The sequence below is a fragment of the Myotis nattereri genome, assembly GCF_964212035.1.
Source record: "Myotis nattereri genome assembly, chromosome: 5".
Lineage (NCBI taxonomy): Eukaryota > Metazoa > Chordata > Mammalia > Chiroptera > Vespertilionidae > Myotis > Myotis nattereri.
The window spans coordinates 93028406-93172584 of NC_138080.1; the positions used below are offsets into that span (position 1 = coordinate 93028406).

The following is a 144179-nucleotide window of genomic DNA, read 5'->3' on the forward strand; positions in this document are numbered from 1 at the left end:
ACACAGACACAGAGGGCCAGACAACACAATCCTCCCATGTGCCTGGCTTTGGGCGAATGGCATTTCTCTGGCCTCTTCCAACACCAAAGGCGTTTAATTCTGTACTTTCCAGAGAGCACTGGAATGTTCATGTCTACATTTCACTTTGATTAGAAATCCTGTCCACTCACCTTCCTCCTTCAGTTGCTGACTCTTTCCTCATGAATGGGTCCACGATACCTTCATGGTCCTTCTAGCTGTGTGATCCTGGGCAACTGCTCTGTGATCCAGTTTTCCCTTCTGTACAAGAGGGACAATGATGGTACCTACCTAATGAGGTGATACTGAGGATTGAATGAATTGGTGTATAGAACAGTGCCTGGCATATGTTGAATGCTCAAAAGCACTAGAGATTACCAAGAAAAGCAATGCGGTCTGGAATAAAAGAAGACCCAGAATAGCCACAGCAATCCTGAGAAAGAAGAACAAAGTTGGAGGGATCACAATACCAGATATCAAGCTATATTACCAAGCCACGGTTCTCAAAACTGCCTGGTACTGGCACAAGAACAGACATATAGACCAATGGAACAGAACAGAGAACCCAGAAATCGACCCAAGCCATTATGCTCCATTGAAATATTTGACAAAGGCGGCAAGAGCATACAATGGAGTCAAGACAGTCTCTTCAATAAATGGTGCTGGGAAATTTGGTTAGATACATGCAAAAAAAATGAAACTAGACCAAAAACTTACATCATACACAAAAAAACCTCAAAATGGCTAAAGGACTTAAATGTAAGATGGGAAACCATAAAAATCCTACAAGACTCCATAGGCAGCAAAATATTAGACATATATTGTAGCAATATCTTTACCGACACAGCTCCTAGGGCCATGAAGACTAAGGAGAAAATAAACAAATGGGACTACATCAAAATAAAAAGCTTCAGCACAGCAAAATAAACCATCAGCAACATAACAAGAAAGCCCACTGCATGGGAGAACATATTTGCCAATGCTATTTCAGATAAGGGTTTAATCTCCAAAATTTACAGAGAACTCATATAACTTAACAAAAGGAAGATAAACAATCCAATCAAAAAATGGGCAAAGGACCTAAATAGACACTTTTTGAAAGAGGACATATAGAAGGCTGAGAGACATATGAAAACATGCTCAAAGTCACTAATCATCCGAGAGATGCAAATCAAAACAACAATGAGGTACCATCTCACACCTGTCAGAATGGCTATCATCAACAAATCAACAAATGACAATTGCCAAGGATGTGGAGAAAAAGGAATCCTCGTGCACTGCTGGTGGGAATGCAGACTGGTGCAGCCACTATGGAAGACAGTATGGAGTTTCCTCAAAAAACTGAAAATGGAACTCCCATTTGACCCTGTGATCCCACTTCTAGGAATATATCCCAAGAAACCAGAAACACCAATCAGAAAGGATATATGCGCCCCTATGTTTATAGCAGCACAATTTACAATAGCTAAGATTTGGAAACAGCCTAAGTGCCCATCAGCAGATGAGTGGATTAGAAAACTGTGGTATATCTACACGATGGAATACTACACTGCTATAAAAAAGAAGGAACTTTTACCATTTGCAACAGCATGGATGGACCTGGAATGCATTATGCTAAGTGACATAAGTCAGTCAAAGAAAGATAAATATCACATGATCTCACTCATATGTGGTGTATAATGATCAACATAAACTGATGAACAAAAATAGATCCAGAGACAAAAGGCAGGGGAGGTGCCGGGGGGGAGGGGGAGGGGTTGTTAGAGAGCAACCACAGGACTTGTATGCATGCATATTAGCACAACCAATGGACACAGACACTGGGCAACTGGGGCAGTAGGGGCTTGCCTGGGGTGGGAATGGCTGGGGGCAGGGGAGGTCAAAAGGGGAAAAAGGAGACATATGTAAAAATTTAGACCATAAAAAAAAGCAGCGTCCCTAGCCTTTAAAGCGGAGGTCTTCAGGCTTCCATTCACGGCTGTCTGCCCCCTGCATTCTTTCCATGAGCTTGTTCATTCTCATGCCGTCAGCTTCGTCTTCAGCCCCAGCCTTCCTCCGTGTCTACAGGATTTGTCCGTCTGGATATTCCATGGCATTCCACATTTCTGGAAGTGAGCTTATCATCTCCTCCTTACTATCATCATTGTCATCCATTTAGCCATTCACCTTCTTTTACTGGTTCCGATGGCTCAGAGGACAAGCTTTGAAGTGACATGGGCCTAAGATGAAACCATTGCCGCACACTAGCTGTGTGACCCTGGGCAGGTGACCTAACGCTTTTGAACCCTAATCTCGGAAATGGGGATGATAATAACTGGACCTCCCTAATAGGGTTAGTCTGAAGATTGAATGGGGTCATTATGTGAATCACTGGCAGAGCCGAGGGCACATAATAAGTGCTCAGTACACGGTAGCTCCTGCTAATGTTCTCAGAATGATGCTGGTGCCGATGCTCTCCACCACTCGGCACCTCTGCCTGAGGTTAGGCATTTATTTTTTCCTGCCCAGACAATCACAGCGGCCTCCTGCCTCCTCTGGTCTCCCTGCCTCATCTCCACTGACTCTTATTTCTGCCAGGATTTTCTTCCTAAAACACAGCTCTGACCCTCAAATATCTCCTTGTTGCCTAAAGGACAAAGGCCAAACTTACTGGTTTCAGGTACCCCAACAGTGCCAGCGTATAGGGATGCTCAATAAGTACCTGATGAATACTAATTTGCTCATTTACCTCTAACCCACCATTGGCACAGGCTGGCTAATTAGTGTAAGAGGGCCCGTGGCTACCCAGCAAGGGTTTGAGCAGGACTGGACACTGCACAACTCCAGGGGGCGCTTTTCACATGATATACTATGAGAAGGGCACTCTTGGAACACAGTGATATTCCCTGGTGTTGGACAGCGCAGTGGCCGGGAAGAGTCCTGGAGGCTCATGCCATCCCCAACCTGGGGCAAGTCACTTTGTGACTGGGAGCCTCAGTTATAAGAGGAGGCTAGCAAGGCCTGTGCTACTTCCCTTACAGTTCTCATGGCTGTGAAGGGGGTTATACACTGGGAAGTGCCGTCTCCCACAAACCTCCTGCTATTGCTGTCATCGGTAGTGGCTGTGAGCAGTAAACACTAAAAGATCCGAATCACCCGCAGTCGGTTTCCAAGATAGAAGCCCCATTGTGAGCAGTGGATGTGTGATCGGCCCAAGGATATTATTTATTTATAATTTAAAGGACCCTGTATTTCTTATATCAAAGGCAATACCCATAAGAGCAGAAAATAATAGTCTAGCCAAAAAAGAGAAAATAAAAATACCCCTAACCCTGCCCACACAAGAGCAAACGTTATTAATTCCTTGATATATTTTCTTCCGGAATCTTTCCCAGGCGCATGCGATATATGTACCATTCTATAGCCTGCTTCCCCCCCCCACTTAATGTACCGCAAACTTCTTTTCATGTTAATAAAGGTACCTTCACAGTGTGATTATTAATGGATGCATGTTCTCTGGGGTGAGGGCACACTTTAATTTATTTCACCAACACCCTCTTGCTGGCATTTAGGTTAATTCTTACTTTTCCCTGTGGTAAGTGGGCTGCAAGGAACATCCTTGTGGCTAAATCTGTGTGCACACCCATGCTTATTTTCTCAGCTTAAGTCATAGATATGGAATTACAGAGTCAAAGAGTAGGCATATATATATATTTTTTAAAAAAGGCTTTTTGCAAAGAACTGCCAGTTGCCTCTAGTAAGATTATATGATCAATTGGATTTTGAAGGTCATTTCTAAGAGTTGAGTGTGCAAAATAAATAAACGGAACTTTCAAAATGGAATTAGCCCTGCTGGACTGTCGTATGGGTTTAGTCAGAAATGCAGGGAATGGTGCGCAGTGACAGAGCAGCAGGAAAGCCTTAGGGATAGGTGTGAGGCAATTTTCTCCAGATCCTCTTAATATTTAAAAATTGGGGTATAATTTTTATGGATCATAGTTTTACTTCAGTTGATTTTTGTAGAGACAGTTAGAGCTCACACATATCTGACTCTCCTCTCCTTCTAGGCACGTTGAAGGGGATAGTCCCCAATTCTTGGCAGTAGGTGGGGCTGGTGACCGGGTCTAGCTCAATGGCTGTGAGTGGAATGACTCGGGTCACTTCTGTAGTGAAGGACCTAATTGCCAGTAGGAGATGCCCCTAGCGCTCCCTTCTGCATGTTGGCTGAGGAGGCTGCGTGCTACAGAGGGTGCCCTGCAGGATGGGGCAGCCCCATCCACCTGGGCCTCAGCTTCTCCCGAGGACAGTGGCCCTGGAGAGCCACTTGTGCTGTGGTGGGCTTGGTGTGAGTGAGGAATAAATGTGTGCTGAGTCACAAAGATTTGGGGGTTATATTTTTTAACTGAAGCTCAATCTCATGAATCCCAACTAGCAATACAGTGACATAATTGGATTCCAGAGCTAAGTTATTAGTCACTTCAGAAATACTTTGGAGAGTATATTGTGAGCAAGAGAGTGTCCCCAAAAGGAGTCACTCACGCACGTTGTGCCTTCCCACAATGCCAGGTTTACCAGGGGAGACTGCCCGAGTAAGCCATTAGAGTCGCGCATAGGTTACCCACAGAGAGGGGGAGCATACGGAGCAGAGCAAGTGCCCATGTGCAGTCCAGGCCACTGGTGGACAGGTGGGTGTTGGTCTCAAGCCAGGTAGCCACAGAGGCAGCACATGTCCTGTGGAGTGGAAGTCCCGTTGGGCTCTGAGTGTGACCCGGGTACAGCCAGGCTCGAACACTGAATGGTCAGAGCTCTGAGTTCTTATGACCCACAAGGGGTGGAGGTCCCATGCATACAAGTGTCCAGACTTGTGGTTTTGGGGTTCTGGGCTCCTCCTAAGGGCATTCCCCTTACACCCCACTACCTCAGTCTTGAAATCACACTTGACATAACTGTCATGGCTGAGAGTAACCCCCTGTTGGGTTGTCCAAGGAGTCCCAGAAGCCCGCTCTGCTCTGCCCTGCCCAGGTGTCTGCTCTGTGCGGGGCACTGTGGAGGGTGGAAGAGAGTGTACACTTCCCTCTGTTTGCAAAGTGTGTACAACCTGTGCTCATCTCTACTGCCTGTTGAATAATGTGTGTATATTGAATATTAGAGACCTCCATGGGTAGGGTATACTCTTTAAAGGGATTTCATCATGATGTTCACATATTAAAAACAGGACTAATGAACACCTATTGCTTTAGTCTCCCCAGCGCAACACACCCTTCTTCCTTTGGAGAACTTCCCTCCTGCCCCATGTGGTTCTGGTGGGATAGCCTACTATGCCCGCCCCCCGCCCCCCCCCCCCCCCCCACCACTGGAAAAGGCAAATAACTTCCCTGGAATTTTTTGAATTGAAGGTGGAGGTGGTGGCTCCATCTTGCCCCTGTGTCAAGAGGATGGGATTTGATCCCAGAAGCAATGGCCCCGAGGAGCTGAGACAATGAGGACACTCACAGACCAGAGCCGAGATGAGATCCAGAGTGTTGAATGGAGGTGAATGCTGCCTGAACTTGGGATCCTGACTAGCCTGGGGCCAGCACCACCATGAGTCCCGGGGAGTCAGCCAGTGCATTCCCTCTCTTTCTCATTTAAGCTAATTTCAGCTGGTTTCTGTGTCTTCCAGGAGGAAGAATTTTCACTAATGTAACAAATATATTTATTGACACAAATAACTAACCACGTGCTGATAGCCACTAACACGTAGTGAAAATTTTCATACATAATCTCAGTCCTTATAAGGACTCTACCATGTTTGCATACTTACCATCCCTACGTTACAGGGGGAGAGAGTGAGGCTGGGCCGAGACAGATAACTTGCCCAGGTCACACAGTTTGTAAATGTGAAGACGGGAATAAGACCCAGTCAGTTCACAGTTCCCAGCTCACAGTCTTCGCACTAGTCCACCTGGGCCTGAGTCTTAATATCGTGGTTTGTGGGAAGTGTATACTATGTTTTTGTTTCTCTACCCGAAATTATCTTCAAAAGATGACAAAATAATTTATGGCCATTTTGCAGAGACATGTACAATGCCTTCTGCTTTGCAGACGTGAAATACAAATCCTTGTAATTTGCTTTTTCACTTTAAAAGCGTCTAGAAGAAACATTTGACTATTTGGTGTAATTCTAGACCTTGCTCACAAGTACTGAGTTTGAGAAGGTGAGACGTTGTGATAATAAAAATGATGAATTAATATAAGGAATGAAATGATGTTTTCATCATAAATCTCTCATTGTTTTCCCTGCTGTAATGGCCCATATCGCCCATGCTTTTTATTTTATTGCTTTGCCTCCTTTGGATTGCCAGGTCAGCTTAGAGAAACCCACAGGTCTTTCTGGTAAACTGGCCATCCACCTGCCAAGTGGGTTTTAAGACTCTGCCACAGATGAACTTGGCCGCCTGCCCGCTCCAATGGGGTGTGAAGCAGAAGGGAGGGGTAGGAGGTAGCTATTGGCTCGCGCACCATCAACCGAGGGCCTGAGGCTGAGAGCAGGGCTGTCCTTATGTGAATGCCATCCTGGGAGCAAGAGCCAGCAACCCCTGCGGAGAAGCAAGGAGCGGGCGTGGGGAGGAGGCCGCACGGAGAGGGGGCAGTGCCGGTGGGCTCCAGTCCACCTGCGCCACTAATTAGCTTGGACCTTGCTGTCTCCCAGCCTTCAGCTCCTCCAGCTGGAAAACACAAGGGGCCCCTTTGAGGATTCTAAGAAGTGGAGGGTATAGGCATTGAGGCGAGGGGTCTGGGAAATGCAGGAGACAATGGGTTTAGGCACGGAGGAGTGCCTCAAACGCCGTCTATCTTATGGGCCTTTATTCCGGAAGATGGACAGTGCCAATGCCATCATCCCAATTCTACAGGAGGGGAAGGTGAGAGGGATTCAATGCCTGGTAAGGTGCCACAGTGAGTCAGCAGTAGGATTGGGTCTTAAATCCAGGTTTGCTGACTCCCAATCCAGTGCTCTTTCTCCAGAAGACTGGGTTAAGTCATAGGGTGGCTGGATACTGACACCAGTTCTACCAAAAATGGGGCCTGATGCTCTACCCAGTTTGGCTCAGTGGATAGAGTGTCAACCTGTGGACCAAATGGCCCTGGGTTCGATTCCCATCAAGGGCACATGCCTTGGTTGCAGGCTTCTCCCCAGCCAGGACCGTGGTCAGGGCTCATGTGGGAGGCAACCAACTGATGTGTTTCTCTCACATCTATGTTTCTCTCTGCCTTTCCCTCTCTCTTCTATTTTCCCTAAAAACCAATGGAAAAATATTCTCAGTTGAGGATTAACAAAAAAAGAAAAGAAAAAAAGGAAAAGAAAAAAGGAAAAAGAAAAATGGGGCCTTATAAGTTGGGAACAACTTGTTGGCCTGGCCAAGCCCCAGTGTTCTCATCTGTAAAATGGTAGGTTTTCATGACATTGCCTCGAAAGTCCTTCTTAGCTCTGAAGTCTAGAACCATCTCTCTGCCCAGCAGACTCACCTCCGCTGCCTTCTAAAGAGTAACGCTGAATGTGACCAAGTCTCCCCATCAGCGCCCCGTATGCCTACCACTCTCTTGGCGACAGTGTGTGAACATTGCTTTTATTGCTGGATAGGGAAGTTGGTAATAAAAGCCACCTCCTTGGGTGCCCTAATTCCACTTTAGGAAGAATGAACATATTGTTTTAATTAATCATATGAAAGCAAAATTAGCATGATTGTGTGAAAGGTGTTGTAAATCATCCCGATCCACATCATTGAGCAAAGAGCATTTAGTTATTCCGGCGTTGTTAAAGATTTTATCTACCCAAGTGAAAATTCAATTAGTACTAGCTTCAGCTTCTATAAAACGGAGGATTTTCCACTGTGGGAAAGGACTCTTTGTGTGTGTGAATACCACCTTGTGCCACTTTGATAAATTACTGTAATTAACAGTATCCTACGCAAGCTAAACAAAATTTACTGAACTGTTGTTGTAGAAAAGGGATATCTTCTCCTCTCTTGTTTGGGAGATTACTTTAATCTATACATGATATTGCCTCAAATAGCATTCTTTTTATGCTGAGGTTGGAAAATATCTACAGAGTTCTAGCTGGCACCAGTAAGATGCAGTGGGTTTTCATCGTACCCCACCTTTTCCCTTCCGGGTGTAGAGACATCAGCTACGGGCTTCACTATGATTCAATTAAATGCGCTATGTTTAATTAGGTAGCTGGGGAAACCCTGCAAGCAGAACCAACCTGGAACATCCTGATAGCTTAGCCAAAGGGCTGAGTTATTTAGGGGAGGGGAGGGGCGGGGATGATGGAGAGGCAAGGAGAAGGAGGCAAAGCGGACTTTTGCTCCCAGAGCTCTGGCACAGACTCCTGCTTTGGCGATGTGCTTGCTCCTCCTTGTCTTGTATCCCTGGCTGTGACTGCCTCTTTTCTCCCACCCAAATCTTACCTGTACGCCAAGGCCCACCCCACCAAAGGTCGTGCTCTAAGTCTAGGCCAGTGGTCGGCAAACTGCGGCTCGCGAGCCACATGCGGTTCTTTGGCCCCTTGAGTATGGCTCTTCCTAAGCCTTAGGAGTACCCTAATTAAGTTAATAACAATGTACCTACCTATATAGTTGAAGTTTAAAAAATTTGGCTCTCAAAAGAAATTTCAGTCATTGTACTGTTGATATTTGGCTCTGTTGACTAATGAGTTTGCCGACCGCTGGTCTAGGCCCACCCCTTCCTTCTTTCAGAAGCCTTCCAAAGAGATCTCTGTGTGTGTTTTGCTTGTAAATGTTGCTGGGCATGCCAAGTTCTCTCCCCTGATTTATTAGCACATCTCTTTATGGGTTCTCTGACCTTTTCTCCTCTGCCCTCCACAGGGTTTAATTCTCAGTGAGGAAACTCCACAGAAATTGGCAGGATTTCCGCTGGAATAGTCCAGCTTTCATCCTGATCTTTCTCATACCAACTGCCCAACTCTTGACTCTTTGTGGGCAGAACTCTGGGAACAAGGCCACTCAGAGCCAGAGCTTGTCTAGTGTGTTGTGGTCATTTCTGAAGTTTTCAAGTGATTTCTAGTAGCACTACTGCTGCTATAATGAACTAACAATGACTGAATGTGTGCTGTGTCCTAAGCCTGTTGGAAAGAGCTTTGTATGTGCGCACAGTCCTACCCTGCTTCATGACAGGGATTCGCCCTGAGAAATTCATCCTTAAGCAACTTTGTGGTTGTGCAAACATCACCTAGGCTATATGGCACATCACCATTGTGTATGCGGGTCTGTGCTGACTGAAATGTTATGCGGGGCGCCACTGTATTATCTTATTTATCCTCACTGGGATATCCTAGGACAGTGATGGGGAACCTATGACACGTGTGTCAGAGGTGACACGCGAACTCATTTTTTTGGTTGATTTTTCTTTGTTAAATGGCATTTAAATATATAAAATAAATATCAAAAAATATACATCTTTGTTTTACTATGGTTGCAAATATCAAAAAATTTCTATATGTGACACGGCACCAGAGCTAAGTTAGGGTTTTTCAAAATGCTGACACGCTGAGCTCAAAATGTTCGCCATCACTGTCCTAGGAGATGGGTGTTCTTATTCCCAATTTATAAAAACTGAGGGTCAGAGAGGTAAATAAACTTGCTCAGGGTCATGTAGCGAGAAAGAATGAGAACCAATATTGGAAGCCATGTTCTGTCTGTCACCAAAGGCCGTGCTCTTAGCCGCTGCACAGAGCTGCTTCCCATGCTAGTTGTTGGGAGAATCCGGAGGTATCCAATGAGTTACCCGCCCGCCTTCTGGCTCACCTGTGCTGTAGGGTACTTTCCTGTTCAGGAGGGAAAGTCCTGTCAGTGAGTGACTGGGACCTGAGTGTGACCCTGAGGATGTTCATGGAGGTGCATCACACCCTGATGTCGTCTGTCACCTGAGTCTCAATGGGGAAAAGCTTGAGAACTTTTGCACCAGGCTGTCAGGCTTCCTGATCAGGCCACTTGGGTACCCTGATGGGTTAGCCTTCATACCTCTATGTAGTTCCAAGAATCCATCTCTAATGGCCTGGCTAAGTGAATTCATGGAATGTAATTCTTCCCAGGTACAGAATTCTCTGCTGTAGATATCACCACCTTTGCGGATACATCACTAGTGTGCAAGGGAAGAATGAAGACAGTAATCTATCCAAGTCAGTTTGTGTCCTGTAACATGTGTATGGTAACCAAGGACCTCACAAGGGCAATGTTGAAGGTTGAATGAGATTGAGTATGTGAAACGGCTTAAAAAAGGAAAATATTGTGCCCATGTGAGTTGCTGCTGTGAGAAATTTTGGCTAATGTAGTGGCTATTGGTATAATTCTTGGCCAGGCAACAGGCATTTTCTTTTCTTTTTTTAAAAAAAATCTTTTTATTTCAGAGAGGAAGAGAGAGGGAGAAAGAGCGAGAACTTCAATGATGAGAGGGAATCATTGATTGGCTGCTTCCAGCCCCCCTCCCCGCCCCCTGGGGATTGAGCCCACAACCCGGGCATATGCCCTGACCAGGAATCCAACCATGACCTCCTGGTTCATAGGTGGACGCTCAGCCACTGAGCCATGCCGAGGGAGGGGGGGCAGACATTTTCTTTCCTAATCAGTAGCCACACCTGACTTCCCCTCTGGGGAACCATCTTACTTCAGGTGCTTTGGGTGTGGCCCACTCCTGATGGCCAAGGTTACAGGGTCCAAAAGGTCTTGCTGCACCCTGCTCCCCACTCACCATGCCCCAGCTGGCTCTAGAAATGCATTAAAAAAGAAGCTTATTCCACACACACCAGGGAGCAGATGTCTGACTCCCTTTTGGGGCATATCAACAGCATGCCTAGTTTAGTGATGAAAAGCCAACTGTAATCGTTGGACAAGCAGCATTAAGGCAACAGAAGCAGAAATGAATGGGGAAGAAACCAAAAAACACCCCCAGTCCCACCACCCTAGCAAGTCATTCAACTGTTTCTAAATGTTTCTGTTACTTTAAGTTTCTGACCCAGAGAGGTTAAACGACATCTCTCAAGTTCCACCCCAAATCAGCACGCGGACAGGAAGGGAGACCGGAGTCTGCACTACACCTTTGCTCTCTTGGCTGTTTTCCCGCAAGCTTCTCCCGATGAAGGTTTGGGTGCTTTCTTGGTCTCTGTCCAGAAGGTTCCCACTTACACACTAGGCAGTGTCCTTCCATAGCAACTGGCTGTGTGAAGGAGACTGTAAGGTGGGGGGGGGGGGGGAGTTGAGTAACCCCGGCTTTATTAAAACCACAGGAGTTATTACCTGGTGGTTCTTTCAGATGGCTAACGGGGCAGAATCAGGCTGGGGACCCAGTAGGATTTCTCATTTGTCAACACAACACACCCCAGCCCTGAGGGGCAGCCCTGAGGGCAGAGGCTTTTAAAGGGAAGGAAAGAAGGCGGCAGAACTGAAGGGCAAGAGGAGGTTGCCTGTTTGTGGCAGAACAAAATGAACTTCAGGCTTTATTTCAGGATTGCCAGGGAAATACAAACTCTCAGGGTGAGAACGGGTTTTAGAGTTCGCTCTGTGATGGCCTGTGTCCTGGGATGACGACCAAACCTGTCCCAGTGACTCCGCCGCTGGTAGCCACTGCCTCTGGAGGCAGCTCACTCCCACAGCCACTCATGGGGTCAACAAATATGAATGAAGCACTAAAGAGCACTGGACCAGGTGCTGGGTGCGGGGAGAGGCCTGAAATCGGCTTGGCCCTGCCTCGGTGGCACCTACAGAGGTTGCAGACACTAAACAATTCAACGCCTGGGTAAAATAATCATAACTTACCATGTCTGTTATGAGCTAAATTGTCTTCCCCTAAATTTACACATTGAAGTCCCAACCCCTAGTCTGTCTGAATGTGACCTTATTTGCAGAGGCAATCAAGTTAAATGAGGTCATTAGTGTGGGCCCTAGTCCAATAGGACTGGTGTCCTTAGAAAAAGGGGACATTTGGACGCAGACACGCATAGAAGGAAAATGATGTGAAGAGACACAGGCAGACACCAGCCCTGCTGATGCCTTGACCTCAGAATCTGGCCCCCAGAACCGTGAGACAATGCATTCCTGTTGTTCCAGGCACGAAGTTTGTTGTGGCTGCCCTACCTAACAAACACAATGTCATAAAAGACAAAAGTGCTGTGAGAGACGATAATGGGATTGAGGGATGGAAATGGAGTTTAGATTTGGGGGTTCCCAGTGGCCTCCGTTAGGAAGTGACATTTGATCTAGAGCCTCAGGTGTCCCTGTTGCCTCTCTCATCCCCTCGCTTACTCAAGCCCCTCTTGCTCCCTTCGCTCCAGAACATTGGCCTCCGCGCTGTTCTTTGAACAAACCAGAGATGCTCCCACCACAGGAACTTCAGCTGTTCCCTCTGCCTGGAATGCTCTCCCTCAGATACTCTCTAAGTTCCTTTCCTTCCTCAAGAATCGGCTTCTCCATGAGGTTAAATGCCAGGGTGCCAATCACTATGGGCACCCAACCTCAAATGGCTACTTGCCTGGTACACCCCCACCTTGGCCCCAGAACTCCCAATCCTCCTTCCTTTGCCATCCTTCCTTTATAATCTTCAGCACTTATCACCTAACATACTATATTAGTGACTCATTTATTATGTTCATTGTTCATAGTGTTTATCTTTGGGTAGAATTTAGGTCCATGAGGGCAGGGATTTTTGTCTGTTTTGTTCGCTGCTGTATCCCAAGAACCCAGAACAGAGCCTGGCACGGCGTGGCATGGAGCATACACAGCTGTGGAATGAGTATATGAGCAAGGCCTGTAAGGTGTCAGGAGGAGTGTCTGAGGCAGAGGCATCCGCATGCCTATGGTCCAAAGGCAAGAAAGAGTTCATGGAACAGAAGGGAGAGTGGGGAGCCCATAGAGAGTGATGGGAAATGTGGTTGGAGAGTGGACAGGAGCCAGATCTTTGGGCATTTATGATTGTTAGGCATGCTTTTCCTTACTGTGGGTTATGAGCAATCTCTTTAGAGTTACTACTCCTGGTCTCAGTTACCTGCCGTGGAGTATCATCAACCAATCTTTTAACTTGTGGTTGAATATCATGATTACCCTCCACCTCCGAATTTTCTCCAGGTCAATGGTTCCAGTTGCTTTGGCAAGGGTGCCTTTTAAAACGAGAACCTTAATAAATACAAGTTTGTTTCTTACTCATATCAAGTTTAATTAAGTGTTTTTGATTGGTGAGAAGTTTGTCTCTAAGCAGTAATTCAGAGACCAGGCTCCTTCCATCCTGAGGCTCTGCCTGCATCATCAGACAGTTTCCATGGTCCCCGAGGAGGGGAAAGAGCGCGAGGATTGCGCATGGGCAGTTCCAGGGCCCGAGCCTGGAGGTCTGTTCCATCACTTCCACCCACGTCCCATTGGCTAGAACTCAGTCTATGGCCACACTGACCTGCGAGGACGACTGGAAAACGTGGTCTCGCTGTGTCCTGCGGAAGAGGAACCAGCTGTCTCTGACAAATGTGTTTGTTGGTTCAGCCTCATCCTTTCTGGCCTGATTTCTTCCCAACAAGGGTGGCTTTTGAGTTTTCCCATCATCTCATCATTCCCCTCTGCTTTGTCACTGTTCCTCTGAAAATGTCATTTCTGGAACTGAGCGGTCCAAGCTGGGCAGAATGTAGGTGAGGCTGTTGGAACTCAGCACTCCACTCTCAGCCCTCAGGACCTGGGGGGAGTCGGTGGTCCCTCCCTCCCTTCTCTATTTCTTCTGCCCTCTGGCTGCTCAGAGGAAGCTTCTCAGGGAGGGACATCTCCCTTTCCCGCTACCCCCCGCCACTCCACACATTTAAGGTGATGTATTGAGGTGCTTACAGCCTGGGCTTCAGAATCTGATAGAACTGGGCTGGAGTCTGCCCCCTTTCCTTACCAGCTGTGCAACTGTGAGCAAATACCTTAAACTTTTAAACCACAGTTTCTTCCCCTGTAAAATGGAGATGATGACGATGACGATGATGGTGATGATACAGGATTTCTGTGCAGTCACTGAGATAATTGGCTCACATTGTTTAGCATCGAGCCTGGCATATGGTAAATGCTCAGTGGGTGGAGGTTCATAATGATGACAACAATGAACAACTTGGTCCTCCAGCCAAACAGACCTACCCAATGTGTTGCAAATAGTTCTCATTTCCTTCCTCTCTGTGTGTGTCCCCAGGTTCCCATCACCCACGTGTCCTTCCCTCTCCTCTCTGTCAATCCAGCTCCTGCTCGGATCCCCTCCCAGCTGGACTGTCTATCTTCCTAGCTCAGAACGGCGCTGCTTCCCTGCCTTGTCCCTGTTGAGAAATGAACAAGAGCAGACACTGAAGAGTCAGGCGGAAATAGATGGCACAGGCTCTGCCTGAACCCCTTTCTGCTCCCACCTACAAGCCGCTGGAAATGTTTTATTCACGAGGCTGAGCCCAGCTCCCCAGCCTGGCTCCACGGCAGACCCAGGACCCCCTCCGATTTCCGAGCGCACAGCCAGCACAGACAATTTTACGGTCTGACAGGCTGTTGCAGATTATATTTGGCGAGTCATTTTCTGTTTGCCAAAACTAATTAGAGATGGATAAATTTAAATGGTTGTGGAAGCCAACAATAAAACATTATGTCCTCATTAGCTGAAATAATACTGTCGCTTCCCCTCTCGTACGAAAGATCTCGACTCCGAAAATGAGGCTCCGGCTGAGTGGGGGCCCCGGGGCCCCTGTCTGCTCCTGTGAGCCAACTGTGCCCGTCCCTTCTCAAGTCCATGTCCAGTGACATCATCGCGGGGCCTTGGAATTGGTCCTGGTGGGAGTATTTACTCCTTGGAAATTGGTTGTTAAACATTTATCAGCCCACCACTGCTCTGGCTGGTGTGGAGGGACCAGGCCCAGCTCGCCTTGAGGCGAACACACATAAACCAGGAAGTGCCAGGCATTATTTTGATTAATAAAGTATCTTTGTGGGTAGCGTTTCTCCTCTCGGGCCCCGAGGCTTGTGTGAATGTCTGACAGAGCTCTTTGTTTCAGGGGAAGAGAGGGACATGGGAGGAGAGGCCAGGGATGGTGGTTTCCATAGCAATCCGGGCAGGCAGTGGGGCTGGGGAGGCATTTAAAAGCAGCGTTTCTCCGACTGTGAGGAGCAGGTGAATCACCTGGGCATCCTGCTAAAAAGCAGAGTCTGATTCCGTAGGTGTGAGATGGGGCCTGAGTTCTTCACGCCTAACGAGCTCCCCGGTGTCCTCAGCGCTGCCACGCACCGTTCCGCGGGTACCACGGACAGAGGACTCTGAAACGCTGAGACTCATTAATGTCAAATCCACCGAAACCCAAGGACTGGTGCTTCTGTGGCCCCAGCCTGGCTCCAGCTCAGAGGGAGAGCGTGTGTCTTTCCCCGGAAGCACTGTGCAGGGTTGGATTGAAATCTCATCTCTACCAAATCGGAGGCCTTCGGCAAATTGCGAACCTTCCCCGAGTCTCAGTTTTCCAAGCTATGAAATGGGGCTACTGCGTCAGGGGCGGGTTGTGAGGATTAGAGGGAGGAAGCAGAAGCACTCGCGGCAGTGGGTGCTCCGCAGTCGCCAGCTGCGCTCCTCTCCCCGGCCTCCTGATTGGTCCCAAGTGCCAGGTCAAACAACCTTTTTAGCAAACCACCTTTTTACCCCAAACTACCATTTTCTGAAATTATGAAAGTAAAAAGTTGCTTTTGGATAATTGCTAATGATTTTTCAAAGTTATAACAAAGAAAAGAAAGATGCCCATGTTCTCCCCTGCCCGGCGATTACACAGTTGACATTTTGGCATATTTCCTGCCAGACCTCTCATATGTATTTTATTTTAGAAGAGAAATAGAAGATTATATTCAAACTATTGTTTCTTAACTTGCTTTTTAATTTAAAAATACACCATGGGTAGGTTTGCCTGTCTGTAGGCTGCGGTGACATTATTATTCTAGTGGCTGGACATTGAAAGCAGCCTTCTAAAGCTGTGACTGGAGACAAAATCCACCTGCTGGATTCAGTTCACCTTTTAGGAAGGGATGCGCCAGGCTGCGGGTAGCAGTCTTCTGGAGACTTCCACTTGGTTTCCACAATGCCTGGGTCTCCAAACACCTCCACGTGACCTAGCACGAAGAAGGTCAAAGGTCACAATGTCCTGGACTTCAGGAAGCCGCATCTGAATCCAGAGAGCAAACAGGAGCTCACTCTGGGGAGAACCCAAAGGAAGGTTCCGATCCAAGGACGCTCTGAGGACAGAGGACAGCCAGGGAATCCGTGTTTGTGGACCTGCAGATTGAGTCACAGAATGGAAACTACTGAGAAAGGGGGAAGCCCCAGGAGGCGGGAGATAATGAACTCAGCTCTTTTCCCAGCAGGAACCCCAAATGCTATTGCTAGTCTCCTTGAGAATGACTGTTCATGACCCTTTAATGCTGGAAGCGACTGTGGAGAGGAGGGCAGTCATTCCTTCCCGAGTGTTTACTGAGCTCCCAGTATGCGCCTTACACTTTCCTGGATCCTGAATGTTATGATAAACAGGATACACAAGACCCCAGCTCTCACTGATGGTGTATTAAAGTCGAGGAGGCAGCCTATGCTTAATCAAAAACTAGGATAACTCTAGCTGGCAGTATATGAAAGGAAGGAAATGAAACAGGGTGATGGGGTTACTTAGGCAGGGTAATCAGGGTAGGCTTCTCTGAGGAGGCGGCATTGCAGCTGAGCTATGAAGGATGTGAGGATTCCTTTTGAATCACAGTCTGCCCCTCCTGGAACTACCTGTTTGGAGACTTCTCCTTCTGCCAGGGGCATACTCACATGTTCCAAAGTGTGGGTGTGCCCTTTAGAACCTTAGTCTTTCCCAGACAAGTTCCCCAGTTTTTTCGGCTGTTGCTCATGTGACCCAATTTAGCTCTGCTCAGAATTCCACTCAATCAATTCTGGATATTCATATATAATGTGTATCATAGAACGAAACACTGTGTGCTACCAGCACGAAAGGACTATATTATGTCCTTTGTACTGGATGCTGCATTCTTATTCATTCGGCCAAAGTAGTACGACCTTTTTTTTTTTTCTTTTTTCTTTTTTCTATCAGGCACATCACATTGTTTTCTTAATTGAGCTTGCAGTCAAATAAATCACCCAAGTCTTTTATTCATCTTGTAACTTATGCCATGGAACTTTGGCAAGTAAATGCAGAGGCTTATATTTATTTGTATGAAATTCAACTTCCTTAGTTCTGACCTAAATCTTCAAGCCAGTCTGGATATGTTTGTTTCTGGTTCTGTCGATATCTTTTCATTCCTTCTGCAACTTACCAGGGAGGCTAAGCGAGCAGCCGGGTGAGAGATGATGGCGTTTGGTGTGTGGTGGTAGGAATGGGAACAGAAAGACAGGGGTGGTATTTGGAGGTTGGGCTGATGGATTGAGGTAGGAAGGAAAAGAGAGGACAAACATAATTCCTGAGTGTGGGGCCCGAAATGGGACCAATATAGTACCCACTAAGTGAAATAGATAAGATTGTTATAGACTGAATGTTTGTGTTCCCCCCAAATTCATGTGTTAAAACCACATCCCCCAATGTGGTGGTTTAGAGGTGCGGCCTTTAGGTTGCGGAAGGAGGAACGCACCAGGCCAGAGTGGTGAGGGATTACGAATTTATTTGATCATCTGCACACCAGGTGGCGGAGCCTGGAAGGCTCCAGTACCCAGTGATGGGAGTCAGCGGCTTTTAAAGGACTTTTGGCGGGCTTTTTTTCTGGGCGGAGACTTCTTCATGCTTACCCGGAGGGGAGATAATGGAATGTGGTCACAGCAAGTGAAATGTGGTCCCAGCAAAGGGAATGCCCATAGTGAAATGATCTGAAAAGCCAGTTCCTGGGGGAGGGGTATCAATTCAATTATTTGATCAGACCTCACAAAATAGATGAGTGTTATGGACTGAATGCTTGTGTCCCCCCAAAAATTCATGTGTTAAAATCCCATCCCCCAATGTGGTGGTTCAGAGGTGAGGCCTTTGGGAGGCGATGAAGGTGGAGCCTCCTGATGAAATGAATGCTCATGAGAGTCCCGAGAGAGCTTGCTTCCTCTCTCTGCTCTCGCCAGGTAAGGATATGGGCCAGCAGTCTGCAACCCAGAAGAGGGCTCACCCCAGAAACCGGCCTTGCTGGCACCTGATCTAGGACTTCCAGCCTCTGGCTGTGAGGACAGGAATGTCTGTTTATAAACCACCCAGCGCAGGCACTTCGTCATGTCAGCCTGAACTAAGACGATTGGGCCGGGGTCATACATGTGAGAAAGACGTTATTTCACCAAGTGGGATTATAGTAATATTTTTCTTCTTCCTATAGTTTGTATTTCCAAAGTTTTAAACAATGTTATTTGGGGGCCAGGAAGACTGTGAAGTGAGTTCTGATTACGGAATTCAGAACAAGACCCATAGGATGAGGCAGAGCAGCGCTGCTCACACGTTGAATTGTCCAGGCATCTTCTTTTCAAACCAGACTATAGAAACCAGATCTGTATTCCTTGCAAAAGCAGAGGCTCAGAGGTGACCCTATTGAGCTACTCAAATTTCTGATGGGAATAGAGATGAGAAATGTTCCCAGCCTCTTGCAGCTTTTATCAAATACAAGGACCAGAGGGCATGATCCGAGCTAAGGAGGGACTGAGCCCGAGGAGTTATGGATGAGTGTGCTAACCGGGGAGCAGTTAATCCGTGGAATATAGTACTTATAGAAGGTAGCAATAAAGTAGCCTAAATGCTTTTAAAATAGATTTTATACTTAGAAAACAAAGAGCTGGGACACAGGCATCATTTTTACTGCCAGCTTCTAGCCTTTGGTTTTCTGTAGGACCTTTGCCTATCATTGTAGAATCTTAGTATATTGAAGGGAAGGGACTTCGGAGATTCATCTCAGGCAGGGGTTTTAACTAGGGATGCGCACCAGAGTCATCTGGAAAGTGTTTTATTTTTCTCCCCCCCCCCCTCCCCCCACACTTGTTTATGCCGGGGCTTTACTGCCTTGGATCTTGCTGTTGGGTGCATTGCTTTGGCCAAGTTTCCCAGGTCATTTGAGGCCTACTGCCCATCAAGACTCTGCTCTGGGGTAACCCCCTCATTAGACAGATAAAGAAACGAATCTTGGAGAGATTAAGAGATTTGTTCAGAGCTCACAGAGAAGCACAGAAGTTGCCCTGGGAGTCAGCTTCCTCCGTGGAGAATAGATAATAGCACGAGACCATTTAATCCCTTTATGCCACGTTTCAGAGACTAAACATCAAACAATAAGATACAGTCATCAGTGTAGATCTTTTTTTTTTTTTTTTTTTTTTTTTTTTTAATGTGGGATACTCCATGAATTTGCACAGGGGCCATGCTAATCTTCTCTGTATCGTTCCGATTTTATATACGTGCTGCCGAAGTGAGCACATAAGTGTAGATCTTAAAAGCACAGCGTGAGTGAAAAAGTGAGAAACAGAATGAATTTCTATAAATTAGATTCATTTGTATAAATCCAAACAACACAATTATATATTTTACAAACCTACGTACATAATTAGGGATCGACAGCAAACACATTAGCGTGCACGGGGTGGGAGAGGCTCCTAGGGATGAAGAAATGAGCAAAACCTGGGAGAGGGGCACATGCTGACTGATGACAAGAGTGTGCTATGAATTGAATATGAAATTTCTCAAATCTCTGCACTCAAAGTATTGAAAAAATAAGCCTATACTCAACAGATGACTGGGTAGACAAAATGTGGTGTATGCATTTAATGAATATTCTTCAGCCATAAAAAGAGCCAAGATTCTGATACATGCTGCAACATGGATGGCCCTTAAAGACGAGATGCCAAGTGAACTGAGCCAGACACAGAAGGACAAATGTTATAGCATTCCACTTATCTGAGATATTGGAAATAAGCACGTTCATAGAGATAGAAAGCAGAACAGAGGCTTCTAGGGGCTCTGTGAGGAGAAATGAAGAGTTTTCACTTAATGATTATAGAGTTTCTGTCTGGAGAGATGAAATAGTTTTGAAAATAGACAGTGGTGATGGTTGGACAATATTTTGAATGTAATCAATGCTACTGAACTGTACACTTAAGAATGGCAAATTTTATGACATATATTTTGCCACAATTAAAAAATTAAAAAAAAATGAGTTTTGGGCTTCTTCAATTATATAATTAAAGTCAGAGAATTAGGGGAGATCGCAAACTTGCATAATGTATAGGGGCAAGTATAATGATAAAACTTGTAAATAAGTTCAATGTAATATGTTGTAAATCATTGAATTGTGCACTTTGAATGGGTAAATTATATGATATGTGAACAATACTCCAATAATTTAAAAATTGTTAAAAATTTTACAGACAAAAATTTCCCTTGCTATAAAGTCTTTCTGTGGGAAAATGGAGGCCCTTAGGAGGCAGGGAAATAACATTTATTCAGCTGGGTATTGTGGTAGGTGTAGCCATTGCATTCTCTTCTCTAACGACTATACATGTTCAGGGTAAGGCTCTGTGGGGAGCCTTTGGGCATCTTGACATATTTCTGGCAGTGAAAAGATTTGACAAGGCCTGGGAACTGGGAATTTGTTATATAAACAGTGGCCATCATTAAGCACTTTAATTTGGTGTCTACTTGGCACAGGACATGGTTGTCCATGCTGTTTGGACAAAAGTGTGAACAGGTTGCCTTCCTTGTCTTGGCAGGCAGGGACTTTGGCGTGAGGACAGTCTGTAGTGCATAAACGATCTGAGTTTTATGCAACAAGGGTATTTGTTTTTTTTTTTTTTAAATTAGTTAAGGTATTACAAATGTGTCCTCATCCCCCCCATTAACCCCCAACCTCCCCCCCGGCCCCCCGCACACTCATGCTCCCATCCCCCTGCAACAAGGGTATTTGAAAAATGCAGCTGGGAAGGCACAGATACTTGAAGAGTCATTCACTCATTATGCAGAGAATTTCAGAAGACCCCCATGTTTCTTACATGTTTCCCATTTCCTTCGTTCAGTCCTGGGAAGCAAGTCGAGAAGAGAACTGTCAATCTCTCAGACCTCTAGTCTCTGGAGAAGGGAAGACAGTTGCTAACATTTTTTTTTTAATTGGCAAGAAAAGTTTGAGTTCTTTCAGCTTTGAAAATAAGTTTTGATTTGTATAGGTTAAGATCAGTTCCTACTTCATTTAAAGTCTTGTCACCCAATCTTAATTATATCCATATGTCTCACAGAGGCCCGTCTTCTCATCTTGTGGAATTATCATTCCGGCCGAAAGTGTGGGCGAGCCTGCCATTCCCCCCCGACTGACAAAAGAAGGAGCATCTGTCTTGTTGCCTTGCCCAGCGATAAGCTAGTGGCCCAGCCACTACCGGTCATTTGCATGCAGAGTGGACCATTTCATTACAAATTTCATTAAGATGGTAATGTTTAATGTTTCCTGGGAAAAATGAGTTTTGGGCTTGTTCAATTATATAATTAAAGTCAGAGAATTAGGGGAGATTGCAAACTGCTTGCATAATGTGGGCAAGTATAATGATAAAACTTGTAAATAAGTTCAAAAGACTCGAGCTCTGCATGCATCCCGAGGTTGAATCAGTTCAGGAGGGAGGGCGTGTGGAAAAGAGGGCTGAGACGGTCAGCCACTGGAGTTTAACTCTGATGTCTGCTGGCCGAGCTCCTTGCTCTCCGGGCCACTCAGGGAGATAGGTGACAGAGGAGAGCGCTGGGCGCTGGCTGCTCAGGTTCTGGAAAGTTCCAGGAACACACTTCTGCACTTTTTAAAATAGACAGCAACTTCCTATATAGGAATGAGAAAACAATGGCATAGACTTTATAAGATTGCTACCTGGCGGCCAGGGTGCTCTAACAGCGACCCTACCCGTATCCTCCTGCATTTCTTCCCACCAATAAAACAGGGAGTCATACTATTTTGAAAGAATTAAGAAAGCTGTTTCTTGCTCTTCCAGTCTTTTCCCTTATTTTTCTTTAAGGAAGGAAAAAAAAAGTGACTTAGTGGTTTAGTGAGGTCAAGCTAATGTTCCTGAAACACTGGGAGGTGGGACAATAGAATACTGCAGTACTACGTATGATTTATGTGTGAATATTGAACATCCCTGTTCCTTAAGAATATTCCTGGGCAACGTGTGCCCACAGCGGTTCCAGCCCCCTCTCTCTCTCCCTGTCCTCTCCACTCCTCCAACACTGAAAAGAATTCCTTTCACTGTATTGTGGCTCTGAGTTTTTCCTGCATAACCCAAGGCCCAGAAACTGTGCTCTTTCTCCCACTGCCACATCCCTCAAGGCCCATGTGAGGACCATGGGCTGGTGCAATTTCCGTGAGCTTGGAAATAAATGAAAACACTTTAAGAAAAAGTTGTATCCCTTGTTCTTATCCTTTCAAAAGGTGAGTCTTGGATTTCAAGTGTGTAGACTCTTACTTCGTGCCTAGGATTGGGCAGAATGATGCTCAGGCAATAATGTGACGTGGCAACAGACAAGGATGATGGCAGGAAAATGGATGGAGAAGAAGCAATGACTTGAGAGAGTGAGGAAAGAAGTGATGGAATTTGATCTTCTTTTCTTTTATTGGTGTAATTTATTAGAGTCCCATAATTATACTTAATTTTAAAAAATTTATCTTGATTGTTGAAAATATTACAGGTGTCCCTTTTGTGTTTTTTCCCCCCATTGACCCTCTCCATCCTGCACCTGCCCCTCCCAGGCCTTCATCACACTATTGTCTGTGTCCATGGGCTACACATATATGCATATAAATTCCCTGGTTAATCTCTCCCCCACACTTTCAGCTTCCCTCTGAAATTTGTCGGTCTGTTCCATGCTTCTAGGTCTCTGGCTATATTTTGTTCATCAGTTTATTTTGTTCATTAGATTCCACATGAGTGAGATCATGTGATACTTATTTTTCTCTAACTGGTTTATTTCACTCAGTGTAATATTTTTATTAATAGTTGAAGTGGCAATATCTTCATCGATACAGCTCCTAGGGCAATGAAAACTAAAGAGAAAATAAACAAATGGGACTACATCAGAATAAAAAGCTTCTGCATAGTAAAAGAAACCATCAACAAAACAACAAGAAAGCTCACTGCATGGGAGAACATATTTGCCGATGTTATCTCCAATAAGGGTTTAATTTCCAACATTTACAGGGAACTCATACAACTTAACAAAAGGAAGATAAACAACCCAATCAAAAAATGGGCAACGGACCTAAATAGATACGTTTCGAAAGAGGACTTAAGGAAGGCCAAGAGACATATGAAAACATGCTCAAAGTCACTAATCATCCGAGAGATGCAAATCAAAACCACAATGAGATACCATCTCACACCTGTCAGAATGGCTATCATCAGCAAATCAACAAAGTGCTGGTGAGGATGTGGAGAAAAAGGAACCCTCATGCACTGCTGGTGGAAATGCAGATTGGTGCAGCCACTGTGAAAAACAGTATGGCATTTCCTCAAAAAATTAAAAATGGAACTCCCATTTGACCCAGTAATCCCATTCTAGGAATATATCCCAAGAAAACAGAAACACCAATCAGAAAGGATATATGCACCCCTATGTTCATAGCAGCACAATTTACAATAGCTAAGATTTGGAAACAGCCTAAGTGCCCATCAGCAGATGAGTGGATTAAAAACCTGTGGCACATCTACACAATGGAATACTATGCTGCTCTAAAAAGGAAGGAACTCCTACCATTTGCATCAGCATGGATAATCCTGGAGAGCATTATGCTAAGTGAAATAAGCCAGTCAGAGAAAGATAAATATCATATGATCTCACTCATTTGTGGAATACAGTGAACAACATAAACTGATGAACAAAAACAGATCCAGAGACAGAGAAGCATCGATCAGATGCTCAAACCTCAGAGAGAAGGTAGGGGAGGGTGGGGGTTAGGGGGAGAGATCAACTAAAGGACTTGTATGCATGCATATAAGCATAACTAATGGACACAGACACCATGGGGGGTGAGGGCATGAGTGGTGTGTGTGTGTGTGGGGTGGCAATGGGGAGATAAGGACACATATGTAATATTTTAATAAAGAAAGAAAAAAATAGTTGAAGTGTATGTTATCAACAGTTATCAACATGGGATTAATTGAAGTTGTTAGCTCTCAACAAGGGACTAATAAGTGAGTCACAGAATTAGAAACACAAAGAATATTTTCCTGAAGAACTGACACTGGCAGAGAAGCCTACATAACAATGCCTAGGCAAGTTCAGGCCAATATGCTGTTTTTGCTGTTTGATGCTAGTAATGATATAGTGGAGAAAGCGTTCTCATCACAGAGTCAGAGGAATAGAATGTTAGGATTTGAAGATTCTTTGATGCTATGTTCTAGTTCAGAGGATGGCATATTTTTTCTGTAAAAAAAACAACAGATAGTAAATATTTTAAGCAGGCCCCAGGGCTTTTGTGGTAAGTATTCAACTCTGCCCTGGTGGTGGGAAAGCAGTCACAGGCAATTTGTAAATGAATGGACATGGCTATGTTCCAAGAGAGCCTCATTTACAGAAATAGCATCTGGATGTAGCCCAGGAGCTGTAGTTCTCTGATCTAGACAAATTCCTTCATTTTGCAGGTGGGGCAACTGAATCAAATCAGTGTATTTGAAGTACCTAGCATGGTGCCACACACACATGTAAATATTCAACAAGTGGTAGCTACTGTTATTATTTGGAGGGACTTTCCCTAAAACATGATTCAAGGGAGAGGTGAGGTATAAAAGATTTACCAATAATGACAACAACAATAGTATGCCTTTTGTTTATGTTAAATCCATAGTCTCACTATAGTAAAATAATTTTTTAATTTAAATTTGGAGGCACTTTTCTCTGCCAGAAGGGATTTGGAAACATTTTTTTTTAAATTGAAATCGTTGGTGGGGGGAGGTGGAGGAAGGTATGGGGGGATAAATGCTGTTGGATGGATACTGGACTGGGGGTGGTGAAGACACAATACAGTGTACAGATGATGTGTTGTAAAATTGGGCACTGAAATCTATAGAATTTTGTTAACCAGTGTCACTCCAATAAATTCAATGAAAAGGGAAAAAAATTGTCATATGCTAAGCATACCACTATTATTCAAAATTTAGTTATATCATTCAGCTCGCTAACTATTTTAATTCCACATTCTAAATCCAGAGGCTATACCCCTGGAGTCTTGGGTAGGCTTCTGAGATCCCTGTTATTTTAAAACATGACATTTTTTCCCCTTCCCTTTTTTCTAACCTTCCTACCGTAAACCAGGGTAAAACATAGGCTCTTGGGTGTAGTATATCATTTTGAGAGACAATAAATGCTACCAAGCTGACTACAAATTTATAGGGCCACTTCCGACTCTCTCTTTGCAGTTAATGTAGTGAAATTGTACAGTTAATGTTTATAAAGAGAGATGGAGATGAAAAGCAATATCTGAGTGCTAAATGTTATTACTGGAGAAGAAGAATAAAATAACTCTTTTTATATATAGCCTTAGCCACCCCATCCTAAACCTAATGCGAGCATGGAGTTCCATAACTTTAACAGTTCTTTTAATATTGTTCAATCAAATATGAAATTAAGAAAGCGAGGCTCGCTGACTCTCCCACTCTGCCTGAGCTCAGGTTGTAGGCAGGGTGTGGATAACCGTTCCTCCTTCCCATGAAGCTGACGGAGCAAATGGTGTTAGAATTTCTTCAGTTCCAGCCAGGTGGTAGGGACGAGAGGGGCACTGCTGAGGAAAACCGAAAGGCAGTAAGTAAAATAGGAGCGAACGAGATAAAGCTTGGGTGGGAATCCATTGTTTATTGCAGGTGTGTTCTAAATTGTTGTAAGCACTGGGAACTTCTCAGAGGAAAGGTCTTCTTTTGCAACCCCCTTCAGGTTTTTAAAAATATATTTGTATTGATTTCAGAGAGGAAGGGAGAGGGAGAGAGAAATTGAAATATTGAGAGAGAATCATTTATTGGCTGCTTCCTGCGTGCCCCCTACTGGGGATCAAGCATGAAACTGGGGCATGCGCCCTTGACTGGAATAGAACCCAGGCCCCTTCATTCCGCAGGCCAATGCTCTATCCACTGAGCCAAACTGGCTAGGGCTCAATCCCCTTCAGGTTTTAAGGAAGTCTGACACTGTGAGATCAGACCAGGCCACAAATCTTTGACCCTTTTGAGTGGTTTATGATGGTAGTATTTCTCACATCTTGAAATTGTCAAAGCCAAAGGCAACAGGTGAGGCAGGTACAGTCTTCAGCACCAGGGTATGGAAATGTCACGTTCTTTCTTTCTTTCTCTTTTTAAAATTAAATTTATTGGGGTGACATTGGTTAATAGGATCATTTAGGTTCTAAGGGTACATTTTTATGAAACATGATCTGCATATTGCATTATGTATGTGTCACCCAAAGTCAAATAATCTTTTGTCACCAAACATTTGGCAGCCTTTACCACCCCTGTTCCAGTCTCCACCCTGTTTCCTCTGATAGCTGCCACTGTTGTCGCTGTCTATAAATTTCACACTCATATATCCCACATATGAGTGAAATCAGATGGTTCTTAGTTTTTTCTGACTGACTTATTTCACGTAGCATAATATTCTCAAGGTCCATCCAGGTTGTCACAAATGGCAGTATTTCATCTTGTCTTATTTCAAGGTCAAGTTTGCACCTAGGTACAACAATCTGCTCATGTTTCACTCTTATGCTTCTACAGAAAGAAATGTTTTCCCAGCTGGTATATACAGGTCAGTCCTACAGTCATTTTAATTATGCACAACACACTGAGGTCTGCTTCACTGATCACTGCAGCTCTGACCTGCTTTTTGTGTGATTTAAATATATCCTCTTGAGCCCATCTCTGAAGATTAATTTACTGTGGTGGGCTCTGCCAATGGCATGTAGCCTCAGAGAATGTGGCTGGAATTGTTGGAGTTATGTGTGTCACGAAGAGCTTGAAGATATGTAGTGGGAAAGACAGAGATAGTTGAGAAGAGAAAGTCAAGTTAGATATGGGTCCTGACACTTGTGACTCAGGACTTATGTTTTTCAGTAGCCCTCAGAAAATAGCTGCCGTGTATTGATGCTATCAGAGAGGCCATGCATTCATTGGGCAACTACTTATTGGATGCCTGTGGTGTGGAAGGCTCTGCTTTATGGTATAGCAGATGTGATGATAAAGACCACCCGAATATATAAAGTGGTCCATTATCAAGGTGCTAAGGAAACAGAAGTGTCAATGTTATACTGCCATAGAATTCTCGTCTGATTTACAGAAGAAAATTGGTCCTAATTCCCTACCTGTGGCTAGTAGAACGCCCTGGAGCAGCGGTTCTCAACCTGTGGGTCGCGACCCCTTTGGCGGTCGAACGACCCTTTCACGGGGGTCGCCTAAGACCATCCTGCACATCAGATATTTACAGTACGATTCATAGCAGTAGCAACATTACAGTTATGAAGTAGCAACAAAAATAACTTTATGGTTGGGTCACAACATGAGGAACTGTATTTAAAGGGCCAGAAGGTTGAGAATCACTGTCCTGGAGCAATAGGTTGTCGCAAGAAGTGCACAAATCTGTAGGTTCATCAAGAACAAATATTCACAAATGTATTTACACATGTGTATTTATATATACTGCATGCCTATATTTAAACATATGTAGATAATGTTATGATTAAAGTTTAAAAACATCCATTGAAAACTGTAACTGAATCCAGTTGCTTTTTATTTTTTTATTTTTATTTTTTTTTAAAATATATTTTATTGATCTTTTACAGAGAGGAAGGGAGAGAGACAGAGAGTTAGAAACATCGATGAGAGAGAAACATCGATCAGCTGCCTCCTGCACATCTCCTACTGGGGATGTGCCCACAACCCAGGTACATGCCCTTGACCGGAATCGAACCTGGGACCTTTCAGTCCACAGGCCGACGCTCTATCCACTGAGCCAAACCGGTTTCGGCTCCAGTTGCTTTTTAGCATGCCTTTTCAATTGATGGCTCTTTCAAGTGTTTCTGTATTGCAATCATATAGGAATTCATATAATACTTTTATAGTAAAATGCACCCTGATACATTGTTTTTATTTTTAAAATATTTTTAAATGATTTAAAAATAAGAACAAAATTCTATATATTTACCTACATATTGCATAAGGTACTATTTTTCTTCTGCCTGTTGGACTCCCTTTTGCATTTCTTATAGTGTGTGACTGCTAAGGAGGATTCCTTTAGCTTTTATTACATCTAAAAAAGGCTTTATTTTGGCTTTGTTTTCAAAAGAATCTTCACTAGATATTGCATTCTAAGTGGACTTTTGTTTTTTGGTGCTTGAAAGAGGTCTCTCTTCTGGCTTTCTGCCTGCTGTCATTCCTATTTTTTCTTTCTTTGTATTTAATGTATCTTTTTTCTCTGGTTTCTTTTAAGGTTTTCTCCTTATCATGGGTTTTAGACAATTAAATTTTTTTTTAGCTTATTGAGAGAGAGAGAAGAGAGAGAGAAACCCTGACTTGTTGTTCCACTTATTTATGCATTCATTGGTAGATTCTTGTATGTGCTCTGACTGGGGATTGAACCCATAACCTTGGTATATTGGGAGGATGTTCCAACCAACTGAGACACTGGCCAGGGCTGATTTTAGATAATTTGATTATCATGTGCCCTGATGTTCTTGTTTGGGGTTCATTGAACTTTTGGATCTATGAGTTTATTTTCATCAAATTTGGGAATGTTTTGATTGTTTTTTTCTTTAAGTACTTTTTCCTTCTCCCCTTACTTCTGGGACTAAATTATACATGCGCTAGGCTGCTTAAAGTTGCCTCACAGAGCCCTGGTGCTCTGTTCACTTGTTTTTCTAGTCTCATTTTTGTGTTTCATTTTGGATAGGTTCTATGCCTTCAAGTTTATTAATATTTTCTTCTTCAGAGTTTAACATACTGTTAAAATCGTATGCAGGTGGTCTCCCCTCCCCCCACTAATCCATGGACCCCCAGTGAATGCCTTAAACCAGGGATAGCACTGAAACCTATATGTACTATGTTTTTTTTTTCTATGCACACATACTTATGATAAAGTTTAATTTATAAATTAGGCACAGGAAGAGATGAGCAACAATAACTACTAATAAAATAGAATAACTATACAATGCACTGTAATAAAAGTTATGTGAAGGTGGTCTCTCTCTCCCGCTCAGAGTACCTTATTGTGCTGTGCTCACCCTTGTTGATGTGAGAAGAAACAATGCCTCCGTGAGGAGATGAAGGGATATGAATGATTTCGGCGTGCGGCACAGCGTGAAGCTATAGGAAGGGCTGCTTGGACACAAGCCCTGTGATTCTGTGACAGTTGATCTGATAACCCAGGTCAGCTACTAAGCGGCTCCTAAGTGACTAATGGGGGGGAGAGAATACAGTGTGTATATGCTGCGTGAAGGGATGACTCATGTCCTGGGTGGGAGAGAGCAGAAGGCGCAAGATTTCATCACGCTACTCCGAATGGCATATAATTTAAAACTTATGAATTGTTTATTTCTGGAATTTTCCATGCAATACATTCAGACGGTGGGTGACCAAAGCTAACCAAAATTGTGGAAAGTGAAACCCCGGATCAGGGGGGACTGCTTACTGTATATTGATCTCTCTTCTCATTCCTTGCCCCACTCTTCCCGTTTCCCTATACCGAAGCATCTACTGGTACCAGTTTATTGGGCATTTCTTTTCAGAGTGATGCATACATTTAAAAAGATATAGATACATATTCATCCCCCCTCTTCCCACAGTAGCATGCTATATATATATTATGCACCTTGCTTTTATCTTTATAGGGTACTTAGAAAGATGCTGCATTCTTTTTAAATGATTGCATAATATTTTTTTTTCTGGACATGTGATAATTTATTTACATTTCAGTTTTTAGGTTACTCTATGTTTTTTGTTTTTAAGGGAAAGAATTATTTGAAAGTCCATATGTGGTATGAGATTTTAGGCTCATTGATAGCAGGAGCCTCAGTTTCAGCACTTTTCAACAACTTTTCTCCCATGAGTTCCAGGAAGGCTGCCATATGTCCTTGCTCTTACCAGATTAGTTCATGGTTCATTTTCCTCTGGTAGCGTCAAGTGGAGTGTGTCTTTGGCTGGGACAAAAGGTGGGTAGGCATATGGCAGGCAGCTCCGGGAAGCTAAGAAGCCTCGATTACTCCTTGCACGTATAACACCTAGCGTCTAGCTGCTCTCCCTGAGCAGGTGTGTGGAACTCTGCCAGTCCTAGCTTTATTGCCCTCCGCATTCCCGTAAGTCCCTGGGAGATTGATGTATTTCAGTGTGAGAGTGACAAGATAATGCTCAGTGTGGTGGCTCTTGAGAGAATGAAGGCAAATCCCAGAGAGAATCAGAGTGAAAGAGAGAAGCGAACATATGTTTGGGTGTCACTGAAGCCCCATTTCTAGTCACTGACATTCTTGGAGTTGCGCTGTCATTGTTCTCTCTTTAATTCTCGAGCTATTTCAGCACTTGCTTAGTCAGAGTGGTTCATTTCTCTCTCATTTTCTTTTTAAGCATGATTTCGGCAGTAAGGAAGCCATCTATTATGGTCTGAAATGCATCCACCCAAAATTCATATGTTGAAGGCCTAGCCCTCAGTAACTTGGAATGTGACTGTTGGTGATTGGGCAGTTATAGGGGTGAGTAAGATAAAATGAGGCCATTGAGGTGCTCCCTAATCCAATCTGACCTGTGACCGTATAAGAAGAGGAAATTTGGACACACAGAGAAATGCCACGCTTGGATGTGCGGAGAGAAAAGGCCATGTGAGGACACAGCAAGAAGGCGGCCATCTACAAGCCAAGGAGAGAGGCCTCAGAAGAAACCAGCCATGCCGACACCTTCACCTTGGAATTCCAGTCTTTAAAACTGTGAGAAAATAAACCTCTGCTGTTTGTGGTATTTTGTGATGGCAGCCCTAGCAAACGAATACACCATCTCAGAAGGGCTTAAACACTGGAGGAACCGATTAGCTCAATAACCAGGAGCCCAAAGATGAGGCGGCCCCAGGGCTGGTTCATTTAACCACACAGCATTGTCATCAAGGAGCTGGGTTTTTCTAGTTTCTTATTCTGCCATTTGTTCCAATTACGTTTGCTGACTAAACAAACCACTTGAAAACACAGGGGGGTGGAATCCATGTTATTTTACTCCTGGATTCTGTGGGTCAGGACTTGGCAGGGCTGCTTTGTTTCTGTGTCATGACTCTGAGCCTCAGCTGGGATGCCGTGGATGACTGGAGGTGACTCAGACGACTGGGAACGGAGGCAGCAAGAGCTGGAAGTTCCATTCCTGAGACGGCTTCTTCCCTCACATGTCTGGGACCTTGGGTTGTTGGAGGGCTGGGCTTTGCTGAGACTGCCAGCCAAAATAACTGCACTAGCTTCTCCAGCACGATGGAGTCAGGGCGGTGGGGGGTCTCACGTAGAGGATGGCTCTCCTCGGAATGAGCATGTCAGGAGTGATGCCCCAGGAGAACCAGGCAGAAGATGCAGGGCCTGTTAGGACCTAGTGTCACTTCCGTCATATTCTATTGGCTAAAGTATTCAATAGCGCCCCCCCCCCCTTCCGCCGCCAATTTCAGCAGCGGAACATAGGTACCACATCTTGGAGGAGGAGTGTCTCAAATACTTTTCAGCCATGCTCAGCCCGTGAGCTACTTCCTCTATGAATCATCATCTCGCACATCAATGTCCAGAAGGAGAAGAAGAGAACATTTCCCAGAAGCTTTACCAACGGACTTCTCCCCAAAGCTCATGACGAGAATTGGTTCATATGCCCTTTCCCCAAACAGTCATTGGCAAAAAGAACGTAATGAGCTGTACTCAGCTGAGCCTAAGGACAGGATGACTTTCCTTGAGCATAAGGTCTCGTGGAGAGAGGCTAAGACTCTTCACCCTGGAATTGTGCAACCACAGAGCAGCCTCAAGAGGGAATGGATTTAGGTAGGTGAGCAACAGGATCTGCACCAACTTCCCATAAGGAGAGCCTGGCCTAATTAGGAAGTGTTGAAGGAAGAAGGCGAAGACAGCTGTCATTATTTCCATAGCCTCAGACCCTAAAAAAGACCACGATTTGAGCTCTGTATTACTTTTACACTTTCTCACTCTTATGTTTGGTCCTTCTCTCTTCTTACCCCTCTACAGAGATCCATTACCGTTTTTAGTACCAAGAGCAAATGCTTCTGTTCTTGGGAAATGAGATGATGGCACAAATAGCATGTTCTTAAAGCAAATATGACAGTTAAAATAGGGATTTGGCCCCGATGGGGTCACCAGAACCCAATGTGACAGCTACAGTGCATCCCTGATTAAGCATAATAAGCATAACAGCCTCTGAGAAATCTCAACACAAACGAGGTTATGAATGATTGATTAATAAGTGGATGAGAGCTGTACAGATCGCCACATGCCAGTTCCGCTAAGAGCCGTAATCTCCCATCTAACGTGCTCTTATCACTGAGCGCACAGAGGGAGGCCTGTTCTTTGAGGAAGGAAGTCAGGGGCTGGGATGTTCTCCATGACTCATCTTCGTAAAGTCCCAGGAACATGGGATTTTTCCACCTGGGGCTGATGAAATGAGAGTTGTTAGAAAGTGTGTGTGTATGTGTCTCTGTATGTGTGTGTCTCTATGTGTGGGTATGTAGCCGTGTGTGTGTCTCTTTGTGTGTCTGTGTCCATGTCTGTGTGTGCATCTCTTTGTGTGTCTGTCTTTTTCTGTGTGTCTTTCTGAGTGTATGCCTCTGTATCTCTGTGTCTGTCTCTCTCTGGGCAAGTATGTATCTCTGTGTGTATCTCTGTGTGTATCTTCCTCTGTGGGTATAGTTACCTTCTTTTGTGTACAGGTTTGTCCGTGTGCGTGTATGAATCTCTGACTGCATGTGTCTGAGTATGCGTGTTTGTGTATATGTCTATGTGTATAGAGCTCAGGTGGAGAAGAGGAAGCTGAGGGGAAGAAGCCTGCTCCTAAGAGATGTAGATCAATAGAGGGCAGTGTGGTGAGTGTGTGAAGTGTGTGGAGTGGCAGCTAGGCAACCTGGATGTTCAACCCAGTTTTTCCTCTAACTCACTGGATGATTTCTGTGATTCATTTTCACTCTCTGGATCTTAGTTCTCTTGGAGATACTACTTGGTTAACAATGTAACTCACAGGGATTTTCTGACAATGAAATAGTGATGTAATTTAGAATGCTTTTTAGAAGCACAATTAAAAGAAAGGCATTAAATGGACTAACACTTATTTTTAAAAAATGTATTTTTATTGATTTCAGAGAGGAAGGGAGAGGGAGAGAGAGATAGAAACATCAATGATGAGAGAGAATCATTGATTGGCTGCTTCCTGCACGCCCCCTACTGGGGATCAAGCCCATAGCTCGAGCATGTGCCCTGACCAGGAATCAAACCATGACCTCCCGAGCTACACGGGCCGGGCTGGGCTAACATTTGACTTGAATCAGAGGAGACCTCTCTGTTCAAGATGTGCATGGAAAGGGTTCTTTGACTCAAATAAAAATCTTTGGTTGGTAGATCAGGGGAGTGGAGGGAAATGTGCAGCTACATGGGAAGGAAAGAGAAAACCAGCTGCGTGTTTAAGAGGGGCATCGTGCTCTAAATGAGCCAAGGCAGAGAAGGTTCACTTTGGATGCTGATCAGTGAATGGTGGCTGCCTGGAACATGATGTGGATGAGCTTTGGGAAGCCACATCCTGGTAAGGGTGACAAGCACACTGTGGTACCTGCTATGGACACAAGGAAGAGGGACTTGATGTATGCCAGCCACGCGCTGATCATCCCTCCCAGAGCTCGGGGGAGACAGTATCAAACCTGGAGCCTTGGAAGCAGGGGCTGGCGTCTTGGAAGCTGCTGAAAGTTAGGTCTTCGTGAGTTTTAAAATTAGTTAGTTTTTCTTCTCTCTTTCTAGGGGATTTGATGACAATCCAATTTAACTTTATTTTCTGTTATATGAATGTGTCAGTAACTTTATGTTAATTCATGCATAGATTTCTGCAAAATGGTATAAAGACAGCCTTATTGGAATTGGGAAGAAGACATGATTTAAGTTGTCACCATGGGTGTGAAGAATCTTCCATGTTAATGTAACCTCTCCTTGGCTGTATTTTGTCACAAGTTTTAAAAAAAAAACAACCCTTTAATTTTTCACTTATTCCCCAGAGTTCCACGGAGCTCTTAAGAAAATTAGAGACAGATGGCACTGGATCAACCCCAGCACTTCTTTTTTGTAGCCTGTCTGTTAAATATTTCCTTACCTTTCTATCCTTACTTCTTAAAGCTTCGTGGGTCTTCCTGCAGCATCTTCATGACTCAGCACATGTTGCAGGGACTTGATTTTCTTTTCTGATGCTCCTTCACCTCGCCCTTTTGACCCGAGTGTATAAATCCCTTCTCCCTTTATCTGAATGAATAATTGCTGTTATTTTGCGTGAGCATGCATGAGTGTGTGTGTTTTGGCCAGAGCTATCAGTCACCTCTTTTACTGATTCCTCACAAAAGACAATAGGGAGAGAAATGCCATTGAAATAGGTTTCATGCTTCTTTTTTTCAATTTAGGGGGATTAAAGGAGAAATGTGGGCTCGATGACAGTACAACTGGGGAGTTGAACATTATTTTTGTTTTTTAGTTTATTGACTTTAGCGGGAGAGGAAGGGAGAGAGAGAAACATCAATTTGTTGTTCCAGTTATTTATGCATTCTTTGGTTGATTCTTGTATGTGCCCTGACTGAGGATTGAACCTGCAACCTTGGTGTATTGGGATGATGCTCTAACCAACTGAGCTACCTGGCCAGGGTGAACATTGTTTTATAATAGAGTGATTTGTTAAGTAGTACTTTATGCCAGGCATTGCTCTTGGCACCAGGAATATGATGAGAATAAAGACAGACCAGAAGACCAGATTCCTTCCTTGTTTTGCTAGAGAGAGAGAGAGAGAGAGAGAGAGAGAGAGAGAGAGAGAGAGAGAGAGAGAGAATGAGAATGAATGAGAATATTTAACCCTCAGCTGCAGATGGCACCAGCATTTGGCTATGAGCATGCATAGCAGGGGTGTCTGACATTACTGGGGTTGGAACAGGGGTGATGAGCAGCATGGCTTCTGGATAAGACTGATCTTTAAAAACTAAGGCTGAAGAAGTGAGGAAGGCACTGCCGAGGCAAAAGGAGGGTAGCTTAGAAGGACAGAAACAACACAGATGAAGCACTGCAGGCGGACAGAGTTGGCACATGAAGGAACAGGGAGATGTTCAGAGTGGCCTTAGTGTGAGGTGTGACCTTGAGGGATTCATTAAACACTTCAGGTCCATGTTTCTCAAACCTTAATCTTCTTATGAGTCACTTGGCTATCTTGTTAAAGATGCAGATTTTGATTCAGAAGAGGGCTAGCGTGGAACCCGAGATTCTGCATTCCTAACAAGCTCCTAGTTGATAACAATGCTGCTGGACCATGGACCACACGTTGAGTAGCAAGGCTTTGGGCTTTATCCTGAGGGCAATGGCAAAACCATGGACAAGTTTTAGGTAGGAGAAGGAATGACCTAATTGTGATGTAGGAATATCCCATTTCTAGCAGTGCGATGAATGAAGAGTAGGTGAAGGAACCTAAAAATGGAAATCAATGAGGTCCCAGGGGGTGGCAGTAGACAGTCATGTAACACTTGTCAACTAAGCTACTGGCAGTGGGCATGTGAGCAGAGCATCGCCTGTGTCTCATTCTTTAACCCTGTGTTGCTCAACCACCTGCAGTAATAGTTCTGTCCATGTCCGCCTCCTCCCCTGGACACTGGGCCCCTTGGTGCTGCTGCCTGGGCAGTGCAGGGCACGGCAGCACAGCATGGTGCCTAACAATATAAGCCTTAGAGTCACTTGAGCCTGGATTCAAGTCCTAACTCTAATTACTTCCTAGTTGCTTCACCTCTCAGATCCTCCACTGTCACATCTGCTGCAGGTGGAGGACAATGCCCGCCACAGTGTTGAGGGGACTAAGTGAGATAATGTAGATAAAGTCTTTAGCCCTATGCCTGACATTCGTTAATTCAAAAAAATATTGAGCACTTATCCCAGTGTGTTAGTTAGGCTTTGGGGATTCGGCAATGCACAAAATGGATCTGGTCCTGCCTCTTGAAACACTTGATAGATAGTCGTAGTAACTGCTTATTATTCTCAGCAATAACTCTCTGCCATTAGCGCATTCATCTTGTGCACAGAGACTGAACAAGAAGCTCCTATGGCCACTCCGTCTGGACAGTAAGCCCCCAACACCTTTCAGAACAAGTTGTGGGGATTTAATTGATTCTTCAAGCCCTGGCAGCACTTTCAGCTTAATCACCTTTATTTTTTATTTTATTTTAATATTTTTTAAAAAATATATTTTATTGATTTTTTACAGAGAGGAAGGGAGAGGGATAGAGAGTTAGAAACATCGATGAGAGAGAAACATCCATCAACTGCCTCCTGCACACTCCCTACTGGGGATGTGCCTGCAACCAAGGTACATGCCCTTGACCGGAATCGAACCAGGGACCCTTGAGTCTGCAGGCTGATGCTCTATCCACTGAGCCAAACTGGTTAGGGCAGCTTGATCACCTTTAAACCCAAAGCAAGGATACTTGAGGTCTAACATCGTTTTTCCAGCTCAGTAATCTATACGTGGGCAACCCTGCAACATTACATTTCATGGTTTTCAAAGTCTTGGGAGGGTATACGCATGGCTCCTCATTAACCAGTGCCTAGGTATGGCCCCGATTCCCATGTAAAATAACTTCTTGGGTTTTGAGGCTATTGATTTTCAAGTGAGGAATTGAGCTGTTGATACCTGATGGGATAGATGAAAGGTAAGAGGAATGTGAAGGGAGCAGTGGTAGGAGAAATGGTTGGCAGTCTTTGGCAAAGAGGATGTGACCTGGATTGTGGAGAGCTCTGGTGGGCTCTATGCTCTACCATGAGAGGTCCAGCTGCAAGGGACCCTTGGTTGCAAAGACTATTGCTCCTTAAGTAAATGGGAATTTAATAGGGCTGGATTTCTTAGGGAGAAACTGTGGGAGGTTCTCAGAGCACAAGACAGGCTGGAGGACCAGGTTTGGGGAAGGACCAAATAGGACTCAGAAAGGTTGGGCAGTAGGAACCACAGCAACTGCTTCATGGCCATAGGAGCCTGGCTTGTCTATTGGTTGGTCTACCATTAACTCTTCCTTCTCCCCCTGCAGTACTATTTCCTCCAGACTCAAAGTCCCAGAGGCAAGTCCATAGGCTGAGCATTGGCCACAGGTATGATTCCTGGCTATTTTGAGAGCCAGGCTCTGGTGACCTGAGCTTCTGTATTGGGAGGTGGGTGCCTAGAATTACCATCTTCCGTTAAACCCAATGGCATGCTGGTAAATCCCCAGAAGGAAATCAGTGTGATTAGGATGGAGAAAGTGGATGTAGGCACCTGCAGCATATAAAACGACAACATCGATGACTATACACATTAAGAGTCAACTTCATAATATTTTTTTCCTTTGAGATTTGCCTAAATAGACCTTATCTTTCCCAGTTTCCCCAGGAAGCTCCACTATCATCATCAGTGTTCCTGTCATGCATTATATTTCTCTTTGTCAGCTCTCGTCAGATTGCATTGCGAGTATCTGTTCATGAGGCCATTTCTGAAATAGCCCAAGAGTTCTCAGGAACAAGGACCCACCTGATTCATCTGTTTTCTTAGGCCTGAAAAGTGCTTAACACAGGGAACACATTGCACGGATCATGGTTGAATGAAACAAGTATGTGAGGGCATCTTACCAGAAACACAGCTATAAGCTCCTGGGAATTTTAAGGGGTGAGTGTGGTGGGTAGAAAACGTTCAGCATCATTTTGTAGCATGCGCACATTTAACACCCACTCCCCACAGGCACGCAGGTTTGAAAGCGTAATGAGTCACACAGTACAAAGCACGGGACTCACGCACCCTGCTTACTATTTCAGTTTCTATTCACATGATTTGTGTAGAATGTTTTCTTTCACAAAAGCCTTTTTCACGCAGGAAATTTCCTTGCCTTATTTAGTAGTAGTCCAATATTTTCTCTTTAATCTGGAGACACATTATCCTGCTCCCCAAGCTACTTCATATTTCTGCAAACCCCGTGGTCTTTGCCGGGATCCAGCTCCATGCTGCTGGGAAGAAGCTTGGCTGTTGGGAGCAGCAGCAGGCCCGGTCAGTTTAACAGCAGTGGTGATGTACAAATGAGTTATTTCAGAGCCGACCTTTACTCCTAGACAGATAATCTTATCTATGGGTGCAGAAATTCCCGATTCTGTATTTTATCATAAACTTAGACCCTCCTGCCTCTTCCCTGCCCCCTTCAGTGATTGTCAAGAGATTGTGGAGAATAGAGACACTTGTGATCCTAGATTTCTGCTTCCCTGGTCTATCAGAGCAAGAGAAACTGATTGAGAACCTCGGGCAAGCCCCACTTGGCCTAAAAGTCTGGGTACCTGGGCAGATAGGAGCAAGGCTGGCCTTGCAGACAGACCCTCGCCACAGAACTGGGCTGGTGAGGTCCTAGTCCTGCTGCCATCAACCTGGACGCCACGGCCTGTGTGGTTGCTGCGAGTACACTGGATACTGCTGGCCCTGCTTCCCCTCGGAATGGGGTATTTATTTTTTCTGACATGTGCCCTTAGTATAGATTCTTCACAGTCTCCACTTCTCTGAGTCTCTACCTGCTGTTTTAAGTCCTGGGTGGAACTATCCGAGCAGATGGGTGTGGCCATGTCCCATGTCCAACCATCACAGCAGGCTGGGAGGGCAAGGATCACATTTTTTGGCTCTACTTCCTCACAGGAAGCTTCGGTGGAGAAAATTCCCCAAATGTGGAATAGGATTTCATCTGCCGAGTCACCAAAACACAAATGCCCTTAACATTTTCATTTTCAGCCATCGTTGGCAATAGTAAGAAAGTCATCTCCTTGATATTTTAGATCCTGATAGTAAAAGTGTTTTGTTGGTTCAGCACAGCAACATGGGTGGCTGAAGGGCCAAGGCAGAACCCACCATCTCTATCATTTCCTCGAGTGTCTGAATGAAATGTCATCGGCCATAAGGCAAGGTTACATAGAATTTAGTGCAAAGGCTCTGGATCTGGCTTTTAATTCAGACTCTGCCACTTACTAGCCGGGGAACTCAGGAGCCATCATTTCCTCTATCCCAGTCTTGGTTTTCTCATTTGTAAAATGGAGATGACCGCAGCCACCTACCTCATACTCGGGGCTCCATGAGGTGACATCCATAAAGCTCTGAGGACAGTGCCAAGCCTATAATAGTGCTTAATAAATGGCAGCTATTATGGCCAAGCGAGAGAGACTTGAGCTTGGGGATTAGCCAGAAGAGTCAGAATGCAAAGCCTTCTGATGTCCAGGATGTCCCAGACATGGGCCTCCAAGGAAGATCTGGGGGAAGGAGGTCATAATGAAAGCCAAAGGGGGTCACTCCAACTGGGATGACCCATGTCTCCTGCCCACAGGTGCCTGAGATTGCAATCTGATTTACAATTCAATAGGCGAAGACTCGGTGAGCTCATGTTACAGACCCACCCAAAGCCCCATCCACTCAGGTTAGGCACAGATGATACTCAGTGCAAGGAAATGTTTACAGAAGTTTTTTTTTTGTTTTTTTTTTTGGAGTGGGGTGACTTTTTTTCAGAACACAAAAGGAGGGTGTTTTCAGACTCACATCGATATCATTGTCATTAGCTGGTTAATAATAACAGGAAAGGAGCAAAGAGAAGGCCAGATGTTATCAGCGTGTTCCCTCCACAACCTCGAGGGGAGGGGACTGGACAAAGGGAAGATAGACACACATCCAGTAAAGTTGGGATGACATAGGGAAGATATTGTCTGTCAGTCACACCTGGGAACAGAGATGGCTGGCCAAAATGGGCATGGCCACTGCAAGCCTGGGAAGATTTGGGATACTCAATTCCCTGAACAAAAAACTCCCTCTCTTGTGCTCTTGGCTCTCTTGGGACTCATCTGACTCTTGGCTTAGGGGGCTCTTTCACTCCTGCTTCCCTCTATTTGCTCACATGGTCCACAGCTGTGTGGACACCACACACAATAGACTAATGGGCTGTAATTAGCCTGATACGGAACTGGATCCACTTCCAACATGGAAAGCAGACTTTGGACACTGGCTTTGCTTCTAGCTTTACTGAAACCCCAGCTACACTTCTATGACTGGAGTCAGGGAAATGGGACTTTGGAAACACAGGGATTTAATTTCATGGAAATAAAAAATCACTCATTCTCCCATGTGAGTCTCAGAAAATTCTTTTTTTGGGTATATCATAGAAAGTCCACCCCCAGTAGCACCCAGTGGGGAAGAGGAACCCCCTGCCCACTTGTCCCGTATCAACATGATCTCAACAACCTTTGTTTGGTTTGGAATTCTGGGAAACACACCAATCCCTGGACACAGTCATATTTTTATCTCTGTTCTAGTTTCCCAGCAAATAATAAATAGGTTTTTATTTCTGCTAACTGCTAATTTCAGAAGCCACTCTTTTTAAAGCTCTTTATTGGGAGAAAATAGGAAAGATGCAGAGGAAATGGTCTGTTGGTGTCAGCTGACTCATCTCTTCAGGTATATTATCAGTTTTATTATTATTTTAGATTTTTGCTAAATTAAGAATAAGAATGAATCATCCAAGAAAGAAAGATTCTAAGAGCTGTACCTATATTTGTTTTCCCCTAACTAAGGATCATTTGCGTTTATGTAACATGTTATTTCAGAGTTAGTACATCACCTCTATAGCTGCCCCCTTTAAAGCTCGGTTGATTGTAAAGAGCACCATATAAATGTTTTCATGGAGAAATTAGGGATGGAATATGTACATACTGGTCACCCAGGGAGAGGTTGAAATAGTCATTTACCTCTTTAATGGGAGCAGGGAATGTAATTAACAACCATTTGCATGTAACAGTTGAATATTTCATGGTGGTGATAATGATTCATTCCTGCTTCCTGCAGTAACCAGAAGAAAATGAAACCCAGGTCTTTTGACTTTCAGGCAACTATAGAATGTAAAATTTAAAATTTACCCCGTCTCCTGCCCTTCTCACTCACCTTCCTTGTATTCCTCTACTGCTCATTCTCCTTTTGCAAGCAGCAATGTTCACCCCGGATTACTTTTCACCAGGGGCTTCCTAATTTGCAGAGGGAACTCAGTACAATGAAGGCAATAGGTTTCAACTCTCAGGTTTTGACCTGATATTGATTGGTAGTGGCTTTTAAATAAAGTTGAGATGGAGGACAGTGGTTGCTTAGTAATGCCTGCCATGGATTGGAAAGGGAAGAGTGTCATTCATTACCTTCCTCAATCAGGGCAAAGAAGTCAAGATTAGGAATTGGGTCTGGCCTTGGTTTAACCATAACAAACTGTGTGATTTCGGACAGGTTAGGCAATCTGGGGGACAGGAGATGGTCTATCATACAAAATTCACAAGTCTGTCATAAAGATAAAAAAGATTTGGAAGTATAGCAATCTGTATAATATATGGCTATATTTCCATTTTGAAGGATATACAGATCTATGTAAATAAGGTTCAGAGCTTCATTGTAAATATATTTATAGATTTATTTTCTAAGTGTGGAAGGTATATGAAAAGAAGAGCTTGGAACCCTTGAGTAGAAATAGAAGAATGGTAGGTTAGAAATGGAAGAGCCTGTGGACGAAAGGGGCCACATGCTAACCTGACAAGCTCAGGGGAGGCCTGCATGGCAGTCTTGCAGACTCAGAGACCTAAAGTAGCCACAAAGGATGGTCTGAAATTAAACTTTAACTAGAAGCAGTTATGGTGGGTAGTTACGTACTAGGCTGGTATCTTCACTGACAAGGTCAACATTTACCTTAACTGAGCCTATCTGTCTTTTTGCATCTATGATAACATATCCTTGAAATGTCTGGGTAACTTGTAACTTCCTTTTTTCCGGACCCCTTGGGTTCCTTCATTATTGTTATCATGTTAATTGTTGACTGTTGACTATCCTATACCCACCTAAGTATGTGTCTATCATTTTACTTTTTATCCAATCCCAGGGGTTTCCTTCCCCCCCACAACCCCCCCCCCCCCCGCTTTGCTTTCTCCCACCTCTCTAACTCTCTAATCTATCATCATCAATGGGTTTCATGTAACCCACCTACGTCCCGTCCTTTGATTTCAATGTATAAAAATAGATGAAAACCTGCCATTCTCTGAAGCATTATCTCAATCCATTGAGGTTCTGCTTCCCGGCAATTGTCGACAGTTTGACTCAAATAAACTCACAAAAATTCTTTACAGGTTTCAATGTTTCTATGTTAACAGGCCTTAGGTATCTATACTAATAAAATGGTAATATGCTAATTAGAACAGACATCTGGACGTCCATCCAGATAAAGCCACAGCAGCTGCCAGCAGTGCGGGAGCGGGAGCCAAGGTGGCGCTGCTGCTGCCGTGGGAGAGGAGGTAGAGCCACTGTTGCCACCTCCCCTTTCACAGAGGCAGCATGGGAGAGGCCTCTGCGCGGGCTGGTCCAGCACCATGGCCCCTTCCGCAGAGGCAGTGGGAGAGGGAACTGCGCAGTTCGGGTCCCAGCGCTGCCCCCTTCAACAGAGGCAGCCACAGAGGCAGTGGCGCGGGCCCGGTCCCGGTGCCATGCCTCCGCAGAGGCTGGATGGAGTGCGACCTGCTGTGCCTCAACCTCCCACAGCTCCTCCCCCAGCCGGCCCCACCCACCAGTGGGCGGAGGGCAGTGGCAGCAGCAGTGGGGTGATGGGGGCAGCGCCTTCCCATGATTGGCCCGGTCACCTCCCGCATAGAGAGGCCAGACTGCTTCCCCTGGGGAGCGGGCCTAAGCCATCAGTAGGACTTCCCCTGAGGGCTCCTGGACTGTAAGAGGGGGCAGGCCCGGACTGAGGGACCCCCCTCTAGTGCACGAATTTTTGTGCACTGGGCCTCTAGTTATCTCTAAGAGTGGTTATCAAAATTTTTAAAAAATCTGAGAAATTTCCCCTTTCCCAGACAGAATCTTTTATGGCACCCAATACAATAAACCAATAAGTGATGCTATTCTGTTTAAAGCCTCATATTTTTCACTAGTCTTTCTAGATTCTTGATGTTGATTAAGTGCCATTAAATATGTTTTATTTAATTAAGTGCCCCAGAAATCTTCAGAAGGCAATATTTAAACTATCCCCGCATATTAAATTCTCCAGCCTCATCAATGATGTCTTGAACTTTGACCTCCAATGTGTGTGACCAAATTCCCCTCATAAAGGCAGAAAATAAAGGTGCTTGTTTGACTGAGAGCCAAGTGATGTGATGCCTGGTACGGGAAATAAAAAGATTTATGTGCAAGAGAACACCCAGTCAGGATTGCATTGAAAAATCAGCTAGTCATGAAAAATAAGCTATTCCATTTGTAAAATCCTTGAGTGGATTGAGTAGTTCTCATGGTGCCTTAACCTTAACACTCTTCACCCATCCATTCATCTATCCATCTGTCAATCCATCCAGCCATCCAACAAATATTTATTGAGTATCTGCTGTGTATCAGACCTTGTACATTGGGGATACAATTCTGGGCAAAACTGATGAAGTCCTTGTTTCCATGGAACATATGTTTTGTTGGGAGAAGCAGAATAAACCAAGACAAAAATATAATTTCAGACTGTGATATGTGCAATGGAAATAGTGTTTTCCTACAAAGAAACTGAGGGTAAGTTTATAAGTAGTAAGTATGCTATACTTGTTAAGTAAATCAATGAAGACTTCTTGGCCACCAATGGCCCCAGACCACAGGTTGACAGTTTCAAGACTAAGAAGAGTAGAACCATCATTGTAATCTTAGAGTTCCCATGGGGCGCAAGAGAAACTTCATTTGCCGGGTTGAGTGGGAGTCTGGCTCAGAGGACTGTGGCTAGAGCTCTTTATTTCTGAGCAATGTCGGCACAGCTGCCCAGCCTTCATGGTAACGGAGCACAGAGGAGCTGTGTTAGGAATTGATGGCAGCGGGAGAAGGGTGCTGGAGGAGCAACTTACAGCAAAATAGCTTTAATAAATTTTGTTGACTGAGGAAAGAAAAAACATTTTACAATTCTGGAAAACAAACTAGAAAGAGTGGAACTCAGAGCTGGGAGAACGTGGTTCCAGAAGAGACTCGATGTTGAAGAGGGAAGGATTGAGAAGCAACTAGACAAGGAGAACCTCAAGGAGCCCCCCCCCCCGCCCCCCCCCCCCCCCCCCCGTGCAAAAGATCCATCAATCCGACTTCAAAAAGAGACATGTGAAATTTGAGGCATTTCTCACGTGTGCTCTTTGTAAGAGCATTGGAAGTGTCAACAGAAACAATGTTAGCGGGTTCCGAAGTCTCTCCTCTTTCCATAATGCCTACCATCCCTTTCTTCCTGGCCTAGGTATGTGACTTTATGTCCAGGGCTTAAGTTTCGAGACAAATTTAGAAGATACATGCCCTGTTCTTTGTGTCAGTCTGGTGAGATGCAAAGCCCTGGCAGGTCCTGGCTATTGCCCAGGGAGGGAGACTGGAGGGAAGTCTTGGGACTTGTGTGTTCAGCCTTGTCCTGGCTGCCAGGTGAGGCAAACCAGAGGTCAGGAGGAAGAAGAAATAGCCCTTACCTTTCAAACCAACACGATGGGACGCAAGGGCACTCTGAAGCCCCAGGAACCTGTGGGTTGAGCCTTCTGCTTCCCATCTCCTTGTTTAGAGGTCTCCTGTAGCCTGCTGTTTGTGTGTGTACTCGCTTTGCTGGCATTTCTCAGCACATCACCTCCCTGCCTTATGTTCTTGGGTCTCCCTTTTAGGCCTGTCTCCTCGAGTCAAAGTCTCTGCTTGGCTGCCTCGCGCTCATCCTTCAGCACCCTCGTCCAGATTTGATGCTTCTCCTGCTTCCCCTGCCCTCGCCCTATCCCAAGAGTATGTTTAATCTCTGTTTTCTCCTCTCTGAGGGAGGGTGTCTTGCCCACCACCTCCCCTGCAGAATCCAGCACAGTGCTCGGCATTTATTCATTTGCCAAATGAATGGATCAATGGCCTGTCTACCCCATATCTGGCCACTCTTCGTTTCACTTCCTCATCTGTAAAACCAAGTGCTCTTTTTCACTTGCATCACAGAATTTTCTTGAGGGCCAAATAAAACGAGGAACAGTCTTTTTAGAGTATGAAAGGCTGTGTGAAGCTGTAAGACGGTGTCGAATGTTCTGCGTGCGGCAGGGTGGAAAGGTGACGTCCCAGGCCTCCCTTTTCTTTGTTTTCACTCCTGCTCTTCAGACACGGATGTGTCAGTGTCTAATCAATGCTGCCTTTTCAGAGGGAAGATTGACGGGACCAGCTTTCTTCCTGCTCCTGTCAGGGTAATGGGCACCCAGTGAGGTGCTCATCTTAATTGACCTAATGGAGGGCGTTTGCCTCCCGTAAACTCACTGTTTTGATTTACACAGCTGGTTTGCCATGATTAAGGTGTCCTCTTTGTTATTAAGATAAAGACCGACCTTTTCTTTCTCAAGGTGAATGACTGATGAAACATACATTTCTTTTTTTTTTTACTACCCAGTCAGGTTAATTGGATGGTTTCTATCTAGAGACCAACACATTCTGACTTAAGGTCGAAATCTCTTTGTGAAAGGCACAATGCTAGAGAGATTAAATCTAGGGCTAACCAATGGGCACATGGGACAAGGAGATAGATTTTAAAAAAATTGACTCATTATAAAGGAGAGCTGTTTAATAGAGGGGCCTGGAGGTGAGAGGGAGGTGTCTCTGGAGGGGGTGTTGTCTCATTTAGATGGCCATGGAGCTGGGTGCTGGGAAGAGCCTTCCCTAAAGCCTGGAGATGTAGGTTCTAGTCTCATTTTAAGGGCAATGACAACACAACACCTATCATTTGTGTACTAGGTGCCAGCACAGAGCTTGGCACTTTGTGTGCACTGCTTCACTTTTCATAATGCCACACTTAGGCGCTCACTCCCTTTTCTGCCACTCACTTGCTGTGTGACCTTCGACTGGTTCCGTTACCTCTCTGAGCATCATCAGTTTCCTCATTTAATAGAGTTGAACGAGGTAGCTGCTCCAGCTCTGTCATGTGGCACCCCACCCCTTTTCCTATTACATATAAAAACGAAATAGAGGCCTAAGACCACCCAGGGGTCAAGCTACAATTTTCAAGGAAATTAGGCCCATTGAACAACACTAAACAAGGGGCAGTGAACGAGGAGGATGACAGGGTCTGTCGGATAAATGGGGCCATTATTTATGCTGGGGTCCGGGCCTGTTTATGCACTTTCTGGCCTACAATAACTTCACCTCTTATTCTCATACTGTTCTTATCAAGACAGTCTGGGACCAAAAGGCTTTAGGAGTTCACTGGATAGGTAGATATGAACTAGACATGAAGGTCTAGAACTATCTCCAGTTGCTGGATCTGTCCAGGGGTTTGGCTTCTGACCCATCCAGATGGGAGTGTTAGGGCCAGACATGCACTCAGCCAACTCATTGTGCATAATCCTTTAGTGACCCAGGTGGGAGGTCGGGAGGAGTATTTTATCCACATTGTTTAGAATTGTTGTGCCTGGTGATAATAAAATCAGACTGACTTTTACTTTTAAATTTTCTAAGACAATGCACCCCTTTATTCTCTGCACATAGGGCGGCTCCTTCCTCTGCCTGCCCTATATGTCTCGGGACACAAGGTGAGGATCTGTTTTGAGGCTTTGGGGGGTGGCGAGAAGGAGTTGTTTATGGAAGCCTGGGACTGAGCAAGCTGCTCTTGGAGAGTCCAGGACCTCCCTGGATTTCTATAACCAGGGGTCAGAACAGGGAGTCCATCATTCTTTTAACATTCAACAAATATTTGTTGCGTGCCTACTTGCTAACAGGCCCCATGCATTATACTCTATGCTACATCACTTAATTTAATCATCATATTTAATCCTTTAAGACAAGCAACATCTCTATAATGAGTGATTCGAGCTCAGAGATGTGAAGCAATTTGCACCGTTGAGCTTGGATCTGTATCCTTCCAAATCTGTTGTTAAAAAACAAAATTCAACTGAGTAAGTTTGAAGACCTAATTGGCTTTATTAAGTGAGTCATGGATTAGGCAGCATCCCATCTAGCAACTAGAATGGTGCTCTGAGGGGTACTACAAAATGGAAGGATTTATAGGAAGGAGGGTAGGGCAAGAGAGCTATTGACAAAAGAAAAGAAAGGATTATTTCAGACTTGGACATCCTTTGGGAATAGTGAGAGGGGCCTGGGATAGTCCCTTCCAAGGAGCACGGCGATTCCTAATCGGGAGGGTGAGAGAAAACTAGAAACATCAGCTTGGTGAAGCATAGCCAGATATTTGAGGAAACTGGAATTCAGGATCCAGCTTACAGGTATTTCAAAAAACCTCGAGGACAACGAACAGAACTCTAATATAATATCTACAAAGGTGAAAACACAATATTTCTCTATGATCACCCATATATTTTTTATCAAAGAAAATCTCAGTAAAACTAAATTTGTTTGCATCGTTTGGACTGATTATTGATGTAAGTGTAGCAAGAATAGTGATTGTCCACATACGTTCGTTCTCAGATTGCTTTGCTAGAACCTTGTAAGCAGGACACCATGTCAGTTTTTCCCGTCTGGTCATATCTGAGTCCACGCACATCTCTCTCAAATATGCCATTCCAGTCAAAGCCTCGGTAACACAGCCAATGCTCCCAATTGTGTTTTGTTACAAGGAGAAGAGATTCTTATTGAACTTATGCAAATAAATATATTATCATAAAAATAAGAATGCTCAGAGTTTTTGAATTCTGGAGGGATCAGGTAGAGAGAAAAGTAAATGTTTCATCTTTGTGCACAAAGGTATATCTTACCAAATTGTTGATAGCCAAGGAGAAAAGGTTTCTTTTGAGAAAGGACTTCCTTGAATCTGGAAAAACAAAACATCAGCGCCTCCTCCTCAGTTTGTGCCGTCTCGCCCAGGTGATCAAGGCTTGCTCTGCTTGGATCCAGTTTTCCCGTTGGTCCTCTTGACCTTGCCTGATGATAGAGGGCGACAGGGACAGGGGTAATTCCAAGAAGTTTGCAGGACTTTCATCAAGATCTCATGGTTTGCCTGGTGAAGTGGGTGCCCTGATCACTAGAGACTGTGGAGGTGGCCCCACGTGGGAAACACTGTGCACGTGGCTGGTGAGGCTGCCCCTCGTCTGTGGTCTGTGACTCTCCAGGTCCACATCTGCCTGTTCTGTGAAGTTAGAGTTCGATGCTTCCATCAAGCTGTGCTGAGACCCGACATACCAGTCAGGACGGTGGGCCTCCCTCTGTTGGCATGGATACCCCGCTGCAGTGGACATCAGAGAAAAGAAAAGGGCAGAAGCTGAAGGTTGTAGCTGTGGATGTGAGAATGAGGCCTTGAACCTGGCTTTTCAGTGCGAGGTCTGAGGGGAAGTTCTTACAGGGGAGAGGCAGGAGCGGAGAAGCGACTCCATGATCTGGAGCAGGAGCCGTGTTGTTGCATTTTCCCAGGAGCTTAGTCTGCCGGAGTGAGGTGCATGGGAAATGTTTCCTTTTGCTTCGTGCCTTTTCCCTGGGGCCCTCCCAGCCCACCTCAGAGTCTCCTCAGCCCCTCTTCTCAATTTCACCCACTCCCTGGAAGCTTATCTTGTTCCCAGGCTTATGGGTGTCTAAGCAGCTACACGCTGTCAGACATAAATTCCTGTGGAATCCGAATGGCAACGAGGCGCCAGGTTAAAAGCCTGACGTGTGTGTGTGTGTGTGTGTGTGTGTGTGTGTGTGTGTGCGCGCGCGAGTCACACACACGGACAGGTGTTAATCTGCTGGTTTGAGTTAAGCTCTCTCCAAACACCGTCTGATTCCCCAGGAACTATTTGGAAAGTTCCCAAGGTAGAAAAATACCAACCACGAACCGCCTTGAGGTAGCAGGTAGAAAGTTCGATTGTTCTCTCTTGGCAGGAATTCCTTCCTTGCCTAAGGAAGGTGTCGGGCAGACTGCATTTCTCAGGAAGAGCGCGGGCGGGCAGTTTCTAAGTGGTCCCAGGAGGGGGCTGAGGCTTTCTGCCAAGGAGCTGGTTGTCACTGAAAGCCAAACATTTGGTTTTGAGTTCAGTTCCCGTTTGGAGATCATTTCCCAGGCCTCCAAGTACGAGGCGGCACTGTTGTTATTTATTTATTTTCCTTTCTCTGTAGGCTTGTTTGTTTCCTGGCGAGGAGCCAGGGTAGTTTCTGTGGAGGCCGGAGTCCTTCGGTGTTTGTAAGATGAGGGAAATGCCACGGATGGTGTGGGAAGGGGAGCTACAGAGATTGGACAAGAGGGCATGAAGCCAACTCTGAGGAATTACCTTGTTTTTCTTCTGTCTTAGAAAATAAAGTCAGAAGCAATGTGATCTACCATGATCAGACTCACTATTCCCCTTCCCACCCATCCAAGCATCCATCCATCCATGCATCCATCCACCATGCAACCATCCTCTATCCATTCTTCCATCCATATGTAAAAATTAAATGGAGCATCTACTATGAGCTAAATGACATAGGTGAGCTAAACACAGTCCCTGGCTTCTAGAAATGGATGCTTGAGTGGGGGAAGGCAGACACAATCAGGACACAGCCATGTAGCCAGGCACTTATAATAGCAAAAGTTTGTGTCGGCAGTCCAGGGGGCACAGGAAAAAGGCTGTGGCCTCTGTCTGGCACGGGGTCAGGAAAAGCTTCTCAGAGCAGTGATTCCAGCTGCATCTTGAAGGTTAGGAGGCTAGATAATTTGATATGATGGGTGGTCATTATGGACGTGGACAGAAGGGGTGAATTAAAGATGTGCTCTGGAGAATAAATTGACTAAGTGGTCTTGAAACACAGGAAGGAGTGAGTGGCAATGCCAGGGCTTCTACAGGGATGTGGCCAGGCTGTCAATACCCAGGGTGGGGACTGGCTAGAGTGGCTCAGTGGTTGAGTATTGACCTATGAACCAGGAGGTCACCATTCAATTCCTGGTCAGGGCACATGCCCATGTTGCGGGCTTGGTCCCTGTTGGGTGTGTGCAGGAGGCAGCCAATTAATGATTCTCTCTCATTATTGATGTTTCAATCTCTTTCTCTCTCCCTTCCTCTCTGAAAAAAATAAAAATAGATATTAAGAAAAACACAAACCTAGGGTGGCATGGAGGGGGTAGGGGCCTGTGTTCAGACCAGTGGCTTGGCTCTGTTAACAATAGTACCAAAACCAAACACTTACTAGTATCCAGTTACTTCATAACAAGCCCAGTGACAAGTGCTCTGAATCCATTGTCAGCGTACCCCAAATGTGGCGTGTGTCTTCTGAGAGATTATTTTAGGTGACACCCAGTTGAGGCACAGAATAACACTGACTCACACAGTTTCCTTTTTAATCCTCTTGGGAGCTTTCTGATTACTTCAAGGAGAAAACCTTATTTTGAAGTTGCCATTTTCAACTCCATTTTTATACACGCTAATCTCCATTTTAACAAAGAGAGGACAGCCTCGGGCACAGAGCCTTCAGCAGGAAATAATATTTATGTGGAATTTAACAAAATTTTAATTATTTTATTAGACAAAATTTTCAACGCAATTTTTATTGGCATTATTCCTATGGTCACTATCAATTTATAGTGATCTGCTTGTCGATTTATGGTAGCAATATGAAGTTTCCTGTTAAAGTACATCAAGTTAAGTGAAAACATGGGCTGATTTAAAGAAAATTATTTCTGGCACGCTCTGCCTCTTGGGAGCTCGGCCTGCCTTTCCCTCCTCCTTTTCTTCCCCCCAGGCCTTGCTTTTGCCTTCTCTTCTCCTAAGCTCCTAGGGCCCTTCTTTTGCTTTTGTAACTTGTTTCTTGAGCCCACACAGCCCAGCTGGCTCACTTCTACTAGGTCTGTAACTTTCTAAATAAACTTTCCTTTATAATTTGAGTAAAAAAATAAATAAAATTATTACCTAATTAATATTTCAGGTTTTATGCAGATATGGCTAAGATCAGGAATGAATACACCAATGACTAAAGTTTGCATTATCTCACTCCTTGCCACAACTCTGTTGGGCAAATGCTATTTTATTCTCAATTTAGTTATTACAAAATTGAGATTTATAGAAGATAAATCATTTGGGCCTGGTCATCCAGCTAGCGAGTGCTGGAGCTGGGATTTGAACCCCAGCCTCTCTGACTCTGAACCCCATGTTTTTAAAGACCAGATATCTGACATTAGGTAAAAGTAGGATTCTGGAATATTACAGCTGGAATGGCCATTTGAAACCATTTGGTCCAGGATTGTCAAACGTCTTTACTGCCATCACCCGATTTTTTACATTTTTCAGTTTTGAAAAGAAACAATAGCATTTAATCAGGTGTTATTAATTTATTCTCCCACTGATTATGGATCAGTTATAGGTATGCAATGCCCACTGGAGCTTTGGATCAGCTTGAAAGAATTACGATTGCCTCGGGTCTTAAAAATGTACGTTGAGAATAGATTGTGAATCTGTTAGCATCTTCATGGATTCCTAGGTGCCTGTGTATCCTAGGTTCAGAATGACCAGTGTAGTCCACCCTCTCTATTGACTAAGACGCAGACAAGGGGGGTGGTTTTGTCACATGGGAGTAAGTGACAGGGTCAGAAATGGAGTCTTGATAAGGTGCCTCATTATCCAAATGAGCTCCATTCCTGCCCTAAGAGCTTTGGCTCCACGTGTGTGTGTGTGTGTGTGTGTGTGTGTGTGTGTGTGTGTGTTTTACATTCCTGATACCCTGGCTGCTTCTCTTCCATTGACTAGCACTATAGCTCTTCCTGAATATCATCTCCATTGTTTTTCCCTTTGGTCAGATGAAGTGCTACTATTCACTTGGCACTTACCACGTGAAGAGTCACTGTGCTAAGAGCTTTGTTCTTTTAATTTGGTCCTTACCATAGCTCTGTGAGGAAGGAATTATTATCGCCACTTAATGTATAAGGACAGCGAAACAAAGTAAATTAGTAATTTGCTTAAGGTCACACAACTGGCAAATTTGAATCTGTAAGCCTGATGCAGGGCACATGCCTTGAAGCACTCCTGTGATCTCCCATTCGCATGGCTAATTTTTATACAGCCCCTCTCTTAGGTCTCAACCTTAATAGTGATTCCTCTGGGAAATCTTCTCTGATATCTCCCAATGCTGTTAGTTTTCTCCTTCTAGCTGTTTCAGCAGCAGCATCTGTTCCCCCCACTTTGTTGTAATTTCCTACTATCTTGTCTGCATCATCTTCCAGAGAGGTCGCGGTTGCCCCCTCCACAGCCAGCAAAGCGTGGAGCACATGGTGGGCACAGCGAGCACATGGTTGGCACAGGGAGCACATGGTGGGCACAGGGAGCACATGGTGGGCACTTGTTGACTGAGTGAATGTGCCATCTCTGTTCCCTGCCTCTGTCTCAGTCACTATGCTTAGTCATCAAATACTGGAATTCCTGCCTCTGAAATGCCTTCTCTTCCCTTCCTTTGCACACCCCCTAGTTCCCTGCCTCTACTTTAGCTCTGTTTCATGATCTCTTGTGTAGATAGGTTCTCAAACATTTGTTCCCACAATGAACAGTTTATTGGGTACAACAAGATCATTCTGTGAACTAAGGTTGGTCATTGTAATGACAGTGGCTCACCTTTCCGTAAGCAATCTTTGAACTTGGAAGTAAAGAATCTATCATGGGCTGTTTGACTTTACCCAATGCCTCAAACTGCCGCCCAGGTAGATAGAAAGTTGGCTAGAGATTACAATAAACTGTGGCCTTTTGCTGCAAGGTCTGGGTTCTAGGTTGACCCCTGGATGTTTCTGTGAGTTCATGTGGGCCCTGTCACATTGGAGGAACACATCTTTTCAGTTGCCAAAGCTAAGTAGCAATATTTCAAAACTCCTGGTTCAGGGGGAGTGTAGTATTCATAGTCCAACCATATGAAGAACCTCCTTGAAGTTCTAACACATGTTCACCATCACCTTCTGCCCAGTCAAACTATAGCAGAAGTTTTTGATGCTGCTTAGATTATTATCCCACCTCATTTGGTTACTAGCTTCTCACATAAGAACACCGCCCCCCCCCCCCCCACCAAAAAAACAAAACAAAAAAACACCAAAAAACCCCCAAACAAACCACACCCACACACACAAAAAAACCCCACACACTAAACAAGTACTTGAATTCAATTTGCTATCAAGCATTCTAAATGCCACAGTGAGCTTACAAAAAAGAAAGGTTAGAAAAGATATGTATTCATGGGCGCCTTGAAACCTGTTTCAAGGTGATATTAAACAGGCTCATGCAATTCAACTTTCATGTTGCCAACTTAGCATGAAAGAAGCTGTCACTTTTGGGAAAGGGACTCTTGGAACACCCCGGTATTGGAATGAATACTCAACCACTGACCAACCACTTTTACTTCATTTCCATTCTCCTTGCTGCCACCTTAAGCAAAACTCTGATTTTGCCTCTCCTTTGCCTAAGAATCTGTCAGTAGCCCACAGTTAGATGACAACAGTCTCTCAGCTACTCATTTCCCTGTTTTCAGGTGAGATACCTCATTGGCTCAGCTCATCTTTTTTGGTCAGACAGGATGCCAATGGGTGGCTGAACTTGTGCCAGGCATTCACCCCTGGACCAATCAAATGTGATGAGGAGGTGGAGCCATGCGGTCCTGATCAAGCTGACTCAGCAGGGCTCTGGCAGGGAACAGATTCCCCCAGGGAAAGATGTAGTCAGGTTAAGTGCAGAAATTTGAGATTAAATCAAGTAATGAGCAGTTAAATAGTTGGGATATTTAAAGAAATTAAGATTTAGGGGAGACTTGAGAGCTTTCTTAATTGTTTGAAAAGAATTATCCCATGGATGTGGAGGCTCTTTTTTTCTGCTTAGCTTCAGGGAGTACAACAAGAACTAATAAGTGGGTGTTGAAAGGTGCTGAGCATATTAGGGAAAACAAACTCCAATAAGAAACGTTCCCAATTGGACTCCCTTTTGAAGTCATGAGTTTCCTTTAGGGGACATGTTTGAACTGAACTTGAGCATGTGCATTTGGAAGGGTATGGGTCAGATGACATTGAAAAGTTCTTCCCAACATTTGCAATTCCAAGGACTTACTTTAAAGGGTTTCTTCTCAACCACATTGGCAAAACACCTGGGCAAATATATGTGCACCTCTGAGTTCAACACCTGGCCTGTGGCATTTGCACAATTGAGTAGCATTTCCTGATCTGTGTGTCTCAACTTAACTTCGGTATCATTGGAGGCTACTTAACCATCTGGCTGCTGCTACCTCATGCTTCCTGGAGTGCCGGTTGCTTTCAGCTAGGTTTAGTAGTCTTGGGCGCATTTCATTTTCTAAACAGCTAAGCAATTTTAATATAGGAAGCAAGAGCAAGGGTGATGACAAACCCACACCATTCTTAGCATGAGAGAGAGAGAGAGAGAGAGAGAGAGAGAGAGAGAGAGAGAGAGAGAGAGAGAGAGAGAGAGGAGGGAGAGGAGAGAGGGAGGGAGAAGCTTGACTGCCTGGATAGAATCTACTAGTGATTTTGAATCACTGAACTCATTTGTAACTAACATTGTAATTAGAGTTAAACCACGAAAGCCAAGATTTAGGAGACCATCTGGTTTGCTGTTTGGAGAAAGGGATAGGACATTCCAACCTCGGGGAATAGAGTTTCTGGGGCTCTTGAAAATGACCTTGTACTTTACTTGACTTCTTTCTGTTTCAATCTCCTCTGTGATGGATGGCAAATGATGCACTGAAAAAACACAGATGTTTTCCAAGACCTTGACAGAATGGTTCTCTCCATTCTCTGGCTTGAATCCAGCAGCACAAGATCTGTGGACATGTGTTGAGGGCCTGTTCAATGCAAGAGACTGGGCTAGTTCCTGTGGATTGAAAGTATAGAGTGTCTTTCTTTAAGGAGACTGGAGAATAATGGAGGGCCAAACAGAAATACTCGAACAGTTGAAAAGATGATTTTAAAGAGGTCAAAGTAGAGGGACCCCATGATGAGAGCTTTGAGGAATGGAGGGATCTCTGTGGCCTGCAGTCATCTATGGACACTTCATCATAGAGATGCTATGCTGGGCTTGGCGGACTCGAATAGGTCTAAAGTGCATTCACAGTAAGTAGAGCTGTCATGAGCAGGGCAAGCTGCTGAAAAGTCAGGGCTCATTTAGAGGGCCGAGAATCCATGAACTTGAGTAGAACATCCCATAGGATGTTAGATTTAGCATTCTTTCCTGGTAGACAGGGAGCAATATGATTCAGTTATGTATCCTCAGATCTCTACTCAGTTTCCAAAACATGAAGCCTCGTTGAACACTTACTCTCTAGATCAGTGGTTCTCAACCTTCCTAATGCCACGACCCTTTAATACAATTCCTCATGTTGTGGTGACCCCAACCATAAAATTATTTTCGTTGCTACTTCATAACTGTAATTTTGCTACTGTTATGAATCGTAATGTAAATATCTGATATGCAGGATGTATTCTCATTGTTACAAATTGAACATAATTAAAGCATAGTGATGAATCACAAAAACAATATGTAATTACATATGTGTTTTCCGATGGTCTTAGGCGACCCCTGTGAAAGGGTCATTCGACCCCCAAAGGGGTCGCGACCCACAGGTTGAGAATCGCTGCTCTAGCTGATCTTCACTACTTTATTGGCATTAGCCTGCAAAATTATTCAGGCAATGAAGGCATTTGTTCATTGAAAACTATATATCACAGCCTTGGGCTATGGACACAGACTCAGAATCTGTCTTCTCCAGGAGACTGTAGGCTCCCAGGTGACTGGATGCTGAAACGGGTGTAGTAGGGACACAAAACAGTCATGGCAGTGCTGGGGCAGATTGAGGGAACTTATGACCAGAAAAATCACAATAACTCAATTGCATGTTATTTGAAAGCAGGCACTGTGCCCTGTTTGTTCATCTGAGCCTCTGTTCCTAGAATGTGCCTAACATGATAGATGCTCACTAAATATTTACGGAATAAACTAAATGAGCTGCTGTCTTCCATTATAGCCAGAGCAGATCCCAAAGAAGTTGTCCATAATCATTGTTTCTTTGCCAAGAGAATGCAGGAAGAGTCCACCGAGTTATTTTTTAACACAAAATATGCCATCTCTCCCAGTAACTTCAAGTTTCAACTTAATACCTTTCTTACCCCTGCTAGGAGCCTGGCTGGGTCCTGCAGGCCACCTGTTTTCCAGCATTTGGTCTTGGTCCTTGTTCCTGTGAAACTCCATCCACTTCTTTCCTCATGTTGGCCCTCCTTTTGTGTTCCAAAGGCCTCCAACTCTCACCTCGCTGGGTGGTAACCATGTCAATCAATATGCCAATCGGAAGGCATGTGTTCCACTTACTCAACTGTCATCTCCTTGTGCTATGTGCAGATTGCACAACCACCGGGCAGACACTGTGACCCTGTGTAGTGTTTGCATTCCCCCAAACACCTATTATTGAAATATGTGCAAAATTTTGCAAGTACATTATTCCATTTATCCTCATAGGAGATAGACAGGAGAGGAATCCTCACCCCATTTATAATGAAGAAGCTGTGACGAGCTGAGGTTTCTCAAGATCAAACTGTTAGTAAGAGTGGCATCTCAAACCCATCGCTTTCATTTTAAAATAAATTTCCTCCTGATTTTGAAAGTTAGATATGTTCCCTGCAGAAAATCTGGATAAAAGTAAAATTATGACACAGAGCTAGTTGCTGTTAATGGCTTGGGTTTTCTTCTGTTTTTTTTTTTCTTTCTTTCTTTTTTAAAATTTCATTTCTATGTTCAGATATGTTACAATTATATACATATACACATTTTTATTGATATTGAAATCCTATTATACATACCATTTTATAACCTGCTTTTTGGCAATATAATGTCATATAGCATTATATTACTCTCAGGTGATTCAGTATTTGTATATATTGCAAAATGATCATCATAATACTAAGTCTGGTTAATGCCCATCACCACACATAGTTATTTTTCCCTTGTGATGAGATTTTTAAAGATCTCTCTGAGCAGCTTTCAAATATGCAATGCAGTGTTATCAGATGCAGTATGTAGAGTCACCATACTCTACATTTTATCCCCAGTATTTACTTATTTGTTTATTTATTTTATTCTGACCAACTTTACCCATTTTGGTTACCCCCTCCTCCCCAACCCCCATCTCCTGCCTCTGGAAACCACCAATCTATTTTGTGTCTGAGTTCTGTTTTTTTTTTTTTTTTTTTTTTTAGATTCCACCTATAAGTGAGATTACACAGTAGTTGCCTTTCTCTGCCTGACTTATTTCAATATAATCTGCCTTTTACTTAATTAGAATATCATTCATGTATTCGGCATGCATTCAAGGAGCATCTCCTGTATGCCGGGTGTGAGCTGAGTCCTGTAGTCACTGGCATTCAACCAATCATCAGGGTCATTACTGCAGAGTCAGAGTGGTGCTAAGTCACAGGGAGGAAGGGAGAGTGTGCTGGGCGGCAGGACCCAGAAGACCTCTTTCAGGTTGAGAGGTGAGGAAACAGCTTTCTGGAGAAGTTGCCCTGGACACCATGTGCTCTAATGTGTAATGTTTTCCCCCCATGGCCCGCGTGGTTCAGGGTTCAGAATCTGGAGAGCGGCCGCACACAAATGGAAGAGACCAGACAAGAGACAATAATTTGGAAATTGGGGGGCCAGGCGAGAGCCCATCCCAAGAGGATGGACCCTGCTTGTGCTCAGGTCTTGCCACTCTTTTATTCAGTTTGGGATCCACCCATAGCCCTTAGGCAGGCAAGTTCCAGTAACAGGCAGACTATCTTATCAGTAAGGATTTACATGACTATCTGGTGGGGAAGTTGCTTCAGCTACCATTGTCTTGACTAAACAGTGGGTGCATAGCTCTGACCTTTGCCAGGGCTTCAAGGGTCACCAGCCTTCTGGGTTCCCTGTCCACACCTCTCTGCCAGTGAAGACAATAGGCGGCTTCCCACATCTAAGAGTGGGGGCAAGGGGCCAGCCAGCAGCATCCAATCAGAGTGATATGAGTGAGGGCCCAGAGCCAGCAAGAGTTTCCAGGCTGGGGGAGGAGCCTGGCAGGAGGTGAACCTGGAGCGGGAGGCAGGCTCAGATCCCCAGCCCCCTCTCTGGACTGGGGGCTTCATCCTAATTACAGGGAAGGCAATGAAGGACTTTACAGAGAGCGACGTGACCCTCATTATAAAAAGACCATGTAGGCTGAATCGAGGAGTATGGATGGGGAGAGGGGAGAAGGAGTTGATCATTAAATATTCTGCAGCACAATTCTTAATGGTAGCATACTATTCTATTTTGTCAGTGTGCCTTACTTAAAAAAAAATGTGTTTGGTGTTACCTTTGTTATAATCCCCAGAGTAACGAATGCCCCTGCAGAAAAGTTATTGTGCACGGCCACGGTGCTGGCCTCCGACGAAGCCACTGGCGGTGAACTTGCTGGACCAGAGCGCATGTGCAGTGTGAAGGCTGGCTTTCCATATTGTTAAGTTACCCTCTAGAATGGCAGGGAACCAGTGTGCTGATTTCCATACACCCTTGCTTACTCTGACTGTAATTTTAAAGACGTCTGTGTCCTAATGGGCTGTAAAGGAGACCTCGTGTTTTAATGTCCATGTCTTTGATTACCAGTGCGAGAGAACATTTTTAAATAAATGTATTTATTTTTATAGTTTCTTCGAATTGCTCTCAGATCCCTATATTTCTATCTCTGGACCAGAGCCCCTCGCAGGGCACTGCACACCCCCTTCGGATGTCTTCTAGAGATTTCACAAGATTTCCTGGGCAGGTTGGCTCTAGCGTCAGGGAGGCCATCTTCCCAACTTAAAGGTGCTGACAGACAAAAGTGGCCGCCCCATGAGCAGGAGATCCAGGTATTTTTATCTGTCACAGAGACTTGTACAAAAAAAAAAAAAAAAAAAAAAGACACAGTAAATAATTTAAAAATAATTTTTAAAAATTTAAAAGATAGTTTAAAAATTAAAAAAATAATTTAAAATTTAATTTAGAGATGTTCTTTCTTCTGCTGACAAATAAGAGAGCTGTGGCCTTAAAACATTCAGCTACTTAGATCAGCACTGTCCAATGGAAATATGACATGAGCCACATATGCAATTTTAAGTGATCTAGTGCCACCATAAAACGATAAAAAGAAACCAGTGAAATTCATTTTACTAACATTTTATTGAGCCCAATCGATTCCAAGTATTGTCATTGCTACATGTGGCCATTAGAACAATTATGGATGTGATATTTTATGTTCTTTTGTCCACACCAAGCCTTCAACATTCATTGTACGTTTTACATTGGCAGCGCGTCCTCGGTCAGCCCGGCTACGCCTCAGGCTCTCGGCAGTCACACCTGGCTGCGGCTTCCCTGCTGGACAGCATGGTGCCAACTGGAGTGCCCGCTGCTGAGCTTTATGGCCTCACAGGATTATTCTAGGGCTGGAGTTCATTGTTTGGTGAACTGGTATCCAAGGCAGGCACCAAAGGGGGAAGTTCCTCGATTGCAGCCTCTGTTCTTCCACTGTGGGACTATTGTGAGGTTATGAAGTGCAGGTCCGTAGTAAACTCTCTAGGTGGTGCAGGCGGTGTCAGGGTGTGGTGGTTCTACCTCGCACACACATGTATTTTTTTTAAAAAGTCTGACCTCAGAAAGCAGAGGATGGATGAACAGAGAGGAGATCTTCTTGGGCAGAACGTCCTGTGGAGTCCATCTGAGCCTTTAAATGTTGGCCATAAAGGTATTTCTGCTCTTCAAGGCAAATGGGTTCTGTTTCACCTTCAGGGACTTTGATCTCTGTACTCACCCTGTCTGATGGATGCGGGGAGTGGCCAGCAGGTGGGGCCAGCGAGTTGGTAACCGCGGACAGTGCTAACCAAGGCTTCCACAGCTGGGACCACGTTTGGCGCTCAGATGCTGACGTGATGGGAAGCTGGAGGTGTTCATCCTGCAAACAGGGGAAATGGATAATTGGAAGGTTTTTTCTTATGGTCTAAAATGGCAGAAAAAAAACCCCTTTTCACGTTCATAAATATTTATCAAAAGCCGAGTCCAGGCCCGGCCAGGAAAAACAGAAAATCTGCAAGGAGATCATTTCGAGAGCTGGATGTAAAAGAAATTCCATTAATAAATTTTATATTGATTACATATTGATATGATAACACTCAGAGTGAAAAGTAATAAGAAAGTTAAAAGAAAAGTGGCCGAGAAGTACTTTGTAGAAGGAAAGACTGAAAATAGGATGAACTAATATTGGTCCCTAAGGGGTGGGGACAGGAGGACGTTAGTAAGTGGGGGGGGGGGGCGGGGGGGGGGCGGGGGGAGGGGACGGGGGGGGTGAAGGGGAGGATTCTCAGCTGGAGTGAGAGGGTGAAGGAAAGTTAGATCTAGGACTGGAATATTTTGCACCCAACCCCCACCTCCCACATTTGCTGCCCAAAGCCCGTCTCGGAATCCCTGCTGTGAGCATGTCTGTCCCTGAGCTGCGAGGGGAGCCTGTTGGGTCTGTTTAAGCCAGCGGTTCTCTGGGTCGCGACCCCTTTGGGGGTCGAACGACCCTTTCACAGGGGTCACCTAAGACCATCGGAAAACACATATATAATTACATATTGTTTTTGTGATTCATCACTATGCTTTAATTATGTTCAATTTGTAACAATGAAATTGGGGGTCACCACAACATGAGGAACTGTATTAAAGGGTCGCGGCATTAGGAAGGTTGAGAACCACTGGTTTCAGGAAAATCCAGGTCAACGCGTTCGTTATCTCAGAGGATATCAGCAAGCAGCTGATCTTGTCTGCATGTGTGTGTTGTGTGGCTGGCTTGGACAAAGTTTTAAAAATTTTCCAAGTTGTTAATATGTAAACAATTTTTTGCTGAAACATCCAGGTTTTCAAATAGGGCTGAGCCGTGGTGCCTTTGCTCAGCACCATATCCCTGCGCTTCCTCGGCTTTCAACTCCCCTCTTGAGTGTGAGGGCATTTGAGTTAGGAACCTGTAGCTTGTAGGGGAGGCAAAATCTTACCTCCACTCTGTTGGAGTTTTTTTTGGGGGGCTAAACCTAAGAATTAACTTGACAGGACAGTTTAGCAGGAGAAAAGCATATAAATGTATTTCATAGACATTTTATGTGCCCAGGGAGCTCCCTAAGGAAGTGGAGACCCAAAGCAGTGGCAAACCCTAAGCGTTTTACACTGCGTTCAACCAAGAGAGGCACGTGTGGAAATGTGACTCACCTATGTGGGGAGGCGAAGGGCAGATAAGAATTGTTTAAACAAGGGTTGTTGGCGCAGACTTCTCTCAATTGTGATTCCCCTGAGAGAAGTTTCTTTTCTCCTGGCACGGGGGAGCTTTTATGTCCTGTTTCCAAGAAGATAAGGGGAAAATGCCCTTCTTGCACCTGCTTTGAAAAGTGCCTTTAGCTCAAAATAATCCTGACGCCACGTGCCATGTTTTGCCACTCTTCATCACATTAAGATGTCCCTGTGAGCAGCGGATTTAAGAGAGCAAGTGTCTCTCCAAACCAGAGCCCAGGAAAGCTCGAGCCGAAGAGATTGCCACGCACCCATCCTCCACGAACACCACGCACCCATCCTCCAAATGAAGAACTCGGGGGAAGATCCGCTGCGAGGAGGCCGAGACGCAGAGGAAAGGTCTTTGCCTGGAATAGACTTCCTGATGAACAGAAGCAAAATTGAGGAGACAATTTGTTCTGAATAAGATAAACAGGGAGGGTATGATTTCTTAAAATGTCTGGGGTGAAAAGACATCAAAATGCCTGAAATGAGAATCAGAGCTGGGACTGTTGATTGAAGCAGGGGAAGTAGAGACTACGCTGGAGAAACTGTCATTGGCTGAGGGGGTATGTTACCAGGTCCTCCAGGAGGCAGAGCAGGGTCATAAAGATGAAAAGAGGGAGAGATCCAGAAGCCAGAGGTGACAAGTGTAACCTAGGAGTACTAGGGATTTTGAAGGAAAGATACAGAGCAAGAGATGATAAGCAATGACTGCAGGAACAATAGCAAGAAGTTTGCAAAACTAAAAAAACTCTTGGATGGAAAATGTTTCCTAGGCTTTTCAGGCAAATCTTTAATAGAATCTGTGTTAAGACAAACCCTGGTAAGGATTTTAAATTTCAGGATATAGCTTCTGAACCGAAATTAGAGAAAAGGAAAGAAAAGAGGTTATTTTAAAAGGACACTAATCAAGTTAGTTTCCATTTTAATTTTTTTTTGCTTGAATATCTAAGTGTAGAGAACATGACTAAGGCCTGCAGAGTTCCCAGAGACCTCAGCTGTGACCCCCAACTTTTATACCCAGAGAAGATGGTATTCTTGGACCAAAGGGTCCAAAGGAAATGCAAAAGTCTCAGAAAATATACCTCCTAAATAAATCCATTTATGCAAAGTAACGCTAAATGTTCCATACACGATGTGCTTCTGAATCCTGTGTTTTATATTTAGGACTAGCGTTGGCCTTCACATCCAACATCCATTTTTCTTAATTCTGCATTTATGGCCCCTATTGTAAGCAGCTTCTAATATGATCAAATATGCAGCCCTGTCAAACTAATGCTGGTTTTTAAACATTTCTTTTCACAAGATATGCAATCGGTGGGACCATAAGGAGCTTCTCTGAGGAAGCCTTATAGCGGATTGGTGATTATTGGGAGTGCATATCACAGACACTAAAAGAGCAATGATGCTTTTAGAAAGGATTTGCATTGGTTTCTTAGTGCCCCCTGCAGGGAAAAGTACACATATTTCTGTAAACAAGAGAATTGTTTACAGAAACCTAACATGGTGCCTGGCACATAGTAGGTTGGCAATAATGGATGAGTGTTTGGCCGAGTCAAGAAAAACACTTCTATATAAACATTTATTTATCCATTCTCCTATTGATGGACATTGGATTATTTCCAGTTTGGGGCTGCTGTGGACATTGTTATACAAGTTTGGATGCATTTTTTATTTCTCTTGGGTAAGTGCTCAGGAGTGAAACTGGGTTTATGGGGTAGATGTACATTTAATTTTCAGGGAGATACAATGAAAACTAATTAAAAAGACTTAAAAGAAAGACTGTTAGCCCTGGGTATTGGCAAGGATGTGTAACAATACTCCTTTTAAAGGAAGACTCTACAGCCTGGCCATTGTGGCTCAGTTGGTTGAGTATGAACCCAGAGGTCTCTGGGTCAATTCCCAGCCAGGGTGCAAGCCCAGGTTATCAAGCCCCAGTAGGGGGTATGACGGAGGAGGTTTCTCTATCCCTCTCTCTTTCTGTCTCTCTAAAATCAATAAAACATTATTTTTTTAAAAAACAGGCTCTACAAATTGGCCCAGCCTGTGTTGCTAAGCAATTGAACGTTGACCTATGAACCAGGAGGTCATGGTTCTATTCCTGGTCAGGGCACATGCAAAGGTTGCAGGTTCGATCCCCACTGTGGGACCTGCAAAAGGCAGCCGATCAATGATATCCTCTCATTGATGTTTCTATCTCTCTCTCCCTCTCTGAAATCAATAAAAATATATTTAAAAATATAATATTTCCTTTATATCCCATTTCTTTGCAGACTTTATGCATTATTTTTAAAGTTAACATACAGCAAAATTTACTTTTTGGTGTGTAGTTCTATGAGTTTTAACACACATATGAGTTCTTGTAACCACCCTCACAATCAGGATGTAGCATGAGTCCATCATCCAGAAAATTCCCTTGTGCTGCCTCTTTGTAGTCAAGCCCTCCCTCACCCGTAAACTTTGACAAGTACTGCTCTGTTCTCTGTAGCTATGATATTGCCTGTTCTCAAATGTAATATAAATGGAAGTGTGCAGCATGCAACTTTTGAGGCTGGTTTCTCTCTCTCAGCATCATGCCTGTGAGAGTCATCCCTGTTGTAAGTATCCAATACCTCATTTCTTTTTATTGTTGGGGCATTCTGTTGGATGACATGCAAATGTTTGTTAGTCTGTTCACCCACGGAAGGACATTTGAGTTGTTTTCAGGTTTTGGTAATTAGGAATAGAGCTGCTTTAAACATTTATGTAAAGGTTTTTGTGTAAATGTCAGTTTTCATTTCTGTTGGGTGTCGGTATCTCTTGAACAATTTTTCTTCATGATGGTTACATTTTTCTGGTTTTTTTTTTTCCATCTTGCAATATTTTATTGAGTACTGCTCACTGATGACATTTTGTAGACTCTCATTCTGTAATCTCTCTCTGAAGACGGTTTACCTTTGAGTTCAATAGACCGTTCAATGATTGGGTGGTCACCTAATAATTGTGTAAACTTGGTTTTATACTTTGTTATGCTGTATCTGTGAAAAACCCAACATAGCTAGTTCACAAGCCCCTCTGATTTGGTGGGAACCAGATTCTGAGCTTTTTCCTCTGTGGATTTGGTCAGGGCTTGGTTTTAGGCTTTGCTAGGGCAGGCCTAGAGTAGACATGGTCCTTATGCATAGAGGCAAACTTTCTGCTATGTCAGCTTGTTGCCTTGGGAGGAAATGAGGTGTTAATAGATCTTGCTACTTGGTCAGGCTGGATTCCCAGTGTCCTCTAGACTTCAGTATCACAATCCTATTCTTAAACTTACAGCAGCAAGTCTCAGGTAAGCCTGGTCTCATCCAATGCATGTGAGCTCAGCCCTTGGATGGGGACCCCAACATAAACTTCTGGGGTGCTCTTCTGTTGTAATTCTCTCCTCTCAGTGCCCTGCTCCACAGTTCCTAGCTGTTTCAGCTGCCCCAAACCTCGATCTTTGCCCAGCTGAGCAGGACCACCATGCTCGGCTTGGATGTTAGCTTATTGTGCCTTATTTAGGATTGTCCCCAGGCATATTGCTGGAGGGCAAGGAGCGGGGTTTGCAGCACAGCCCAAGTTTCCTGTCTGTTAGGAGTTGCATTTCTTGTACTATTGTCCAATGCCTGAGATCAGTGGCTTCCTGGATTTGTCTTTTTTAAAAAAATATTTTTTTTTTATTGACTTCAGAGAGAAGGGAGGGGGAGGGAGAGAGAGATAGAAACATCAATGAGAGAGAACCATTGATCGGCTGCCTCCTGTATGCCCCCTATGGGGGATAGAGCCCAGGCATGTGCCCTTGACCAAATTCGAACCTGGGACCCTTCAGTCCACAGGCTGGCATTCTATCCACTGAGCCAAACTGGCTAGGGCTGTCTTTTTTTTTTTTTTTTTTTTTTTTTTGTGGCATAGGGAAAGTCTGGTACCAGATACTTTTATCAGAAGCTGACTTGAATGACAGATTCAGGATGATTTATTAAGGGCAACCAGATGTCTTTTGCTTGCAACCTAACTTTTCATCAAGGGCAACTTCGTTTTTTTTCAACTGCCTGAGAACTCTGTGCTGAAGGGTATGAGGGATCTGACCTGACTTGGGGATTTTTGTGTTTTTATGTTGGCTACATTGAGTGGATTTGGAACCTTTTCCAAGGAGCTGAAACATAGCTTCTGTAAAGTGCACTAGGTAATGAATTTTTAATTTTCAGTCCAGTTTTACCATGGTGGTAAAAATAGGTTCAATGATATGCTTATTGGGAATTCTAGATTCTAATAAATTCTGAAGCGTTTTCTTCCAGCTCAGTATGACTTCAGGACAGCCCTGCCCTTCTCAAAAAGGATAGTTTTCTTTCTTTCTTTCTTTTTTTTTAATATATTTTATTGATTTTTTACAGAGAGGAAGGGAGAGAGATAGAGAGTTAGAAACATCGATGAGAGAGAAACATCGATCAGCTGCCTCCTGCACATCTCCTACTGGGGATATGCCCGCAACCCAGGTACATGCCCTTGACCAGAATCGAACCTGGGACCTTTCAGTCCGCAGGCCGACGCTCTATCCACCGAGCCAAACCGGTTTCGGCAAGGATAGTTTTCTTAATTGTGGGGTGGAGACAAGGCCAGTGCAGGAAGGAGAGCAAATAGCATAATTGGAAAATTTTGTCTCTTTAACCTGGTGTTAAGTAATAATAACAAATTATGGGTCGTGTCTTCTAACTTTTCAAATGTATCAGATAACAGTCTGGGCTCAGCAGGAGCCATTGAGTTCTGTGCATCCTATTTCTTATACTTCTCCTGGGACCAGTGAGTTAGCCTAGACATTTTCTTCTGATGGTTATGGCAGAGATCCAAGGGAGCAGATCCAACTGCATGAGCGCCTTTTCAGCCTTGGCTGTTTCTCACTTGTTAGCATCATATTGGCCAAAGCAAGACACATGGCCAAGCCCAACATCAATGACACTTATTCCTCCTATGGAAGTGAACAGGAGAAAGTGACTATTATTGAGAAATAATCCAATTTCCTACAAGCACTCATTATACACGAGTCACTAAGGCTACAAGTAAGGCATAGTCAGTTGCCCTAGGAGCAGTAAAAAAATTGATCCTGAACCATTAGAACAGCAATCTTACAGCTAATGGAAATTGTAGAGAAGGAGTTAAAACTCTAGTTCAAATGAACAGAAATTCTCAGGCTCTTAGGATTTTTTTCTTTTAATTTCACACCCTGGAGAATGTTAAACTTGGATTGCTGGCAGTCTACCAGAGCATTGTGTTGAGCTGAAATCCTCTGCTATTAATAACCGGGGATACTGTGATTTTGAGATTTAAACCATGATCTCATGTTAGAAGCTGCAGAGTGCCAGGAAACTGTTTGGGTTCATAACACTTGTAAAAGCACTTGAGCAAAGATGCTGGGGACTAAAGGGGAAACTCATAAGCAGGTCTGCAAACAGGGCTGCAGGGCTGCATGGCTTTGTCTCAGGGACTCTCAGTAAGAAAGGTGCAACAGAAAACTGAAATATGTGGGCCATCCCGCCACTGAGAGCAACCATCTGGGGTTATTGACGTGAATAGCTGGAGGGGCCAAGGAAGATCTCGATGGATTGCAGAGAGCAGGGCAATGGCCTGGTGCCTGATGCCTCCCCCCAACCCCCCTTTTTGAGGCCCCTCCTTCAACAGGTAGTGTTGGTATTAAAGTGAAGCCTGAGGAAGGCTCAGAAAACCTAGGTCCAGAGGAATGTTGAAAACCTAATGTTTTCTTTTTCTTCTTTTCCATCCAATAGTTAAAGCAGTGAAGTCAGGGACCTGGGCTGAAGGGCTGGGTTACAGTGTCCAGGATCCCCAGATTCCTCCAAGTCTGACTCTTGACCACACCCAAGGATGACTGAACAAAGGAACAGAGTTAAATAGAAAAAAAATGTACTGGGATACATGATGGAAGATTTCAGGTTGTGTGTAATCCATCTTAGAAGTATCTGCTCTGGTCCAACTCTCTGGTTTCACAGTTAAGGAAGCAAAAAGCCTTTCTTGGGGTCACCTAAGTCTATGGCAAGGGCAAGAGAGAACCAGTTTGTGGCCTTACAGCAGCAGCTAACAGCTAACATTTAGTGAGGCCTTGCTGGTGCCAGGCTGTTATAAACACTATATGTAAATATCCATTTGTCGTCACTAAAATTCTATAAAGTAGTTACTATAATGAGTCCCACTTAACAGTGAAGGTAAATGAGGTACGGAGACACCACACAACTTGTCTATTGTCACACAACTAATGAGTGAGGAGCAAGGATTTAAAATCACGGGCTGACTTAGAGCTTAGATTCTTTATACGCGGTGGGGCAAAAGTAGGTTTACAGTTGTGAGTACCTGAAACACATAGTTTATTCCTGTATTATTATTGATTAGTTATTGTATTATTTCCCATACAAGCAACTAACTATAAACCTACTTTTGCCTACCCCTGTATGTATTATTTATTCATTTACTTACTTAATTATTACTTAATTAATTAAATTTATTTTAGGTAACGTTGTTTAATAACATTGTTTAATAACATTATATTACATTCATTGTTTTCCGCAGTGAGAGAGAGCTAGTTAGACCATGACATACACTACATATCCCTAATAGACAAGGATGTTTCTCTTCTTGGAGACTGGCAATCCCGTAATTGAAAGGCATTGGAGAGCACTTAGGTTTTCTCTACAGAGAGGTGAGGCTGGAAAATACAGTGCTTCGTGTTCGAACAGCCGCAGGGAAGCTGGGAAGCCTTTGGAGCTGTCCAAGGTGCTACCCCCCAATTTCCAAGCATCTTTGTCTGTTGGCACTGGTTACCAATGTTTACTAACTTTTACCATAGGAGCCTAGAATTTTATGTAAGTGTTGAAAAGATTGCAATAAATAATACTTGTATTTCTACTGTGTTCTAGGCATTTTATTTATTTTAAAAATAATTTATTTTTCATGGGCATTTTAGATTTGTTATGTCAGTGTAGCCTCATAACAAATCAATGACCAAGAGGGTATATAGGGAGAAAATGGTGATGGAAGAAAAATAAAATAAAGGGGAAAAAAGAAGAGAGAATCATATAAACTACTAACCATGTTACAAGGAATCGTGAAGCAATTACTTGTTAGAAGTAAACTGGGATGTGGAAAGAGGTGACAAGAAAGTCCTTATGCAGCCCAGGTCTTATGACCTAGCTGCAAGGGAGGCTGGTCTTGCCTCTTCAGCTTCTTCCGTGGGAGGTGGATCCTGCCTCCCACCAAGTTTCCTAAGAAGGGAATGTGAAGCCATAGGAAGGGCATTTGGATGTTTAGCAGTCAAAACAAAACACAAAAAACAAACCAAACCAACAAACAATGTCCCCCACACATGCACGGTACATTTTATATCATGAAATCAGGGTATCTAGAAACACTTTTTTATGTTTATTTTTCAGATATAAATATAGAGTGTCCTAAGAATCAAAGCACTTGCAGTTACAACTAAAAAGGTCAGGAAATTGCCTGGTATTTCATGGCTGGGATTTCTCAAATTGTAGCCTATTACAGACTGAAACAGAGCACCACTTGACCTTTTCCTGTGGCAAGATGTTGTATTATCGGAATTCCCTCTTTTTATGATTTTTTTGGCCCTTTCACCCTTTCCCAATTATTTGAATTCAGGCCCAAGAAGAAAGAAATGAAGAGAAAAAGATATGGTCTGAAATTTCAGGTTAGGGGTGAACCAACTCTCTTTTGAACTTAGAGAGGAAAGAGTTTTTTCTTGCTTATATGAGTAGAACATGGGATTGGGAATCAGGAAGCTCAAATCCTAATCTTGGGAAAGTCCCCGCCTCTCTCTGGACCTGAGATTCCTCACTGATGGGGCCCTGGATTGGAGTCAGGCAGAGCCAGAGGGAGGTGGTGGCCCTAACAGACTGTGACTATAGCACCGCCAGCCCACCCCCAATAGTTCCCCAGCAGAACTATTATAACAGCATTAGTGGCCCGATGCATGAGACTCATGCAAGAGTAGACCTTCCTCCCCCTGGCTGCTGGCACCGGCTTCCCTCGCAGCCCGGGCTTTGTCTGGAAGGTCATCCAGTCTAATCAGCATGTTACACTTTTATTATTATAGACAAAATCACTCTGAGTGAGACTGGTCCTTGGGCTGATGGTTATGTCCTATTATAAAATGTTTAAGAAATTAATTGTGTGCCCTATCAGCCTAGGCCCCTCGGTGTATGTGAAGGCACCATGAACAGTTAAACGCCCGGGTTATGACCTCAGGCTAATCTCAGTTTGGACATCAGCTCTACGACTCATGAGTGGAGGAGTCCTAGGAAAGTTCCTAAGCCTCCACACTGTGGTTTCCTTGCACGCTCTCACCATGCCCATCTTACAGGTCCCTTTCAGACTCATTGTAAGAGTTAGATAGATGACAGGGGTAAAGCATGTGGCACAGTGCCTGAAGGAGACTCCACCCGAGGGGCCTTTGACAGACAGGTGGCTGCAGGAAGTGCCTGATGGGGCTGAGCAGTGGACAAGAGGTCAAGTGTGAAGCACCGTCCCCCAGTGGAAAGAGGAATTTGGAATCGTTTCCAGGCAGATGGACTGAAAATGTTCTTAGGATCACTGGCGGGTGAACTCTGAATCTATGTCTTATTCCTCTTTTGCCTATGGATTCCCCAAAGTCAGCCAAGGGAAGGGCTCAACGTGTCTTTCTCAAACAGAACTGAGTCTGTGAGCGAGGCCAGACTTCAGACTTGTATCTGGCAGTTTCCCACTCAAATTCCTACATGGGCTGTTTTTCATTTTCAACCCCAAATGGAACATAGCAGGGCTGATTCGTTCCCTTCCTTATTGTACATGACTAAGAGTGCTGTGTGCGAGATATTTTTTAAACTCATTGTTAAGTAGCTCCCATGTGTCTACATACATCTGCATCCACACCGCAGGGGAAAGGAAAGAAAAGAAGCAGGGCCTCATTCTACAGGGGGAAGGGAAGTCTAAGTGGGTGCACAAGAAATCCACGTTACCCTAGGAGTGATGTGGCCTTTAGCAAAGAAAAGCAACAAGAGTGTACTGTTTTAAAACAGAGAAAATATCTCTTTAAAATCTAGCTTTTCCAAAAAGGTCAGAGAAGTTTAAGGTTTACTCAAGTGTAAATGTCAATGGGAATAAGTGATACCTGTGAGAAAGTGGGGAGACCACTGACCTTTCATCCAAGAGGAGGCTAGAAATGATGTCTAAGAAGGGCAAGGGGAGGAAAAAACACCATAAGGATTTTGAACAAGGAAAAGAAGCCAGAATCAAGGAAAACCTAATGAACCGAAATCGTTAGTGCCACACACATGATGCTTTCAGTTGCACAGCTCTACACAATCTGAATATTTAAAAAGGTGATCTATTAGGTTATTAACTGGTCAACCTGCAGGAGAGCTTTGACTCTCAATGTGACCCTGGACTTTCTCTTTTAACCTCAGAACCGGGCTTCATGCTCACACATACTTTTCCCTCGTAGGGCCAAGGGAAAATGGGAATTTTCCACATGCACACAAAAGAATCTGCTCACTGGATAACAAACAAAGCCCAGAATTTGGTCTCTGCCATGCTCCTTGAAGAGGGAAACAAGTTCTTATTTTTGTATTTATCCTTCCAGAGTCTATGACGTTGCCTCATTCAAAGGAGGCATTCAGTCAATGTTTGTTGAAGGGAGAAATGAATTGCTTTTTCCTGTCACAGTAGGATTTGGAAGCCATATCCTGGTGATGGGCTCACCCCGTCTTCTTCTTCTTCTTTTTTTTAAAAAATTATTTTTATTGTTAAGAGTATTACAGATGTCCCCCATTTTCTCCCCTTTGCTCTCTCCACCCAGCTCCCGCCCCACCCCAGGCCTTCACCACACTATTGTCTGTGTCCATGGGTTGTGCACATATGCATATAAGTTCTTTGGTTCATCTCTTCCCGCCCTCCCTCCCCCCACTTCCCTCTGATATCTGTTAGTCTGTTGCATGCTTCCAGGTCTATGGTCCTATTTTTTTTCATCAGTTTATTTGGGTCATTAGATTCCATATGTATGTGAGATCGTGTGGTATATGTCTTTCTCTGACTGGCTGATTTCTCTTAGCATAATACTCTCCAGGTCCATCCATGCTGTCTCAAAGGGTACAGCTTCACCCAGTCTTCTTGTTTCTTCCCACCTTTTCGTCTCACACACAGAGATGTGTGTCCTAATGCAGGACGGGAGAAAGTCCCCAGTACCTTGAGCAACCTTCTCTCCATGTTGAAAAAGTCAACCCATGACAAGAAAGCAGTGGTTCAGAGCTCCTCTGCCAAGCGATGCAAACTATATTTCACCTGAGTTTCCCTAAACGTCAAACACAGAGACTGAAAATTCAGACTCTGCTCTCTCACGCTGTGGTTTCACACTGTGTGTCTTTACCCTTCTCTCACCCTGATTAAGCAATAAAAACTTGAAGGGCAAAATCTATAATATCTATTTCTCTGTATCCCACACAGTACCGAGCACAAAGCGCTACAAAGTCCTGTGAAGGAAAGGAAAAGATTAACTGCGACTGCTCCAGTGCTGCAGCCCAAACAAACCATGTCAGAGTGACATTTTCCTGCTGAATGCTGGAAATTTTTAGGGTACACATAATTCAAAGGCTTGGCACAAATTGTTTCTGGGATAAGCCAGTTGTATCAAGATGGGTGAATGTCTGTTCTAAATCTTTGTACTTAATCGTTTCCTTCTGATTCTTCAATCTGAAAGGCTGCTGGACTTGGAAAATATAAAATCGAGGTTCTTGCTCAAGTTTTGTCATTTATTAAAATTTTAAAATTGGGATAATAATATCTCCCATGCTGAGTTGTAAAACTTGAATGAGTTGACAAACGTACCTCAGAAATTATAAAGTATGATACAGAGGCCTATGGTACTTTACATCTTGAAATTTGTCTAAGAAATCCTCCTATTAGACATTGAGTTGATCGGACTTAAAATCCTTGGAGATATTTTCATAGGAGACCTTTGAAAACTATGTCCTGAGTTAGGGTTTGCAGGGGCCCTGCTATGCAATAGTTGGTTGATATTTCACCAACAGGCCCTGGTTTGTGCTCAAAGCTAAATTATCTCATGATAGCTACCATGGGGACAAATAATACAAGGAGTGGGTTTATTGGAGGGTGAGTGTTTTTAAAATCATTTTACCGCACAATCAGTGACAGTGAGAGAGAATATCTTCATCACATCACCTCCATTATAACAAACCATGAGAGCCCTGGCTGGCGTGGCTCAGTGTTTAGAGCAGTGACGGCGAACCTTTTGAGCTCGGGGTGTCAGCATTTTGAAAAACCCTAACTTAACTCTGGTGCCGTGTCACATATAGAAAATTTTTGATATTTGCAACCATAGTAAAACAAAGACTTATATTTTTGATATTTATTTTATATATTTAAATGCCATTTAACAAAGAAAATTCAACCAAAAAAATGAGTTCGTGTGTCACCTCTGACACACGTGTCATAGGTTCACCATCACTGGTTTAGAGTGTCAGTCTGCGCACACATGTATCCGGGTTTCAGGTTTGATCCCCGGCCACGTGGGAGGCAACCAATTGATATTTCATCTCTCTCTCTCTTCCCCCCTCCCTTCTACTCTCTCTAAATATATCCTCGGGTGAGGATTAACAACAACAATTAAAAAAAAAAACCCACTAGAGAGGAGAAGTATCACTGAGATCAGTTTCATGGTGCGCTCCTCCACCTTCATCGGCAAACTGCATTTCTAACAGTAACGATTGTTTTACTCGCCTCAGTGGAAGAAAGGGTATTGCGTATTCTCCAGGTCTCTGGGGGAATCACTATAAAGTGAAGTGCTTTACACAGTAGGTAAACCATAACTCTTACTGACCTTCTTGTAGTTAGAAAAGGCACATCCCATTTAAAGACACATCGCTCCTGTTGTCTGGGGACTGATATTTGAGGAAAGTCACCTATCAGTTATTAAGTAGCTTCTAGACACTTGTCTCCATCATTGGACAAGATGGAGAGAAGTCATGTGGCCACTTCTGGCGAGTGGTGACAGGTTGGTTTTTAAGGAGATACAAAATCTGAAGTGATTGTTCTTATGCGCACGCACTCCTAGATGAATTGGACTTACCAGACAGTTTAGAAAAAGGGATTCAGGCACCAGTATGTTTGTTCACTTTCTGAATGTGAGTGTGAGAGGCAGATGCCTTGGAATTGACATCTGCCTCCAATTTTAACTTCTTCAGTTGGAGAAAGAACATAACTGTGAGCCCAACTGTGAGCTCACCGAGGGCAGAGATCTGTAGCTTACCTTTCTGTCTCCTTAGCACCTAACATTTCCTTATCCCTTTAACAACGATTTTATCCAAACCAACATTTACTGAGGCCACCGCGCAGACAGGAGCGACAGCCCCTGTCATTGATGTCCCTCCTCCTTTCGCAGCTGCTGCCATTGACGAGGCGATGGAGGCAGAAACGCCCTTGGTGGCGTGTAGCGTGGAAGGAACCCCCCCCCCCCCCCCAGGGAAAGACCAGGCTGATCCGGCCCAACCGCCCGGGTGTCCTCAGTCCAGGAGAATGTGAAATTGGCATCAGGCCCGGCCGTATCACAGGAGAGGAAGAATTGGTATCGTGTCCAGGTCTGGCACCCTGACCTATGAAGCTGTTCACCGAGCAACGCACGCTGTTGGACTGGGCACTCTTTGTGCATTGGCATCGGGGGCGATCCTTTTCCCGGGACAGATCTTATTGACTGTCTGGACGTCTTTCTGAATGATCTGGCCGCAGAAGGCATTGGCCTGGCTGGTGAAAGCGGTGGGAATGCAGAAGAAAATGCTGCCGAGTTTTTGAAGCAACATAATTCAGGTCCTGAGGCCAAGCCTGTGGAGTCCTCATTTTTGTTTGACGGCTCCTCCCGCCAGGAGAATGGGCCCGGCCAGCGCGATGATTGCGATGATTGCTGGAGGAAAAGGTGGGGCAGAGGAGACCACCTCTGCCCTTCAGAGCACAGCTGGGAGAACCGTCTACAAGGAGTGTGAAAAGAGGAAGATGCCGTGAAAGGAAAAGCAAGAAGTGCCCGAAGCCCGGAATGAATCATTGTATAAAGTGAACCAGCAGCACTTGGCTGCTCTTGTCCTCTGTCCGTGGGCCTGCGCCTGTCCCTGGGCTTCCAGGGCGGTGGGAAGCCAACACAGAGACAAGGTTTAGGAAGGTCTGTATTGAGACATTTTCACCTCATTGTGTAACAGGGACAGCCAATGAATCTACCCTTCGATTTGTAAAAAAGCAAAGCAAAGCTGCTGAATGTGTTAGCCTTCTGTTAAGTCCCATAACCATGTTCTTCTCGCCATCAATTCTCATTAAAGGTTGGTTGAGCCTAAAGAAAATGCCAGTTTTGCTAATTACTAAAGATATTTAAGGAATAATCTCCATCTTACAATGTTAGATGAAGCATATAAATAGCAGCCAAGATTGATTCATGACCAAAGCAAACTGGAGGCAATCAATCACTGAACTCATTTATTCCAGAGCATTCAATAGAGAAATGTGGTCTAAAATGTGGCAGGTGAGATGGTTTTAGATAATATCCAAAGTGAATATTTAATTTTAATAGTTGTACTTTTTATTTGATTAGAAAAATATTGGCTTTTCTATTTATGGGAATGATATATTTAAATTTAAAAGTCAAGTTGAGCTCTAACTGGTTTGGCTCAGGGGATAGAGTATTGGTCCGTGGCCTGAAGGATCCTGGGTTCAATGCCGGTCAAGGGCATGTACTTTGGTTGCAGGCTCTCAGCCCTGGTTGGGGGCATGTGGGAGGCAACCAATCGATGTGCCTCTCTCACATCAGTGTTTCTCTCTGTCTCTCCCTCTCCCTTCCATTCTCTCTAATAAAAAAAGTCAATGGAAAAAATATCCTCGGGTGAGGATTATAAATAAATGAATAAAATAAAATAAAGAAAATAACAATAGCATAGGTAGTAGAAGAATATGGGAGAAAAACAAAGATGGTGCACAAATGACTAACGTATGCAGCACAGACCAACCAGTTATATGGTCACCCAGAAGTGAAGATATTTTACTTCTCAGCCTACTCACAACTTTCATTCAGGGTTTACTATATATCATGCACCAGGCCAAACATTTTACTTGTATCAGCTCTTTTTGTCTTATAACAGTTGCACCCGAGAACCATTCTTTTCTTATTCTTAAGCTAGAGGCCCAGCTCATGAAACTTGTGCGTGGATACGATCCCTAGGCCCAGCCTGAGATCAGGGCCATCTTCCCCAGCTGCCCGCAGCCAGCCCCCCTGCCACCCATCCCCGGTTCCTTGCTCGCCATTGGTGATCAGAGCCTGCTGACCGGGAAAGAGACCAAGAGGTGGTCAGTGCATCTCATAGTGACTGATCGAGTGGTCATTCTGGTCATTCTGCCGTTAGGATCAATTTACATATTACCCTTTTATTATATAGGATAGAGGCCCTGTGCACAGGTGGGGGCCAGCCAGCCTGCCCTGATGGGGGCCCTGGATTGGGGTGGGGTCCCTGCTGGGGGGTGGAGCCGATCGGGCTGAGGGGCCACAGTCGTTCTAGTCTCTGGTTGTTCTGCTGTTTTGGCCACTGGGCTTTTATTATATAGGATAGCAGAACTCTGATTTTATTGGGGTGGCAATGACTCCCCATTCAAAGACTACATTCCCAGGTTGCTTTGCAACCAGGAATGCCATATGCCTGTTTTGACAGAGGAGCTAAAAATGATGAGCGGAGAAGTTGTGTGGCACTTTTCAGACTGGCTGCTACATGAAGCTAACTCATATGGAAGGGTGCACATTTGTTTTTCCCTTTTCTTCCCTCCTGGAGTCTGGAATGCCGTTGTGATAGCTGGCACTCTAGTAGCCTTCTTGGAACATGAAGTGAGTTCAAGGATGGATGCCCAGTGCTAGAATGGAGGAATAGAAAGAGAGCAGTATGAGGCCTCGGTGACTATTGAGCTGTACCTCTGCTTGACTGTCCACCTCAGATCTCTTTTTCCTGAAGTAGAAATAAAATTCTATCTTTAAAACTTCCTTTATTTGAGGTTTTTGATTAAAGCAGCCAAACCACTGATAGAAGGTGAAGTATCAATTTGAATATAGGTAACTGTAAACAGAGCTTATGGAAGCTTACACAGAAGTTTATTTTTGTCACATAAAACAGTAAAGATGTGTGTGGCTATTCAATGGTGCCATTCAAAACCATGTTCGCCTCTGTTCTTCCACACTTACTATGCTGGCATTCATCCTCATGCTTGGTGCCTCATGGCTGCAAGAGGGCTGCTGTAGCTCCAGCCATTATGTCCACACAGCAGGCAAGATGAAATGAAAAGTTTTGTCATCACAAGGTATTGTCTTTTTATTTGGGAAAGGAATTCCTCCCCAGTAGAGTTCTCCCAACATCTCATCATATAGCACTGCTTCTCCTGGATCTGTAGTGGGGTCTGCCCCACTGAAATATATTGGGTTCCATTACTAGGGAAGAAGGAAGTGGGGAGAGACTGGCTAGGCCATGGGCAGTGAGGAAACAAAGCCTCAGAGTTGAGGTGACATGCCAATTATTACACAGGGTCTTTGGTCTCCAGGACACAGAAGAACAAGGTTTTGAATGAAGCTCAAACTCTCAAACCTGGGGTCTTAACCACTTTGACAAACTTCTCTCAGAAAGACCTTAAACATCATTGCATTCCCTTCATCAAGTTTTTAGACTCTGTTAGAGATTTTATACAGAATCCAGGTTAAATGGCAGGTAGAGCCAGAGAGACCTGAAAAATCTCTTTCAAAGCAAGCTTTCAGTGCTGCTCTGGTAGAACTTTTGAAATGATGAAAATGTCCTATGTTATGCTGTCCAAGATGGTAGTCAGTAGTCACAGCTATTGAGGACCTGAAATATGGCATTATTATATGTCAACTAGAGGCCTGGTGCATGAAATCATGTACCGTGCGGTCACTCATCCTGGCCTGCAGGACTGGGCTGAAACCAGCTTTCTGACATCCCCTGAGGGGTTCCAGATTGTGAGAGGGCGCAGGCCAGACTGAGGGACCCCACTGGTGCACAATCGAGGCTGGGGAGGGACACGGGAGGTTAGCCATCTGGGGAGGGACCATGGGAGGGCTCCAGGGCATGTCCAGCCTGCCCTCAGTTCTGATTGGCCAGACCCCAACAGCAAATTAACCTACCGGTTGGAGTGTCTGCCCCCTGGTGATCAGTGCACGTCATAGCGACTGGTTGACCAGTTGACTGTCTGCCCCCTGGTGGTCAGTGCACATCATAGCAAGTGGTTGAGCAGCCTTAGCATATCATTAGCATATTATGCTTTGATTGGTTGAACAGCTGACCGGTCGACCAGACACTTAGCATATTAGGCTTTTATTAATAGGATACTAGATGCCTGTTGCATGAAGAGATTCGTGCAATAGGCCTTCCCTTCCCTTGGCTTCTGGCACCAGTTTTCCTCTGGCACCCAGGACCCAGGCCTTCGCTCTGGCCGGGCTCCTGCCAGAGACACCACAGCCATCAGGCCTCGCGGCTCTGCCGATCCCGGGTCCGTGAGGCCTCGGGGCTCTGCTGATCCCGGGTCCGTGAGGCCTCACGGGTCCACCTATCCCGGGGCTGTGAGGCCTTGGGGCTCCACTGATCCCCAGGCTGTGAGGCCTCACAGTTCCACTGATCCCAGGGCCGGGAGGCCTTGCGGCTCCTCTGATCCTGGGCCGGGCTGGGAGGCCTCGCTGCTCAGCCGGCTTTGGGCCGTTTGGCTTCGTTCCACCGCTTGGAGCCTACGTATGCAACTTAACCGCCATCTTCGTTGGCAGTTAATTTGCATATCACCCTGATTAGCCAATGGGAAGCATGTCAGAGGTATGGTAAATTACCCTATTTGTCTTTTATTAGATTAGATAATAGAGGCTAAGAAATTGAATTTTTAAATTTTATTTAATTTCAATTAAAACAGCCACATGTAGCTGCAGAACCTCAAAATATTAGTTCCCAGAATACACCCACTCCCCAAGTGCTAAGAATCAACACCCTCTCTGCTCAAATAGATATTTTTGTTTTTAAGAATTAATGGCCCACTGTTGCTTTTCATGAAGTGGTGTTAAAGGCCAGCACAGGTAATTATTTTATTTAAAAAAGTTCAGTGTGGACATAGTCATGTTATAAAAGGGTTGAGCTGTGAATAATACTAATTTATGGAGCCCCAAGTTTACTTCATAGTAAGTCAGGCTTGCTTGTCTGAAGTTCCAGGAGGACAGAGCGTTGGGCCAACATAAGAAGAAAGGTCTGGTAAGCAGAGCTGGTCCGCTGTGGCACGGGGTAGCAGGAAGAGGTACTGAGCCTCCCATTAGTCCCTACGCAGGACTGCTCGTACTACCTTCGACACAAAAGCCCATGATAACTTTCCTGAGCCAGGAATCACTTTGGATCGTTAGTCTCCAGAACACAGCTTAAATGCTTTGCCCTAAGATTGTGTCCAAAGAGATGAAGGTATTTTAGGATATGTCCTGTTCATGGATCTCATATGGAAGTCTCAAGAAAAGCCAGTAAATCCCATCAGCTTTTCATCTCCCATAATACCAGACTCTGCTCCATTCTGTGTAAGTAATCACGCAGAGCAAAGGAGCATGCTCCAATGCAAATTGAACTCGTAACCGAAATGGGAGCTCAGTTCTAATTTGCAAACATAATCAGCATTTTTTGTTTTTAAAGGGCTACTGAGATATGTATGTTGATGCCTGGGCAAAGCCCCTCATACAATATGCAAGACCTTAGATGACAAATGATATAGTATGGGAGTTGTTAATGGTGTCTGTGCTTAAAAATACTAATGATTATTCAGGAAACCCAAAAACTAAGGTTGAAAACTTTCTGTGCCCTCTACCTTAAGATTAAGAAACAGATGGCCATCTCTAGAGCTCTCTATTTCCTGTAGTTGCGAGTGAATGCAGCCACAGGAGCCTATTTTATGCTAAAAGCCTCCTCTGCTAGATGTAATCTTTCCATACCTGTGGAAAAATGAATAAAATGAGAAAGACCCACTCGCTCTGACCTTGGCTCTCAGACGGATGATGCACCTAAAATAGTTTTCTTTTCTCCCTGACGGGCGCTAATTCCAAAACGACAGCACTCTAGCCTTTTGACAGTTTCATCCTTAAGGTTTGTGTGGAAAACGAGGATGCCTGACCCCAACCGTGAACTTCCTTGGTGTTGACCTTGGGCCAAGTAGAATGCACGAGAGGGCTTGTTAGATATCAGAGTGAAAAACGGAGAGGGATTTAATATTATTTCAAGATAGTTTATGGTGGAGGCACGGTCTTACTTTATTTTTCAGTGTAAGCACTTCCTAATTCTACACATTTATTCCAGTGATGGACAAGCTTCCTGTTGTTATAAAGGAAAAACAATCTATAGAAAAAAAACACACATAGCTTTGAGATGGGGAAAAGAGGGAGAAGAGAAATAATAGAAGAGCCACAGGCTTAAAGAAAGAAGACTTCTGGCGGTGTCAAAAACGGACATATGATCCAGGCAACTCCCTTTATCCTGCTATGCCTCAGTTTCTCCATCTTTTAAAACATATATATTTTACTGATTTCCGAGAGGAAGGGAGAGGGAGAGAGAGAAAAAAACATCAATGATGAGAGAGAATCATTGATCGGTTACCTCCTGCATTCCCCCCTGCCCCACCCCAGGCCACTGACGATTGAGCCTGCAACCCGGGCATGTGCGCTGACCAGGAATCGAACCGTGACCTCTTGGTTCATAGGTGGACACTCTTTCACAGATGGAGAAACTGAGCCACACTGGCGGGGCAGTTTCTCCATCTGTGAGGGAGGAGCTTGTTCTAGATCTGCAACCGTGACTCCAGACCAGCATTATTATTACCACCTGGGGAGCTCGTGCAAGTCCGAGAGCAGCTGTGAGAATCCCATTATAGAGGCTCTGGTCTCAGATGCCAGAGCTAAGCTGCAGGACAAGCCCAATATCTCGAGCTTCCTGTTCTCCGAGGTGGCTTCCAGAGGGTAAGTCTATGATTCTAAGGTTCTACCCGATTTCGTACAGGGTTCCTGTGTCAGCTTAACACTCTCTGCACCTTAGCAATCGGTTTATGTTTTGAGTGCCAGGGTGCCCTGTGAAAACCTTCCAGTGGCGAGCTTGCGGTGTAGCTCTAGAGAAGCTAGTGTTTGCATCAGGAGTATTCAGCGAGTGAGTGAGTGGCGTTGCAGGTAAAGGAATGTTCCCGTTGGCTGTCAACTCCTGCTTGTGGGCTTGGGTTTTTCTGGTCTCACCCCAGTGGAGACCGTGTCGCCAAACGTTATGCACAGGGGCTCTGGCTTCAGGCTGCCTGCTTTCGACTTGAGCTCCCTCACCCCCAGCCTTGGGTAAGTGACTTTCTGTTTCAATCTTACCTGCAACTGGGGGACACACAGTGTCTTCTCTGTAGAGCTGTTGTGAGGATTCAGAAGATACAGTTCATGTAAACACGCTCATCATTGTGGCTGGTGTGTAGTAAGCACTCGATAAATGTGAAGAGCATGATGAATGTTAAGTCTGCTTCTCAGTATTCGGCAGCTTTCCAATAAGGGTGGGGATGTTTTCTTATAACAGGTCATGTCTGCAGGGCATGCAAAGGTAACTTCTTTGTGAAATTATTTTATATTCGGGGAGTATCTTAGATATGCAATAATGGCCCAGCGGTTCAACGAAGTCAGAGAGAGTAAGGAGTCAGATGGTATCATAATGTCAAAGAGAGGGGGAGCCAGCCGGCACAGCTAGTTCCTTCCACAGTGTTACCTCTCTGAGTACATCTCTCACCTCCCCACAGTGCGGAATCCCACCTTCGTTCTCTTGGGTCACGCCCCCAGTTCACTGAGCTCTGACCAGGAGGCTTCCCCTATTAGGTGGGACTCCTATTATGTGCCGGAGCCACCCCCATAACTTCCCATTTGTAGCGCTTGTGACTGTTGAAATAATGTGTTCGTGGTTTGTCCTCATTTGGCTGTAAGCTCCTCGTGGGCCAGGGCCAGGCTTGTTAGTCGTATGCTCATGGATTAGCCCAGTTCTTGGTTTGAATGCAGTCGTCAGAATCTGCCCCCTCCCCATGCCACCCCGATGCCTTGGCACAAATGTGTGTTCTGAGGGGTGACGGGTGTGCTGGGTTACTGAGTGCTCTGCCGTTGGGGAGTCCAGGCAGGAAGAGAGATTGCCAGGGGTCTGGGGCAGTCTCCCCCACCTCTAGCGGCTTCTTCTGTTCACTCCCATGTGAAATAAAATTGTCCAGGTGTGCTAGGAAGTTAACAAGATTGGTAAATTCTGCCTGGTGTGGCATAGTTAGTTGGAGCGTCATCTCTTACATGAAAAGGTGGAGGATGCGATTCCTGGTCAGAGCACATACCCAGGTGCGGGTTCGATCCCTAGTTGGAGTGTGTGCAGTAGGCAGCTGATCGATGTTTCTCACATGGGTGTTTCTCTCCCTCTCCCTTCCTCTCTCTCTGATATCAATGAAAACATGTCCTCAGGGGAGGATTAAAACAATTAATAAAAAAAAGGTTGGTAAGTACCACAGTATTTGCTGGGTGGATGGAATAATAAGTATGTAGATGGATGGATAAATGGATGTCCCAATCCATGAGGAATAATGCTGATGTGTTGGACAGTGTAATAGAATCAAAGAAATAGGTGGGACTATCACAGAGCAGACCCACGGCCACTGAAGTAGGACACAACAAGCTGTGTCGATTGCTAGCTAAGCAAGGGAGACTCACACCCCTTAGGAAAAGTACTTTAGTTTCATCAAATAGAAAGGAGAGCTCAATCTAGCCTGAGAGAGAGATTTTGTCTAAGTAGGATGCAAGTCTGTGTGTCAAGATCTGATTGGATCCAAAGTGGTCTGTGAGTTCTCTGTCGACATAGGCTGTTATTCAGTTTCTGTCATTGACCCTGAGAACATAGTCCTCAATCAGGTCCAGGAGGGTTAGTGAGCTCTCGGTCATTTGCAGGCGACACTACCCATGCCTATTCCAGCTACAGGGTGTCCTTGTCACGCCGTACCACTGTGAGGAATCCCTCCCTACTAGCTCCAGTGTAACTTGACCAATCATTTCAGCAAAATGGCCAAATGGTGTTCGTTGAAGGAAGGTGATTCTTATTCATTTATTATTCCTCGTAAAGACAATCACAAGAAAACATCATGTATTGCTTTACTTGTTGCCTTAAGAGTCCAGGTTAGGAAAATGGGTTGCAGGGTGTCAAGTGAGTCAAGATTTCAGAGATTTAATATCCAAACAGAACTGGTGTGAAAGGAGGGCAAGACCGTTTCCAAAACCTCCTTGCCCACCATTCTCTGTTTCGTATCTGACATCATTTCCTCAACGCCTAACAGCCTTCAAGGGCCGTATATTTGCAAAAGGGCCTTCCTATGGTTTCCAACTCTGCCTGAAGATGTCTGTACTATGTTTGGTCGAGAGGCTGGGGGGTAGCACACCTTATAAGATATATTAAATTTGTTTATTTAGGGTTTTAAGTGCTTGTACTGTAGGTACTTAGGTGCTGGTATAAGTACAGAGTTTGGCTGAGGCCTATTTGATCGTGACGTAAATTGCCGGGAGCCGGTCCATGCTTGCTGTTTCAAGGGACCTGGCATATATGGCATACTGTTCTTAATATGTTTGCTCACCTTCTTGGCACTATGTGTTTTAACCAAGGTCTCTGATAAAGGTTGTTTCCCCAGGTAGGGATTTTCCCCTGAAGTTAGGGAGGGAATAAAACCTCTTAACTAAGTGCCAGGTGGGTAATTAATCACTTTACGAACAATCATGCTTAAGCTACATAATCTTTACTCCCTGGAATGGAGATAAGAAACGCCCTAACCTTTGGAATAGAGATTGATAGGATTGGAATCAACTGGTATAAATACAGATGGAAGAAGACTGAACCAAGAGAGACAGAACCTAGGCACAGAACCTACACAGAACGTTCTCTAGAGACAGAAGAACTTCGCTGGAGAGAACATGGCAAAAGATCCTGGACAGAAACTGGCCTCAGAACCTAGAGACAGAACCTAGCGAGAGAACATGGCAAAAGATCCTGGACTGAACCTGACTACAGAAATTGACAAGAGAACCTGACTAGAACCTGGTGACTGAACCTGGACAGAACCTGGCTGGAGAACCTAGCGAGGGAACATGGCTACAGAACCTGGCTAGAGAACCTGGAGAACCTAGCAAGAGAACATGGACACAGAACCTGGCTGGAGAACCTAGCAAGGGAACATGGCTACGGAACCTGGCTGGAGAACCTGGAGATCCAGAACCTGGCTGGAGATCCTAAGCAGAACCTCTCTGGAGATCCAGACCAGAACTTGGCTGGAGATCCTGGCTAGGCTGCTGATCAACTGAACACTGTCTCTGTGTCCTTCCTTCTTCGCCGACTCCGTCTACACCTTTGGGAACCCCTGGACCTGCTGGGGTTGGACCCCGGCAGTAAATCATGAAATAAAGAATGATAAGACCCCAAAGATATTACATATGAGGAAATTTCTCCTCCTTCCTCAGGTGTGTTGCCATGGTGACTGCGGGGTGTGTGTATCAGCGAAGAGCTCTGTAGGAAATAGTGGGAAATGTTGTAATATTGGGACTCAGGAAAATTTGTGAAATGGCTCCTCTGATGGGCTCGGGCTACTACGTGCCCAGTTAAAATTTACAGGGTTTCTGTCCCGTCTGTGATGGCTTGAGGGGTCATAGCTATGGCAGAAAATGGATTCTGGACCTCTTCCCAACAATCACAACAAAAATGAGTAGATTTAGGACAGAATTGTAAACCCAGCCATGCTCTTGTGTCTCTCACAGGAGCAGGTACTGAACTCCACATTCAGGATCATTATTCTGCCCTCTCCCTTCTGCGGAAATGTAGTTCTTACTGGTGGAAAGGACCTGACAAAGAATAAGGACAGCTGCCCATCATCTCCTAGGGGCGGGTCATCAGAGAGGTGAGCCTGCCACATGCAGATAAAACTTTTCTGGCCAGAAACGTAATGGGGCGGAGGCGGGGGGCGGGCAGGAAGCATAATAAATAGCACAAGTCAATGGAGGAGCAGCAAGAGAACATGATTTTGGGGTGTGTGTTTGTGAACCCAAACAAAGTCAGATGTGAGAATGAATTGAAAATGTCTTTCCAGAATGAGAGAAAGCAAAGCAATTCAGAGAAAGAAAGTGACAAAGGCAGAATCGAACCTCCACTTAATAACTTCTTGTTATTATCTAACTTGATTCTTCTTGGAGCTCAAAGTGCTTTCAGCCGTTCTGTCTGAAATTGTTTGTTCAATTAAAGAAGTAACATGAAGACTGCTTATCTCCTCGGAGTGCTAACCCACACGCTGAAGGTAGACAAGGGGGAGAATTATTTATAATATTCTGTCAGCCAAGTTGCTAAACTTGTTTACCCTTGGTTTGGTTCTTAGTCAGTGGCTCCACATGTATATGGAGGAGGGGGATCAAACTGGGGAAACAATTTCTTGATTCTTGTTCATTCGTATTGCTGTCCTTTCCTCTCTTTATTCTTCATACTGTTCTCATTCCACTGTCAAAGATCAAAATAACATCACCACTGATTTGACAGATCTGTTTTTATAAATAGTGAGTATAATGATGAGGATGTATTGCTAAGAATATGGTATGTTCTGGTCTCTTCCTAGATACCCTCCACCAATTTATTATTTGATATAGTCTAATCTCCTGAGTTTCTGATTCAGTAAAGGAGGACGGAGTCTAATTTGCATTTTAAATAAGCACCCCAAGTAACCCTACTGCAGGTAATCCAGAAAACATGCTTGAAGACCTATTGACAGATGTCTGTGCTAGGCCCTGATGTCAGACAATGGTTTGAATCTCGGCTTGGCCACTATCTGGCTGTGTGATGTTGGGTAAATTACTTGATATCTCTGTGCTTGTTTCCCCTTGTAAAAAGGGGTAATATTAGTGTCTACCTCAGAGTTGTATTTAATGAAATGATGCAGAAAAACATATTTAGTACAGTGTGTGACACAGAATAAACCCTTAATATGTGCCAGTTATGTTGTCACTTTTTTGCTGTTGATAACGGCCTTGATCATCTCTTCTTTGAGCCTTTTTAGACTAGGATACAAGGATGGAGAGGGAATGTGACTGGCTTAAGCAAAAGGGGAATGTGTTGGTCCAACTCAGCGATTTTCAACCCTTTTCATCTCATGGCACACATAAGCTCATTACTAACCTTCTGCAGCAGACCAAAAACATATTATATTTTTGCTGATCTGACAATAACAAATAGGTATAATTTTGATTCATTCACACCAGACGGCTATTGTTGTGTTGGCTGTTGTTATATGTGTGTGTGTGTATATATATATATATATATATATATTTTTTTTTTGACAATCTAAGGGAAAAGAGGTCAGTGCCCCTGACTAAGTAGTTAGGTATTGCATGTGCTAACAATTCTTGCAGCACACTAGTGGGAAAATCACTGGTCTAAGTAAATGGCACAGATTCTTGGCTGGACCAAACTTTAGTCCGGGTCCTGAAGCCCATCTGTGCATCTCCTTGTAAAATCCAGTTTCAGCAACAACTCTGCAAGTTAGTTTAGCAAGAGAGCCCCACCTTCCGCATCTGACCACCCCGATACCTGATCAGGTTCCTCATCCTGCACCCCACCCCTCCCCCCACCCAGCCAGTCCTGTTTTCAGCAAGAATCCTCTTAGATGGGTTTAACCAGAATTCCCCTTACCCCTGATTTTCACTTTTACTAATTTTTCCACCCCCTTCCCCATTTGATTCTTGGTTGTAAATCCCTACTTGGCCCACAGTACACAGAACAGAACCCAGTTCTATACTAAGGTCTCATTTCCCTGTTGCAACAGTTCCTGAATACAATCTGCTTTTACCTCTTCACCCAGGGTCCAGCCCTGGGTTTTCTTTGATATAAGCGGTGGCAATGGCAGGTGTAGAGGTGGCCTTGGTGACTGGAGATGGGAACGTATGCACTGTTTAAATTCACTTCTCCTCTTAGCATCTTCTGTGTGGCATCATCTTGCTTCTGTTCCAGATGAGGCCCTTCCTGTGCAGGGAAATGTGCCCTCGGAGAGCGCCAGGCTGTTGTTCCCATAGCGCGTGGCCGGAGAAACTGTGACCAGCTCTGGCCAGAAAAATGGGAGGAAGGACTGTGATCAGCTCAGCTGAGATCACAGGCCCATGCCCGGACCAGCCTTGGTTGTACCTGGGTCATGTGTATAGCTTCTTATCAGAAGGTGGGGGAGCCATGGTGGGCAAAGACCTTTAGACACTCCCCACCCCTTTGGTCTGCTTCTCTGCCTCCCTGTAATTCATACAGCCCAGGCCCCATAGGTATCTCATAGGCTGTTGGGACCCAGCGGGATCCACACAGGCACGGCCCTCGGCCTCACAGAACCTGCAGTCTGGAACAGAAGTCGGCCTTCAGAGCGAGGGGGTGAAAGACACGATTGCTCTAATCTTGGCCTTCCTCCTGAAACCCAAGGAAGCACTATAACAATACACAGGAGAATGTGAACTGGAAAATGGGAGTTGAATAAATGAATGAACTCAGAGGAGGCATGAATGCATGCTAGGCATAGAAACTTGGAGATTCTTAGAGTCATGCTGGATTCCGCACCCCATCCTCCCCATCACCAGTGATGAAGAATTAATTCTAGCCCTGGCCCACATGGCTCAGTTGCTTGGGCATCGTCCTATGCACCAAGAGGTTGCCGGTTCCATTCCCAGTCAGGGTACATACCCGGGTTGCAAGCTTGATCTCTGGTAGAGGGTGTGTAGGAGGCAGCCTATTGATGTTCCCTCTTGCATCAATGTTTCTCTCTCTCCCCCTCTACCTTTCCTCTCTCTAAACATGAATGAAAAAAATATTTTAAAATTTTTTTAAAAAAAGAATTTATTCCACAGTCATCAGTGGTTTAGGTGGGCCTGACTCCTTTGTAGATTTCCTCAGACATTTAGAACCCAAATTCCTTATTTTTATTTCTGCTTTTAAAATGGGATGGGCTCGCACCCGCAGTCACCAGCAAGCACATCAGATTATTAACAATGCCAGCTAATACTCATCGAGCGGATTATTTCATTCGATCCTCTCAACATTCCTGTGAGGTCGGGATGTTATCGTCTTTGCACAGATAAGAAAACAGGTGCAGAGAGCCCAAGGGACTGTTGCGTTTGTTAAAGGCACACAGCATGCTTGGCTCAGTGCTGCGGTTTTCATAGTGTTAAGTCTCTGAATTCTTATAGTGATATGAAGTGGTTGGTACTGTTTTCACACCGGGTTAAAGACCAGGCCCTGAGGCTTGGTCATGGTAAGACCTGGCTCACAGGTGCATCACGAGTGGGTATCGGAGTCTGGTCTTGGACCCAGGACTTCTGACTTGAGATCTCATTCTCTTAACCACGGAGCTCAGTGCTCATTCCCAGATTCGCTTATTGAGACAGATCTTTGTAAAGCCCATGCCTTGTCATTGCAAACTCCCTGGAAGGAGACGTTGTTGTTCTATCCATCACCATTTCCTTAGAGGCAAGGAGTGCTGTGTAAGCCTTTCCTCTCTTCCTTTCAGTCCAGGTCACAAACCAGAGCTGCCCTGAACTGGTCACATAGAAGGGACAGCACATACAATATTTAAAATATTCAGGTTCCCATTCAACCATTCAAAATGAAACCGCTGCACATTCCATGTACCAGGTCATATGCCAGACAATGAGAATTCTATTAGGCTTCCTGTTACTCTCTGTAATTTCTCCCTGCTGGCCTCCTTCACAGCAATGATCATGACTTGTAAATTTTGCTCATTTACTTGTTTATTTGTCCTTATATTAGAACATAAGCCGCAGGAGGTAGAATTGTTCTCTGTTGTGTTCATTTCTATCTCCCCAAAATTCAGGTCAATGCTTGACATGTTGTAGGTGTTTATTAAATATCTATTGAATGAATAAATGAACAAATGAATCAAAGAAAGAGCAAATGAACAACTTTATTGGGTGATAAATATAGGCTTAACCATTTTTGGGAATATATATACTTACTAGAGGCCTGATGCACAAAATTCGTGCAAGAATAGGCCTTCCTTCCCCTGGCTGCTGGCGCCGGCTTCCTTTGCAGCCCTGGCTTCGTCCAGAAGGTCGTCCAGTCTAATTAGCATATTACGCTTTTATTATTATAGATATACATACATATATATCTATATATATAAAAGTCTAGTATGCTAAGTGGGACCGTTCAACAGTTCAACCAATTGCTATGATGCACACTGACCACCAGGGGGCAGACCTCCAACTGGTAGTTTACCTTGCTGCTGGGGTCTGGCCAATCAGGACTGGGCGAGATGGGCTGGATACGCCCTGGAGCCCTCCTGCGGTCCCTCCCTGGCCTCTAAAATATTTCTTCTAATTAATTGCCTTTTAATGTGCACGAATCTGTGTACCAGGCCTCTAGTATATACATATATATGAGAGAGACACATTGATTGGTTGACTCCTGCATGTGCCACAATGGGCACCAAGGATCGAACCTGAGACCCTTCAGTGCATGAGCTGACACTCTAACCACTGAGCAACACTGGCCAGGGCAATACATGGCCAGGGCAATGTATTGAGCAGAGACCAGAGATCCACACTGTAGGGCGCAGCTATAGGGTTAAGCCTGGGACTGACCTGTTGGCAAAGCCACAAACAAGTCCCAGCTTAGAGAGCACAGTCCTCTTAGCATAATTAGGCTTGACCTTATGATGCTCCCTAGATCTTATCTGGGAAGCTAATGGGCTGAGGGAGATGTAGCAAGTGCTGCCAAAACAAGCGAAACCCACAAGAACATTGTAACTATGGTGACCACTACCTTGTTTACCTCTGGCTATAAAATAAAGGCTCAGCTTGCCTCTGGATCTCTCTCTGTGGCCTCAGCCAGGCACAGGAAGATCTACCTAGACCAGGGGTGGGCAAACTTTTGGACTCGAGGGCCACAATGGGTTCTTAAACTGGATCGGAGGGCCGGAACAAAAGCATGGATGGAGTGTTTGTGTGAACTAATATAAATTCAAAGTAAACATCATTACACAAAAGGGTATGGTCTTTTTTTTCAATAGCTTTATTCATTTCAAACGGGCCGGATCCGGCCCGCGGGCCGTAGTTTGCCCACGACTGACCTAGACCCAGCTTATTCTCTTTGCCTGTCATTTCTTCATCCTTTCGCCACCCTCACTCAGGCTTGCGAACCCTTGGCTGAGCTGGCTCGGCACACCACACTTTCCCCATTACCCCTTGTGCATCCACATGTGACTTCTGGCCATGAGAGTAATTGAGTAGAGCCCAGAGATCCACACTTGGCCTGGAATTAAGGAAAGGGAGGCAGTGGCAAATAGCATTAACCAGAAAGTAGTGTCCAAACAGTGACTGACCAAGTGGCTTCAATATCGTTTCCTTTCAGCCAGGGCTACAACGTCCCTCCAGTGCAGGAACAACGTGGTTTCTTTATTTTGGGTGTAACTGCCCACAGGGTGCAGGGTGTGGCTGTTTTGTTTCAGGCAGCAAAATCATGCTCAGACACTGAGGTCGTCTTGCCAGTACTTTATTTAATACAGGTTCACTGCAGGAATTAATTTCACAAGCCAATAGCATATGGAATAATACCTCTTTTTTATTGTCTAAAGTTTTACATATGATCTCTTTTTATTTTTAAATATATTTTTATTGACTTCAGAGAGGAAGGGAGAGGGAGAGAGAAAAAGAAACATCAATGATGAGAAAGAATCATCAATTGGCTGCTTCCTGCACACCCCCTACTGGGGATCGAGCCTGCAACCTGGGCATGTGCCCTTGGCCAGAATCGAATCTGGGACCCTTCAGTCTGCAGGCTGACGCTCTATCCACTGAGCCAAACCAGCTAGGGCCAGACTAATACCTCTTAATAAGCCAATAAAAATGCTCCAAAACCATGATAGATGAACTAAACTATTATTCCAGGCCAGGGGAGATGAAAGGCATGAAATCCAAATTTAGTTTGAGGTGTGTCTTTCATGAGTTGGTACTCAGGGGAGATGGCTTAGTCCACCCAGAGCCGACTTCCAGCTGCCAGCGCAAAAAACACAGGAAGTCCCTGGTTTCTAGAGCGCATTGTAGGGGAGGGTGGAGCTGGTGTTGCTGGGCATATGACCTCTTGTCAAGTGCCACTGCCAGGCTTCCCCACTGCCCATGAAAGAGTTGTCCCAAGGCTTTCGGAGAAGCTATTTAGATCAGCAAAGAAACATTTTGCCCAAAGATCAAAACTCTTGAGTGGTCTTTGTTGTGCCCAGATTTCAAGGTTCCCGAGAGCCCATCAGGGAGCTAGCCAGTCCGATGCAAAAGCAAAGAGTCCTTTAATTCAAGCTAGCTTGTGCTCCCCGTTCACCAGACTCACCGACACAACGACAAGCCCAGTGGTTGAGAGAGCGAGGCCTGATGGGACGGGGGGCGTTATAGAGGGGTGGAGTAAGGGCAGGAGAGGGGACTGTGGGCCCCGCCGATTGGCTAGGCGTGAGTAGGTGTCTCATTACACAGGATGTGGTCATAGTGATGGCGTGCACTTCCCTTGATTATTATTGGTTAGTCCAGAGAAATCCTGGGTGTGGCTAGCAGAGGCTTCTTCCGGGAAGAAGCACATGGCTCTGTCCAAAAATGGAGGACCCAAGGCAAGATGGAGGGCGCAGTCCTCGCCCCTCCAGGGCGAGCCGAGCCCGGGCTCCAGGGGCCAGTCCGATTGCCGGGGGTCCAGCAAATTGACCAGTTCCAGCCCAGACAGGAAGTCCACGTCCTTGGTCTCGTCCCAGGGGGCGCCGGCAATCGCCTCCTTGTCCATCTCCTCGGGCTAGGGCACGTGCCCCGCTCTGCCGCCGCTGCTGCGTGGGTCCGGTCTCGGGGCAGCGGGCGGGTGGCAGCCTGTGCCGGGCTCCCGCTGTGGGCCGGGGAGTCGATGCCCGAGGCCCCCAGCAGCGTGGCCAGGCCATGCCTCATGGGGCCCAGTGGCCGGCCCACGCAGGCACCGGCCCACCCGACCGGGCCCCGAGGGCCCCATGGACCCCTGGCCTCAGTGCGGGCAAGTGGGGAGCCCACCACGGGGGAAGGGAAGAAAGAGCCATGCGGCGAGGCCTTCAGCTCCCATGACCTCCCCAGTCGGTGGCCGCTCGTCCCCACCCCTCGGCCCGCTGCCGGCCTCGCAGCCGGTCCGGACACTTGGACCATCTCTGGGGAGGCCAGGCCCTACGGCGGGCATGGAGGGGTTCCAGAGCCCAGTGGCCGGACTCCTCCTCCCTCACCGCCTGGGGAGGTGGGCGGCGCGCCTTTCAGTCCTCAAACTCTGAGGATTTACGGTCTAAATGTCCCCTTGCCATAGCTGCATCTTCACATGTTTTATATCAATAAATATAAGCAAGCCCCAGAGGCTCTCTCAGCTGCTAAACCACTGAGTGGTTAACCACAGCGGATGAGATGATGCTGTCCTGACACACCTTACTTCACGGTTAGAAACAGCTCCATTTGTGTCATAAACAGGTGGGTTTGCCATCCTATGAAACCCATGCACAACAGAAAACGCCCCCTCAGAACAGCCTGGCCGCCTCGCCTATTGTCCTGTGGAAGACTGGCAAACGATTTCCCCTGGCCCGGGGCCAAACAAACCCCTCAGAGGCTGCAGCGGACTGTGAGTGAGGGGTAAACAAAAGGCACTGGTGAAATAGCTACGAAATTATCCTTGATAGTGTCTGACGTTAGCACGGGCGGGGAGGTTCCGTGCAAGTTTCCACAGCAGGGTGCCGGGGAGTGTCCTTCGTTTTCTCCTGGAAAGAAAGAGAAACGTGTGAATAACCCAGGCCACGGGTCAGCAGCACTGTCTGTAACGCCAGGTAGTGAATATTTTAGACTTTGTGAATCCCGCTGTCTTTGTCACACTACCCATTTCTGCCATTGTATAAAAGCAGCCATAGGCAGCACGCAAAGGAAGGAGTGTTCCGATAATACTGCGTTTCAAAAACAGAGTCAACCTCTGGCCTGGACAGTTCTAGATCCTGGAGAAACAAGCCCTCTCCTATCAGCATGGCTGCTCCCCTACTCGGAGGTGGTAGATGAAGCATTTGGAAAACCCCAGTTGGATTTGGAAATAAAAAACCGTTGGCTTTACAATCTCTGCACACATCCTCTGCTTCGATCAGTGTTTCAGGAGAATACCTGGAGAATTAGATGTATCCAGCTTCGACCTCAAGAATTAAAAAAAAAAAGAAGAAAAAGACTCAAAAAGCATATCCCACCTCCTCTCAGAAGCCAACGTGGAGTTCTCACTATTGAAAGGTGCAGACCTCAGCAACAGAGATCCCAGATCAACGCTTCAGAGGTAAATTCCCTTCAGAAAGGGCTCAGAACTGCATTAAAAATTGCCATGTGTCGTCTGCCTGGCCCTCCCTCCCAGAAGAGCTCACTGGCCCAGCGCCACCGTGCCCCCGAGGCCGGCCCGACCTTGGCCCATCCATCTCCGCTTGATGAAGCCAGGCTCCACAAATCACACGGCTTCTCATCGACTTCCTGTCGCAGCCAGGTAAGCGAAGCTCTTCTTTAAGCGGAGAGGCGTGACACGAAGCTCCTTAGGGCCAGACGCTGAAACGGGGACTCCCCAGGCCAAGAGAGCCCGTGTGGGGCAGAGCGGGCACACACCTGGGGAGGATAAGCATTGATGGCGTCTCTTCTATGCGCTGGTAGGCTCTTGGGATGCCCAGTGGCTAAGACACCCTTGGCATCCGCTGGCCTGGAGGTGTGCATGGAATCGTACATTGGGAATTCTAGGAAAGAGGGCAGGTGAGTCTGGGCTTGGTGGTGGGAAGCCTCAACACATTGGGCTAACTCCTGCGCGGCCGTCAGTAGCTCCACGTCCGCTGGCCCATGCTGCGCTACCTAAAGGCCTTTGACTCGGGCAAACAGAGAGCAGCTCTAATGGAATAAAATATGTCATTGGCTTCTTCCCTGCCAGGCTCACTGACCGGGTATGATTCTCTTCCGTATAGCTGGCAAGGGGCTCCCTCAGGAGATGTGACTCAGAACTCCTACCAGGCATGGCTCCCATCCTTCTTCCTGTTGTAATGCCTTTTTTTTTTTCTTGCTCAGAGATACTTTCTCTAGGGCAGGGGTGGGCAACCTTTTTGTGAGTGCGTGCCAAAACCAGCAAAAATCTCTGACTCAAAATTCTTCTGCGTGCCAACCCTAATTTTTTGAGAACATGTTACGCCTACTTGATATCTCTTAAGGTGTACGTATGTGAAGAACCTTGAAGAAATAATAAAATTCATTCGAGCGACAAAAACTCAGTATGTGATGATGAAAAACACATTTATTTTTTAATGTATACATGTTCACTGATAGTCCGACAGAAAACTTTATGACTCCGTTTGATATTATCAGTGGGACTTTTGCTGCTGCATCACTGATGACAGAGATTTTACATCAGGTTTATATTTCGTGACCTTCAGAGATATGCACGAGCTACTACTTTCATCCGTCAGTCTACTCCTATTGCGAGACTTAACAAAATTCATCACTGAGAACAGAGATTCACAAGCGTATGTGGATGAAACCAAAACACTGGTCGGATCTAGGAAGGCAGGGAGAGTTAAGGCAGAGGCATAGAAATTGCTCTTCCCCTCTCTCGTCAATCCATGTCTATGGTCTTTAAGATAACTTGTTATGTAAAATTATTTATTTATCTAAGACAGGGGTCCTCAAACTACGGCCCGTGGGCCACATGCAAATGCAAATATTGTATTTGTTCCCGTTTTGTTTTTTTACTTCAAAATAAGATATGTGCAGTGTGCACAGGAATTTGTTCATAGTTTTTTTTAAAGTATAGTCCGGCCCTCCAGCTGTCTGAGGGACAGTGAACTGGCCCCCTGTTTAAAAAGGTTGAGGACCCCTGATCTAAGATGTACCTACACTGAATTTATCTGAAAAATAAAAAAGTCGATATTAAGAAAAAAAATTGTAAATGGAAGATTATAAGAGAGGGTTTCGCGTGCCAGCAAAAGTTACTGGTGTGCCATGTTTGGCACGTGTGCCAGGAGTTGCCCACCCCTGCTCTAGGACAAGCATGCGGCCCACCAGCCTCGAGTTTGACATGCTTGCCAGGGCTTATTTCACTTGAGCAGTTGACACTTCCAGTGACAGCTTATACTTTCTACAGCTTTTTATGCTTTCTCAAGTATATTTTTACACTTTCTCAAGTGTAAAGTATATTTAAAAAAATCTAATATTATGTTATTTTATTTGTTGCATATGTTATTTTATTTGTTGCGTCTTTCACAAAAAACAATGAATAATGAATAATAAAAAAATCATAATGAATCTATTCAAGTGGATAAATTTGTCAAATATTATTTGAATGTCCACTATGTATGGTGCTCTTGAATGTCTGATAAGAAGGCCCAGGTCCACTGGACTGACACGCCAGCATCATCCTCTCCCAGCCACCCCAATCCCTCAATATGTTTATGAACACATAGGCTAATCTTTGACTTTGGCCTGAAATGGAAAGAGACAGTTTCTAAGGGCCCAGCAGGCACCCAGGCCAATGTCATCCTCCAGTGACCCTGATCACTGGACCGCATGACACCCACATATTGTGGTCCCCCGCAGCTCCCTGTACCCTCCAGTCCCGGTACGCATCCCATTTTGTTGTCAGTCTCTTTTCATGCTTGTTTTCCCCACTGGCTTATAAGCTCTATGAGGGCAGGGCCCTGTCTCTTACGTTCATTTAGTAGTTATATGCTTCTGAGTAGCTCAGTGTAACTCTCGAGTTAGTTCACGAACCAGCTCAGCGTCCAGCACATGCTGGCACTTCCTAACTCATGGTCTGGGTCAGAGCTTTCTTAGTCCCAGCTCTAGAGTAGACAAGCAAAACTCAAACTTACTGATTGTCTGTCTGTCTGACACTGAGCCAGGTGCTAGGGATTCAACAAGGATGAGAGACAGCCCCTCCTATCAAGGCTAAGGTCATGTGATTGGATCTTGGTAAGGCGGAATGGCATGTTCTGCCATTAGCTTGGGGTGGAATTCCTGCTACACCACGTACTAGCTAATGACCTTGGACAAGTCACCCCATCTGTGCCTCCCTTTTCTAATCTGTGAAATTGGGATCATTGCAGTGACTATCTCATAGAGCTGTGGTTAGGATCACCCGAAGGAATATACATAAAGTGCTAACACAATGCCTTCCAGGAAGTAAGCAAACTTCATATGTTTAAAAGATTACCGAGCCTAGCTGGGTTGACTCAGTGGATAGTGTCAGCCTGTGGACTAAAGGGTCCCGGGTTCAATTCCGGCCAAGGGTATCTATCTCGGTTGCAGGCTTGACCCCCAGCCCTGGTCAGGATGCAAGCAGGAGGCAACCAATCAATGTGTCTCACATCAATGTTTCTCTTTCTGTGTCGCTCCCCCTACCTTCCACTCTCTCTAGAAATCAATGGAAAAATATCCTTGGGTGAGGATTTAACAAAAAAACACACACACACAGAACAAAACAAAAAAAAACTTACCAAAACTTAGGAAAAGATGAATGTATGTCCCTGCAGTGTTAAGTTGGTTAAGGATCATTTAATTCTGGAGCATGTACCTTTGTTTATCTCGTTATTTATCGTTTCTTAGGAACCAGACTCTGTGAAATTACACAATAACTCGTGGACCTTTGTTCAGTAGACATTCAAACAATTTCTGTTCTCTGAAGGAGATTTACCTAAAAGGTTAAAGTTTTATTACTCCTTAGGGCTCAAACCTGACAAAGGTAGCAAACTTACTTTGTCTGATCTTTCCTGTCTACATAAATCTCTTTTCCTTCAATGACCTTTGAACCACGTCTCTATCCAGCCAGTTTCCTCACTAATGAGTTAAATATATCTTTGGCATATGTTCATTTTATATTTGTATGGGAGGGTCATAGTTTTAACTTTTTGAAACGGTACGTTGAGACATTTCATCTATTATTATTTGGGTAGGTTACGATCACTATTATTCTTTCATTTTTCTTTTTTTTCAAAGGCAGATGATGTAGCAGGAAGAGCATTGGGCTAATTGTCCAGGGTTCTGGGTTTGAAGTCCTGCTCTACTACTTCCTAGTTTTCCTGATGACATTGGTCAACCTCAGTTTCTGTTGCTATGGAATGGGGACTACAATACCCCAGTTACTGGGCAGAGTGTAACCTTCCAATGTGGCCTGCTAGAGGCTGTCCTCCTGGACTGCTTTCAGCACAGCGATGGACGTGCTTAGACCAATCATTCCTCTCCCACCTGGGGCTGATCACAGCCCCTGAAAGCTGTGCTGCCTTTAGGTAACCTTTTTATTTTGTTTTTTAAAGGTTTTTAAAAAATTGATTTTTTAGAGATAGGAAGGGGGAGAGAGAGAGAGAGAGAGAGAGAGAGAGAGAGAGAGAGAGAGAGAGAGAGAGACATCAATGTGAGAGCTGAACATCTATTGGTCCTACATGACCCCTAACAGAGATTGAGCCTACAGCCCAGGTATGTGCCCTGACTGGAATCAAACCGGCAACCTTTTGGTGCATGGGACGATGCCCAATGAACTGAGCCACACCAGCCAGGGGTAGGTTACCTTTCCTATAACCTTTTAGTTCTTAGCAGAATGTGTCTCATCATTCTGCACGCCGTCTCTGTCTGCTCCCAGGGGAAGTAGTAAAAGCAACACGGGCTGTGTTCGTGCCTCAAAGCCCCACTGTGCAGAGGGGATTGCGTTTTGTTACAGGTAATACCAAGGGCTACTATTTGGTGACACTGCAGTCAGGCTTTGCATAATCTCAGTGTATCAGCTCATCTCATCTTTGCCCTGACGCCATGAGATAAGCAATAACATACCCATTTTGTGGATAAGAAGCTCAGAGGAGACTCAAAGGTGAGGTAACTTGCCTGGGAACACTTAGCTAAACAATCAGTTAAATCCTAGATTCCATCCCGTGTCTGACAGCATCAAAGGATACATTTCCTCTCATTTGTTGAACACTCTGTGCAACAGGTACCGCGGTGAGCATGTGGAGGGCACACGGTGAGTGAGAGAGAATACATACCTTAGAAGGGATCACCTTTTAGATGTGGAAGATAAAAAAAGACATGAAGTTACCATTTATTTTGTGGCTGCCACGCCACGTGTAAGGTAGGCTGCCTACATAATCTCATTTGCTCCTCACCTCGATCTGACAAGGTAGGTGACATCTCTGTTTCATGGATAACGACACATTCCAGGAGATGGAGTCACTTGCCTCAGTCCTTAATGATTCCAGCTTGTATCACTGAAAGCCCCCTGTATCAGACACAGACATATACACACAGTCGAAGGTAGCAACATTCAACCTTGTGCGAAGGTTATGGCAGCCAGAGTGTGTGATGAGCCCTGCCTGTGTTGCTGGGAAGCTGCCGCGGCCAGTTTAGCAAATGTTTATTAAGCATCTTCTGTTTGCCACATACTGAGCGAGCGGCTGAGGAAGCAATAATGACGTGGCCCCTGGACCGGAGCAGCTCATGGTCTAGTGCAGCCGTGGGCAAACTACGGCCCGCGGGCCGGATCAGGCCCGTTTGAAATGAATAAAACTAAAAAAAAAAAAGACCGTACCCTTTTATGTAATGATGTTTACTTTGAATTTATATTATTTCACACAAACACTCCATCCATGCTTTTGTTCCGGCCCTCCGGTCCAGTTTAAGAACCCACTGTGGCCCTCGAGTCAAAAAGTTTGCCCACCCCTGGCTAGTGCGAGGGGCAGATATGTAAAAAGGCAATTGTAACACAGCGTGGTAAGTGGTGTGCTGCAGGGTGTGACGGGAACTCAGAGACCTAATCAGGTGGGCTGGGGGTGCTGTGGGAGGTTTCCTACACCAAGCTGCACCCCAAACAAGTCTCTTTCACCTGCCCACTAGAAAGTGTGTCCTCACGGTTGGCTGTCCCTCTGATTTTCTTTTCTTTTTAAAATATTTTAAAATATGTTTTTATTGATTTGAGAGAGAGGAAGGGAGAAGGAGAGAGAGATAGAAACATCGATGATGCCTACTGCACACCCCACACTGGGAATCAAGCCCACAACCCGGGCATGTGCCCTGACCAGGAATTGAACTGTGACCTCCTGGTTCATAGGTCGATGCTTAACCACTGAGCCATGCCGTCCCTCTGATTTTCAAGGCACACCATCCACTCCAATAAACCACTTATATTTGACTTGAGCATGCTGTCCCTAGGTGAGTAGATTTATCTTCCTAAATTTTATTTTCTAAAGCTAGTTTGAAAAATTAATTTTCACTGCAAACCAGTGGTGTGCTGAAGTAGCTCAAAAGAATGTTGGTGTGTCAGGGTTAATGCGTCTTAGGATGGAGGAAAGGCCAGTGGATAAAGTGCACAATTGTATCTTATGTACCCGGATGATTGCAAGTTAATATTTATTTGTCGGCTCTTCCTTCATCCCTGCTCTACCCTCCAGCTGGGTTGGAAGTTGTTTGAATGTGTAGCTTTGAAGGGTCTTTGTAGCTACTGTGCTTATGAAACTTACAAAATAATCTATATTGAATTTTTTTCTCTCTCTCATCTATCATATTTGCAGAGTAAAATATTCAAACAACCTAAAGGAAATTTCTCCTTCCATGCTTGGAAGGCAGCTATTGTTACTCTGTGTCCTCAGAAGCCTTTATGTACCCTCTGTAGATAGTATATGCTTATACATGAATATGAGTATGTGTGTGTGTATGCATGTGTGCATGTATGTGTGCTTTTACATATGTATGTAACATCCCACTTTTGTGTGTTTCTTACGTAAACAATAGCATGCTATCATACCATTTTGCACCGTACTCTTTTCATTTAACAGTACATTTGGGAGATCATCTATTCCGTCATAATACCTTTAGACTTGTCTCATGCTTTTTTTTTTTTTTATGGCATATCTTCTGTTCTAAGAAGCCTATCTTCTGCACGAAGGACTTGGAAACCTGTCCTGAAGTTTCCCATAGCCTAGAGCAGGGGTGGGCAAACTTTTTGACTCGAGGGCCACAGTGGGTTCTTAAACTGGACCGGAGGGCTGGAACAAAAGCATGGATGGAGTGTTTGTGTGAACTAATATAAATTCAAAGTAAACATCATTATATAAAAGGGTAGGGTCTTTTTTTTTTTTTTAGTTTTATTCATTTCAAATGGGCCGGATCCAGCTCGCGGGCCGTAGTTTGCCCACGGCTGGCCTAGAGTTATCTAATCATGATGCTGTCATTATTTGTGCAGTTGTCCAAAGACCCACAGGAGACCACATTTTAAAATATATTTTATTGATTTTTTACAGAGAGGAAGGGAGAGGGATAGAGAGCCAGAAACATCGATGAGAGAGAAACATCGACCAGCTGCCTCCTGCACACCTCCCACTGGGGATGTGCCCGCAACCAAAGCACATGCCCTTGCCTGGAATCGAACCTGGGACCCCTCAGTCCGCAGGCCAACGCTCTATCCACTGAGCCAAACCGGTCAGGGCTGTCTCATCCTTTTTAATGGCTGTTTCATATTTCATTGGCATATTGTACCCAGATTCATTTTTTTATTTAAATGTTTTAATTGATTTTAGAGAGAGAGGAGAGGAGAGGAAGAGAGAGAGAAATATTGATTGGTTGCTTCCTGTACACACCCTGACAGGGGACCCAACCCACAGCTTGGGCATGTACCCTGACCCGAAATTGAACTGGTGACCTTTCGGTGCACGGGATGATGCTCAACCAACTGAGCCACATGGGTTAGGGATAACCAGATTTGTTTTTGATGTACATTTCAAATGTTCTTGGTTTTGGGCTTTTACAAAATCACTGCAATGAGGCAAGTTTGTACACACAATTTTGCCCATGTGTGTATATATCTTTTGGATAAATTCCTAAAAGTGGAATTTCCATAGGAAATTTTATGTTCATTTTAAATTTTGCTAGACATGCCCAATTGTTTCCTAAAAGGTGATACTGATTTATGCTCCTATCAACACCCCTGGAAGATGTCTGTTTCCTCATATGACCTTGGAGAGATTTCGGTTAGCTTCCGGGACATACTGAATGAGGAAAGCAGGGGGTTTTGTCTGAAAATTTGGATGCAAGTTAGATTCAGAGGACTGTGACGTGATATGCAAAAAACCCAACAACAACAACAACAACAAAAAACCCACCAGATCAGGTGTGAGCAGTTGAAGTTCAACGTGTTAGGGCTGAAAACCTGCCTCTTTGGGGTTCCAGGCAGAAGAATGCCCATTTTCCCATCCTTGGGGTCCCAGGATGCATTTCAACCTGTGTTTATTGACAGCTGGACACCCCAGGCTTGTGCTTCCTGGAGGCTCTGGCTTGATTCTCCCCAATTATTTTTTCCTCTGGCCACCTCACATGTGGCGCTCAGCACCTTCGCCTGCCTTTCCGAGTAGGTGACCTTATCACGCCAGGAGGCAAACATACACTGTACTGATCTGCCAAACTCAATATCCTTTTGCTTAAATGTTAGATGGATTTATGTGATTGCTCTGGGAAGCAGTGATCCAGGGAGGAATTAGTGTTCTGAGAAGACTCCGGTCTTGCTGAAATGGCAACGGGAGGACGTGTGCATTTGCCCAAAGCCATTGGCCACAGTCTAACCCAGCGTTTCTCCTTCGTTCCCCTCCTCAGTTCATTTGGTCATTTGAATCTTGTTTGCATCTGAGCTTCTGAGATACCAGCGCCCGGTAAGGGAAGCCTGGGCAGAGGGTGTCACCAGCCCTACCTTAGGGACTTTCAGTGAGATGAGGGGAGGCCTCAGACAAGGTGACCTTTGACCCGGGCTTCCATGCTGTTAGCAGTGCTAGGGGTATTCGCTTACTTATTTCTGTGGAGAGGATAGCAATTTGAGGAAGAGGAAATGTTCAAAGTTCAGAGTATGGACTATGTACAACGTTGGTGTGGTTATTTGTAAGTAGGACACAATGAGGGAGAAGGTTGTGTGTGTTCTGAGGAAAAGACACAGAGAAAAATGCAATTCACTGCTGCCAGTGTGGTTGTGTGTGACACCCAGTGAGCGGCCGCAAAGAAGAGGTCCACACCAGAATATCAGTGTCGGCAGAATTCACGAAGCGTCGCCCCACTGGGGCTGCTCGTCCGTCCGTCTTTCATCCTCAGTGTGGAATTATTCAGGTACGTCTGAGGTCCCATGTAGCCTGATGAAACTTTGAGAAGACAAGTATGTGAAACAAGAGCTTTGATCATCCAAAGGTATCTCAGAGCTGGGAGAGAGATATACCGTCTCAAGAGCACCTGCTTCCTTAGCGAACAGGATAAAACCCGTGGTTTAACTCCTCATTGTCTTCTGGACAGTGACTCCTCAAGCTACACCACTGGCTTGGACGTGCCTTTTTTGGTAAAACACTCCCCAGTCTCTCAAACATTTTTGGAAGCCCCAATGATCCCCCTCCAACCTCAACATTGTGTGAACCTGAACTTGTTACTTTCTGTTTATGTCCATGATGTCATTATGTCCATGTTTATGTCCATGATGTCATTATTTGTTCAGTCTCCCGGGGCTTGGTATTTAGAATCCATTAGGCAGGAAAAAGGTACTCCTTTCTCCATAGTGCGAGCAAAGGCATTGAGGGAGGAACCATCCGGGAGGGCTTAGGAAATCATGAGCGGGTGAGTGAAGGTGATAGTGTGAGTGGAATGGAAGATTGAAAGATGGATCAGTGGCTTGGGGTCAGATTGTGGCAAGCGGGGCTCAGAAGTCAGGGCTTAATTTTATGGCTGAAAGGAAGCCATGGACGTTGGCCCGATATGATTGTTTTATTTTAGATATTTATGGCACCACTGTGGAGGACCAATGAGAGGAAAGGGAAACCGGAAATGGAGAGACCAGTTAGGTGGCCAGTGGAAAAATTCTACTGAAAGATGCTCAGAACTTGAACTAGGGCAGGTGGAATGGACAGGAGGGGAATGTCAGCTCACGACCTCCCCAGAGAGACAGGGAGCTGGATGTGTGTTTCTTCCACTGTCTATACTCAATAAATGCCTTTGCCACACTGGCTAGAGGGAATTGAGGCTGAGAGTGCACTCTGAGATCCCCGAAAACTCAGAAACGAGGGTGGCCAAGTGGGAATTTCTGGCTCCAGAGCTGCAGGACAAGGGCTGACTCAGCAGAGTTCTCAAGCCAAAGTTAGCTAGAGATCCCCCCCTCCCGCTGCCTACTTTCCCAGCCTCTGGCCTATCTCTTAATTCTCTCCAGGTCTGTTCTGTGGTGCTAGCCCATAGAGACAGAGCTGCCCCCTCACCGCTGCTCCTCTTTTGTTAAAGGCAAGAAAATTGTTTTAATACTGTTTGCAACTCATGCAGAAAAATATTTCCCAGCAGGTGTTTCTGAGCATTAAGCAGGTTTTGCTGCTGTCCCCGCCACACATCACTTTAATAGCCACGCCAGCGGATTGCTTAGTCCACGAATTCTCATCTCCCTTGCTGCCTGCATTAAACTGGGAGGGGAAAATAGGAATCATTAGAGGCCCCTTTCCTTGATTATTATTACTACCTTTTTTTTTTTTTTTTTTAAGAACACGCTGCATTCTGGAGAAAAGGGAATACGCTGAAGCTCTGGCATAACTATTATGCAAACCAGTACCTCCCCTTTCAGGAGTGTGTATGTCCAAGCTCCTCAGACAAGTCCAACCCGCAGTCTGGGAGGAAGCTGAAGGGCAAGGATCACTAAGACTTTATCTTGTCCTAGGCTATGAAGACTCAGCAAAATGGCAGGGCTTTGATGGGGTCCCTGCAGCTATTACTGGGGATGACCCCTTTTCATCTGTCACATCAATATCTGACCAGCCTCTCACACACTCAGTTGTCATATGAATTAAGTCCTTCTCGTGGCAAGAGACACAGACCTGTAGCACCCTCACCTGGGAGAGGAGCCAGGTGGCAGTAAGGGAAACAGGGATTTCACAGGAAATGCAAGCGACAAAACCATGGTATAATATGGCTTCTTGGAGTCAGGAGCCAGATTAAGATATCTACAGAGGCCGAAACCGGTTTGGCTCAGTGGATAGAGCGTCAGCCTGCGGACTGAAAGGTCCCAGGTTCGATTCCGGTCAAGGGCATGTACCTGGGTTGCGGGCACATCCCCAGTGGGAGGTGTGCAGGAGGCAGCTGATCGATGTTTCTCTCTCGTCGATGTTTCTGACTCTCTATCTCTCTCCCTTTCTCTCTGTAAAAAATCAATAAAATATATATTTTTAAAAAAAGATATCTACAGAGGCATCAGCAGCAGGCTTTGGTGGATCTGCACTCTGGTGGCTCATCATGAACTCAAGTTAGATCTTCTCTCCATCTCGGCTTCTTTCAGTGTATTTCCTTTCATTACTATTAATGTTCCAAACCTGCCACAGTTTTTTCCTACCTTAGTTCTTCCACTCATGGTTTCTGCTTCTTTCTGCTTTTTCTTCTAATGGCTTGGTCATCCTCCCATTGGTTCCCTGTTTTAACTTCCTGAGATTAGCCAGAGGGCTCTGTCTTCATGAGAATTCAGGGCCATGAATTGCCAGCTCATGAATTGCCTATCTTGGGACATATGTGCCATCCTGGTCCAAGGAGTTGTTGGCAGACAGTGATGAGGGTAGTAGGTACGGAATGTGGCTGCCCCCTCATTAATGGCTGTGGGCAGGGCAGTTTTCATCTGATGAGGTTGTGGGCATGGACCACACCATGATCCGTAAGGAGTCTCTTGTGAATGATACATTTTATGTGTCAATTTGACCCAGCTCTGATAGCTCAGGGCTGCCCAGATAGCTGGCAAAACACCAGTTCTGGGGGTGTCTGTGAAGGTGTCTTTGGAAGATGTTACCATTTGGATCATAGACTGAGCAGATATCCCTCATCCCTGTGGGTGGGTCTCGTCTAATCTGTTGAGGGCTTGAACAGAATAAAGGAGGAGGAGGAGGGGCAAATTCTCTGTCTCCCTGCTTGAGCTAAGACATCCATTTCTCATGCCCTCGCACACCTGTGCTCCTGGTTCTTGGGCTTTCGGACTCACACAGGGACTCACACCATCCGCCAGGTGTGCTCATGCCTTCAACTCAAACTGGATTATAACACTGGCTCTTCTGGTTCTCTAGCCAGCAGTTGGCAGATTGTGGGACTTCTCGGCCTCCATAATTGCATGAGCCAGTTTCTATAATAAATCTCCTCTAATCTCTATGTACTTACTGGTTCTATTCCTCTGAACAGCATGACAATGTCTCCTTGGGGGTTAAGAAACACATAATATCAAAATTTAAGTGGCATCCAGTGTTAATACTCACAGAGTTACATTTTCCTACTAGAGGCCCGGTGCATGAATTTGTGCACTGGTGAGGTCTGGCTGGCCTGCCCCGATCAGGCTGGCTGGGGGGAGGGGCAGCAGGCAGTTGGCTGGCCCCAACCTCTGCTCAAACTCCTGGTTGAACTCCTGGTCGAGGGGATAATTTGCATATTAGCCTTTTATTATATAGAATGGTTGTAAGCAACTTTGAGATTTATGAGATGGGGTTATTTTCCCACCTATAGAGACTTGGAAACTGTGGGTTAGGGAAATCAGGGACTTTCCCAAAGTTATGTAGTTTGGTCTTGAATATGGCCAACACTCATTGGTTTTCCAACTTGATCAGGAAGTATCTATCCTTAGTTGAACTAAGCTGCAACTCTATAAAGTACTTTCCAGTGTAAAATCCTTATCTTCACATTAATGCTGCTGCTCAGTAACTATTTGAAATCTGCTTTGAGGTCACAGAGAAGTCTTTGTGTTTAGTGGACATTTCCCCTCCCATATGAAATACACTAATACTTGCTATTGGATGGGAAAATTATATGCTTTTGTGTATTCTGGATGTCTCAGACCCGTAGCTCCTAGGACTTCCCAGGCAAAAGGAATCCTTGGAAGGTCTGAGAGCTACACTTGCAGCCAACCAGACTGTGCGTCCTTCAGGGGCAGGGATTGTGGAACTGTAGCTAACTTGAGCTGAATCTGGGCTAACCACCCCGAGTGAGCTGAGTGAGTCATTCACCATTAACCAACGCTTAAAGGAGCTTGAAACGCTGCAGATGAAAGCTGAGGGATTCTCTGCTCAGCATGGCCTGGACTTCTTGGCAAGGGAGCGATGGAAGCTTTCTGCCAAATGTCTATATGCAGCTCTCGTCTGGGCCAGGAGAGCTGTTGGAGAGGAGTCAGCCCCTCCTGTTACCCAGGCTGCCCTCCTTGGTGCCAAGTACGTATACCACCTGAAGGAGGAGTCCTTGCTGAAGCCCTGCGAGTTAGCAAGCCTTGGCTAACGAGGGATGGGACTGTGATTTGGGAATAACGCGTGTCAGACAGTACCCTGTCAAAGCCTCAAGGATCTTTAACCACTGGCTTTTCACTTGTCTCTGCTGTGGGCCCCAAATGTACAAAGGACATGGAGCCCCTCCCTGGTCCACGACACAGGCACTCACACCCACCCTGGGATAGCCTGCACCCTCTTGTCTCATGCATATGATTTTGAAATGCCCTCTAAGTCTACGCTCTGGGCTCTTGCTGTCAGTCAGAGCAGTGAATTCCGCTCTGAGACTGATGGAGAAAGATAAGGTGACGTGGAAGAGGGAACGGAGAAGGGGGTTGAAAGGACCAAAAATAAATAAAGAAAGAAAAGAGGAGAGGGAACAAAAGAATAAGCTATGGCAGGGGTCCTTAAACTACGGCCCGTGGGCCACATGCAAATACAAATATTGTATTTGTTCCCGTTTTGTGTTTTTACTTCAAAATAAGATATGTGCAGTGTGCATAGGAATTTGTTCATAGTTTTTTTTTCAAACTATAGTCTGGCCCTCCAACGGTCTGAGCGACAGTGAACTGGCCCCTGTTTAAAAAGTTTGAGGACCCCTGAGCTATGGGATCAGATGCTTTAGGGTTAGAGACAAGTGCTGTCAGTCACTAGTTGTGTGACCCAGGCAGGTGACACTTTACTTGTACGATAGGCTGAACTCACGTGGTTATGGAGACTAAATGAGATAGAAGATGGAATGTTCTGAGCCTGGTACCAGCTGTTGAAATCGAGGCTCTGCAAACAGTAGCTATTGGCATTATTAGAGGATAAAGAGAAGAGGGGTGGGATCTGAGGAGAAGAAAAGGGTGAAAACATTAGGAAAAAGGTGGAAGAAAATGAATGTGATTTCCAACCATCGCCAAGGCCACTGACCCTGTTGGCTCTTAGCCAGGGCGGCGAGAGGGACCGACCTTGCCTAGTGGGGGGAGACCTTTGTGTATAAACCTCAGCAGGAGCCCTTGTTGGCAGAATTATACCTAAAGATTTTCGCAGAATTTTCCATGTTAAGATGAGGAGGCCTTAGGATGCTGTGTCTTTGTTTAAAAATGATTGGGCCTGGCTGGTGTGGCTCAGTGGTTGAGTGTCGACCTATGAACCAGGAGGTCATGGTTAGATTCCTGGTCAGGGCACATGCCCAGGTTGTGTGCTCGACCCTCAGTGGGGGGCATGAAGGAGGTAGCTGATCAATGAGTCTCTCTCATCATTGATGTTTCTGTCTCCCTCTCCTTTCCTCTCTGAAATAAAAAAAAATATTATTTAAAATTATGATTGGAAGGATCCATTTCTGAAAATGCTTCATTGGCTACTGAACTTGCGAGCAGGGCCCTAGGGTAGTAGGCCCCAGTTCGTGGCCGCAGAACATCTGAAGTGCCCTAGTATTTATAAGACTGCAGGTACCTGGGTCCACACTGCACTATTAAATCAGCAGCTCTGGGGGCGGGCGCCCGAATGTTAGCATTCTTAGCAGGTTTCCATGTGATTATTACACACGTCGAAGTTTGAGCACCGCAGTCCTAATAGGGTTCGGAATATTAAGAAACTGACAAAACAATCAAAAAGCATGATTTTACTGAAAATAATGACCTGCAGCTTGGGAGCAGTTATGGCTCAATCCCTTTAAAGGGGAAAAAATCAGAAAAGGGCGGGGGAGAATACTTAGCACAGATGAACTACTGAAAGGTTACAAGGAGCTAGATTTCGCTCACTAAGTAAGAAATTGTTCATAATTAGCTTTGTCCCCAGATAGGATATTTTGGAATGTAGTGATTTCCCCATTGTTAGAGGGGCTTGAGGGGAATGGCCAGATCCTGTCAGCTGTCCTAGCCGTGGCCTCATAAATGGGCAGGTGTCACCCCTTCTCACACCTGGACCAGTGGTTCTCAGGCAACGGCTCCAGAATCACCCGGAAACTTGTTAGAAATGCAGGTTTTCGGGCCACACCCAGGCCCACTGAGTCAGACTGATTTGATTATTCTCTAGAAGGGGCCTAGGCATCAGGATTTCTTAGATCTCCCGATGGTTCTGGTACTCACCCAGGGTTGAGGATCAATGCCTTAGGGTAGTGGTTCTCAAAAGTGAGTGAACATCAGAATATTTGTTAAAACACAGATCTCTGAGCCCCACCCCCAGAGTTTTGGGTTCAGTAGGCCTGGGGTGGCCCCAAGTCCCCAAGAATGACCACAGGGAACAGTTACTTAATCCTTTCCATTGTGTGCCTGCCCCTGTGCATCCCCCACCCCTTCCCCTGCCCCCGGGAGTTTTCTCACGTGGTTGTGCTGATCAGTACTTTGCTGAGTGCTCCAAGGGGACTTTGTGCAGAAATCCAGGCTGGCTGGCTGTGCCGCTCTTGCCTCTCTGTGCTCCCACCACCTGAGGCTCCTCAGACCCTCAGCTCTGTCTCAGCTCAGGGAGTCCTTCAGGCTCTACCCTGGGCCCCTCTCTGAGCCGCTGCCTGGAAACTGTCTTAGGACAGTGAGCTGGGGAACCCCCAGGGCTGGCTTCCTTCACTTGTTTTCCGTCTCCCAGGGATCTCTCTCTCATTGCCTCAATTTGGTGTCTTCAAAACCATCGTCTTATGTAGTCTATCTTTTGTTTCTGAGTAGGAGGGTAAATCTGTTCTCTGGTACTCCATCTTGGGCACAAGCAGCATTCTAATTTACACGAAAAAAAAAAAAAGATGGCTCCTGGCTGTTGAGGGGAAGCGAACAAGAAAAGCCTGGAGACTAGTTAGTGGCTGTTTGTGATCCTGGAGACTAGTTAGTGGCTGTTTGTGATCCTCCAGGTGGAGGAGCTGATCATGATGTGACAGGGACAGCAGCAAGGGCAGAGGAGGGGGACAGGAGCGGAGGACCACTTTCTCTTTGCAGGCCTTGCTGAGGGTCCTTGTGGATGTGGGTGTTCTGTGCGGAGTGCCTGAGTTCTCACCGGGGTCCACCAATGGACCTGAGTTATAGCCCGAGTTATCATTGCATTACAGACTTCGTGGGGGAGAAGCCTTTTGTCCTGCTCTTTGCTTCATGTTTGGGGGAGATAGCTTACAGCATCTATGCCTCCCACAAAGTAGGAATCTACAGGTGTTTGTTATGTGTGTAAATAGCTGCCTCTTCAGGATAGTCTTCCTTGAATCAGGCTGAAATACAACCTGTCTGCCCCGTTTCATGCCTCTTCATCACAGACGACCCATTTTATTAGCCACTCATATCCGTTCTGCTTAGAACCCAGCAGTGTTCGCATGGCCTGGGAGTGTGTTAAAAATTCAGGACCCTAGAGCCCCCTAGACCCACTGAGTTAGACTTTGCATCTTAAGGAGACACTGCTCTAGTTACTGTTTATAGCTCATAATATCTTTGTCCTCCGTTGCTCTATGCAGCAAGGAGTAGGAGGACCCAGGTAATTTTTACACATATTTTAGTTTGACCTAAACCACTTCTAATGTCTCCTGAGATAAAATTCTACCGGTAGGATAAAACTCCGTCCCAGTACCCGCCCTTCCTCCTCAGCTCTGTATTTTCGCCCCTCCCTGCCCAGCGAGTGTTTCCCATTTCAGGTCAATATCCTTGCAAATGAGTCTGTCTGTCTGCTTGTCACTTTCTCTCTCCCCAACTGACACTTTAAGGTTTCTCTTCATATCTGAAGTCCACAAGGATTCTCCAAACCCCAGAATTAATAAAAATGGGAGCAAGTATGGAAGTAGGGAAATCTTAGAAGAGAAGAACCAGGGAGAAAATTCCGCAGCATACGGAGAAGGGGGACATCACAACCAATGAGAAGCAACAAGGTTCCAAAATGGAGAGAGCACCAACTTGAAAGAACTCGGCGCTCAGGGATTTGAGGATAAATGGCTTTTTTCACGATGAGTAATGAACTCATGCAGTGGGTTCCCAGAGGCAGCTGGGAGGCTGACGGACAGTGACACAGCCTGGGTGTTGCATTCTCAGCGTTTTCCCAAACACAGGGGGGAAGTTGCTATGGAAGCCGTCCAGGGGACTACTCTGTGGCAAGTAGCCGAAGGAACTTGAGAACCGGTGACTCTGGACCAGGACGGACATGAATGCTCTTTCAGCTGCCTGATATGCTCCTGTGGGGGCTCCTCCTTGGACACCTACATTTGTACTCACATTCTGTGGCTAATAAAACATAAGCTTTCACCTGCCTGGTGTGGCTCAGTGATTGAGCAGCAACCTATGAAACAGGAGGTCACGGTTCAATTCCAAGTCAGGGCACATGCCGGGGTTGCTGGTTCCATCCTCAGTGGGGGCATGCCGGAGGCAGCCGATCAGTGTTTCTCTCTCATCATTGATGTTTCTCTCTCACTCTGCCTTTCCCTTCCTCTCTGAAATGAATAAAAAAATACTTAAAAAATGCTTTCACAGACAGAATTTTTTTTTTTTGATACAATGAGTGGCATATACAGCAGGGATAGTATTATTCTTATCGAAGCATTATCCCTCTGTTTTACTTTTTTTAGCTTAAAAGATGAGAACATTGGTGGCTCAGGGAAGTCGATGAACTGCCCTAGGGCTATCTGTAGTCAGTGAGAACCAGAACCGAGGAAGTCTGATCGTGGGTCACCATTTCTATGTACTACCTCGTGGATTTGTTCTTGTTGTTTTATGTAGTGAGGAGTAAAAGTCACAGGAGAAAGAACTCATTTGCATGGGAAGGAATACTGTTAACTCTGAGTTTCTTTTCAACTCTAACATAAGAAGAGGGGGGATATTAAGATTGACTAACATTTTGCTATTGCTGGTCACATGCCAGGTTCCACATAAAGTGTTTCAGACACTTCCCCACGTAATCCTCATAATGACCTAATGAAGTAGGCAGTGATATCTTCATTTTACAAATGAGTAGACTGAGGCAGGGAGAATTATTTGCCCCAAGTTGCATAGATAGAAGTAATGAAGCTGTGATTCATAGCCAGTCACCAGCCCCCTTCCCATGCCAGAGCCTGAGCTCTTTTTCCTTAACCCAGCTCCACTCCAAGTGTGGTCTTGGGACCGGCTGAGTCTTACCCATCCTTGATGACAGAAGGAGCTTGAGCTAGCATGCAAGTCAACTGTACCATGAGGCCAGATGGCATTTTTAAGTATGTGTGTATGTCAGGGGGGAGGGATTCTCTCAAAGAAGGAAGTAGTACATTGATCTGTATCCTGACCCAAGTTCCTCATCTCCTTGCAGAGGTTTAACCAGTATCGTGGAGATGGGCCCTTTGAATAGCACTTGCCTAAATGTTATTGCCCATAGGTGCCAGAAGCAATTACGTTGTAGATTCCATCTTCATTCTCTCTGGCCTGTACTATTTTCCACTTTGATCTGCAAAGAGAATACTAAATTACAGGGCTCAACCTAACTATGCTTGATTGAACTGATCCCTGTTTTTCATTCAATAAGTCAGTTTTGGGGTTTTCTTAAGTTTCTTTATATTCAGGCTGTTTCTACTCATTTGAATCTGTTTTCATATTCATACTCGAGCTGAATTTGTTTTACTCATTTGCACGGTTTTCATTTCAACCTATTAAGAATCATTGAATTGTATCTGAGAATCCAGAGACTACAAATGATTGAAGGAACCATATCTCTGTCATTTTGAACATTTTCCGCAGTACGTTTGGAGGGTGCCCAGTTAAGTTCATGGGTTCACGGACTGACTGGAGGCTATGGGAATAAGGTTGGGCTATTCCAGGTTAAATGCCTGGTGGGCAGGATGGACATTTCTCCTGAATTGACTGTTTTATAGGTCCTCTTGTGAGTGATGGTGATGAGTGCATGCCCATGGTCCTGTCCACAGGGGTCAGATGGGATCCCTAAGATAAAAAGGAACTTTTCTACAGAAGACTGCTTGTTTTAATTGTGAGTCAATAAATTTCAACCCAGATATGAATAAAGCTAGTAAACCAAGCTTACTGGCTGGAAAACCAGATTGCGCCTTGACATTATGATCTGCATGAAATCTAAGGCTCATGCTCCTGATTTAGTTTTTTAATTGTACAATGTCCTCCCTTAGATTAAGTGTGTTCTCGTTGGAACTAGGACTCCACCTATTTCTTGCAGTCTTTTTTTCTGGTTTTGGTTTGAAGTTTCATGCTTTAAGCGTTTCCTAAAACAATATCTAAATCCTAGAGGAACCCCAGGGCTCTCTTGAAGAGAAAGGCTAGTTCCCATACCTTGCAAGTTGTGGAAGATCATAACAGTTTGTAAAATTGTCCAACTGGGAAACAGAGGAACTGAGCCCCTGGTCAATTAAATTCATGGAGACAGAAATAACACCCCATGTCAGCATAGGGTCCATATCAGCAGTGTGACATGGCTGTTTGGGAGAGTCTTCCGCACTTTACTCTCTGGCTAAGGAGAGTCAGGCTGTGTTGAACATACCGTGACATCCTTCCTCCTGTCCTCCTTCTCAGCACATGTTATCAGTGTCATGAAATAATTATTTAAAAAATTTCGTTCCTCTTCCCAACCAGCTTTTCTGGATGCAGAGGCCGCAGATGTCCCATGCTGATGCTCTGGCACTTGGCTCTGTGCTGCTGGCCCAGAGTGGGTGCCCACTCACTGTCTGGTGCCACTACTTAGTGAGCAGAAAGGACAGGACAAGAGACAGGGCAGGGACCAGGACAAGCAGTGAGTTTCTGAAAACACACTTTCCCTTCTTATTGCTGGCGTAGAAGGTAAGCGAGCTAAACAAAGGAGTCTCACCCTCTTCACACTTGCCATGAAGTTTTCCTGGTGGACTTTCTGAATCGCCTCCTCCTCGTTCAGTGGCCTGAGATTGGCTCTGAAAATGAAAATGCACTTAATCAGAGGACCGCCCACTTCCTCATTTTGTGCTTCATGTGCCTTGGAGATTTCTGTCCGTACTTGCCTTTTTCATTACCATCTACCTCCACTGTGATGATGGTGTGACATAGTGTCTTGCAACATGAATTTCCCTTCACTTTCAGTGGCACCTTATTTTTTAAAAAAGCGTCAGAAAGGTCTTCATTTGCTCCACGGAGCTATTTCCAGCCAAGAGGTCATGATGTCTTTGGGGGTGGGTGTGGAGGAAGAATAAGATGCGCAGTATTGTGATTTAGGATTCATACTCCATTGACACTGGAAGCTTGGACATTTGGTGACGGTGAGGTTAGCTTTGCTCTAGTTCAATGTTATGATTCTGGGTGGGGGCCTTATTTTTTTCTCATCTGCTATTTTCATTTTGCCCTTTTTTCCCTTTCTTGCTTGCTGCTAGCACACTTTGTTCTTGGCAGGCTCTGGGACTCTGCCTCTGGCCTCATTTGGACTTTACTTCTTATTTCTTCTTTTCCAGTTAAATTGAGGCCCTGAAAACTGGCTTTTTTCCCCCCACACCAATGCTTATTTGAGGACACAATTGGTCTTATGGGATGAATGGGGTGAGGACTGACTCAGGGAACAGAGTGGGGGATAGGATCAGGAGAGGTCTATGCCATAGGTAGTTGGCATCAGGGGAGGTCTCTGTGTGGGTATGAGGCAGAGATTGGGCATTTGGTTCTAGGAGGTAGTGATGGCTCAGCTCCAGGGACTGGGACAAAATAATGGGAATGCAGACCTGCAAAGAACTGGATTTGGGGGAGGAAACCAAAGTAGAGATTTGGATAAAGCTAAGGTAGGGAGAATAATCAGGAGCTGAGATTCTAAAACTGGGATATAAGGGAAGGCTTTGTCATGAAGGAAATGGGGAAGAGCTGGATAACTGGACCAAAGAGGAAGGTCAGAGTGGGACCAACACTGATGCTTAATTGGGGAGTATGTTTGAGAATTCCCACTGTACACCTATGTACGAATGGACTTTCTTCCTGGAGGCATTGCTCTTAGTTGAGGGGAATAAGGAGTAACAAACCCAGGAATTTCATTATTTGAATTGTATTTATTGTCTCTGGCCTGGTCAATGATGCTTATGTTCACTCAAACCCTGTTCCCCTCTAATACCAGGGTAGGGACCTCGTTGGTACTTTTCATCTCAGTATTGCCAAAATTTGGCACACTGCCTGAATGCATGAGTTCAACACGTGTCTGCTGGATTGAACTAACATTCTCTGTGCAAGCCCTCCTTGGGAGCTCGAAACTTTGTGCTGTGTGTCCTATTCTTGAATTTTGTTAATTACCTTCCATCCCTTAATCAGAGTAACCGACCTTCTGGGAGGTGAGGTTCAGTACTTGATATCCTGGTATCAAACATATCTTGATTTCTCTTGAATTGACCATACTGTTTTTCTCCCAAGCTCAGAGTACTCCTTAATATTATAAATAGTGATTGAGGTGTGATACAGCTCTAAGCAACCTTCCTGAAGCACCAATATCTTCCAATCCAGAGTCAGAGTGGAGAAGCGGTGGGGTTTGCATAACCCATGAGTAGCTATCCTCTGGCTACATCAGGGGCATGAAGTCCATAACTTCTTGAGTTTAGACTTATGACAAGTTCTGGGGTTCCGCTTTGACATATCCATTGTTTCAGAAAATTCCATCTAGATGTAGACAACTCTCTGGAGTAATAAAAATAATATTCAAAAATTATAGTACTTAACATTTATTGCACACATTCTAGAAACCGGATAATCTCATAGACATTTTATGTGAGTTATCTCATTCACTCTTCAATAGAATTCCTATTAAGTACAACTAACCCCTTTTTACAAATGATGAAATGATATTTAAGAGCATAATGTTAATGCTTTCAACCATTATGCCTGGACTATCTAATTTAGCAAAGTGCCAGCTACCATTATGTCCTGTGGATAAACAAAAAGTAGGTTAAAGCTTGGGTTTTGTGGCTCTCATGGAATCACAATCAGCATTTATGAACTCGTTGTAAACATCATGTAAGAGATGATGTAATGAAGTTCTATAGTGAATGCAACTAAGTGCTAAAATGGATGGTAAATCCTGTGATTCTCAAAATGTGGTCATCAGGATTACCTGGGAACTTGTTGGACATGCAAATTCTCAGACCCACTGAATCAGAAACTTGGGCTGGAGCCCACTACTCCGTTTTAACAAGGTTCCCAGGTGATTCTAATACACACTAAAATGTGGGCATTACTCTTGGGTGTTAAGGGCAGTGTGTTAGTTTCCTACAGCTGCCATAAAAAGTTGCCACAAACTGAGTTGCTTAAAACAACACACTCTCTCACAGTTCCGAAGGCCAGAAGTTCGAAATCAAGGTGTTAGCAGAGTAGGTTGCTCTGGAGGAGTTGGTTCTTGGCGGGAAGATAAATTAGTCTTATGTCTCTTTTCTAGCTTCTGGTGGCTCCTGGCAATCCTTGGCATTCCTTGATGTGTAGCTGCATCCCTCCAATCTCAGCCTCCATTTCACATGGCTGCTTCTCTCTGTGTCAATCTGTATGCCCTTTTGTCTTCTAATAAAGACACCAATCATTGGCTTTAAGGCCCTCCCTAATCCTGTTTTGGTTTTATCTTAACTAATCACATCTTCATAGATCATGTTTCTAACTAGGTCAGATTCTGAGGTTCCAGGTAAAGATGAATTTTGGGGCACACTATTCAACCCACGATAGGTAGTTAAGATGAAGAGAGGTTGAGTGGAACTCTAGGGAAGAGCTTTAGGAATGCCTTTGAGGAATGAACCTGAGTAGATGAAGTAAGTGAAATAGCGGGATTGATGAGGGTCATTGTAGGAGCGAAGGTTAGTGAACAAGCATATACTAGTTTGACTAGAGGGGAACATGATGGTGGGGCATGGACAGGGTTGAAACTAAAACATTTATTGATGTAGTAATACTGTCTTAGCAAATAAATACAAACTAGTAATCTCTATCTCCTTTAATCTCTAATATAACTCAACAATATTTATGTTTAAAGCTGCTTGCCAACTGATACTGTTTGTAGTAAAAATCATTCATGATATTATTAATTTCCATACTATTTTTAATGCTAGAAATGGTTGGGAGCTTTAATTTGATCACTAGCTGAATAATTCTTCTGTCTGAGTCATGATTCAACATAGAGAATGGCATCATATCCTTCCAGTGACTTTCCCATCAATGTTCATGGTGCTAAATCTCAGCTTCTCCTGAACTTACACCAATTACATTAAAGATTCTCCAGCTCTTATGATACTGCCTGATGTTTTAAAACGTTCAATATCTTTATTATCAAACATGTCATACGATGTTTATTGGAGTGCCATATTTGATTAGGTCCAACGTAATCGTTCAGGCCAGAAGAGAAGAAACACAGCTCTATCGTAGGAATGCCTGGTTTAACTCTTGGCTCTGTCTCTTAAATTTAACCATTCTGGCCTGGCCAGTGTGGCTCAGTGGTTGAGCATCGACCTATGAACTAGCAGGTCAAAGTTCAATTCCTGGTCAGGGCACATGCCTTGGTTGCCTTGCTTGATCCCCAGTAGGGGGCATGCAGGAGGCAGCTGATCCATGACTGTCTCTCATCATTGATGCTTCTATCTCTTTCCCTTTCCCTTCCTCTTTCTGAAATCAATAAAAAGATATTTTAAAAAAATTAACCATCCTGTGCCTCGGTTATTTCTTTCTAAAATGCTCCTCAAATATGTCAGTATGCAGTTAGCATGTTTCCTGCTATGTACATGATAGCTCTCATTTTAATGAATAGAATTAATGCTGTTAAAGCTCATGATGGGTGAGACTTCAGAAGGTTTTAACTCATTCTGTTAAAAGGAGGTGAAGTTCAATGGCGACATGGTAGAGGGCCTACTCCTGGCATGCCACCTGACCTAAACTGCTCCCTTGTGTTTGGTCTCTTATTTTAGCCTCCTCTTGTTGCTAGAGTGCCTAACAGAACCCACCACACTGATAGAACTCACAGTGCTTGGAACAGCTCTTCTGTTTTCCTTTGAATATCTTACAGTTCAAGTCCCCCAGAAGCCCCTGTTACCACCAGTGGCTACATGAGATCAACCCCAGGGAGAGAGGCTGGTGGTATCTGGTCACAGGCTCAGGGATCTACACGGCTTATGCACATTTGTCCAGCAGGATATCAGTAACAGGGTCAGGGTGAAGGGTGCCCTTTTTTTTGTTGAGGTCCTCAACTGCTCTGGCAAAGGCCACACAAAAGGCAGGAGTTTGGGGGCTGAGTGGTAGGAACACTATGAACCAGATTTTATGCTGGCAGAGGCCTGGAGCAGGTCTCAGAGGTCTCCTGGCTGTGCCAAGCAGCTAACATGTTAGTTGGTGGATTGTTGGAGGGTAGGGAGTGAAGTCTTGGGGAAGAGGCTCTTTACCTTCCACAGAAGTGTTATCATATTTTAACTACTGGAGGAACTTTTTGGTTGGGTTCTGGTGGCATCTCAGTTCTGGGTCTGAAGGAGATGCTGCTATGCCATTAAGGCAAAGCCAGTTTCTAAAGGCCTTGAGTTCTAGCCTGTGGGGTTGAACTTCCTCCAGCGGGCACTGGGTAGTCACTGTTGGCAGCCCACCTCAGTCTTTGATTCAAGCAAAACAGAGTTCTAAGCCTGGACTTAACTGAAATGAAAAAAATGTAGTCATTCTTACAAGGAAGGATTTTGCTTCAAAACACTCTTGTTTGTCTGTTGTTTTGTCTGCTTAATCTGTTGGCACCACTCTTTTAGAGGTTATTATGAGTTCGAGAGAGAGGAGAATGGATGGCAGCATTTACGCCTTCGCAGATGCAAGTCTCTTCATAATGATGGGATTTAACAAGTCATTAAAAAAAATACAAATGCTTTGTAGGTGGCTTTATTATTGTTTTTAAAGGAAGTCTAGGGAAATAAAAGTAAGAATGATTCTTAATCTTAAGTAAATATCTGCCCTGTTTTGGAGAAACACAGTCAGTCTCGATGCTGCTAATTGTCCCCTGTATTCAATGTGCTGGCTCCTCATCTGGATAGTGGGTGTCAACCTAAACACAGAATTTGCTTGATTGACATCTGCTCTCCTACCTCAGTCACTGGTCTCTGGCTGTGCCCTTGGACATAGGAGCTGTGCTGCCCTGGAAGCCAGATGCAGGGGAAGCAGCTGCCTGTGCCACAGGTGCCTGCCCTGTGAGCACACTGGAACCAGGAAGAAAAACCCCTTCCTGCTCAAGTCTGTACAGCACACCAGCTGGCAAATGAAAATGAAAGGACCCAACTTAATTTTCACAGAGCAGATAATGAAGGGTGATTTTTGGAGCTGAAGGCAACAAATTGATACCTGGTATAAATGGTGAAGAAACCAATCCTGAATTTTGAGTATCGGTCGCCATACACGGTGATTTGCTCCCCTGGCGTGAGGCCTCTGAGTAATCCACAGTGTTCAGCAGCCCCTACTAAATACTTCCCTTTCCCTTTTAACCCTGCAATTTTAAAAGCCTTCTGCTTGTAAGGTGATATTATTGGAGACTGTTTGTAGAATGAGCCCCAACAGTGACAAAAGATGGTCAGAGCCACAATTAATAAGTTGATTAAATCAGGAAAAGATAGACATTTTTTTTTTGCTGTTTTTTATAAATTAGAGAGGGTATTGTTTTAAGATGGACTTTGTTAGAGGTACAAATAATAGGGTTCTTTTAGCCCACATGTATTTTTATAATCTAATAATAGCCTTTTAACTTAATGTATGCTATTGTGTTTTTTGTTTTGCATTATTTTGAATGACTTAAAGGCATTAAATAAAAAAATAGAGGCAAATTAAATGTATTCTTTGGACAATGTGGAGCCAAGGAGGATTTTGAGTGAAATTGTGATGGGATTGAAGAAGTTCTATCGGAAGGTCAGCCTGCTCATAGTGAGTGCTTAGTAAATGATGGCTACTCGGACTATTGCTGACAAGGCTCTCATCTCTATCATCTGAGTGATGAGTGGTCACCTTCTGAGAAAGGTCACAAGTTGCCCAGGCAGAAATAATCAGAAGCAAAACCAGACTAGTTTTTTTTTTTTCTTGGTAATGTCAACTAAATAGTAGATAGAAGAGAAGAAGGAGCACTGGATTCCTTGGTTTAGGCTCTGCATTAAACCTCCAGAGTTCATTTGGGATCCTCCTTAGACCAGAAAGACCTCGTCTATTGGCCCTGGTATAGAGGTGGGAAGAAGGGCATGACTGATTTAATATCTGGAAATGACGGGGAGATAGACAAATGCCACATGAGGTCAGTGAGCAGATGTGAGCATCTTTTTCTCTCTTCTCTCTCAAGTAACTTTTGTTGTGCTTCCAAATGGAGTTTTTAAAGTTGGGAAAGTCAATGTGCATTTACTTTTCTACAGGTTTTTATTGGATACCTCCTGTGTATGAGTGCTGCATGAGGTGCCCAGGTGGAGATCCTATAGGTCCTTGATCAGAGTTGGGGGTGTTGAAGGAGTGTCAGGAGACACAGATCGACTTACATTGAGGTGTACATGACAGGTATCCTTTCAGTGCAGCTGGCATCCAAGCCTACCTATCCACGGGAAACACCTCTCCATGCTCCTCTGTGACCTCTTTATGCCCAAATCCAAAGGATGATCATCTGCCTTCGTGTTTCTTGAAATCCTGTCTTTTGTGGGCTTGCATGGTGTCACTCTTTCTGGGTTTTCCTTCAACGTCTTGGGCTTCCTCTTTCCTGTCTTGTTTCTGAAACTTTCCCTTTATATGTTCTTTAACTATTTGTATTTATCATGGACCTCATTTATCCTCAGGCATACACTTTTCTGGGTTGATTTAATCCATTTACCGTGTGTCAATTACCATTTACCTATAAATGATGATACCCAAATTGAACCGTTAAGCCCAGATCATTTTATTCAACTCTAACCCATTTATCTAACTGTTGGTGAATTGGATATCAGGCCTTCAAAATCTCACAGGGATTCCATATTCAGCTCATTCTATATTGCTTCTATCCCAGTTTCTTCTATCTCAGTAAATGGTACTATTATCTAAATAGTTGTCCAAGCCAGAAACCTGAGCATCATCCCTGATTCGCATTCCCCACTTTCACCTTGTCAGTGGCTAGTCATGTTGATTCTGTCTCCTTAGTAGCTCTCAAACCAATCTACCTCTTTCTATCATCACAGAACTGGGGGCCACCTTTGTCTTTTGTCTACTTTACCCTAACAGCTGAATTTCTTTTTATTTTTTTAAAACATATTTTTATTGATTTCAGAGAAAGGAAGGGAGAGGGAGAGAAGGATAAAAACATCGATGATGACAGAGAATCATTGATTGGCTGCTTTCTGCACACTCTCTACTGGGGATCGAGCCCACAACACGGGCATGTGCTCTGAACTGGAACCTTTCTGGTTCATAGGTCAACACTTATCCACTGAGCCACACTGGCCGGGCATAGCAGTTGGATTTCTTAACTCATACTCTTTGCAGAAAGGTTCCACCCTACCCTCGAAAGGTAGGTTTGGGTTGAGGCCTTGATAGCCAGGTTTCCAAGCTCTTTGGGTTATTAGGACCCAAGGAAAATGATGGAATATGTTTGTGAAATGGTTAACGAGTGTTGTAATAATATTAACCGGGCAGTCAGTATTAAGTATAGAAAGGAGGAGGAAGTCTAGAGATGGAGAGAGTATATAGTGAACAGGCTATTATGTTCGCTGTCTCATAGAGGTGAGTAGGAGGTGGATAGAGTGGTGGCAAGGGGAAGAAAAAAGTGGGGATAGGTGTGAGAAGGAAGCTCAAAGTAGATACCCTACTTTTTCAGAGTGAAGAAAGAGGGCCTCGTGCTAAGAACAAAGTGATAATGTTGTGCTGAAGGCTTGAAATAAGTGTGAATGATTTAGAAGAGTTGCAATTGGAATTACAATGTAAAGTCAAAGTCGAGATGTCCACTGGTCTGATGGTGAATGAGGAGATCCATGCATTGCCAAGAGCAGTGAAGACCTGGCTGTTTTCATGGTAGGCCCTTGTCTCTTTCCTGCAGTGTAGTCCTTCCATTCTTTGCACCTACTTCCTAAACTTGGATTGGTCTTATGTACTGTATTCTGCTTGAGGGTGAGAAGGAAGTACCCCCCAAACTGCTAACCCTCTATTTTTCTTTGCATCTCAAGAGCTGAAAACCTTCTTAAAAAGGTTTGAAAGCCAGTGCTGCACCTCTTACTGATCAAATCATCCAAAAAGACAAGTGGTTGCCAGTTGCTATCTTCAAATGAAAGAAGAGTTGAGCAATAGCTTTGTCATTGAACCCCAATTTCAGTGTCCTATGGTGGCTTGTTATCTTGAATCTTGGTTCTAGTAATTCTGGAATTAATGGCTTCATGGGATCAGAAATGTTGATCATGGGTTCTCTTAATAACTCTGACCTTCCTCAAAACTAGTCTGCAGAATCTTTAAAACACTTAATTGTCCTTATGCCTCGTGGTACTAGGCGATTGAGTGATGTTAGATTTACAGTTCCTCTTAAGTGATGCTAGATTTCTAGTTTGTCTTAAAGGAATTAGTACAGACTGAGATTTAGATAGTTTATGTCATCCTCCAGATTAATATGTCTTTTACAGTCATGAAGTGCCTCAGTCCTCTCCCTTCGCCATGTTAACACAAATTCTATTATAAGCAGGGGGACAATTATTAGGAGATAAAGGAAACATCTTCTAGAAATGTAAAACTTTACCCTAATTCAGGGGCATTTATATTCAGGACTCTTATCTGGTAGCCACTCTTTTTCTTGTGAATTCTTGACATATTATGTGGTATAGCCTGTCTATTACTGTTAGAAAATGTGGGATGGAGAGGGGCGGGGGATGAAGCTGGCTTGTGAATGGACAGGACCAAGAGTTTGAAGTATCATCAGGACTGACTGATCTTTCTCTTTTCCCCCACTCTTTTTCTATTTCTCTTTGTTCATTTGATTCTCTTCTACATATTGTTTTTCTTCACATGGTATAGGGGAGTTTAGACTTAAACAATCCAAGATTAGTTACATAGAGGAGAGAGAGAAACCCTTGGTCCCTGCCCTCAGTCCTGCCCTCTCCCCTTTAGTATATAAACATATCAAGGAAGGACTCTCATTGGTCTGTTTGAGTCACATGACTGTGCTCTGGGCCAAGCAAGGATCATGTGCCTCATCCTTTGTCCAGAGAGCTAGGCATTTCATAAGAAGGGAGAGGAGTCAGAGGATCATAGTGGAAAGACAAGCAGCAGCCTTTACTTGGTGGAAAGGAACATCCACCTTTGTTGTTTAATGTTTTACTGCTTCCTTACAGATTCATTTTTCTCCTGAGGAACAGACAAAAGGTACAGGATTCTGCCTAATTAAATGACTGGGGAAAACTAACAGTTTCAAAAGTGGAAATGTTGTCTAAATGTACCGTTCTCTGAATACCGTTTCCTCCCAGTCATCCACTCTGATTTTTAAGCCAAATTGACTAACTTCTCCTTATGGGAAGACAGAGAAGTGATTTTTGCCCATTATATTTGACTGAGTGTCATACTCTTCTTTCTTAAGGGAATACTGCAATGAAACATGTATTGTCTTCAGGGCAAAAGAATCACCCCAGGTATCTAAATGGGAAATCTCAGGGTTGTAATCATACTCCATGAATAACAAGGCAGAATTACCTATTTTGAAACTGCTTCCTGCTTCACGCTTGATGAGGGCAAGTCCACCCTGGCTTGGATTTTAGGTGGTGAAGTGGTTTAGGCAGATAACAGATGAGTAATGTGATGGTTCCCACGCCAATGGAGGCCAATGCTGTCCTTATAAAGTGATTGAAGGCTGCAGGATTTGCAAGCACTGCCTAAATTTTACAAATCTTGACTCTTTTTTTAAGTCAGATCTGGTTGTCCTCCTGTATCTATAAGAAATACAGAGGTTTAACACTTCTCAGGCTTACAGTGCAGTTGAAGATGTCCAGATGCGTCTCACAATCAGTAAGACTGGTTACAACTAGCACAAAACATTGGAAAAGACTTGGTTAGAATTGGTTGTATGTTACTTTGAGCAAACTTTTACTGAGACAAAGATCAGTGATGATGACAATGGTTGACAATGATTTTGAGAGGTTGGTGTAAAAAATTAACACTGCTATTAACTTCTTACTATCTATTCTTGCTGGTAAGTACCTTAACATGTGTGATCCCTGGGGCAGCCATGAGAATGTGCCCCCTGGACCTCTAGCTGTAGAGAACATAGCTGGCTCATGGCCCCAGCTGCTGTGATCTGAAATCCACCAACACTTCTTGCCAACAACATGCTTCCATGGGTTGTTCCCAGCCAGCTGAGAGTGGCATGGACACTAAGGAGCCCATTCCTGGGAGATAGTGGGTCCCCTGATGGCCTTGCTAAACTTTCTCAGCCTGTATTTTAGTCTAAGACCTTTCCGCCCAACCTTCCTTCCTTTCCTCTCTTCTTCACTTGGGGTCATACCTGTCATAGTCTGATATCTCTCCCAGCCTCTCCTCAGTCCTTCCCCATTTTATTTATTTATATTTAAAAATATGTTTTTATTTCCTTTTAGAGAGAGAGAAAGGGAGAGGGATAGAAATATTGATGAGAGAGAAACTTCATCAATCTATTGCCTCTTGTATGCCCCCCTATTAGGGATAGAGCCCACAACATGGGCTTGCTTGTGCCCTGACTGGGAACTAAACCATGATCTCTTGTTTCCTGGGTCAATGCTCAACCACTGAGCCACACTAGCTGGGCAGTCCTTCTCCATTTTATCTCACAGGTGTTTCTCCTAATAAATTCACTTCTTACAAATTCTGGTAACATCTTTATAATGAAGAGAAACTGCTGTCTCATTATGCAATATTTCCCATCTGAATAAATTTCTTATCATTTAATTCTGATGGCATATACTTCTCAGAGGACCTTGACTAATAATTCCATTTAAACTCCGTAACAGTTTTTCAAGGAAGATACTACCCTTTTATGCTGTAGGAGGAAACTGAGGCTCAGAGATGTTGAGGGAAATGAAACTCTTGCCTCAAGGAAACTTCTCTAACACACATTTTCTCTGTAAGGCACATCCATCTTCTTGCATGTAGGAACACTAAACAGCACTTCAGCACTAGGCTTGGGGGCTGTTTTAAACAGTAAAATCATCAACAAAAATGCAAAAAAAGGGGCACAAAATAGGGTATGAAAAGGGCCCTTGTCTCCAGTAGGAGAGCTGAATCAAGAAACAGAGCATTGCCAGCTGGTGTGGCTCAGTGGTTGAGCATCGACCCATGAACCAGGAGGTCAAGGTTCCATTTCCAGTCAAGGCACATGCCCAGGTTGGGGGCTCAGTCCCCAATGGGGGATGTGCAGGAGGCAACCAATATATAATTCTCTCTCATCATTGATGTTTCTATCTCTCTCCCTCTCTCTCTGAAATCAATAAAAATAATTAACAAACAAAAGAAACAGAGCATCCCCTTGTCTGACTTCATGTCAGATGTATCCCTTGGGCAACTCAATTTTTTTAAAAAAGATTTTTCATTGATTTTTTAGAGAGAGGAAAGGGAGGGAAAGAGAGAGAGAGTGAGAGAGAGAGAGAAACATTGCAAAAGTGACACACCACTGGCTGCCCCGGCTTGTGTCCTGACTGTAAATCAAACCGGCAACCCGCCCCCCCCTCACTCCCAATACCCACCCCCACCCCCCAGTGCCTGGATGACACCCAATCAACTGAGCCACACAGGCCATGGTGCAATCGAATTTTTTTTGCTTCTCTGAGCATGTCTGGAAATGTCTGCGAAAGGACCACGAGTCCTTTGGGGTTGACTTTGGGGTTACAAGTATATGTGGTGTGTAGGCAAATTCACAAGAAGGAGTCCAGGAAGGAGGATGACTGTACATCTTTAAGGGCAACAGCTGAGGAGAGTCCCCTTCTGTCTTGGTTGTTCCAAATCTCACAACAGCTCAGCCAAGTCAGCCATTCATTTAGCTCCATTCACTCAGATACTTATTAGGCCATAATATAAAAACCATTGAACAGGTGATTCGGGTGATGGGCCAAGATGCGAATTCACTGATGTGGTCTTGATTTTATACATGAGCTGATGGATGGAATATTCCTTGTTGAATGTCAAGTGGCAAATTATTGGCAGTCTGGGTAAACCCCAGGTCTCTTAAGTATCAGGCCAGAGTTCTCTCAGTAGTTTAATGCTTATTTAGCTAAGTGGCTGCTGTACACATACTTGGTTGAGGCTACTTGTAATGGGCTCATGTTTATAGCAATTCAATTCCAATAGTTATTGTGGCCTTACTCTGACTATGAGCTCCTTGAAGGCAGGGACTTAGCACAGTGCTTGGCATATGAACAATTCTCAAAGGCAACAGCATTGAGAAGTCATGAATCATTTTTAGGTCATTCTGTGATTTCTCTCACTAGAAAGAAAACACAATAGTATAAGGTTCTGTGAGATATTGAGAAGTTTAGGCTATGGTTACACTGTTAAGTTTAAGGTCACAGGATCTGGACTTTTGCCTGGTGGTGTGACATTTGAGCCAGACACTTAAATTTCCTGTGCCTCATTTTTCCTCATCTGTAACATGGGGATAATTATAGGTGTTACTACATGGACTGGTTTTTAGGATTAAATATGCTAGTGTTTGTAAATATGGAAGTTGTAGTTTAATGTCTGAAAATGTATTAAGTATTCAGTAAATATAAGTCATTGATTTTTGTATCTCATTGGATTGATCAAATATAGGGACTTAGGGAACTATTAAATCACAGGAGAACCCACCATTCAGGGCCTAGAGAATAACTCAGGGAAGAGATGATACAGACTGAGACATTTAGGAAAGGCTTTTTTGAGGAGGAAGTGCTTGATATGGTTTGGAGGGATAACTGAGATTGTCCTAGTGTGGAGAGGAGTCCAGCGAATGCTAATGGCATGAACAGAGGCATGATGGTGAGACTGCACCAGGCATGGGGGGCATGGCAGAGGATGGCTTGCCCATTATGCTGGACAATGAAAGGAATATGCTGGGCAAGGGGGTTGGGACACTGTTAGGCAGAGGCCTAAAGGCCATTCATTAGGCAGGAGACCTGGCCGTGGAGGGAATGAGATGCTATTGAATAGCTGTAAGCACCACGAGGACAACTCACAAGGCACTTCCTTTGACCTAAAAGTATACTGTGATTTCCATCTCCTCAAAACTGAAGAGGGTGGTTCTTAAAACGCCCTTGTTTTTGAAGTCTGGATAGGAGTGACCGGCATATTTCAAAGGGATGATTCAGCTATGTTAAGGATTTTCTTTTTCTTCCCGGGCCTGGAACACCGTGGTTTCACTCTGCAGGCTTAGGAGGAGGTCCAGAAATAGGCTCACAACGTGAATCATCTATTCGGGGCCGCCATTCCCTGTGAAGACACTGATGCTCGAAGCTGTTTTTGAGCTATGGGCATCTTCCTGCTTCTGCTGAGTTTGTGAACAGACTCAGCCTCCCGCTCCCAGGATTCTCACACAGGTATTTCTCAAAGCATCGGATGTGCATCCATCAGCCCCGCTATGGGAATTCTGCTCCAGCCTTGGCTGCTTGCGTGCGGAGCACCGGGGGAGGCATCACTGAAATGGGGGAATCGATCAGGGTTGCTGGAATGTACCTCTCTCATTTCTTTGTGGACTTTATGTACAGATCCTTTTTCATGGTGGCTCTTGCGACCCTTCAAGTCTCTGCCAGTGTCATCTGTCACTGCAGAAGGCTGGTGTGCACATATCTTTTTAAAAAAATGTTTTTAGGGTTTTGTTTCTTTCAAGTCAGAGAGCACAAGTCTGAGAAGTGGATGCCTCCTCTATATCCTTGTGTCCATTCTCCCAGAACTGTGGAATGGGAAGCCTTAAAAGGAAGTGGAGAGGCCTGTTAGTTTATCTCTCTGCCTCCACTGGGGTTCGTTGAGGGAGCCCATGCAACAGGGCTGGGCCATGTGCCCGCTCACTACTGCACCAGCTCTCTGCTCCATGCAGGGGAGGTGAAGGAGGACAACACGTGATTTATACCCTGTGCCCTCGCTCACAGGTGTGTCCTGAAAAAATGTAAATCACTCATTCATTCATTCCTCACCCAAGAATATTTTTTCCATTGACTTATTTATTTATTTTTTTTGTTAATCCTCACCCTAAGATATTTTCCCATTGAGTGGGAAAGAAACATTGATATGAGAGAAATGCATCGATTGGTTGCCTCCTGCATGAGCCCCGACCAGGGCCCAGGCCGGGGAGGAGCCTGTAACCAAGGTACATGCCCTTGAGCAGAATTGGACCCAGGACCCTTTGGTCCACAGGCTGATACTCTATCCACTGAACCAAACTGGCTAGGGTTTCATTGATTCTTAGAGTGGAAGGAAGGGCAAGAGACACAGAGAGAGAAATATCTATCTGAGAAATATACATCAATTGGCTGCCTCCCACATATGCCCCGACCAGGGCTGAAGACTGAGCCTGCAGCTGAGGTACATGCCCTTGACAGGAATTGAACCTGAGACTCTTCAATCTGCAGGATGATGCACCAACCACTGAGCACACTGGCTAGGGAAAGTGTACACCATTTAATTAGATAATCACAACAATGGACAGTAAGTGCTTTTGCAGAAGGGAACAGAGCAGAGCGGAAGCCCAACCCCTCTTCCTTTGATATATTATTATTAGTATTACTATTTTTGCAATCATGGTGTTACAAAAACCTGTTTTAATCATTTTTTTCTCTTCCTCAACACACATTTTTATTCATAATGAGTACAGCATATTTTTATATATTAACTAGAAATGTACTCATTTGTCAGTTAATCTACTATTGTCATTTTTTTTTGGCCAATTTTTCCCTTAAATATATTGAGGTATAATTGACAACTAAATAATATATGAGATGTTTTAATACACATACACATTGTGAAATGTGCCTTTTTTTTTTTTTTTTTTTTTGGTAAATGTAGCTGAGCTGGAAAACAAATCTGTTTTCTTCATTTTGTTGTTTTAACATTAGAAAGTATGAATGAAATTTAGGTTGTCCTAGAATTTCCCTCACTAATGACAATTTTGTGAATTTGGACAGAATTTTATCTCCCACCATCCCAGGTCACATTTCCTCCTGATGGTTGAGTACAAGTGACTTGACAAACGTTGTCCCTGTTGAGGGAGGGGGAAGCAAAGCACAGGTGGATGGGTCTCTGGCCCAGGGCTCTGCAGACAGTGTTAGAAAGAGGGTTGATGAGGATTTGTTAAAACTCTCACGCGTGTCACAGGGGAGAGCAGTGCTAAGAAGCCAAGCTTGGGGATCGGAACAACCTCGTTCAGAATTTCTCTTCTGACTCTTACCAGCTCTAGAGCATGTGGGCTGTTGCCCAGCTTTTCTAAGAGTTTGTTTTCTCACTTATAAGTAGATTAATGACACCTCCTTAGTTTATTTACTTTGAGGAATAAATTTTATAAGTAACCCAGCATTTAATCCAAAGAGAGGACACAGTAAATGCTCAGTTAATAGTAGTTCTTTGTCTTCTGATTCCTGGTTCAGTGTCCTATCTTCTAGACCAGGGGTGGGCAAACTTTTTGACTTGAGGGCCACAATGGGTTCTTAAACTGGACCGGAGGGCCGGAACAAAAGCATGGATGGAGTGTTTGTGTGAACTAATATAAATTCAAAGTAAACATCATTACATAAAAGGGTACGGTCTTTTTTTTTTTTTAGTTTTATTCATTTCAAACGGGGCGGATCCGGCCTGTGGGCTGTAGTTTGCCCACGGCTGCTCTAGACCCTGCCACCTCTTCTTTTTGCTTGATTGTCACTGCAGCTTGGAGAATGCTTTTATGACTGCAGGACAGGGGATGGGGGAGCTTTGATTGGTGGTTTCCAGTCTGCAACAGGCAGTGGAAGCTGGTGATTATGAGTGTGCGCCGACCAATTTTTCTTGTGGTATGGCGCTGGCCAAGTCGAAACTTCTGTGAGCTTCAGTTTATTCAGTAAAGATATAGTACTTATCTCAGAGGGTTTAGTAAGGATTAAACGAGATAAAGACTACATAGCCCTATCTGGTTTGGCTGTGTAGATAGAGCGTCGGCCCTCGGACTGAAGGGTCCCAGCTTCGATTCTGGTCAAGGGCACATACCTCGGTTGCAGGTTTGATCCCCAGCCCTGGTCAGGGCACTTGCAGGAAGCAACCAATCGATGTGTCTCTCTTATATTTATGTTTCTCTCTCTATGTCCCCCCCTCCCTTCCACTCTCAAAGTCAATGGAAAAACATCCTCAGGGGAGGATTAACAACAACAACAAAAGACTATAGAGTGGTGGGTACCTGGCTAGGCACATTCTATGTGCAGAGGAAATGGTAGCTGTGATATTAATTTCTTTTACCAAGACAATAATTTCTTAACCTCTATTTACCTTTTCTTGACTGCCATGGAAGACAACACTAATTTCCTCCAGGCTTATATACAACAGGGAGCAAGCTTTGGGCCAGTTCTCATGGGTGACAATAAGAGGAGAAGACACCATCCAAAATTTCCTACGAGGACATGCGAGAGCTGTGTTGTGGTGCATCCTGCCCTTGCCTCCCCAGAGGGCCTGTTAGTGCCTCCTTTGCCCCTTCTCATCCTGGGGGCCCGGCAATGCTCTTTATCCTGGGGAGGAACGCTTTGTAAAAAATATAAATAAATAAAATCACAACATCGAATTCTTCTGTCCTGTGGCATTTTCACCCACCTGCCAGGTGCTACTTGGCATGTGGCTTTGATTGACAAGATGACTAATCCATTGTAATCATATTTTCATAATGAGGCCCTGCGAGGCCCGGCTGGCTGCTCCCACCCAGGTACACTCCCGGCTGCTGATGAATGTTTCCACCAACTGTCACTCCCCAGGAGGGAGTCGGCGGTCTAGCCCCCACAGCTGTTACCTGGAAGCGCTTTTGTATTCTTCCCCATCTTCCCCTGTTGGTGCGCTTGGCGGCTAGGAATCCTCGCTTGATTAAAAGTTACAATTATTGACTTCAGACCCGAACAGATACCCCAAATGGCTTTAGTTTCTCTGTCTTGCTGATCACACACTGCCCAGTCCGCTTCTGCGGTTTCTTCCCTCACATCCTCCCTGCTGGCCTCCCCGTCAAATCCCTGTGGCAAGGGCGAGGGGGAACTTCAAAGGTTGTTTCTGAATAAAAGAACACACGGCGGGACATCAATTATTTACCAGGCAAAGTGTGGGCAGGCACAGGGGCTCTTCCCTGTTTGTCTTGCTGCAGACGGCGAGCAGAGCGCTTCCGAAGGCTGGGCTGTGCCCGCGCACACCGGCCACTTTGTCCACTGAGCGTGGGTGAACCCTGGACCCTTCCCCTGCATGCTGGCCCTGCCCTGGCTCAACAAATGGAACCAGGGCCACCGTTGCTCTTTGGGCCCTTGCATTAGGCTAGGCCCTGTGCTCAGAGCTTTCTAGTCTTCATCTTGTTTCCTCAGGCCAGGGGTTCTCAACCTGTGGGTCACGACCCCTCTGGCGGTTGAAAGACCCTTTCACAGGGGTCGCCTAAGACCATCCTGCATATCAGATATTTACATTATGATTCATAACAGTAGCAACGTTACAGTTATGAAGTAGCAACGAAAATAATTTTATGGTTGGGTCACAACATGAGGAACTGTATTTAAAGGGCCAGAAGGTTGAGAACCACTGCCTTAGGCAGTAATCACTGGCCTTTTTCTCCTTGTTGCAGATACTTAGGTGACTTCCCAGGGTCCCACAGCTCCAAGGCAGCAGATCCGGGGCTGGAGGTGGGTGAGCTCTCTGCAGAGCTGGAGGTGGTGCCCACCACTCTCCACTTTCTGTTGAGTGTGAGCTAGGGACCCCAGGAACTGGCAGGACCAGGAGGCAGCATCTCTGAGGAGAGGGCAACAGAAGTCTTCGCGGAGGAGGCGCCGTGGGGACAGGGCAGGTGCTTAGTCTGGCTTTGGTGACTGGAATAGTGGAGATGTGTTTTCTCTGAGCTCTGGGCAGGACCAGCGGGGAAAATGGCCAAACGACTAGCCCCGTCCTATACTGGAGGTTGGTTTCTGTCACTGGGCTCAGGTGCCAGTGAATTGAATTGTCATGTGGGCTCTGTCCCCAGACTCCTCATGCTGTGGCTCTGCTGAGGTCATCTCAGGAGTGAAAACCAGAGTATCACACAGCTCTGCTCTTACTCACAAACTCCACTCAATGGTTTCCTTGGAATATTCGAGAGATTGTCACCATATCACCTGCTGCCCAAGCCATCTTTACGCAGGGGGCAGGAAGGAACTTACAGAGTTCTCTTGTTTACAGAATGTTTGCCAAATGTCAGATACACTGCTAAGGGTTTCACATGTATTTTCTCATTTAATCTGTCTTCCCCCAGCTCTGGGAGGTAGGCCTGCTTACTCCCATTTTATTGGCGAAGAAACGGAGGCTTGGCAAAGCTGAGAAACTGGGAGCCAGAGTTTGAACGCGCATAGAGGATCACACTCTTTGTACCACGTTGTTGTCACACACTGTGTGTGTGCGTGTGACAGAGAGAGCACACGTGTGCACTGGCTTCATTGATGAAGGGATCTCGTCATTAATGGCTGTATTCGATCTTCCTTTCTCAGGGAAGGCTTCTATCCCTTTCTCATCCATGTAGCAATGGCTTCTACCAGGTACACTGGTTAATAATGTGGATTTTGTAATCAAAGAAAACACGATAATTTCAAGAGAAAGATCAAAAGTGCTTTATTCAAAATAATGTCTATCACTAGCTACATGTTTCCCCCATCTTTCAGGTAATTTGTGGGTACCGTCCCAATATAACTTTTCTTGTTTTGAGGCAAACCATTCAGGGACCCAATTCTCCACTTCTTCATATGTTTTGAAGTGCTGCTCAGAAAGTGCATGTGCCATCGATCAGAACAAGTGGTAATCTGAAGGAGCAAGGTCTGGTGAATACGGTGGGTGGGTTAATATTTCCCAGGCAAGATCTTTTAACGTGTCTTTAACTGGTTTTGAAGTGTGTGATGGTGCATTGTCATGAAGCAAAATTACTTTGCCGTGTCTTCTGGCCCATTCTGGTTGTTTTACGATCAAAACGTGGTTCAAATTGACCTGGACGTTCTTTGTCTTTCACATCGAAATCATCACTTTTACAGCGTTTAAACCAGCGCTCACAAGTATCGTGAGATGGAGCGTGTTCACCATAAGCTTCCGGAAGTATATGATAACTTTCAGCAGCACTTTTCTTCAAAATAAAGCAATGAATGAAAACTTCCTGCAAATGCTCTTTTTTTGGCATGAAATTTGACATTTTTAAGTGTAAAAATATCTAAGATATTAACACTTTCAGCAAATTTGACATACGAAGTTTTGAAGCTTGTTGTCAATACAACAAAATAGCATACATATCAAATCCCATATATATCAACATATGTGTAACTCCATCTATTGAAAAAAATCTGCATTATTAACCAGTACAACTGGTAAAAGTTGGTAACTCCAAAGCCCTGGGTGAGCACTCTAAGCTGACGTTTACACATATTTGGGCTTCTAGCGAATGAGAGCTGCACACTGACCTTTGATTAAGCAGGCACAGGGTTGAAAGTAAAGAAAGAAGAGAATTGTACTGTAGATGGAAGGAAAAGGTTCAGTTCCTCACAGTGACTCAGGTCAAAATTCCCCAAAGATCTCCTAACTACATCCCACTGGCCTGCCTATGCAAAGCCACATGCAGTAGCGAGAATCTTTGTCCCATGGAAAAAACAAAAGTCACTGTCTTCTCAGCAGGGACTACAGAGCTGTGAGTCCAGGCATGGAAGTTATTGAGAAAACATGGATGTTGATATCACCTGAACTTCCTAGTTAGGTGGTGAGCCCAGCGGCAACTATTGCGGAAATTAGAATCTTAACCCTGGTTTGGTTTTGAATACAGCATCTACTTGGGACTGTGTTCAGAGTATATGCTCGAACAGAACAATCTCCTTACAGTTTCACATGGTTCCATAATTTAACCATGGAAATCGACATAGTCTTCTTGAACACCTAAAATGCTACGTTAACCTGGATTGTGTCGACAAGTGTGGCTCAGTTGGTTGAATATTGTCCTGTGCACCGAAAGGTTGCTGGTTAGATTCCTGGTCAGGGCACATGCCTGGGTTGTGGGTTCAATCCCTGGTCGGGCCATGTACAGAAGGCAACTGATAGATGTTTCTCTCTCTCTCTCTCTCTGTCTCTTCCCTTCCCTCTGCCTCTCTCCCTCGCTCTCTCTCCATTCCTCTCTCTAAGCATGTCCTTGAGTGAGGAATGAATGAAGGAACGAATAAATAAATAAATAACCTGGACCTTTTTTGCATCTCTAGGCTTCTTCAAGGGAAGCCAATTAGTGTGAATTATCTACCTTTAGGTGCCACTTGTCACCTTCCTAACTTGCATGACTTGCCCCTGCGCATTTCTGGATATATGAGGAAGTGTCTGATGTGCTTGCAAATAATCCCCTCTTGTCTTTTGTTCTTGTCTTCACACTCCTCCGAGAGGTCCATCTTTTGCATTATTGTCAGTGACCTTCATATGAATCCAGCAAATTCAAAAAGCCCATCATGAATCTATTATATTTCAGGCAATGTACTGACATTCCGAGTCCCAAGCCTTATGGACATTCTAGTGAGGGGAGTTGTACATTAAACTGACACATCCTTGCAGAAGCAGCTTTCTGTTGAGATGCCAAAAGGTGCAAATTCTCACCGAACGTAGGCCTGTGTTTCCTGCCAAAATATCCTGTTACCTTGCGAAGTTGCATATCTGTTACCTGTTCCCAAAATCATCTCCATGTATCTCTTAAAACCACTTTCCCAGCTTCCAAGCCCAGGGTGGATGTGGAGTGGGTGGCAGTCAAGAGCGCCAAGATCATCAACAGACAACATATTCCCCTATTTGCCTGATTTTTTCCCCTCTGGATTCCTCAGACATATTTTCCAAGGGCCATCCAAAATTTACTGACATGCCTAGAAGTTGGGTCTAAATTATTTTATGTGTACACACACACACACACACTTACTTGTATACATACTTGTGTGTACATATAAAATGTACATATACATATGCACATATGTATACATACACATATATACCATTCTCTCTCTCTTTTTCAAGATACTTTTGAGGACCCTTCAAGAAAAGAGACACTGAAAGATTAAGGAACATCCCATTTCAAAGAGGCAACATGAGGCTCTAAATCATTTGTGCTTCTGGGCTCCCAAGTATGGTTGGAGTCAGCCCCTTTGTCATGTAATTCCAGAAGCATGAATGAGCTGTGCATGGAAACTCCCTCGTGGAAGCACTCCGAGTAAAGCATGTACTTCAAATACTAGTACAGGTGGTGGGGTTTTCATAGAGACATGTGCCCCGTTCTGTCCAGAAGACTCTTCCCCAAGATCTTTGTTCAACTGGATCCTCCTCATTGGTTCTCAGCTCCAATGTCACCTCTTCTTTCAGAGAAGCTTTCCTTAGCCCTGAACTTAAACCATTCCCCGATCCGCCCTGCAATCTTAATCCTATAGCTCTGCATCATCTATTATTGTCTGAAATGACCTCATTTTATTCATTCATCCATCGTCCTTTTGTCCCCTGCACACCCTCCACCCCATTTCACACATTAGAAAGAAAACTCCACAGAGTTCTTGTCAGTTTCATCTCCACCACCTTCAACAACACCTAGAACATAGTCAGGATATTTGTTCGGTGAGTGAATGGATGGGTGAATGTCCCTCCTCCTATTCTGTTGCTGGATGACTGGAGGGTAGTAGGCATGTAGCATCTGTCATCTTAGACCAGTCTCCTCCTGTTTTGGGAGGAAATAGTTGCCTCATTTAGGGCCACGTCTACATTGGCACTGCATTCTGCACCTTGAGCCAGGCCACCAGACGGCCATATTAGTAGCCTGGGGAACTGGCCAGCTCTGTTAGGTTTGTTGTTTCACGCCTCATCTCCTTCCCCGGGAGGAGCAGCGATGTTGGCAGAAAGGGCTTGATAGTTCTTTGCTTTCCAGGAGACAGGGGCTGAATAAGGTGGCTGGGAATTTAGGGGGACTCTGCTCTCAGCTGGAGAATGGGCAGCCCTGTGCATGCGACAGGTGAGCTAGTGACTGGGGCCATTACAGGACAGCGATACTCAGGTTCTGTTGTAACTGGAAATGTGTCCTCATGGACCGAAGGCTGTCCTTTCTCAGTGTTTGGGTAACATCAAAAATGTTTTTTACTTTCCTTGCTGTTGTTCATCTTCTGCTTGTTGATCAGGTTCATAGTCCAGACTTCTAGCCGCACTGCCTTACAGAAGGCCTGAAGTCACATTGCACACTCAAACTTGACATGTTCTGCACGGGTGTGAATAGCAGATGAAATCCCTGGGTTTAGGTTCCCTTCACTTAAGTAACAGAGCAGAAATAATTCCTGAGCACCTTAGAGCTTAGGTAGCTATTGCATATTCATGATTGCACTGAATCCTTAGAAAAAGCCCGGTGAGGCATGTAGTGATTCCTTTGTACCCCATCTTACGGATGAGGACACTGAGATTCAGGAGGATAGCTTTCCAGTGCCAGGCAGCTAGACAGAGGCAGGGCTGGATTTGAAACCTGGGCAACCAGGGTCCAGGGCCAGTCTTCCTTTTATCATACCCCAGTTGCCTTCAATTCCTCAGTTGAAACGTACAGTTTTAGCTGTTGGCCGGTTAGGAAAGTGCACTTTTTGTAGTCTAATTCTGTAAGGTATTTGAAAGGCACAAGCCCATGATGAGAAAAGCAACATTTATGGAGCTTCCTAAGTGGGCTATAGCAGCAACTTGTGTGTTCACATGGGTGTGCCTGTGCGAGTGTGTGTGTGTGTACGGGCATGTGAATGTGTGTAGTGGAGGGATTGCTTCTGGGCAGGAATAGAGACCAATTGTGGAGAGAAGGTTTCAGATTCAGGAAAATGTAGTGAAAGTTTTCTTGGTGCTATAATTCTCAATAGGCCCCAGCCTTCGACATCTTTGCCATTTCTTTCCTAAAATGTTTTATCCCAGCCTACTGCTAGTTTTATAATGAAATTACATATGTTTGGGGACTGAACAGTTCACAGTTCCATTTAGATTAGCTGAAGTATCTCAATTATATAAAACTATTCTATTAGCCCAAGGAAAACTCACTGTAGATTATACCTTTATGGCCAATGCTTTTTTTCTTTTCTCTTAAAAATATTTTTATTGATTTCAGAAAGGAAGGGAGAGAGAGAGAGAGATAGAAACATCAATGATGAGAGAGAATCATTCATCAGCTGCCTCCTGCATGCCCCACACTGGCGATCCAACCCACAACACGGACATGTGCCCTGACCAGGAATCAAATCATGACTTCTTTGTCCATAGATTGCCGCTCAACCTTTGAGCCACACCAGCTGGGCTGCTAGTGCTTTTTTCTTTTTGGTGAAAATGTGGAGTGGTCATCATGTGTAAGGCATGTGTTAGATGCTTGCAGATGTAAATATATGTCAGACACAGTATCTACTTCAAGGAGATTGCAACCTAGCAGAAGCATTAATACAAGGAAATAAGTAACAGTCATGCCTGATCGGATGAGTTGTTTTGTAGAAAATTTTCAAGGACCACCTGGGGTTCAAGAAGGACATTAGCATCATATCTGATGGGTGGGGAGTTTTTGAAATGGGCCCCAAAATAGGTATATTTACATAATCGGTATGGGAAGAGTATATTAAGTTGAGAGAATGGAGTTAACAGAGGCAGGAAAGCTAACAGACATATTCAGAAAATAGTTGATTAATTTGATTGATTGGAATTTCAACTATTCCTAAAACAGCATTTCTCATGTTGTTGATTTTTTTTTCTTACTGGAGACCAATTAAATAACACACTTCACAGTCCACCCATTCCACCCACACATATTCGTGGGAATTCCATTTATCCATGTGTGCACATGTGTAGCAGCCTTTCGGTGTATGGAAGCCAACTAGTTGAATGGAACACTGAATTAGAGTCCCAGAGACTCTCCAGCGGTGTGAATTACAGCTTACAACTGCCTGATTCTGCTCCCCTTAGTGGATTCCAGTAAAAATGTTCACTTATAGGTATAAATAATCTTTTATGGAATTGATCATAATTAGCTCTTGAGATTTGAGGAAAGGATTTGCTGTTTTAGATCAGTTCATGGTCCTTGAGGGATCCTTGGGACCCATAAATAGGCTGTGTTCCATACTTTGAGAAACAGCAGCTAAAAGTGATGATGGAGGAAAAACAACTGAGACCATATTGGAGAGACTCTTTCATGCCAGAATCAGGAGTTACACTTACTTTGTACTTATTGCCATGAAAGGTATTTGAACAGAACAGTAGAATATTTTTTGAGGTTTCATTGAATAAGGGTGAGGGTGGAGAGCAGGTAACTGGCTAAGAGAAGTGGTGCCCTAGGGAGTGGAAATGAGGAGACAGGCGATAGAAAACTTGCAGAGATAGAACCAACAGACTTGGCAAGTTGAGTGGATGTTAACCTTTAAGGTGGAGGGAGCAGAAGGCTCGGCCACAATGCCTGGGCACTTATGAAAATGGTGCCATGAACACAAACTGGCAAGTTAGAAGGAAAATCTCTTTTGCTAGGAAAGACAATGAATTCTTTTATTAATGGTTGCCGAGAAATTTTAGAATTGCAAAAAGAATTCCAGAAGCTTCTAGGCAATATGTGGGAAGAATTTAAAAACTCTTCTCACCTGAAAAGAATTTAAAAATTTCCAACTAAACTTTGTTGCCATATATTGGTTAAACCTAAAGGAAAGATGTCATAGAGCCAAATGGTACCTTTACTAAGAATGGATATGGTTCATGTTAGGTACCAAGAGCATCAGAAGTCAAGATAGGTCAGGGGATACTCCCTTCCATCTGCATTAACCTCCCAGATCAGACTTACCTATTAAAATTGGTTGCTAAGTGATGAAAGAGCCTGTTGTTAACTGTGCCATATTCTCCTGACAGCATCACTCTGTTGTACAAGTCCAGGGGGCGCCATTCACTTGGATAATTGTGAGTGATGTCCCTTGGATATGTGCCATATGGCAGCCTGGATTCCTGTTGAACTACCACTGCTTTGAATGGCTGTGATGCTTGGGAGTTGTTTTGCATTTGAAGTAAACACGGGAGTTCTGAGAGGACAGTGCCATTAGGGCAGAGTTAGCGCTTGTGCCTCTGCTCTCCTGTGCTTCGTTCCATTCACTTTTATTGTCCTCACTGCATGGCATTGCGGTTTCTCTGTGTGTGGGCCCACTCGACTCCTCAAGGGTAGGGTAGAGCAAATGCTGATGTAGGGGACGTCCCTTTGTGTTTCACCATTGAGGACACAGACTGCATGGAAGAGTGTGGAGAAGAGGTCAGGTTTTCTCAAGTGGTAATTGTGTGAAAGCACAAAGCTGTATCTATGTGTCTGTGTTGGATGATTACGTTTTGACCTAGTAAACCATGGAGGGTCCAGGGCTTTGTTACTAGCGACGGAGGAACCACTCAGAGGGAAATGAAAAGCACATCACAGTTTCATGAGCTTAGTGTGATGAGGACTGACACCTAAAAGAACCATCTTTTAACTTTCAAATGCCTTTGAGAAAGTTTGCAATAAAGCTCTTACCACTTGTTAATGCCGCAGTGTGAATGAGTGGGTCAAGCCTACAGTCTTGTCTGCTAGCCACCTGAGAGAAGGGCACTGAGGAGATGAGTTGAATGTGTGGGTTGAAGGCCAAGAGGGTTACATATGTGGGGTTTTTGAATTGTCAGCAGAAGGGAGGGAGTTTGTGTTGGCCAAGAAAAGTGGAGCTCGGGAAATGTAGGTGTTGGGTGAGCAAAGGTAATGCTGTCTATTTTATAATTTGGTAAGAGCTCTCCCTGGTGGGTAGCAAATGCTGACAACTTCAGTGCTACCAGCCAACCCAATTCAAGCCTAATACCAGTATACTTTTATAAACACCTTGAGGCTGTTTCCTGGAAAAGCCGCCGAAAATTTGCCTCTGTTAGATAATGGAAAGGGAGAGCCAAAGGAGATTCATTTGCTCATGAGGAACTCTGAGGGAACCGAAGCTGCCAAAGACTCCTCGCTTAAAGGAAGCTTGTCTGACAGCGTCAGGGTAACCAGCTCCTGGGGGTTTGTACAAATCCACTGGCCACAGGGTTGACGTCACTGTTTCCTGCCCTGCATTTTGGGATAGGCCATGTAGAACTTGGTGTTTGGCAAGTGGGAAATACATGCAGCTGCGTCTGTAGAAGAGAAGAAAGTATTGAAGGGAGAGCAAGCATTTTTCTAGAAGACATGACTTGGGTGAGGCACAAGGACTTTAACCAGGGTGGGACATATGGAAAATGATGACTTGGTTGACACATGGACTGACAGTGAAAGTGAGATTGACAAGCTCTTTCTCTAGGCTAGAGAAAATTATGAGGGTGACCTGAGGGAGGAGAGATGAAGGTTTTATTTTTTTAAGCTTCATATCATGAGTTTAATAATAATTTTCCTTGGAAGTGAAATTCTGACCAAGTACCTGTCAAGAGACTTACCTGTACTTGCTCACTCCAACATGGTGGCTTGTATCCTGTAATGGCTAATTTTATGTGTCAACTTGGCTGGGCCCCAATGACCAGATATTTGGTTAAACATTATTCTGGATATTTCTTTGAGTGGTTTTTTTTGTTGTTGTTGTTGTTGTTGTTGTTGTTTTTTTTTGTGTGTGTGTGTGTGTGTGTGTTTATGGATAAGATTGACTTTTAAATCAGGGGACTTTGAGTAAAGCAGATTGTCCTCAAGAATGTGGGTGGGCTTTATCCAATCTGTTGAAGGCCTTAAAGAACAAAAGTGACCACTCCCAAGCAAGAAGGAATTCTGCCAGAAGACAGCCTTTGGACTTGAACTATACCACTGGCTCTCCTGGGTCTCCAGGTGCTGGCCTATCCTGAAGATTTTGGACATGCCCAACTTCATAATCGTGTGACCCAACCCCTAGAATAAATCTCCCTCCTTCTATATATACACACATCCTATTGGTTCTGGTTCACTAGAGATTCTTTCTGTAATGGTCATCATAGACTAGGTTATATTGTGGTAATCAACAGCTTCCAAAATCCAGTGATGTAATACAACAAAAATGTTTCTTATCTTTGCTGCATGTTCAAAGAAGGTTATCTCGGGAGTTCTGCTCATCAGTGACCCAGGTGGACAGAGTCCTATCTTGACATGAGAGGACCACGATCATCATGGTAAGGGAAGGGGATATGGCTGCCTCTTAAAGCTGCCACCTGAATGTGAAAAAGGCCACTTCCACCCACGTTTCTTTGGCTGGTGCCAGTCACACGGCCACCTTTCACTTCAGAAGGGCCTGGGGAAGTAGAGTGCCACTGTGTGTCCAGAAGAACAGAACTGTTCTCCTGAATATCCCCAAATTGCTTCACTGACCTCTTGAGAGATTGCTGTATGCGTATTTCTACTGGCCTGAAACTTGGGAAGGTGAGAACCTGGAACTGCTGGATAGTGTCCCTGCCTGAGATGGAATTCAACAGGAAGGAGAGTAAAGCTGAGAGGAGAGAAAGTAAATTCTGATAATATATTGTTGGAGGTCCTGGATCCAGGCATGTCTGAAGCTACTGCTGAGCTTCTGAGTTACATACAATCCACCTTTTTTGGTTTCTTGAGCCAGTTTGCAGTGGGTTTCTGTCACGTGCAATCTCAAGTTTCCTTACTAACACAGTGATGCTTAAACCTTCGCTCCCCCCCCACCCCCCATCCCCCACCCCCCCCCCCCCGGAAAATCTTCATTTCTGGGTTCTTAAATACTTCTTTTTCCTTGAGCACCTACTGTACTTTTCTATGTTAACACTTGGACTGTTCCTTCTTTTCTTTCATCTAGTAGCACAAATCTTTCTTCTACTCATTAGGTTACTGTCACCTCTACAAAGAATTGCTAATCTATGTTCCTCTCCTCACCTCAGTCAAAATCCATCCTTTCCTTCAATGTACTTATAGTAATGAACTTTAACTTCTGTGATAACAGTTGTCATATTCTGTCTTGTACTAGCCAATGTGTATGGAGCACTGACTGTATACTGGCAGCTTTATATTTCCCACAGATATAAATTCCTTTGTCCTCAAATAACCCTGTGGAGTCGGTACTATTATTCCCACGTTACACATTTAGAAAATCTGCAGTTTAGAAACTGCAATTTGGAAAAACTAAGTGATTTCCCTTAGATCCCACAACGAGGAGCTGGCACTTGGGACCCAGCTGACTGGCCCCTGAACTCACACCTGTCATCTTTTTTTTTTTTTTTAATATATTTTATTGATTTTTTACAGAGAGGAAGGGAGAGAGATAGAGAGTTAGAAACATCAATGAGAGAGAAACATTGATCAGCTGCCTCCTGCACATCTCCTACTGGGGATATGCCCGCAACCCATGTACATGCCCTTGACTGGAATCGAACCTGGGACCCTTCAGTCAGCAGGCCGACGCTCTATCCACTGAGCCAAACCGGTTTCGGCCACACCTGTCATCTTTATCATTTCCTGTAGACCTGGCTTGTCTCCTCCACTTGACTGCATCCTGTCTGCTAGGAATCCGGTAGTGCAATTGGGGATGACACCTAGTTAGTGTGTAGAATCTTACAGCCTGCACTTTGGGTGCTGATTTCACTCCAGCTTCACCTTATGCTTCTTGTCCTCATTTTACTTCTTTCCTGATTTCTTCACCAACTTATTCTAAGTTTTATTTTACCTCATTGTAGCATTTGCATTTTTGGTAAGCCGCCTTACCCCTTTTTAGGTTGGAAAATCATGAAGTACATGAGTAAATGAAAATAAAATTAAGTACTAGACTATACATTCCTTCAGCGTAGGGACCAATGTCATTTATCTTAACAGTTTCTACAGCTGTCGAACTCAGAAAAGTGTATCTTGCATTTATTTGTGGTGACATCTCCAGATTTGGAGGATTGAAAAATAGCAGGCATGCTCTGTGGTTCTGTGGTGTGACTATGCCGAAACCTCTCCAGGGGACTGACAGGGTGTGTTGGGGGTGGCCCTTGCCCTTTGCTGTACCAGAGAGAATAAAATAAGACATTTCAATGCAGCAGCAAAGGATTCACTTTGCCATCTGCTTTCAGGAGAGCTGAATATTTTTCCTCCAGCGACATTCTGTATTCCTCGTGGAGACTCAAAACAGTGACTGGGAACTATTTTTGAGCCTTCTCATCACCCAGGAACAGCTAGGTGCAGACCGGCAGGGAGGGCTGGAGGTGTCGCTTATTACAGCCTCTCAGGTCTGGGACTTGGTGTGCAGGGATAGAATGCAGCCATGCTGTGCCCTCCTCTGAGAACAACTTTCTGTCTTCTGTTGTTAAGCATTTATTGCTAAACGCAGACACAACCTGCGTTGAAATGCCTGCGTTGATGCTCATCTACAGCTAGAATGAGGAAAGCAGCCATGTTTGGCCTGCTGGGGGAGAAAGGAGCAGCTCTCCCCAGGGTGGCTGGACAGCAGGAAGGGGGAGACGAGCACAGGAAATAGCCTGGCACAATCCTACGCTGTCTTTTTCTCTCAGAGCTCCCTCCATCTTTTTCTCTTCTCTCTGACATGAATCTGCGGTTCTAGCACTTTCCAAAATCCCGCAGCCATTCAATGTCATCTAAAAACATTTTCTGAATGCCCGCTGTGTGCCAGGCATTGTGCTCGGTCCTGGGGCAGTCAGGAGACATAGAAAAGCTGCTCAGATTGAGTGCATTTCTCATTTGGGGCATGATTGTTGTGAGTGTTTTGAGCACAGTTGGCTGACAGGGATCAGTAAACACCAAAATAGCAGTACAGAGTAATTTGCATGGGGAATGTTGACTTATGTATGTATATCTGGGTGAAGAGAGAAGAATATGGTGACCCAGTTAAAAGTTGCTCTCTACACTTGTGTGTTAATATAATCAACTTTTAAAAACTACTCTGTATTTAGCCTTCTGCAGAATAAAGTGTATCAGAAAATAAGCGACTGCCTGATGCTCAGGCACAGTTCCTATAGGCAGAATGAACTGGGTGCACAATTTTGCAGTTCTGTATACAACTCATCAAGGTCTCTTTCTTTCTGTCTCTCTCTGCTTTTTTCTTTGTTTCTGTCTCTCAATCCCACTCTTTTCTCCATATGAGCCCCACGATAGGTAAGTCCTTTCAATATTTTCTCTTCTTTTGAGCTTCCTGTATGAAGGATTACAGATAATCCCCCATGGCAATGGGTTCCAGCCATCCAGACCGCCTACTGTATTTAAGACTCAGACCAACAAAGGATGTTTCCTTTGATATGGATAGGGAGGAGCTAGAACACAGTGTGGAAAAACACCTGTTCCCTTTGACTAAAATAAAAAGAATGTTTGTGGGTGATGAGTTGCAAGTAGATGATTGTAGTATCTAGCCTTCTCAAAGGATGCTATTTAGATTATTAAGACATATCTACATAAGTCTCAATTACTCAATAATCAGGCACTTAAGGCACACTGTTAGATTATTGATCAGTCATAGCTCTGGCAGAAAAAGGATGATCGCTCCAATAGAGTGATTCAAGTGAGTTTAATAGAGGGAAGAGCTAAGGGAGACCAACAAAGGATGGTCCTACACCTCAGGGGTGCAACAGTTGGGAGATATTTCCACCCTTAGCCTTGAAAGGCCAACGAGAGAGAGGAAGGTGTCACTGGAACCTAGAGAAAGTAGGGGTTGCCCAAAAGGCACTGTGGGCTGGTTTTTGATAGAGGCTGTAAGAAGGATGCAGAAATTATGCACTCTGACCTCTGATTTCTTGCTGGTGCCTTCCATGGACTCAAGTCACTAGAAGGTAGAGGCCAAGGAACCCTGTTAATTTTATCAATAAAGATTCTCCCAGGATCCAGAACTGGATGGAGAAGAGTTGAGGGTGGTTCCGGGGTGGGGGGCGGGCAAAGGGGAAAAAAGTAATTTGCCTATAGGGAAGCAAAGCAATATAGCAAACAGGCATTGGATTATAAATGAGGAGATATGAATTTTGATATTGGCTCTGCCATTTACTAGTCAGTTGATTTTGGGAAATCACCTCATCCTTTTGATGAAGTTTTGCCAGCTGTAGCATGGGAAGAAATAGCCCTTGGCTTATGAACCCAAGTGAATTATAAGACAGTACTTTTTGAACAATGCACTTTGAAGAAAGAGGTCATTATGAAAACCCATCAGCAATACAGTTGACAATTAATCTAATTAATTTTGTGTGGTGTGGATATAGCTTAGGTCATGGTAAGATTCTCAGATTCTATCTGTGGCTTTGGAACAAAGCAGAAATAGCAAGCCTACATTGACTTCAAATGAGTATTTCCATCTTTGCTGTAATATGAGCTCTACAAGGTACTCATCTTACTTGTGCAACATGAAGACGATGC

At 44.6% G+C, this 144179-nt stretch overlaps 1 pseudogene across 1 annotated transcript; it reads left to right on the forward strand.

Annotated features, from left to right (window-relative positions):
- Positions 1–6791: 6791 nt before the first annotated feature.
- On the forward strand, positions 6792–74522 carry LOC308520306 (succinate--CoA ligase [ADP/GDP-forming] subunit alpha, mitochondrial-like; annotated as a pseudogene). Its single transcript has 2 exons — positions 6792–6899; positions 73863–74522. The product of its transcript is annotated as a succinate--CoA ligase [ADP/GDP-forming] subunit alpha, mitochondrial-like (transcript).
- Positions 74523–144179: the final 69657 nt, after the last annotated feature.